This window comes from Schistocerca americana, chromosome 6 (genome assembly GCF_021461395.2).
Source record: "Schistocerca americana isolate TAMUIC-IGC-003095 chromosome 6, iqSchAmer2.1, whole genome shotgun sequence".
NCBI lineage: Eukaryota > Metazoa > Arthropoda > Insecta > Orthoptera > Acrididae > Schistocerca > Schistocerca americana.
Genome location: NC_060124.1, coordinates 339,154,792 through 339,298,970, shown reverse-complemented (window position 1 = coordinate 339,298,970; position 144,179 = coordinate 339,154,792). Strand labels below are relative to the sequence as shown.

Genomic DNA, 144,179 nt, shown 5'->3' with positions numbered 1-144,179 from the left:
AATTGGAATAGAATTCCGTTAACATAATAGTTTGCAGCTTTTTTTACTTAGCAAAGTACTTAAATGAGAAGCGTAATTAAGTATATGGAAATATTTCTTAGCATATATATTCGACTTGATGATATTTCTTTTGCGATCAGTATTGTTGAAATCAGGAGTACGTGCCAACAATGAAAACATCAAGTTCCCTTCGCATTCACTCTGCGCTACCGTACCACTATAGTCGCTGCCGTGTCTTCCTGCCAAGTGTCCAGTTATGTTGAGAGATTGTTGTGAACTGTCAAAGAAGTGCCAGAGAGTTCTGTTTTTGTGACAGTGTTTACCAGTTTGTGATGATGCGAAGTGCTTCTTCTTAGTCTAATTTCTTTAGTCTGGACTGAGAAAACAATAATGCAAGGAACAGAAGGATGTAGCTCATAATCTCCTACAGAACGCTGGACTAATTGAAGTGGATAAGGTATGTCGACGTGAATATATTAAGGAACGAAATATATGGAAACTAATTAATCATAATGCTGCACAAGCAGTTGATAGAAATTTGAGATCCTCTTCCTCTTATCCATTCAGTTTCAGAAAAGATGTTTCATATGTGCTGGAAAGTGTGAAATAGAGGCGGAAACAAAACAAAAAAAAACCGCTCCACAAACGCCGTGGAGTGTTTGAAACTCGCTCTTTAACAGTGAAACATACGGTGCTTCAGAAAGCAGAGGAACGCGATGTTGATTTCTGTAGAAAGGTTGCCGAATGCATCAACAGCGTTTTGTGTTTAGTAGCTGCAGAAGCTCATTATCTTCAAGATTGCTATGCTAACCCCTCCTCTGTTCGAAAAAGAGGCCGCCCTCAAGATACCAATTTTGATGCCACTTTTCAAGAATTATGCATATTTATAGATAATTCACAGAAATGTCTATTTTCATTGCTCGATTTGTTGCAGAAAGTTAATAAATGTCTCCCAGAAGGAGAGACAATGGCTATAAAAACTCTGAAAAACAAACTGACTGAACACTTCGGTGATGGGGTCTTGTTTGCCACAATGCCAAAACATCCCCCAATTGTATGTTTTCGTGGCAGTGGCCACAAACTTGTGAGTCAGTGGTACCATGAACGAGCTGTTAATGATAAAAATGAGAGAAAGAGAATAGCAGAAGCAGCAGCAGCTATCATCCATGAAGATATAAGAATGACTCCTTACAGTATTATCGATTATCCAGATACCAACGACTTGACAGAGAATGCCGAAGTTATGGTTCCTGACACTACAAGAATTTTTGAAGGATGTGGTTTTGTCAAAAAGTAAAGGTAGAGAACAGTCCCCTTAAAAAGAATGTACAGCAATATCCCATGCAATTGTGTCAGCTACCAGGCCCTGTTCATTTATCTTCCCACTGCACCTTGGTCTTGCAGTGTACTTGTTTCATAAAGTGGAATCAAAAAACATTTTTGAAATTGTCTCAAATATGGATTTGTACGCTTCATAAAGCACTGTGTCTTTATTTGAGGCTTCTGCCATTCAACTCTGGAAATGAAATATTTCAAATGATTCATTCTCACAGTTTGTTTTTGATAATGCTGCCTTCAATATTGCAACAATGGTGGGCAAAGGTACATTCCATGCTATGGGTGGAATCAGGTGTGTGACTCCAGGGACAGCAACAGAACGTCAGAAAGTAACAAAATTTTCTGTCATACTGAGCTCTACTGAAACAGCAACTGCCCAAAAAATTAGTCTGCCAACATTCAGAAGGCAGATCAGAGTTTGAATTGAAGAAACTCTTCTGCAGAATGTCTACTTAGAACAATCATTCACTAAAGCAACAGTGCCTAGCAGTCACGATTTTACCTGGATGATGGGAAAATTTTTACAGCTTTCTGTTCCTGCATGGCAAGGTCTTATGGAGAAGTTCGCAACTGAAGAGCTTTATACACAATCAAATGTATCAGCGCTTCCATTCATCAACAAATCACCCACAGATTATAATAACATTTTAACTGCTTTAACTTATGCCATCAGGGAGAGTAAGAAGACCACGCAGCAAATATGTATCATGATCAACCACTCTACATGAAAGCTAAAGATATAGTTGCAGTGGAAGCTAATGGAGGCCATGAGCTATTCACTAATATAGTTATTTGATTAGGACGCCTTCGCTTGATAATGTCTTTTTTAGGAGCAATAGGATTCTTAATGAGAGACAGTGGACTCTCAATTTTTGGAGACTGTATATGCTACAGGTCCTGTTCCCATATACTTTCTGGTCGTGCATACACAAGGACAATTCAGGCTCACCCTGCAGTCATGTGTGCTCTTTCCATCATAATACTGGAGAAAATGGCAGTCATGGAGGACGAAAAGCAACATATTAAAGACTGTATTTCTGATTTGAGTGGAAACGGTGCATCTTTCGGTCATTTGGCAAAAGATCAAGTGATTGAAAAGCTAAAAAAAAATTTGTTAATACAATGGGTGATACTAACCGAAGAGGTGAAAAGCTGAAAAATAAATTTGTTAATTCATTGGGTGATACTAACCAAAGAGGGAAAACTTCCCAGTTACGGATACAGTACATTCAGCTTGTCATCTTGGCATTGCACTTCATCCAGATACAGTGTATGGGAAATTGAGAGCTCCATATAGAATGTGTGAGAGCTATGCTCCCAATATTCCATGCAACTGGACACTTTTCTCGTGCTAAGGCATGTCATTTGTACCTCAGGACGTGGAAAAACTGAAAGAATCCATGAGACCCATGGAGTTGTTAAATTCACCAAGGACTTCACTGTTCGACGTGCTGATAAGTATTGGTGTGGAGTATGTACTGACATGATGATAGAACAAATGCTTATGAAGAACCTGAGGAGTGTTGGAGATGTTTCACACAGAAGAGGTTTCACAGTGTGTTGAACTGACGGATTTGCAGTATACCAATCACATCTGTGAAGCTATGGAACAGTTCTGCAATTTACATTTCATTTCGAGTGATCAACATGTTGAACTGAGGAGTGATAAGACAGAAATTGACGAGAAAATTCACAGAACATTTCAGCTTTGGTTGCAACAACCCAGTCCATTTGTTTGTGAGGAGTAGTTGTATTCATTAGGATCTGGATTAGTAGCTTCTCAGGAAGTAAACTGTACAAAGCAATGTCTGTTGGTGAAGAAGTTCTTCACACAATAGTCACTGTCTCACCAAAATTTGGTTCTCTGAAGATTAAGTGATCCAGCATGGTCAGAAAAATGTGTATGTCAACTGCTAGGCTTGAAAAAAAAAATAACTGAAGTAGGTAAAATGCAGTTATTTCAGAGAATACTGTGCATATTTCATTCACCTGATGATTTAAAGGATTACTCCACGTACAAATTATTGAGTGTACCAATGTCTCTGTTTGACAGCAGTGGATTAATGCGGAAAACAAGAAAGTCATTGCTGTATAAACTGTTCAGTCAAGTACCTGAATCGAATATTGACAATAATGAAGTTCTTATCCACCATGTCGCATGGCCTGAGAATGGAACATTTGGGACATTTATAAAACCTTAATAGCCTATATTCAGAGACATTATAAAGATGATGTTGCTGTTGTATTTGACAGATTTTCAGCAAGTTCTCTGAACATAAAAACTATTGAATGCCAAAGGCAAACAATGAAGTGGACCTCATAAGAAATTTTCTTAAATACGAGACATTGTGTGTTGAATCACAGTCCGCCTTTCTCAGTAACCTCAGCAATAAGGAAATGTTTATCACACAGTTTGTGCAAAAACTAGAGAGTTTTGGTATGTAAACCAGGATTGCAATTGATGATGCAGATGTTGAAATTGTTCCAAAAGCAATAAACACCCCAAAATTTTACCAGCAAGTGATTGTATTGGGTCTTCTTGTGCTACTTATCACCCTCATTCCAGACGACACAGACATAATCCTGATGAAGGAAGGTAAAGGTAGCATCAGAACAAGGTGTTACAGTTCTAAAGATATATTTAACTTCTCACTCATTCATGAATGCAATAACTCAATACCATTTCTTCATGCAGTAAGTGGTTGTGACAGCACTTCAGCCTTGTTTGGGAAAGGAAAGCTTCAAGCTTTCCAACTATCCAACCAGTATCCTGAACTTCATAATACTCCACAGATATTCAATGATCCTGCTTCCTCTCTTGGTACCATTGCAAAAGCAAGAGAGAAATTTATACTCTCTCTCTCTCTCTTCACAAAAATAGTAGAGAGTTCTGATGATAGCAACGTAAATGCCATTCAATTTAAATGTTTTAATGTACTTGTGGGTCAGGCGAACATTGCTGTCACACCATCTCATTTCCCACCCAATACTGAGGCAGGACACCCCCACTCTTACCAAGTTTACCTACAAACACAGCTTTGGCTGGGGAACAACTTGGATCCCAGAAACTGGGGCTGGAGGGAATCCCTCTCCCCAATTTACATGAAATGACCACCTACTCGAGAGAAAATACTGCTACTGATTTCATGCGGCTGCACCCAAGGCTGCGGAAGAAAATCCGGATATGTGAAGGCTAACCTACTTTGCACAACAATGGGCAAAAACTGTCATGGACAAAGCTGCACTAATGTGCCTCACAGTGATTTGACAGACGATTTGGATGATGGTTTTATGTAAAAAAAATATTTAGAAGAATTTATTTGTTTGATAGATACTGTGGTATTTTCATTGTCTACATGCTGTATACAGGGTGAAAAGTATTTAAACCGACAAACTCTGGGAGGTTGTAGGGGACATCAAAACAAATAGTTTTCCCTAATGTCATCTTTTACTATGAGGAGTATTTAAACCGGTGGAGGCCGTATTACGCTCTTCAGATGTTAGAGGTCGTATTACGATCTTCAGTTGTTAGAGGGCATATTACGCTCTTCAGTTATAGGCAACTGCTGTCCACCAGTGTAGTAGTGCATTGTCTCTGTTTACTAATGGAGCAATACACCTCGAGTGAGTACACTGATATGGTTGGTGCGTACTACGTAGCGCACCACAGCGGATGAGCTGCACAGCGGGTTTATCAACAACAATACCCTAATCGCCGTATCCCGCATCCTACGACCTTTGCTGCTGTGTGCCAACGTCTGCGTGAGGCTGGGTCATTTAGCAGATTACCTGGACAGTGACGCCATCGCACTGTCAGAACGCTGCAATTTGAGGAAGCTGCCTTGCGACATGAGGAGTGGGAGCCTTCAATCAGCATTCGTAAAATTGCACGTAACATGGGGATGAATCAGACGAATGTAAGAACAGTCCTTCGACAGCAATTGTTACATCCATTTCACTTACAGTGTGCCCACAACCTGGAACCAGTTGATTATCCACCCAGAGCACTGTTTTCGTAGTGGTACCTGGAACAGTGTGAAATGCATCCTACATTTCCATCCTCTGTGTTGTTTACCGATGAAGCAACGTTCAGACGTGATGGAGTCTTCAACATTCACAGTTCGCATGTTTGGAGTGCGGATAACCTACATGCCACAGTTACTAGCGCTCATCAAGTGCGATTCTTCGTTAATGTGTGGGTCAGTGTTGCTGGGGACTGTTTAATTGGGCCACATCTACTACCTAGGCCATTAAATGACAGGCACTATTACAATTTTCTCGTCAGAGCATTGCCAGAATTTCTGGAAGACGTCCCGCTCCCTACAAGACAACGCATGTTGTTCCAACTTGACGGGGCGCCAGCACATTTCAGCTGTCGGTGCGTCCATTCCTGGACCGACAGTTCCCAGAAACGTGGACTGGCAGAGGTGGTCCTGTACCATGGCCAGCTCGATCCCCAGATATGCCCCTCTGGAAATTTTTGTGTGGGGAGAGATGTGCAACCTTGTTTCTGCAACTCCTGTTGCATCAGAAGAGGATCTGGTTGCCCGGATAGTAGCAGCAGCAGGAACAATTCAGGATACTCCTGGGGTTTTTGCCCATGTCAGACAGAACATGATCTGATGGTGTAACCTCTGTTTATGTGTCAATGGAGGCATTTTTGAAAATCTACTGTAATTCAAACTGGGTTGCGTTAATCTGTTGTCTCTTGGTCATAAAAAAATGGAAAAGTGTTTGTTGGTTTAATTGATTTGCCACCAGAGAAATCTTCCTCTGCTGGTTTAAATATTCCTCATAGGAAAAAAAGACATTAGGGAAAAATATTTGTTTTGATATCCCCTACAACTTCCCAGAGTTTGTCGGTTTAAATACTTTTCACCCTGAATATGATTGTAAATATATTACAAAAAATTGTTGATTAGTTCTACTTTTTTAAAAGAACCGTTTTTTGTCAAGTTTGAAATAGGGAAACTGAATTACAATAAGGGGTAGGGGAGGGGAAGCTCTCCCAACAGGGGAGGGAACTTTTCTGTTTTTTACTTCTACATCCCCTAACAGTGTTTTCCCCCATTTTTCCTACTTTACCTGCACTAATTGGCAAATGTAATGACACAATAGAGTTTTTCAAAAGCACTCTATGAAAGTTAGATTTTGTCAAGGAAGCAGAAAATGCAAGGGACTGAATGAGACATAATGAGCAAAATTCGCAAGGTGCGTCAGGTGGAAATAATGACGGGCAAAACACAAATAGAAACAGAGTGACAAGAAACTCCTACCAAGGCAAAGAGTTAACAATGAGCCTCATCGGAGTGATAGAAGCAGACAGGGGAGCTATGGTGGTAATTTTCAAGAAAATGGAAATAACAAGAGGGAAATGCAAAATTCTAACCAGTTCTTGCAGCTGGTCTGGGTCTCAGGGTCAGAGTATGAGGTCATAGGAGAATTTTTGCGTGAGAAAAAAAGAGGTGATTAGCAGACAGAATTTACATCCCATCACTCATGTAACTGCAGGTGACATGGCAACTACATTACGGCCGTATCAGAGTATGCATACAATATATGCATTGAAAAGCACCCATATCCTGCATTCAAAATCACTAAAACAAGAATAAAAGGTGACTTATGGGGGAAGCACATTGAAACGCAGTTTCAAACTTGTCTGGTGGTTAACTGCCAAGGGCACATGCTAGAAACAAACTTCCTGGTCGTCCCCACTCTGTCTGTTGAGATAGTGTTTGTAATAGACTTCTTAAATCGATAGCAGGCTGTTCTGAATGTAGGGCGAGGTGATCGTATCCTGCAGAAAGAGGGAGTGGTCAGATTCTTACTTACACACAACATAGTATGAACACAGATCCCGGTAGAGTGTTTAAACCTGGGCTACACTACCAATGGGGAAGGAGCTTTAGGGCCACCATGTCGTTGTGGATGTAGATCAACAGGGCAAGAGGTGACACAAATTCAACAAGAGGTGCACAATGTAATAGACTGCATGTTGAGCAAACCAGGCGATATCCCAATGCACGACAAGGTGATTTGGAGAGTCTGTTAAGATGTATTCTTGCCAGAGACAGATGCAATTAGAAATTTCTAATATGTGTTCTGGGCATGTGACTACAACAAATATTTTGTGCCTCCCTACACAATGCCACTGGCATACTGGTAGAGAGTGTACATGGAGGTTAAGAAAATCCTGGACGGTGATACTACCGAACCAGTAACCTCCACATACAATAATCCAATCACTATGGTTGAGAAACAAGTAGGCTCAATTTGCTTGGTGCTAGATTCGCATGTACCAGCATGTAACTGAACTGAAAATGCATCGACTAGAAAAGCTAGAAGAGGTGCTACAAAATTTCAATGGAGTCACAGTTTTCTCCATGATTGATTTAAGGTCAATCTTCTGCCAAATGAACCACCCACCTGACTGCCAGAAATACACAGCAATTCTAGGATTCCATTAATGTTGTCAATTCAAATGGTTACCATTTGGTTTGAACATCCCTTTGGCTGCTTTCATGAGATTACTAGACAGAATCCTTAGTGACTCAATCAAACAAAGGATCACCAGCTTTTTGGATGATGTACTGATTGCAGAGCCGATGTGGAGGCAACACAGTATGACATTATAGGAAATCCTCTGTACCTTCAGAGAGTGTGGTGTAACAACAGATATTAGCAAATCATGTATTGGGACATCCAAAGTGAAATTCCTGGGCCACGTCATTACAGCAGAGGGAATCTTGCCAGATCTAGAGAAAATAGAAGCAATAGTGAAATTTCCTATCCCAACAACAAAAAAAGCAACTGCTTGGGTTTCTTGGTATTGTCAATTTCCACAAGAGGTTTATACACATAAAACAAGTGGCAACACCATGGGTTTGCCAACTCACTGGAAAGAAATCTACATGGGTATGGGACAACATGGCTGAGGATGAATTTCAAACACTCAAAAATGCTCACATTAATGTGCCAAACTTGTCTCACCTCAGTGTAGCAAAGGAATTCTGTATGGTCACAGACACCTCCTATTGTAGCTGGGAGTTATGATCTTCCAGAAGCACCAATAAGGTGGTAATATGGTACACAAAACCATAGATTTTGGAAGCCTTGTTCTGAGTAAATGTGAAAAAAATTATTCAGTCGCCGAGTTGGAAGCACTGGTGGTCATCTGGGGCTTCGAGAAATTCAGACTCTTCTAGTGTGGACGAAAAACGAGAGTATACACTAACCACAAGCAGTTAGAGTTATTTCTCACAGCAAAATTCTGCAATAAAAGACTGGCAAGATGGGTTCCCTCATTACAAGAATTTGATTTTACAATCACTTTACATACTTGGCGATCAGAACATCATTGATGATGCATTGTCACAATCACCTAAAGGGTTGGAGAAATACAGTGTGAACCCATTGCAAGAGAAAGACTTGTCTGTACTATACAAAAAAGGTAGAATTTGAAAATTATGTAGCCATGAGCTTGAAAGACATTGGCAGACAACAGGAGAGAGATCCCTCTCTGTCATTCTTGATGGAGAGACTCAAGGACCATGCAGAAACAAAGATTAGGCACTTCTATTTGTTATGTAAAGGGGTGCTTTTCTAGCATGGGGAGGTCGCACACACACACACACACACACACTCACACACACACACACACACACACACACTTGAGTTATGCACACTTTTGTGCCATAAAGTGTTATTTCCAGCTACATACACAGTGCTATTATAAAAATATGGAAATCAGGACAAGGAGAGTGCTGGCAGTGTGTCAAGCCGCGTACACACTGAGACTGACACGTTTTCAAAACATGTTTCCGGTAGCTTGATGTGGACACCATTTGGAAACATGTTTGGAAACACAGAAACATCTATCCGCAGCAGTGTCGGTACAGATCAAAGGAAACAAATGTTTCAGGCTAGCTACCACTTGTCACCGCTGCACGGCGCTAGCGTGTGTGTGTGTCGCATGGAGGTAAGAATAAGGGGAGATGGCGCTACGTATCCCAGCCGTACTACGTTTTGAAGCCATGGGGGCGTGGCTCGCTGCCATGACACTCTGACCAAAACATTGCCAGTGTGCTATAGCGCTGCGTGTATTACAGTCGCTAATTGCACCATATACGCATGTAACGTCATCAGATGGGTTGTTTCAAAGTTTTTGTTTAAAATAAAATCTCGTAAGGCGAAATTCTGCGTTTCTTCTGATTAAAAATAGTTTTTAATGTAATATTACGAAAAGCTAGCCTTCAATGTAAACGATACAATTTTGTTAATTCAGTAATAAACGTGTATCACAAACTAAATAATAGAAACTGAAAACTAAGTTAGCTATACCCTCCCTCCAAAGCCCCATAAATACATCTTGTTTGTAATACGTACTGGGACATTTCAGTTACGTTACACTACTGGGAAACACTGTTCATCACCACCAATATTTACTGAAATACGGTACATAGAACGGCAAATCTACACAGTGTCCTGTTTAGGCCTATACTTTACGCCAGTTAATGTAGTGCTAGCTTTTAATTTGGTACATGATGAAGACAAAGTGAGTTACACAACACTTCAATTATCGACGATATGTACGTATTATACTGAAACGTGAACTTGAAAACTAAGAATTTAATTCTTTGAATTAACATACCTTTTGCAAATGTTTTGGGTGTGTAGGGAAAACTGATGGTTCAGCATTTTCTCGGAGCCTTACTGTTGAAAGGGAAGTTCGGTCTATGTCCTCTTCTCGGAATTGCTGAGAACATATAGTGCTCCATTTAGACGCACGCCAATTCTTCCTCCTCACGACATTCTCCCACAGAGCTTTCCGACTTTCATTTTTAGGAAATCTAAAATCATACAGGAGAAAAACACGCTATAGTACAAGTACCTATGTAGCACACGTTCATTCACAATGAAGTTGTAAAATCACACTTAACGAGACAACTTACCCATGAAATGTTATTCCCTTCGATTTCGCATCACAATCAGAACGATTCGTACATCCGAACACGACACAAGTCACCATAATAGCGCAAAATCCTTCCAAAAGCGAGCGACAAGCCTATGCACACAAGCTTACAGCAGCAATGTTTTGGTCGGATTGAGATGGCTTGAGGATTTGGACCAACAGTGAGTTCCTTGATGTACCTCTGTGCCCTTAAAAGAAATCCCTCTACAGCACTAAAATTTGCTGTATTTAATGCCTGCTTGAAACCACTTTGTAAAAGTGTTCTGGAATTGCAGGCATCAAAGAGACAGTTGAAAATGCGTATACATTTTACTGTTGCAAATGCCTGTTCAAAACCTGGGAGTTTCATATCACAACAGTACTGTATGGCATCTGCCACAGAATTGCTAAGCAGCTGAGTAGCCAGTTTCACCTTCATTTTATTTTAAAAAAATTAAGGTGACTGGTAGTGATCTTGTTGCCTATGTGGAGCTCTTCCTTGACCTGTAATTTATGTAACAGTTCCAAAAAGTGCCAAGAAATGACACCACCTTTCTCATCCCAAAGAAATTTTTTATCTCCTAAAGCATTGCGCACAAGTTTCAACATATGTGGAGGGTCTAGGAAAAATGACATTTCATGATCATTCCCTTCTACTGAAAAAGTACTTTTCAAAGTTTCACAATTGAGATTGCAGCCTAAACATCTAGCCATTGACAAATTGCTAGCTGAACCATCACATGTGAGCGAAACAACTTTCACACCACTTGAATTGGCAAGATCAATGCACTGTTTAACTATCTCGGCTTTTTGCTCACCAGTTATACCAGCAGTCAGGAAATACCCAACTGGGAGCTTCCAAGAAGCATTAATAGCCACAAGCATGAGCACAAATGCTTCTTTGGCAATGGGCAAATTATCTGTGTCTACAGATGACCCCATGTCAACATAACCGTAAGATTAGATTAGATTAGATTAGATTAGATTAATACTAGTTCCATGGATCATGAATACGATATTTCGTAATGATGTGGAACGAGTCGAATTTTCCAATACATGACATAATTAGGTTAATTTAACAACATACTTTAGTTAATATAACTACTTATTTTTGTGTTTTTTATTTTTTTATTTTTTTTATTTTTTTCTTAATTTATATCTAAAAATTCCTCTATGGAGTAGAAGGAGTTGTCATTCAGAAATTCTTTTAATTTCTTCTTAAATACTTGTTGGTTATCTGTCAGACTTTTGATACTATTTGGTAAGTGACCAAAGACTTTAGTGCCAGTATAATTCACCCCTTTCTGTGCCAAAGTTAGATTTAATCTTGAATAGTGAAGATCGTCCTTTCTCCTAGTATTGTAGTTATGCACACTGCTATTACTTTTGAATTGGGTTTGGTTGTTAATAACAAATTTCATAAGAGAGTATATATACTGAGAAGCTACTGTGAATATCCCTAGATCCTTAAATAAATGTCTGCAGGATGATCTTGGGTGGACTCCAGCTATTATTCTGATTACACACTTCTGTGCAATAAATACTTTATTCCTCAGTGATGAATTACCCCAAAATATGATGCCATATGAAAGCAATGAGTGAAAATATGCGTAGTAAGCTAATTTACTAAGATGTTTATCACCAAAATTTGCAATGACCCTTATTGCATAAGTAGCTGAACTCAAACGTTTCAGCAGATCATCAATGTGTTTCTTCCAATTTAATCTCTCATCAATGGACATACCTAAAAATTTGGAATATTCTACCTTAGCTATATGCTTCTGATTAAGGTCTATATTTATTAATGGCGTCATACCATTCACTGTATGGAAATGTATGTACTGTGTCTTATCAAAATTCAGTGAGAGTCCGTTTACAAAGAACCACTTAGTAATTTTCTGAAAGACAGTATTGACAATTTCATCAGTTAATTCTTGTTTCTCAGGTGTGATTACTATACTTGTATCATCAGCAAAGAGAACTAACTTTGCCTCTTCATGAATATAGAATGGCAAGTCATTAATATATAATAAGAACAACAAAGGACCCAAGACTGACACTTGTGGAACCCCATTCTTGATAGTTCCCCAGTTTGAGGAATGTGCTGATCTTTGCATGTTACGAGAACTACTTATTTCAACTTTCTGCACTCTTCCAGTTAGGTACGAATTAAACCATTTGTGCACTGTCCCATTCATGCCACAATACTTGAGCTTGTCTAGCAGAATTTCATGATTTACACAATCAAAAGCCTTTGAGAGATCACAAAAAATCCCAATGGGAGGTGTTCGGTTATTCAGATCATTCAAAATTTGACTGGTGAAAGCATATATGGCATTTTCTGTTGAAAAACCTTTCTGGAAACCAAACTGACATTTTGTTAGTATTTCATTTTTACAGATATGTGAAGCTACTCTTGAATACATTACTTTCTCAAAAATTTTGGATAAAGCTGTTAGAAGGGAGATTGGACGGTAATTGTTGACATCAGATCTATCCCCCTTTTTATGCAAAGGTATAACAATAGCATATTTCAGTCTATCAGGGAAAATGCCCTGTTCCAGAGAGCTATTACACAGGTGGCTGAGAATCCTACTTATCTGTTGAGAACAAGCTTTTAGTATTTTGCTGGAAATGCCATCAATTCCATGTGAGTTTTTGCTTTTAAGCAAGTTTATTATTTTCCTAATTTCAGAGGGAGAAGTGGGTGAGATTTCAATTGTATCAAATTGCATAGGTATGGCCTCTTCCATTAACAGCCTAGCATCTTCTAATGAACACCTGGATCCTACTATATCCACAACATTTAGAAAATGATTATTAAAAATATTTTCAACTTCTGACTTTTTGTTCGTAAAGTTTTCATTCAATTTGATGGTAATACTGTCTTCCTCTGCTCTTGGTTGACCTGTTTCTCTTTTAATAATATTCCAAATTGTTTTAATTTTATTATCAGAGTTGCTGATTTCAGACATGATACACATACTCCTGGATTTTTTAATAACTTTTCTTAATATAACACTGTAGTTTTTATAATTTTTGATAGTTTCTGGGTCACTACTCTTTCTTGCTGTCAGATACATTTCCCTTTTCCGGTTACAAGATATTTTTATACCCTTAGTAAGCCATGGATGGTTACAAGGTTTCTTACGAGTATATTTAACTATTTTCTTGGGGGAAGCAGTTTTCAAATGCATTTACAAAAATGTCATGAAATAAATTATATTTTAAATTGGCATCAGGTTCACGGTACACCTCATCCCAGTCTAACTGCTGTAGGCTTTCCCTGAAATTTGGAATTGTTAAATCGTTGACTGAACGTACTACTTTGGAGGACTGTTTAGTATTGCTGAATGGAGCTATGTCATATATTGTAACCAGCTGTGCACCATGATCAGAAAGACCATTCTCAACAGGCTGAGCATTTATCTGGTTAAACTTATCTTGGTCTATAAAGAAGTTATCAATCAGTGAGCTGCTATCCTTTACCACCCGAGTAGGAAAATCAATAACGGGTGTCAAATTGAAAGAACCAAGTAATACTTCAAGGTCATTTTTCCTATTACCCTCTTTCAGAGAATCTACATTGAAGTCCCCACAAATAATAATTTGCTTCCCCCTGTCTGACAGATAGCACAACAAGGAGTCCAAATTTTTCAGAAATAGATGAAAATTTCCTGATGGGGACCTATATACAGTTACAATTATAAATGTGTCTTTATTTAATTTAAGCTCACAGGCACATGCTTCTATATGTTTCTCTACACAAAACTTTTTTGTTTCTATACTTTTTGCACAATGATAACTTTTGACATATATGGCAACTCCTTCTTTCTCCATATTTTCTCTCATTACATGTGCAGAGAGCTTATAACCACTTACATTTACCTTATCCATATCAGTAACAATGTGATGCTCAGACAGGCATAGTATATCTATTTCATTCTTAGCTTCTAAATCTTCTAAACAAACCAGAAGCTCATCTACTTTATTCTTTAAACTCCCAATATTTTGATGAAATATACTTACATTATTTTTAATTATACTTTTATGAGAACCTTTCCTTATTCTAACATTTGCAGTACTCTCCTGTCTGAGTTTCTCATTGTGCTTAGGCCTAGTTCCTATACCAGTGGTCACATGGTGTTCAGAGAGGCAGATTATGTCAACTGGGTTGGGTGACTTTAATTCATCAATGGAATTACCTAGGACTGAGATACAACTTGGTGGAGATAAAATTTCTGGTGATTGGTGAAAATTTATAATTGATAGCTGTGATTGGTGATCCAATGCGCTAGAATTGTGCTGTTTAATTTCTTTCCTAAACTGAAGATTTGTTTCAATCCTGACCTCTCGTAGAACTTGACATCTTTCTGTCTTACCTATCCTAAAAAAGGTGCTGCTCCAACACCTGTAACCACTGGTATTTTACCATTCATGGCAGTGCCTCCCCCCCTTAAATTTCCTGCTATTACCCCAGCCAGTTTCCCCTTCCCTTTCCTGTTGAGATGTAGGCCGTGCCTGGTATAGTCCCACCTACTGAGATAATCAACAGGAACCACACCAATATGAGCCCCCGCACCCGATCCAAGCAGCCGTTCCAACTCCAAATTAACTCTCCCAACAGAAGAGTTCAAATGAGGCCGGTCATGGCGTCTCAGGATAGATACAAATTCAACATTGGTGTGTCTCGATGCTGACGCAATCTTTACCAAGTCACACTCTATACTGTACCCAGGATCTCTGTCGATGCTGTTCCCTGGCCCTCCCACAATAACCACGGTGTCTTCCCTGGTAAATCCTTTACAGAGTGAACCTAAATCCTCTGTCACCTGATCCAGACTAGCACTTGGTTTGAAAAAATTTGTGACCTGGTATTCTGGTCCTAATTCCTCCTGCAGAAGTTGGCCTACACCTCTGGCATGAGAACTGCCTAACAACAAAACTTTCTTCCTTTTCGATGACTTTCCTACATTCTTTTTCAATTTCCTATTGAAAGTTTGTTGTGTCCTGTCTACACCTACCTCTGCTTGAGGCTCATCAGTTTCTAACTGAAGCAACAGGTCAAACTTATTTTTGACATTCACCACAAAACTGTCAGACTTAGTTCTAGGCCTGTTCCTTCTGCTACCTGTTGCCACTTCCCACCTCTCTTTGCCCTTCTCCCTCCTTAACCTGTCCAGATCTTCCCTAGCCTGATCTAGCTCAGCCTGAAGGGCAGCAATTTTCCCCTCCTGTTCCACTATCTTCCTATCTCTGCTGCAAATCCTGCATAACCACTGATGAGCCTGATCCACTTTCCCAACACCCACGCCACTGCAGTCCCCCCAGTGAAAAAAACTACTGCATCCATCACACCAAACCCCAGAACTAACAATTCTACGGCAAGTCAGGCACTTCTCACTCATGGCAAAAATAATACTTTAGCTAGAATAAATCAATTAAATTACCGAAAATCAAAAAAGACGTTACAAGAATTAAGCCTATTCACAAATGTATATAAGCAAGTTTCTGATTTAAAATTCCGCTGTTTTTCTGAGATCTGTATTAAAACAACGAAGGTATACGCTATTTATTATATATTTCACTCGATGGAATGAAAAAAGGACAATTAAACGAGATACTTTAAATTTGATTCTCCAAAAACGTTACGAGAATTAGGCCTATAAACAAATGTATATAGGCAAGTTTCTGATATAAAGTTACGCTGTTTTTCTGAAATCTGTATTAAAACAATGAAGTTATACGCTATTTACGGTAGTTTACTTATTTGTTACCGAGAAACTAGTTAAATTACCGTGAAACAAGAAACAAACACGTTTACAAAATTTAAGCCTAAGCGCGACTTCGCGAAGTTACGATCTTTTCGTGTTTTCTGAAAAAATACGCAAAGAAAAGTCAAACCTTTAACGGCAAGACTAAACGATACACTAATGCACGTATTTAATTTGTTGTCGGCGTTAAACTAAATTATATTCCTGTCTAAATCACTTAACTTTCTGGAAATGGTTTCTGGCGTCACTTACTCGGCGGCCATCTTGGAACAGCATGTACCATCAAATTCTACATGTTGCTTGATGGCAATTTCATCAACCACCAAGCTACATATAGTTGGAAACATTGTTTCACGGTGACAAGCTTCTGCCATAATTACCTTAAACGCCTCGGATGTGAAGCCAGGTGCTCCACCCACACTGATACCACTTTGTTAATGTTCTGGGGTGTGGCAAACATGTATTAAAACAGCGCCTAACATAATTATACGCCCTGTGGGAATAAAAATGCAGTGTTAAGGCAAAGGAGCGCAGTTCTGGGCTGTATGACCTAGGTACAGCCTGTGCCCCAGCTTTCGCAGTTTGTCGCTGCAGCAAGTCTCTCTGCATTCCAGGTATGCTTTCTAGTATATTTAGTTAACTTTCATCCACAAGATGCTTGTCCTTCAGTATCTTAATGATAGCACTCAAAGAAGCCACTTTCTCCTTAAGTCGTCGCTTAGACTGCTGAAGAGTTTTAATTTGTTTTTTGTACTGATCAGTTTTTCTTATGAGGTGTTCACACTTCGTCTTCAGTTCCTCACTTTCAGAGGATGTCTGACTACGTTCTGGTGGTCCTGCAGTGTACTCAGGAACAAGAGCAGGAACTTCATCCTGCACTCTGATGACGGCAGCCAAAACTGAAGATGGAAAGGAAGAGCTCTCCTTCCGCAATGGTGGCTTTCTCTTCTTGTCTCCCTAAATGAAATAAACAGTTGGAAAACATTAAGAACTGTTTTTAACAGATGGTTGAAGGTGTTACAGTCTTTGTCATGAACAGCATGTTACAGCCCACTAATTACTCCTATTCTTAGTCCTTTCCAGATATATAAATTCTATTTTTCCAGCAACTATTTATCTTGTTCATAAAATACTCATTACTCTAACAAAAACGGTTATTGTGTTCAGCAGACAACTAAAAATATAAACTTTGAACATGTAAAATATTTCTGCTGGGGCGTCTTGTTTAACTATCACACTGTATCGCTATGGGTGCTGTCAGTTAACAAGTTCTCAATACAACTGGTCCAACAGTTAATGATATAAAATTGTGTGTTATATCTAATTTTGCATTAGTGGTTGGTGCATATTCAGTGTTCCACAGTAGTGGATAATGTTAACAAGAAGGTACTGCCAAAGCTTTTTAATCAATGATATCTTTCAATGGAGAATGTCAATGAATAGTGCATCAAACAAAAGAAATGTTCATTTGCTGTGCTTAACCCAAATACAGAGTTATATTTAACACAGCCCAAGTGTTAATTTCTGAGACTTCACTAAATAATTATACCAGACAAACTTGTTAGCTTCAGTAGTCTCATAATCTAAACAGCGAACCTGAATTTTCTTCTCAAATATTCTCTTGTGTGCAGAGGCTGATACTCATCAAAAAGGAGTTTCATAAATTTGTTTCTACATGACAATGTGGAGAACCAGATTATCTCTTTATAACATACTGTGTAGCTGCAGAAACACTTGAGTGTTCCAGCACCTCCTCTCTTAAATTCTATATACAGCATGGAATCATTCCTAGGCAAAAGCTATGTGTAAGGACCTAATCAGGTGGAAAGTGAAATTAATGTATTCAAATGACCTGAAGGAATCCTCCCAAAATAAACATATATAAGTAAAACTAGAGGTGTATCAATTACTCCTAAAACATAACTGCCATTAACTAGCAAAGACAGTGCAATAAAAATGTTGTACAACACAGTAGACCAGACAAAGTGAGATGTTCACAAACTACTGTTATTCACATAACTGATATAATTTACTTCACACGTGTATGCCATTACTTTTGGAGTTAGAGCTAAATAATAGAAACTGAAAACTAAGTTAGCTATACCCTCCCTCCAAAGCCCCATAAATACATCTTGTTTGTAATACGTACTGGGTCATTTCAGTTAAGTTACACTACTGGGAAACACTGTTCATTACCACCAATATTTACTGAAATACGGTACATAGAATGGCAAATCTACAGTGTCCTGTTTAGGCCTATACTTTACTCCAGTTAATGTAGTGTTAGCTTTTAATTTGGTACATGATGAAGACAAAGTGAGTTACTCAACACTTCGATTATCGACGATACGTACGTATTATACTGAAACGTGAACTTGAAAACTAAGAATTTAATTCTTTGAATTAACATACCTTTTGCAAATGTTTTGGGTGTGTAGGGAAAACTGATGGTACAGTATTTTCTCGGAGCCTTACTGTTGAGAGGGAAGTTCGGTCTATGTCCTCTTCTCGGAAATGCTGAGAACATATACTGCTCCATTTAGACGCACGCCAGTTCTTCCTCCTAATGGCATTCTCCCACAGAGCTTTCCAACTTTCATTTTTAGGAAATCTAAAATCATACAGGAGAAAAACACGCTATAGTACAAGTACCGATGTAGCACACGTTCATTCACTATGAAGTTGTAAAATCACACTTAACGAGACAACTTACCCATGAAATGTTATTCCCTTCGATTTCGCATCACAATCAGAACGATTCGTACATCCGAACACAACACTAGTCACCATAATAGCGCAAAATCCTTCCAAAAGCGAGCGACAAGCCTATGCACACAAGCTTACAGCAGCAATGTGTCATGGCAGCGAGCCACGCCCCCATGGCTTCAAAACGTACTACGGCTGGGATACGTAGCGCCATCTCCCCTTATTCTTACCTCCATCTTACCTCCATGATGTGTCGTCAACTGTTTAGTGGTGTTCTGTTTACTGTCGTTTAAGTTTTCGCTTTATTTTTGTAAAATAATGGAGTGGTCAAGGCAACAAATTGTTGATTTAATTGCAATGTACCAGGGGGAGGATTGCTTATGGAGCGTCTGGAGCAAGGAATACAAAAACACCGTTAAAAAATACGATGCACTTGCGAAAATTGCAGCAGCTTTTGGCACGGACAAGGGAAGTGTTGAGAAAAAGATACGATCGCTTGTGGTTGCGTACAGGCGCGAGAAAAGAAAAATTATTTCCAGCCGACCATCTGGTAGTGGTGCAGACACTGCATATGACTCGAACTGGTTCGGCTATCGGCTGCTGCAGTTCTTGGATGATGTACATGAGCCGAAGGAGACAATTATTTTGCCACGGTACACTTCCTTGTGGGCTTAAAAAATAATTAGCAAATTCGTCTCGAATTTGTTTATTTGTGGAAGCAGCTTTCCTTGGTATATTCTGTGCTGAAATGAAAACTGATGCAGTGTCATCTCGTCTCCATGTGCCTGGAATCATCTCACCTGTTTGTAAATCGTAGGAATCGAAGCTTCCATGTGGGGTGTACTGGTTCCTTGCCGCAGAATTTCGCGTTCAAAAATTGTGGAGACATACAGCTGTAAGTGTGACAGTTTCTGCCTTTTCCGGTTGTAGCAACATAGGTTTTCTAAACATACGAAAAACTGAAGCCATAATGCCGAAAGTGTTCTCAACAACCAATCTGGCCCTTGAAAGTCTGCAATTACAAACTCTCTCTTTTGAACCTTTACCATGTTTTCCTGTAAGGGAAAGGCATCGTCTGCTAGAAAAACATATCGTAGGGCCTTGGTGCCACCTGGTAAGCATTCAGCTTGTGGCAAGTTAAGTTTCTTTTTGTTAATTAACTCATTTATGCTGGCATTTTTGATCACACCACCATCTGATATTCTGCCTTGGCAGCCGATATCTGCGTACAAAAAGTTGTAGCTGGCATCGGCGACAGCGAGCAGCACAATGCTGAATGAACCTTTATAATTATAATATTCACTTCCACTACCAACAGGGCACTGTAGCACGAGACGTTTCCCGTCAATTGCTCCGACCAATGGGGGAACTGAAGAATCTGTGAGAATAAACATGCTGTTTCACTGCAGGCATTTTCAGACGCAGGTATCTGAAAGAAAGAAATTTGATTTCAGGTTTTCGCACATTCGCCAGAGGGCACAAATGAGGATGAAGAGGTTGTAGCTGGACCTTCCAGTCCTCCACCACCAAAAATTAGAAGGATGGGCGAGAAAAAAGGCATGCAGCAACCCTACAAGATTGCGTCTCAATTGTTAAATAAAGTGCTGCAAAAACAAGAAGAGAACAAGAACGATGAATGCAGTGCGTATGGGCAGTATGTGGCATCAGTTTTACGGAAATTGCCCGGGTTAGAATGAGCATAAACAATGGCTTTGCTTAATGATGTATTAATGAAACAACATGTAGCGTATTTGGAAAGTGAGCAGCCAAAAACGGGTATGAATGTGGCAGGGCCATCATCATCATCATCATCATCATCAAGTAACAATTCCCCTGTTACATTTACAAGCTACAGTGACAACGCAGTTGAAGAAGTTGTGTTTGATGAATTATGTAATGTAATTGAGAAATAATAACACTTCGAAAATGTGCTTATTTAACGATGTTTTTCATTTACTTACCTTTACATAATCCTTCAGTACTTCCACCAGAGCTCCACATACTTCAGCTACTATTTTATATATTGCTTGTTTCGAAATGCGAAATAAATACGCAAGGCTCTGAAATCAATCTCCTGTTGCCAGGAAACGAAGAGTAACTGCAAGCCTTTGGTTGACTGAAACAGCTTTCCTGAAATTCGTGTCTTGTTTGAAACAAATGGTGACATCATATTTGCCAGATGTTCAAAATCGGTAGTTGAGATCAGAGTGAAATTGCGGAAACCAGAGCCGTCTTCCATACTCAGCTCACGTAGCAGGTTATTTCCGCCAGTTCTTCTATAGAATGTTTTTCTCCACCAACGACGAGGACGCCTTTCATTTTGTTTGTGTAAACCTTCTAGCATTAGTAATGCAGCTCCACGTATCATTATTGTTTCTTCGACACCAGACATAATGCAGCAGCAGATGATACGATCACAATAACACAAGGGGCACTGCAGACGGCGTGAACACGTGAGAAATGTTTGCCGCCAGTGTGGACGGAAACAGAGACCAGAAACAAAGTCGGAAACATAGCAGAAAACAATGTTTCCAACAGAAACATGTTTCCAGTGGCAGTGTGTGCGCGGCTTCAGGCACGTTAGAAATTGAAACACACAACAGTCGCGTTGCAGGTCCCACAATGCCCTGTCATCTTGACGAAATTAAAGCATATGGCCGCCACAGATTACATGGAACCTCTCGCACACACGAGTAGGGGTACTGATACATACTACTTGTTGCGGAGCTAAAATCTAAATATGCCACTCTGATGTCACTAAAGAAGGCTACCGCACAAACAGTGAGCAAAGACTTTTGCAAAGATTTCCTGTCACAAGTAGGACATGTAGGTAGAATCATCTCCAACAGTGGACCCCAGTTTAGCTCAAACAAATGGAAGGCTATATTGAGGCAGTCATCTCCAGCAGAGAAAATAATGAAAAGCCTCAGGAATCTTTGCCGCATCTACTGCCCAAAAAATCACCACGCCTGGGATACCTTCTTACATGATTTCCCAGATATAATGAATGAGCTGCCACATAGAGTCACAAGAATAATGCCAGTGGCCATGCTGAAATACAGGAAGCCCAAAGATCTGATTCAAAGTAGCTGACTTTCCTCCGCGAGCCCAGAAATAACACAGAAATATTGTAGAACTGGCTCTCAGACTTTGTGGGTGGCAAGTGCAGAGAGAGAGGATGCATGGGACAAGAAAGCTTGGAGATGAGAGTTTTGGATGGACAAAAAGACTTTCAACTACTGAATAAGCAAAAGCATCTGTGCCACAAATTTTGCCTAATCTATTTCAGACCTGTTTGAGTTCGTAGGATAGGTCACACAAACACAGTTGAACTTGAAACATTGAAAGACTTGTACAGTTGTAGCATTAAGCTAGTGTCAAGAATCATTTCTTTCCATTTCATTTATGTAATCAGTTAATGTATTGTTCTTTATTTGTTTGCACTTACAGTTTTTGGATGATTAATTATTATAATCAGAGGATAAGATCTTCTCCTATGACATCTGATCAGTGAGCCTGGCAGTTGTAGTTTTCTGTACAGTATTTACACTTTGATAATTTACTGCAAATTTGAGACATACTGGTATCCTCTCATGTTTTACACATAGAAAATTACCTTGTGGATAGGAATGTGCTAATTTCTTAGCAGATACCTCTTGTGTTTATAATAAAACTGGTCAGTTTAATACTTGAGCATTGCTGTATTAGTAGCTTGTCACGCCACAGCTAAGTTATGTGTTAGAACAGCATGAAAATGGCATTTTTGGCTCAGAAATAACTGCACAAGTCTTGGAGACATAATTCTTCTCAGAATTTGTCTTGGAATGTAGTAATGGTTTGGTTTCTTCAGTTGATATTGTGTGCACAGCCAGTGGAGTGTAAGCATGGTCTGTTCCACCATTCGGAGTGAGGAGGCAATAGTAGTGATGCTACTGAAGTCAATTTGTGATAAGATAGTGGAGCTTGGTATGATTTTTATCATGCCACAGACTGATGGGGGTATCTTGCGAAATGGACATGGGCTGTCCATGCCAAAGGCATGTTTACGATTGAGTATGGTTTTTTTCTTGCTTAGTGTTATTGCCAGTGGAGAGATCTGTACTCGTTGGTGGTTTTCGAATGTGGTACACTTATGGATAATCACCTGTGTTGCAATACTTTTTGCTGGTGGTACTTTCTCTCTGGGGCTCTAGCTTTTGGATTATTATCAGTGGTGCAATGATGTTTACCTTGTAGTATTTAGATTGTGGATCGCAGCCCCAGAGGCATGTTATTGGCAAAGTTTTGTATTACGTGGTGTGAGCTTGTGGAGCGTTAGTGACGATAGTACATTTCAGACTAAGTACAAAAATACGTGCATTACAATGCATAAGAATTGGTACAGTTGCAAGCTGCTGATGCAAGTTGCCAACTATTTGCAACACAACCATTCTTCATAATTTATGACTGGTTGTTACATGATGACAATTATTGAACTATATTAAAAAACATAAATTCGTTGCAAATTATAGTGTGCACAGTATGGCAGCCAATTGAGGCCCATGCCAGTGGCCTCTGGGTACCCCAAACCAGAATGTGGTCTTCAAATTGCTCCTCCAGGACATCGAACACTCTCCTGCTTCGATGGGGTTGAGCTCCATCTTGCATGAACCACATCTAGTGAAAATCAGGGTCACTTTGTATAATGGGGATGAAATCGTCTTCCAAAACCTTTCTAGTACTGTTCGTTAGTCACAGTGCCATCAAGGAATATCGCACTGATTATTCCATGACTGAAAATTACACACCACACAGTCACCTGCTGAGAGTGAAGAGACTTCTCAATCATGAAATGCAGATTCTCAGTCCCCCAAATGTGCCAATTTTGCTTATTGATGAACCCACCCAAATGAAAGTGGGCTTTGTCACTAAACCAAACCATACACTCCGTCTTCAGGCCACGAGCGGCCTACCGGGACCATCCGACTGCCGTGTCATCCTCAGTGGAGGATGCGGATAGGAGGGGCGTGGGGTCCGCACACCGCTCTCCCGGTCATTATGATGGTTTTCTTGACTGAAGCCACTACTAATCGGTCGAGTAGCTCCTCAATTAGCATCACGAGGCTGAGTGCACCCCAAAAAAATGGCAACAGTGCATGGCGGCCTGGATGGTCACCCATCCAAGCACCGACCATGCCCAACAGCGCTTAACTTCGGTGATCTCACGGGAACCGGTGTATCCACTGCGGCAAGGCCATTGCCAAACCAAAGCATACTAATTCCCATCATGCCTCGCGGCCAACGAGGCAGTTTGAACATCCTAACATAAAGCATTTTATTTCATATAGTTCAATAATTGTCACCCAGTAGGTAAACAATCAAAGCCCTGAGCTCATATTGTGGTACCAGCTATGTTTCAAGATGAAGTGTTAAACTAGGTTCATGATTATGTATTGGTAGGGCATGGGAGTCGCTGAACAAAAGAGGGATATGGGCACACTAGCACAGAACATTTATTTCCCTACTACTGGGACATATGTGTCTCATGATAGATTTCAGAGAATGAGTGGGAATTTGCTGCATGTTATTGCTATGTATCAGTGTGTCAGTTGTAAAGAGAGGGATGCTAATGGTTTGCAGAATTCTTATAATTACAGATTGCACCTGTCGGCTGTGCTGTCTTCAAGTTTCACTGTTATACTCCATACTGCTGCACTGAATTGGTTTGCATCTGCAGATAGGCTACCCAGTTAACAAATTTCTAAGTGGGCTGCTGTCATGCCTTCCGGACAATTCTTCTCCATGAACTGCATGCACATATTGATGTTTGCTATGTGAGAAATAATGCCCATACTGAGCACCTGTAATGTGAATCAAAAACTTGGAAAGATACTCTATCCACTGAGGTGTGTATGTTTCATGTCTGTCTTTTATTTCTGTACAGCCATCTTTTGAAATCCTGGAGGTACGTACATCCCACACCTAACTGGCCAGTCATCAGTCTAATGTATTGTTAGACCACAATGGCTCTCGCTGAGCAATGATCTGCAAGTCAACGGCTAACCGTGATGGTTCCACACTTCAAATAGAGCCCACTGACGCATGGTAACTCATAAGGAGAGCACATGGCAATTGGATTTTTGTAATTTCTTATATTTATAGTATGTGAAATTCAGAACTCAAATGTCATTTCCCAAAGCAGTTCAATGCAGCTCCTAAAAATTCTTGAGAAAATCGACTTTGAAATTTTCTGAGTATCGTTAATACCTCAGATTAAGGTCAGTGTTTTGACGGGCAGTGTGGGTGGTACTGTGGTAGAATGCTCTCCTGGCACATGTGGGGCGTGCGGGCTGAGCTCAGTTCTCAGCTGATGCAAATTTTCAAACAAAGGTACATGTTCTACAAGACTGCTATGAAATGTAATTCATAAAGCACTTGAGAATAGTAATCGCTGGTTTGAGTCTTGTTTTGTTCATTATTTTTTTTTTTCAGTTTGAATACCTACATCATTTAAATATAAAATTTATCCAATATATGCTAATTAACACATATACAATTGTAATTTTATGGAAAATGCTTGTCTTCATATTTCTTGGTACTATCAAATCAAGTTTTCATTGTAAATTAGAATTTGTAGTTACCTATTTGTTATGAAAGCCAACGTACTTGCTGTAGTGGTAACACTGGTTCCCATCAGATCACTGAAGTTAAGTGCTGTCGGGCTGGGCTAGTACTTGGATGGATGACCATCCGGTCTGCTGGTCTCTCTTGGCAAGTGAGGTGCACTCAGGCCTGGTGAGGCAAACTGAGGAGCCACCTGATTGAGAAGTAGTGGCTCCGGTCTTGTATACTTACATACAGCCGGGAGAGCGGCGTGCTGACCGCATGCCCCTCTGTATCTGCATCCAGTGATGCCTGTGGACTGAGGATGACACAGCAGCTGGTCGGTACCATTGGGCCTTCCAAGGCCTGTTCGGGCAATGTTTAGTTTAGTTTTACCTGTTAATAAAATGCATCCTGGTCTGAGCTGCCAGAGTTGGCAGTCAAGTATGCATGAGGTGCGCACTTGCTTGGGTGAATGAATGGTGTGTGTTTCTCTCTCCTCTTCTGATGAAGGCTGTGACTAAAAGCTAGTGTGTAAGGGTGTTTAGCAGCCCCTGCATTGCTGGCACCAGACCAGCATTCCACTGCTAGGACATCATACACTGTTTGTGAGACAAGCTGGACCATGACAGCTACTGCTGTATTGCTGCATGGAGGGCACTGTTCTATAAATTAATAAACTGCTCATGCATTTCTGACTCCGACCTGTCATGGTACTAAAAAACCCATCTGCATGCTCAACACTTCAGTCAGGAGAAGCTGCAGCACAGCAGTTATTTACCCAAACAAAATCCAGAAACAAGTTTTTTGAATTAAATTTATTGACTTCTTGCAGTAAACGAATAGCCAGATATTTTTAACATACAGTGTTGCATGTTTAAAAATACAGTGCCTGAAAGGCAATAGAATAGCAGCCAGAATGAATGAGTTTTCTGAAATGTTCCGTATACTCACAAGGTATCATGTGAGCTGACATGGACAGCCAAGCGGTGTAGCAGTGTGTTGACGGTTACCATATCTGGTCACACATGAGATCCCCCAGGTCAGAAGCCAAAAGCACTAATGTGGAAGGGGGTGCGTGGACTACTACACAATATAAAGGTAGAGGTAAGAGTTCAGTTCACACAGATGTCTAGGAGGGACGTATGTGCGGGTCAGGCCTGGGCCTGGACTTTTAGTATTCACTCTGGCTCTGCCTGCATTCACACTTCGCCACGTACCTCTTGCCAGGAGATTTTTGGACAATTAGGAACAGTGTACTTTTATTCAGGTTGCTTATTCAGTTTTGATCAGACAAGCATTAAAGATTTTGTAGTTAGTCAAGTCTTGCCTATTTGTTCATATATTTCCCCAACTGAGTTCCGTAACTCCAAATATTCAGTTAGCATTCTCCATGTTGCTGAATGGATGGACCATCCTCAGATTCCTATGTCTAGACCGCTTACTGGACATGACAACAGCTATTTTGTACATATATAAAATAACAAATTTCATCTCTGACACGTCACAGTTTTATATCGGCTTTTTGTAACAAATTATTAAAAAGTTAATTTTGAGGTTGTTCTCACTCATTAACATTTTAATATTTGTTCTCATGGAAATAATTTTTATGAGGTTTTCCTGCAGTTTATTTTGATGTGGTATACATCATGAGCGTCCCAAATATGATATGATCAAGATCCCCATCATCATCTGGATATTTGCTACATGTGGGTAAGTCTGTCACTCCAGTCCAGGGATGTGCAGGGAAAGACGTGTGCCCAAATCTTATTCTAATAATTGTTGATCAATATTTACTTGGGAGATTTTTATGGCTGTATACACAGTTTTGTTGGTACAGTTTGCTGAATTGAAATGAAGAAACAGTCCTTTCTCTGCTGCAGTATTTGCCACCGAGTTTCCCATTCGTAGTATGTGTGTGTGTGTGTGTGTGTGTGTGTGTGTGTGTGTGTGTGTGTGTGTGAAAAACTTTTTAGCTATCTGAAACTCAGGGCAATAGTATGTAAAACCAACTCCCTCATTTGTTTCAGATCTATCAGTATACACATGCAAAAAACATCTGGCCTGTTAATATCCTGGTAATTTGTTACATCATTGTTTTAGCTCTGAACACTTGACCTATCTGTCTGGTACATAAAAGACTTCAGGTTACCGAACACTGGTAGCATTTGGTCCTTCTATGTCAACCAAACATAATGTAACATAATGTAATCTTACAAGGAAACATAAATCTGAGATATCTGAAACTATTTACTGACAGTGGTGTCCATGTGTCTTCTGGATATCCTCTTTTTGTCAGCTGCTTAGCTTTAACTGCAGGGCGACAGTTATTGAGCTGTACGAAAAAAAAGTAAATTAATTAGAAACTACAGTATGCACACACTTTATTCAAGACGTAAATGTCCCTACAGATATTTGGATTTAGGTTACAACAGGTTTGATATGCCTGCCTGCCATCATTGGTGATGATGTGCTATAGACAAATAGCAAAATTCTGCATGACCTACTGAAGTGTCGAAATATCGATGCTGTCAGTGATCTGATGGGTTTTTTCAGCTCAGCAACGGTTTTGGGGTTATTGCTCTGTACATCTTGTCTTTAAAATAGACCCACAAAAAGGAGTCTCATGTGTTCAGATCCAGAAAATATTGTGGCTAATCGAGGCCCATTCTTTTAATTTTTTTTTTCATTTCAGAACATCGGTACATAGTATAAGATGATGAGGATGTCCAGTCAGGCTCCCTGGCGCATATGGTAATTTTGGATGTATGACATAAAAGAAATGTGCATCTTGATGCATTAACATTCACTTTTATTCTTCAGGTACTTTAATGACACTGCAGTGGCTTATAGCAACATATTACAGACAGTATGCTACATTATGATACAGCATAAATGGAAGACAGAATAGAGTTATGTTGAAAACTGACACAAATGTGAAGACAATTTATATATATTCATGTGCCTGGCACAGAACCAATTAATTAATTAATTACAATTATTGTTTCTGCATCGGAAGTGATAACTGTAAAACGGGGCCATAATTAGGTCCTACCTAAGTGTAACTACATGTATTATATCCACTCAGGTCATATTTTGGGTGTGCTATTTACTATACAATATTTCTTTCCAATCTGTATTCTGTCTAGTTTCACATTTTTAATTACCCAATAAACTGTCAGACATAAATTCATGTGTTAGTATTTCTCCAAAAGTTTAACTTAATTGACATCTGTGATTAGAGTGAAAACAAACAGTAAAAAACAGAGTATCATGCCTTCCTCAGGAGCCAAATGCAGTTTCAGCATTTCCAGTGCAGAAATGCAGTTACACATTTAACACATCTGTATGGCAACAATATATTGATATCACACAACCAGAGGTTTAATACTATCTTTTTAATGGCTTCACAACCACCTGAAACAGTTATCCGGAAGTTTACAAATGCAGATGATTATGGAGCTATTTCATACAAGTTTAAGCATCTGTGGACCCATATCCGAAGAAAATTATTGAATACTGACCGTTTTCAGTGTTGTAGCATTTAAAATATGAACAAAATATTTGAGTAAAACATAGGAAATTCTAAAACTGCTCCCACTGCCCAGCAGTTTTACATGAGAGAAATTATTTAGACATATGTAATAAAAATTTAAAATAAAATTACATTTATAATATAAAAATAAAGTTAGAATTGTACTATGATGAGAACTACCTGGGACTAAATCATTTAAGCTCAGTATTAAATTGAGAAAGTGCAAGACGTGGTATTGAAACTATATTTAGATACATCTCAATTTCAAATCACTGACTAAATGAACACGAAAATCATTATTTTAAAAGAAAAAACTAAATAATAGACTTTTGACAAGACTAAAATAATTTTTGACATCACACTTTCTTTGCAATAAAAATAAAATACATTCAAAAACTACTACAAACAGTAATGATGTTGAGCTGGACCATACAATTATGAAAATTTTATTTCACAAAATAAAAATTATAAACAAAGATTAACACATGGTGATATAGGACAGGAAATCTATACACTGTCAACTGAAAACACCACCCGAAGTAAGCTGCCAGAGTTAATGTTAAATTTAGATTTTCCCAGTGTAAACTGCTGGATAAAAAGCTAATTTCCTGCCAGGTTGAAATGTTTAAGCCTTTTAAAATTTTGAGTGTCTCATCTATCATCTTCCAACACTCATCACAATGGCATGGCATTTCAACATTTTAAGCCAATTGAAACCCAAGGGCTTTTCATGTAAATTCAGGGTTGGTTTGTTACTGAATGAAGACATAGTAAGATTCCCTAGATAAAATAGAAGACAAGGAAGTGTAAGACAAACAACTGAAGGGTTTTGGATATATTTGATCTCTACAGGACTTACGAAACAGGCAAAAATGAACTATCAGACTGGGATGGGTGGGTGTGGGAAGGGAGCATATCATCGACATTAAACTACTTGATTAAAACATTACTGAATAGAAAATTTTCCTCTTCTTTTACAGCAACATCTCCAACTTACAAGGAGACCATACGGAATGGCCTCCTCCAATTTTCTGCATACTTTCAGGGTTTGAATGTCAGTGCAAAGACTTTAGTTTCTCAGAGCAGTAAGATGCAGTTTTTTTTTTAAAACGAAGCTCAACCTGAACATTAAGATTTTCGAGCACTGCTAAGTACAAACAATAAAGTCACTGGTAGGAATCTCACCTACAGCAGCTTTTTGGCTTTTATTTAAATTTCACATTTAAAAATGAATGGAGATATTAAAAATACTGAATCATAATTCTTTAATAAACGAGATATGCACACTTATAATACTGAGCACTCTAGAAATAAATTATTTACTTTTCTGTTTGATGTTTTATACCAAATTATAAAATAAATAATATAAAGCTGCTGCTAATGAGATTCAAACCAGTGACTTTAGTATTATTAGACATTACTCTACATTCACAGTTACTGATCGCATTGTTAGTACACTTGAAATGTTTTAGACTTGACAGCAGTTGGAAATATAACCTTCAAACTGATTTTTTGGAATTGAATCATACTGCTTTAGGGAACTGATATCTGATCCTTCAGTTTCTAATCTTACAAATATGAAGAACATCAAAGAGAACCAGACTAACGTACTTTGTTAAATGCTCTAACCCTTTCAGATCTACTATCACACTACATCTATCATTATGATTTTCCGCAACGGCTCAGATGTCGGATGATGTATAATGGATTTCCATTACTGTGTTTTCCATCCGCTCCATTGTTGGAGTGTGCTAGGTGAACAGCAGCACTTGAAATAAAGATGTGTAACTCCAAGTGTGTTGCATTCTAACATTTGTGGTAGATAATAGCTGGTAGAAAACATGTGATGATGATATTGCCAGAAAGGCCCCTCGAAGACACTAAGCATGAAGGAGAATTAAGTGATCGGAAGAAATTTTGCACTCTGGTCAGTGATATAAGTTCTAGCGAACCAGACTCTACTGATGGAGTGAAAGTGATGAGGATACACAACCTGTATCAAGTACGTGTAAGATATCACGATGGCAAGGGTGATTTCATGAAGTTTGCTTTTCCTGTCACACATCAAGGTTTCACCATTCCTCATGGTGTTTGACCAAAATGCAGACTGGAACATTTCCAACTCTTCTTTACTGACAATCTTATTAGTGACATTGTGAATACTACAAATATGTACACTAAAGGAAAGATAAAGAAAGTCACTCTGCCTACAAAACACTATAATGTCAACAAGATAAGGAAAAGTATAGATTGGTACCTACCATAAAGATGGCACACTAAGTTGCAGACAGGTAGAATGAGAAGACTGCATTCCAGTCCAAGCTGCTGGAGACAGCAGTCATGGTGTCATCTCTACAGTGAACAGTAATCCATCCTTTTCCTTATAATGTTGATATTCCAACTTAAGAGTTTCCATTGTTTGAAAACACTGTGTGGCATTCATGGAGAAATGTTCCATTGGATTAACTGAAGGCTTTCCCTGGTATAATATTGAACTTGGCCTTGAATTTGAAGGCAGAATTAGTTAACAATTTCACGTAAGACTGGCTAGAACAAACTCCATTTTTCAAAAACGTTTTCTCTCATCTCCATCTATTTTTGAGGTGATTTTTAAAACTTTTATAACTACCCCCATATATGTTCCTTATTCAGAGATTAAGGTTTAGTTGGGGAAGGATCAAAAGATTGGGAAAGGAGTGAGCAGTTGACTAAGACCAAATGTCAAATGGGATACATCTATTTCCTTATATGTAGACCACTGGGAGAAAACCTAAAAAAACTGTGGACAGCACAAAAGGTTATTTCAAATCCATGGAAACATTGGCTGTACATGAATTAACACATGTATCATTTATGAAGCAGGACCATTTAGTGGGCCTCAGCTCTATCTCACAGTGCGACCTTTAAAGGAGGAATGCATTATAAGTGTACTGGAGACTACAATCATTGAGGTTTCTATAAGCTGAAGAGAGGGGGCAAACAAAGTCAAGAATAAATGAAACACTTTGATGTGTAGGATTAGGTTTTCTGTTATAGCTCTGAAGCACTCCTCAACCAGAGGCTGCATTGAGAAATTTATTTTAGTTATTCCGAAAGTTGTTCCATGAACCTTCTACCAAACATTTCAGTGTGAATTGCAGAGTAATCATGTAGACGAAGAATGTATCAAAGCACTAGCTGAGTTAACATTAATGTATTTGTGTTCACATCTACATTCCCATTTTTGTGTTAATACAGGTCTACCTAACATCATTTTATTTGCTGATGTTCTAGCAATATGGAAACAAGGACCACTTAAAATTGCAAATCCAGTAGAAATTCTGATTAGTAATTGTCAGTATGATCTGGAAGCATAAGGGGTTGAAGGTCTGTTACACAACAAGTACGTCAGGTTTGGCACACAGTCCAAAACGATTTTTCAGGTCAGAATTAGGACATACAATACAACTGTTCCACTTAAGCAGTCATTACAACATGGACCACAAGTTTTACATAATACAGCTTTTACAAAGCTTAATTAATTTCTCACATTGCAGAGAAATCTACAAGGAAGTATAACATCCATTTTTAAAACAAAAATGGCACTTAAGTAACGAGTTACAAAATGCATGGCAGTTAATGTGAACAAGTACTGAACCAATGTAAAAGAAACAGCACAAAAGATGCTGACATAAAAAGATAAAACAAATTCGGGCTAAAAATTCACAACACTTTAATCAACAACAAGCTAAGAGCTGAACCACATGCCAGCCCTAGTCCGAGGAATGCAGCCATCATAGATGATGCAGTCTCCTGTTCAGCAGCATCCACAACTCTGTTGAAGGAGAAAAAAGAAGATTTAACACAAGAAAAAGCACATACATTATTGACACAAATGATAAACCCTCTTTTTCTAAATTCACACATTGTTCAGAATATATCCAATTAATTGTTTTGCAACTGAAACATTTAATAGCTTCATAAACATATAAAAGTACTTCAATAGAATTTTGTTCTCTCATGTAATTAATTTTAATTGCATGAACACTACATTATTTGCTGAAAGAAGCATATGAAGGTAACTTTACCACATAGCTGTGGACTGCAGTAATACCATTCTCCTACTAACTCCCCCCCCCCCCCCCCCCCTCTCTCTCTCTCTCTCTCTCTCTCTCTCTCTCTCTCTCTCTCTCTCTCTCTCTGTGTGTGTGTGTGTGTGTGTGTGTGTGTGTGTGTGTGTGTGTGTGTGTGACCTGAGAAACATGAAATATTATTTTTTTTTGGGGAGGGGGAGGGGTAAAGTCTCATTGGCAAGAAGATCATTAGACACAACCTGCATCTTTTTTCAAAGGAACGACATCAGTATTTAAATTAATTAATTTATTTCGTAATGGATGGATACGGAGTTGTACCACACTCAATCCAAAAGTGGGCCCAGTGTGGTGACCACAGTGTCATCTCAATCAATCATTTATCTGTGGAATGATTATGCTTGAAAATTACTATTAACATAATATTTTTTTCTTTACACAAGACTTTACGGATAAAATCATACTGCTCCCAAACTCAAAATTGTTATTGACTTACAATTTGTAGCTTGGAAGTATCCCTACGCAGCAAATGTAATTCTTTGATTTTCTATTCCAGGCCACTTACAATAAAATGCAAGGACACTGCATACTAATTTCAGCAGAATAAGATGTTAGAGAAGCACCTCATCCTTAACCTTCTTCTGTAACATACTTCTTATGTTATCTGTCACTTTCCTGTCCTACATAGGCCTCTGTGTTCTCTTGGTTTTTAAATTTCTTTCTCAGAGGTGCTTCATCAGTACATATTCTTGTAATTTATTTATTGAAATTCTACTGATCTAAATGTTATTCATTTAACTACTGATTATCGGAAGACAAAATATTCTAAGTAGTTAGACCTCATCATGTTCCTTTTTAAATTTCTTCTTATGCAGTGTATATTTTGAACCCTGTTCATCTACATCTACATTTATACTCTGCAAGCCACCTAACGGTGTGTGGCGGAGGGCACTTAACATGCCACTGTCATTACCTCCCTTTCCTGTTGCAGTCGTGTATGGTTCACGGGAAGAACGACTGCCGGAAAGCCTCCGTGCGTGCTCGAATCTCTCTAATTTAACATTCGTGAGCTCCTTGGGAGGTATAAGTAGGGGGAAGCAATATATTTGATACCTCATCCACAAACGCACCCTCTCGAAACCTGGACAGCAAGCTACACCGCTATGCAGAGCGCCTCTCTTGCAGAGTCTGCCACTTGAGTTTGCTAAACTTCTCCCAACGCTATCACACTTACCAAATAACCCTGTGACGAAACGCGCCACTCTTCTTTGGATCTTCTCTATCTCCTCTGTCAACTCGAACAGGTACGGATCCCACACTGATGAACAATACTAAAGTATAGACCGAATGAGTGTTTTGTAAGCCACCTCCTTTGTTGATGGACCACATTTTCTAAGGACTCTCCCAATGAACCTCAACCTGGCACCTGCCTTACCAACAATTAATTTTATATGATCATTCCACTTCAAATCGTTCCGCACGCATACTCCCAGATATTTTACAGAAGTAACTGCTACCAGTGTTTGTTCAGCTGTCATATAATCATAGAGTAAAGGATCCTTCTTTCTACGTATTCGCAATACATTACATTTGTCTATGTGAAGGGTCAGTTGCCACTCCCTGCACCAAGTGCCTATCCACTGCAGATCTTCCTGCCTTTCGCTGCAATTTTCTAATGCTGCAACTTCTCTGTATACTACTGCATCATCCGAAAAAAGCCGCACGGAACTTCTGACACTATCTACTAGGTCATTTATATATATTGTGAAAAGCAATGGTCCCTTAACACTTCCCTGTGGCACGCCAGAGGTTACTTTAACGTCTGTAGACGTCTCTCCATTGAGAACAACATGCTGTGTTCCGTTTGCTAAAAACTCTTCAATCCAGCCACACAGCTGGTCTGATATTCTGTACGGTCTTAGTTTGTTTATCAGGCGACAGTGCAGAACTGTATCGAACACTTTCCGGAAGTCAAGGAAAATGGCATCTACCTAGGAGGCTGTATCTAATATTTTCTGGGTATCACGAACAAATAAAGTGAGTTGGGTCTCACATGATCGCTGTTTCTGGAATCCATGTTGATTCCTACAGAGTAGATTCTGGGTTTCCAGAAATTACATGATACGCGAGCAAAAAACATGTTCTAAAATTCTACAACAGATCGATGTCAGAGATATAGGTCTACAGTTTTGCGCATCTGCTCGACAACCTTTCTTGAAGACTGGAACTACCTGTGCTCTTTTCCAATCATTTGGAACCTTCCGTTCCTCTAGAGACTTGCGGTACATGGCTGTTAGAAGGGGGGCAAGTTCTTTCGCATACTCTGTGTAGAATCGAATTGGTATCGCATCAGGCCCAGTGGACTTTCCTCTGTCGAGTGATTTCAGTTGCTTTTCTTTTCCTTGGACACTTATATAGATGTAAGCCATTTTTTCATTTCTGTGAGGATTTAGAGAAGGAACTGCAGTGCTGTCTTCCTCTGTGAAACAGCTTTGGAAAAAGGTGTTTAGTATTTCAGCTTTATGTGTGTCATCCTCTGTTTCAATGCCAGTATCATTCCAGAGTGTCTGGATATGCTGTTTCGGGCCACTTACTGATTTAACGTAAGACCAGAACTTCCTAAGATTTTCTGTCAAGTCGGTACATAGAATTTTGCTTTCAAATTCACTGAACGCTTCACGCATAGCCCTCCTTATGCTAACTTTGAAATCGTTTAGCTTCTGTTTGTCTGAGAGGTTTTGGCTGCGTTTAAACTTGCAGTGAAGCTCTCTTTGCTTTCGCAGTACTTCTGGTGTCACAGGTTAGCTGAACAAACTTTTTGGACCTAATCCTTTTCAATATGTCAAAGCCTCACCTTTTGCTTCACTCCCAAATTCAGTCATGCAGGACCTTCTCTCCTTCTCCTGGTTCCTACAGTGGAAACACTTTTTCGCCACCAACCCTACCAATCAGACACAACCAAAGACCAATGCTGAACCCTGCTTGACTTAGTTCACTCCTCCATCCAACCGTGACCCAATCCCACTGTCTCCAAGTCACGCCCTGCTAACATTCCAGAAATTCTTAACCTTGAAACTTACCTTCACCATCATTCCCCAAATCCCTCAACACGCAAACTAACCTTATATCCACAGAAAGTACCGCATCCACCACATAAAAACTGATCCCCATCTTATAATCCTGACAAAGGCTCCACCAATGTAGTTTTGAACCCAAGGACTATCTGGCGGTAGGACTCTGCCAGCTGTCAGATTCATCCACCAACAAGCCCCGCCACATTGACCCCATTCCGGTCTCTCCTCAAATGCCAAGGCCATCCCAGAACTTCTCTCCTCAGTCTGCCTTTCTCCTCATACCTACCACTCCCCACACTCCTACCTTCTACATGCTTCCTGGAGTTCATAAACCCAAGCACACCAGGAATCCCCATTGTCGCCGCTTACTGTGCCCCCACAGAGAACCTCTGCTCTTTTAGACCAACACCTTCAGCCTGTTACCCACAACCTACCCTCCTACACATAAGATACCAACCATTTCCTCCACCGACACACTACAATTCCTGTTCCTTTACCACATCGTGCCCTGCTCTACACTACTGATGCCACCTCTCTTTACACTAACATCCCTAATGCCCATGGGCCTACCTGTATTGAATACTACCTTTCTCAATGTCCAACGGATTCCAAAAATACAACCTCCTTCATAATTACCATGATCAACTATATCCTCTCCCACAATTATTTCTCCTTCAAAAGCATTACCTACAAACGAATCCGGGGTATGACTATGGACACTTGCATGGGCACCATCCTATGCCAATCTATTCATGGGCCATCTAGAGGAATCCTCCTTAACACCCAGAATCTCAAACTCCCTCATCTGGTTCAGATTCACTGATGACATCTTCATTATCTGGATCGAGAGTGAGGACAAATTACCCACATTCCTCCAGAACTTTAACACCTTTTCCCCCATGTGTTTCCCGATGTTTTGACCTCCACCTCAAAGATGGTTACATCAGCACCTCCGCCCATATCAGACCTATCAACCATCAGCAATACCTCCACTTCGACAGTTGCCACCCATTCCATACCAAGAAGTCCCTTCCATACAGGCTAACCACCGGTGGCTGTCACATCTGTGGTGATGAGTGGGTGGTACCACTCGTAATACAGCGAGGGTCTCATTGAAACCTTCACAAACTGTAATTACCCACCCAACCTTGCACGAAAGCAGATCTTCCGTGCCTTATCCCTCCAGTCGCCCACCACCTCATAAAATCCCACTGTCCAGCCACAGAGAAGCATTCCCCTCATGACTCAGTACCACTCAGGACTGCAAGCAACTGAATCACACTCTCCGCCAACTTTTCGACTACCTCTCATTGTGCCCAGACGTGAGGAATGTCGTACCCATTATCCATCCCAGCCCTCCCATTGTGGTAATCTGCTGCCAACCGAACGCACACGATATCCTCCTCCATCCCAACACAACTCCCATTCCCAACCCCTTGCCACATGGGTCATATCCCTGTAATAGACCTAGATGCAAGACCTGTCCCATACTCTCACCACCACTTACTCCAGTCCAGTCATAAGCATCATCTATCCCATCATAGGCAGGGCTACCTGTGAAAACAATCGTGATCTACAAGCTAAGCTGCTATCACTGTGTTGCATTGTACATAGGCATGACAACTGACAAGCTGTCTGTCCACATGAATGGCCACTGGTAAACTGTTGCCGAGAAACAGTTGGACCACCCCATTTCTGGCCATGCCACCCACCCAACACAATGTTTCTTCATTTCAATGATTGCTCCACAGCCTGTGCCATCTGGATCCTTCCCCCCAACTAGAGATGGGCCGAACTTGTTCATTCCCATGAACTACTTCATTCACTTTACTCTTTGCCGTGAAGCGTTCAAATGAAGTAGTTCATTCATGAAGTACGGAAGCCTGGCGAAGTTGCCCAGTTTGCTGTTCAGCCACGGCTACGCTCGCTTCGCCTCGTTCATACAATAAAGCTTCGTAATACTTCATAATTTTACCAACAAATGGCCGAACTATGCAGTAACAGGCATGCAACGTTTTACTCTCTTACAGTGTCTGAGTTAACTTAAATAGAGGATGGTTGAAGGGGACAAAGGAAAGATAAACAGAGAAGCCTGTCACACATAAAGAAGGTATTACATTTAAACTTGCTCGACATTTTCTCATGAAGCGCCCAAAAAAGTCTTTATCTGACAAGTGAAGTCTTATTTGTTGTATTCATGGACTGAAAACTAGGGCTACCAATGAAATGCAGTCCAATTTTATGTTCTTTTTAAAATTAGTCCAAAATGGAATGAGTATGTTTCCCACTGTCACAAAGTCTATATACCTACATTAAGTAATTATTCAGAAGTTTTCCTGTAGATTTTATTTTTGTTGAGAATAATAACCCTCCAAATTCAAAACGTAAACTGTCAACTGTAATCATTAGTACAATTTCAGGTAAAAGCCCTCTATTTTATTTGGAAAGCAGTTTTGTGTCTGTTCACTCTTATACAATGGTTAGCAACTCGCGATCACGTAAAAGTAGTGAATCTGGAGTTTCTTCGCCGATTTAGGTGATGGGAAAGCAAAGTGCAACTGTTGTTCTAAGTTTATTTCATATAAAGGAGGAAACACATTTAACCTAGCACGTCATGTTCGAGTGCTGCATCAAACAGTGTCAATGTCAGTCAGTCATCTTCCGATATTTATTGGACAAATAACTCAGACAATCCGGAACCAACATCAGCAATTGCCAGAAACGAACAGCAGTCGGTGCCAGAAAATAACAGTATAACTTCATTATCAGACAGCAGACATCAATATCATGGAACATTACCTATGTATTTTCCGGAACCTCTTTCGAATAAAAGAAATCAGGAGATAGATTTCGCACTTCTGGAGACTGCTGCAAAGGATTATTTGCCCTTCAACAGAGTGGAAAGCAAACATTTTCAAAGTTTTGCAGGCGAATTGAATGGTGCTTACAGAATGCCAGCTTGGAAGACCATTTCAAATACACTACTACAACAACAGTACGCCACGATGAAAGAAACTGTGAGTCAAAATTAATCCTGAGGAAGCAGATGTACTGACAATGGATGGGTGGAACTCAACGACAAATGAGAGTTATTTGTCGGTGACAGTACATTACGTTAAAGACCTGGAGCTGGCATCTTCCCTCCTAGAGTGCTTTAAATATGATGAAGGGCACATGTCAGAAAAACTCTCCGAAGAACTGCGACGTGTCACAAGAGAATGGGGCATTCAAGAAAAAGTCGTGTGTGTTGTTAGCAACAATGCTGCTAATATTGTGGCAGCTATAAGACACTCAGCCTGGAAACACATCCCCTGCTTGGCACACACAGTAATTGCTCAGAATGGGCTTCCGCACATTCAACACATTCTGAGAAAAAATAAATAAATAAATAAATAAATAAAATAAAAAAAATGTCGAATTTTTTAAAAGAAGTTCACAGGCGTGCACGAAACTGAAAAAGATGCAGGAACAGTTAAAAGAGCCAGTTCTGACACTAAAACAAGACACTGTCACAACATGGAATTCAACATGTAATATGCTGTGAAGAATAATCGAGGTTAAGAATCCCCTAATGACAGTTATCACTCTGAATTATCTGGATCTTCCAAATCTGACTGCAGAGGACATTACAAGTGTAACACAAGCCTGTGACCTGTTTAAAGTTTTCAAAGGCTGCACCGAGGAAATGTCAAGTGAAAATGTTGTCACTGCTTCTAAAGTTATACTCCTTAGTCGCTCATTGAAAAAATGGTGTTGCAGGTTTGTTAATAAAACTGAAATTCATGCAGACGTTCAACAGATGGCCAAAAAGTTAGCTGAAGACCTAAAACAAAGATTTTGAAATATAGAGGAAAATTCCATTTCCACAGAAGCAACTTCATTGGATCCCCGGTTCAAATTACATGGTTTTTCTGATAAAAATTCTGCTGAGAAGTGAAAATTAAACCTAATCAGGCACTGTGAGAAATTTGTGTCCAACACATCCACTGCTACTGCAACAATCTCAGTTCCAACCACTGAACCTACTTCTAGTCTCTGGCTCAAATTTTCCACGCTGCAGAGTAATCCACACCCGAGAGCTGCTGCAATAGTGGAAGTGGACAAATATTTACAAGAGCCCCTCCTACAGAGACAAGGCAATCCACTTCAGTGGTGGTTTGAACGGCTGTCAGTATACCCCTCACTCTTTGAACTTGCAAAAATACGACTGTGTGCTGTTGCAACCTCCACGCCGTGAGAAAGTGTGTTCTCGAAGGCAGCAGGACACCTTATAACTGACAGAAGAAATCACCTGACAGGAAAAAAAGTGGAACAAATCATGTTTTTAAACAGAAATCTCTGTACATTCGCCAAATCCGTTTATGTTTATTCATAAATACATATTAATTTTTTTTTTAATTTAATTAGGACAATCCTCAAATTGACATTTAGTGTAATTATTTCAATAATGTGTACGAGATGAACGTTCCTACATGAATGATTATCTTTCAAGCGTGGATTCCATGCATGCTTCAGTTCCGGATTCACAAGGTAAGCATTTTATTTTCATGTTTGCTGTGCGTGCTCACACAGCCAGCCTCTTCATTTGTATCTTTAATATTCATTTGTCTGCAAGCACTGCAAATGGTAGACTACCCGTAGACACGAAGTACAACTGCACAAATAGTCCCCGGGTAATGATGTCAGCACTGCAAGAAGCAGCTGAAGCAGCTGACGCTGCCTTCCCCTTGCCCCTCACCTCCCCAACCCCTCCTAAACCTAACGTTCCCCACAAACACCACACTATTCGTCGACCGGCAGTAGAGGGAGAACTGAAGTGAAGGGAGAATGAGTGACATAGCGACAATGTAGTGGGAGAGGGAGAGGGGAAGCGAGTGAGTGAACTAGAAAAAAGTGTGGAGTGTGCTATCTGTGAAGAGTTTGAAGTACCAGTTCATTGAAATTGAGTGGTTAGTTCACACTTCACAGGAGTGAAGCGTTCATTTGAACGACTCATTCACGAGCTCCCCATCACTACCAGTAACACCAAATTTTCTGAATAGCACAGGTGGGAACTCTCCCTGCAATATATCCTACGTTCCTGTAACCCTCCCAGTCTCAACCTTCATTATTATTTGTCCTTATCCTCTAGCCCTTTCCCTGTTCCCATTCCAGCAATACACAGTCATGTATTCCATCACCAGACCCCTAGTTTTTTTTCCATCTGTCTCCTTTTCCACTAAATGTTTCCCGCCCTCTGTCTAACCTCCTGACTGCACCTAGCTGCCCTGCCCCCTCTCCACCTCATCCCTGTATGCTCCCACAAGCAGCACTTTACCATCACCCACCCCTACACTGCTATCCCTCCCCCTCCCCACCCCTGCGTGCTGCTTACCCCCATCACCCAGTTGCATCTCCCATCACATGCTGCTGCTCGCAATGTGGCCTTAGCAGCCAGACACTGCAGCTACGTGTGTGTGTGTGTGTGTGTGTGTGTGTGTGTGTGTGACCTGAACAAGTTTCATGACGAGCAACTGCTGATGGCACTACCTTGAAGAACAAGGTAAAATTATCTCCCATTTGTCCATAGAGGAGTTTTTCCACTAATTATGGTCATGACTGGCTTTTCAGGTATTACATCCTGCTGCTCCAAATTTTCAAAGCATTTCTGCAAGTTGCAGTATAGTGCAGGAAATTGTTCATCCATAGATAATTTTACAACTATAAAGGGCTTGCCAGCTTTTTGCAAGGAAAAATATAAGCAATATACAAAGCCTTATCAACATATACAAACTTGTTTAATGAGGAGAGGACAAATTTATATGAACACCACTTAGGAAAACCACTGAAAACCTAAAATTGGCATAAACAGAACCATTTGAGGCCAGTGTCACTGTAACAAATGCACAACATTATTATGTAAAGAGTAATATTCCATATTTGCACAGAGATGTATAGAGAAAGGTTCCCCAACAGAAATTTATCACCATGGACAGAACTTTAGGAGATATAGGATTGTTCAAGCCCTGGAGAGTTAGTCAAGTTTCTTGACAGAAATTTTGGGTGATGGTACTAGGTCATGTGGGAGATGAAATGTTAAAAAGCCTGTAGGTGGCATATTTTGAACAATACAGTCACGACAGAATTGGAGGAATAGGAATTACATCCACATAATAAACAGCACATGCAAACAGTGGGTTCAAAAATCATTTTTTGTTTAGAATTCCATTTTGTCAATGGATTTTGTTGTAATGTATGCAATAAGACTGGCAGTTGTCACACTGGATACTTAGTATGAAGCTGTTACTGTAAGGTGTAAGTTGTTAATGTCCATAAAAACTTAAATATTCATTTATGAGAATTAGCTCCAGTATTATGTAGCCTTCTCTGCTATATGCATAATTTTTACTTGAAATATTTGGGGCACCCTGCACAGAATTGTAAATAATTCACAGGTGAAAACTTACACAGTTATGAAACACAGATTGCTACTCTTCGTAAAGATGACTTGTTGAGGCAGATAGGCATAACAGAAAGACCGTTAAACATTGAGCTTCTAGCTCCTACATCTGACATCATTCGCATTGTGAACACTGACTTGTTTAGATGCTTCAGCAATTCTGTGGTATGCCCTTCCCAATTGAATTTATTATCGAGTCGTAATCCCTGAAATTTAACACTGTCGACCTCTTTTATCCTCATATCTTCATATATTATACACATGCTGGAAGGCAGTCTCTTACAGGTTCTGACCTTCATATAGTGGGTCTTTTCAAAGTTTGATCATAGTGAATTAGCTTTAAATCAGTTAGTAGTGCCAGTGAAAATCTGATTAGTAGCCATTTCAAAATCTGTACTTGACTTGCTATTTATTTCAATGTTTGTGTCATCTGCAAACAAAACATACTCAGCATCTGGCAATGCAACAGACGAGAGGTCATTAATCTATACAAGAAAAATCTGTGGACCCAAGACAGAACCTTGTGGAACAGCAAAAGTAATTAATTTGCCATCAGATGAAGACGACTGCTTACTCCACACGTATTTCCCAATGACACCTTTTCGTTTCCTGTTAGTTAGGCAAGAGTCCAATGACACCATAATATTCTAGCTTACTTAGTAGAATGCTGTGACTCACACAATCAAAGGCTTTTGACAGGTCACAGAAAATGCCAGTAGCCTTTAATTTGTTATCTAATGAATTAAGTACATTCTCAGTGTGCGTGTAAATAGCCCTCTCTATACTGGAAGCCTTCTGGAATCCAAATGTGACTGTGACGATATATTATTTGCAGTCGGATGCTTAAGAAGATGCTTGAACACAACCTTTTCAAATACATTTGAAGAAGTCAGAAAAAGTGAAATTGGTAGATAGTTTGACAGTATCTCATTATCCCCCTTCTTGTAAAGAGACGTAACTTCAACATATTTTAGACAGTCTGGAAATGTTGTGCTGATAAGATATTGATTACACAAATAACTTCCAAGACAGAGCCCAACTCACATGTACTCTCTTCGATTAACTTCACTGATATGTTATCATAACCACTCGAGTACTTTGATTTTAAGGATTTTATGATTGATGCTACTTCTTTGGGAGAAGTGAGTGTCACATCCACTCTACTGAAGTTATTTGTAGAGACTGGTCTCAGATACTCCATTATATGATTTACTGAACTTGACATCCCCAAGCTGTCAGTAAGAGAAACAAAATACTTGTTGAAGAGTTTGCAACACAACATGCATTAGTTACCGATATCTCCATTTATTTTTACAGCTATCTTTTCGTCTTCCGTTCTGGCCTCACGTTTCTCTGTCTTCACTATACCCCCATATAGTTTTTAATTTGTTGCCTGATGTAATTATTTTTTTCTCATGATAAAGCTACTTAGATTTCTGGATTACTACTTCAGTATTTTGCAGTATTCTTTGTAATGCATTACAATGCTAATATAAGAGCTGTTCCTACATAGTAGATAGTGTTTCCTTTTTGTTCCACATTATACCTTTATTCCTTGTGTAATCCATGGTGACCTCTGTTTGATCTGAGTTACCTTGAGAGGAAAACAATTTTCAAATGAGGAAGTAACTTTATTAATGAATAATTTGTATTTTCCATTTGAGTAAGAAGTACTGTAAACATTTGTCCACTTCATGTCTTTGAGCAATCTCCTAAAATTCCCAATTTTTGACTGATTTTTTAACCTCCTGTACTCAGGTATAATAGAGTTTATATCTTGACAAGTTTTAACATTTAACAAAAGATGCTGCAAATCATGATCAGAGAGCCCATTTACTATTGGTTTTGTGATATGACTTCTTTCCTCTAGATTTGTCTACAAAGATATGATCAACAGCAGTATCAGAACATTTACATACCCTAGTTGCAAAGTTCACAGTAGGAATTAAATTTAATGACAGTGTTACTGATGGCAACAATTGTTCACTGACAGAGCTTTTCAGTAAATCCAAATTAAAAATCACCAACCACCACTTTTTTTTTTTTTTTTACTGTGAGATGGGACAACAGAGCTTCCAGATTTTTAATGAAGAAGTTTAAGTTTCCTGAAGATGCTCTGTATGTACTTACTATTATAAAGGACTTTTTCTATTTGTACAGGGTGAACACAGAAAAGGAAATCAATACATACTGTACCTTGGAACACATATCAAGGTGATATTTGCCAAATATCCATTTGAAAGACCAAAAATCACCATGAGTATGATGTAATACACATCTGAATTTATAAGCAAAGGCATGCCATGGTGTCTCGGATGGGCATTGCACATCAGAAATAGTGGAATGAATACAACTCTTAAGATGCTGATAAGCCCTATCAGCCACGCACTGCCACGGGGCTGCAACAAAATACACATTTTCAAAAACATGATGAACTACTTACTGTAGTGGTGATATAATTTGAACTTTTTTTTTTAATCTGAGAGGTGTTCTATCATGAAATCCATGTCTTCAGTTATAACCACTGAACTACTTTACAACTACTGATGGTATGTCATCAGTTTGGACACTAGCTCCTACAAAGACATGTTTAAGTGGATAGTAGTATAATAATACATTAAACTTAACAAGAAATGGAAGTGTCTTGACAAAACCAAATTACTAAATTTTTTCACTACATTTGCAATAAAAATTATAGTTTTTATGCAGAAAATACTGCCAAAAGTAGGTAACTTTCCTTAGCATTAATAATATACATGCAACCAAACATTAACAGTAATTTCACACACCCATTTCAAAATTCCAGCAGTGATTCGACCAATGTAATCACACAAACTGAAGATCAAGTAAGCAACCACAGGGACAAAGTAGATATCTGCAAAAAAGCAAATTAAATTTTAGTAATTTTGTTCCATCCAGTAAACTATGAGAATTCACTGAAATATATATAAGATGGAAACAATGGTGACAGAATGTTGATCGAAATAAATTGGGCAATGCTGAGGAAATTAAATTAGGAAATGAGGCACTAAAAGTAGTAGAGGAGTTTTGTTGTTTGAGTGCAAAATAACTGATGATAGCCAATATAAAAGAGAGTCTAGCAGTAGCTTCTGGAAAAGAAAAACCTCTTAACATTTAATGCAAATACACATGTTCAAGTCACATTAATGTGATCACCACCTAAGTTCGACTTCATCATGCAGTAACCACTCAGATAGCATGTGGCAGCACTAGCACTGGATGGTATATAAAGCATGTCAGGGGATGTGGAAAACAGTGCAGTCGTCGTCATAATATGGAAATGGAGAGCTCTATCTGATGTCCAAATGGGCATGATCACTGGCCTTCTGGTCAAGAGGGGGAGTGTTTCCAGAATGTCTAAGTTTGTAAACTGTTTGCATCCCACCATGGTTAAAGTATACAAGGCATGGCAAAATGGTGCTATCAAAAACAAGCATTGAGGCAACTGTGATCCACCATATGCCATAGATGACTAGGGTGAATGATGGATGTGGAGGTGCGTATGGGCTAATAGACGTGCACCTGTTGAGCAACTGACCACCCAGATGAATCAAGGGGCTAACAACAGTGTCTCCTCAGTGACTGTTCAGCAAATGTTGCAGCATACGTGCCTCCGCAGCAGGCATCTGGCTCATGCACCCAAGCTGACTGCTGTTCATCGGTGACGAAGATTGGAATTTGCATACCAACACAGCAACTTGCTGTTCACTGAGTGGCAACAGGTGGCCTTTTCAGACGAATCATGTTACATACATTGACGTGAAATACCAAAGCACACACCCTGCAATAATTGTTGGAAGGGTACAGGAAGGAGGATTGTTTTCTTGGCATTCTTTCCGTTATCTCATCATTCTAAAAGGCACAATGGATCAATTGAAGTATACAGCTATCCTTGGGGTCCATGTGCATGACTGTACCTCAGCATGATGGCATCTACCAGCAGCACAACACAATTTGCCACACAGCTTGCAGCGTATGTGCATGGTTCGAAGAGCATCAGGATGAATTTAACGTGCTCCCTGGACTTATACCCAATCGAGAATCTATGGGACCTCGTCAATCGGGCTGTTAGCACCAATCCTCAACAGAGAAACCTAGCACAGCTTACAATGACACTAGAGTGGGCATCGTTCCACACCCCTGCTGGTATCTATTGGAACCTAACGGACACACTTGCTGCAAGTCTTTTAGTGGTCCACTTTCAGCCTTTTGACATGTGGTCACAATGTGACTGACAGTGTGTATGTTATGAAGTCTTTTCTGAAGGTGTTTGCCTACTTTGCATGAAACTGAAATGTGTACAATAAAGTTCAGACATGAACAGAATAGAAACTTTTGAAATGTGGTGCTACAGAAGAATGCTGGAGATTTGGTGGGTAGATCGGGTGGGGAAATAGTACAGTTTTTTACTATCTGCATTAAGTCAGTCTTCAGACAGAAGACCAATCCCTGACCTAACAGGAAAAATAAGGATGGTAGTCATTAGGTGATAGGCAAAGTTGTCAAAATTTGTATACACAATAAATAAAAATGGTGATTGTTGAAAGGACATTTGTTATCTGTGCTGATATGTAAAGTACTAGAGCTAATTGAGGTATCTAAATAAATTTTTTTTGATGACTGGCAGTTACAATACTTAATATACCAGCACCAGTTAAAAAACTTCTAAATATTAACTCAATATGCTTCTATGGAAAACTTTTCACTGTTACCCAATACATACAACATGATTACCAGATTGTACATTTTTACATACAAACATGGGAACACAAAGTTAGTTCCAACTTTATGAGGTACAAAGAATTTCTTTTTAACAACAAAAACAATTTATTATTGACAAAATTATTTAATTGGATAGATAAAAATATATACTCACCAAGCGGTGGAAGAACACACACATAAAGGACGGTTGTAATTGGCAAGCTTTTGGAGCCAGTTGATGGGGAAGAAAGAAGGGTGAAGGAAAAAGGACTGGAGACGTCTAGACACGGGGTAGATTTCAGGAAAGTCACCCGGAACCACGGATCAGGCGAGACTTACCGTATGGGATGAGAAGGAAAGATTTATCATTGGGCATGACCGTCCCCGCTGCAAGACTTGCCCTATGCACACTCCTACCAACACATGTAATAGCCTTGTAACTGGCAAAACATATATTATCAAAGAGAGAGCCACCTGAGAAACAGCACATCATACACCAGCGCTTGTGTAAACACTATTCGGCCTTCTATATGGGCATGACTACCACCAAATTATTAATTTGGGTGAATGGGCATAGGCAGAGGTTGTATACTGGCAACTCACAATATCTTGTACAGCACATTCCACAACATGACATACATTACCTTGGCACCTGTTTCACCACACACGCCATCTAGCTTCTACCTCCAGACTCCAGTTTCTTAGAACTCCACAGGCGGGAACTAGCCCTACAACATGTCCTTGGTTCTCACCACCCACCTGGCCTTAATTTACATTAATTTCTTCTGTCTCAGCTTTTCTTCTCTGTAACTACTCTTTGCTTCACTCCATTTTAGTTTTCTACATCTTTCATTGTCTTTCTCATCTATTTTTCACCACCACCTTCCCACCTCTGTTATGTACAATGCACTTAGCTTTTCACTCTGTTTAATTCATGCATGATGTCTAAGCAGTAATCTCTGTCTGCATATTACCCTGTCGTCCACCTTTAAGCTCTCAAGTTTTTCCTTCTTATTCTGTATAGTAGGTCTCCCCTGACACCCCAAATCTACCCGTTTTCCTAGACCTCACCAGACCTTTTCCTTCATCCCTTCTGCCTGAAGGAGGAGCCACTGGCTCCGAAAGCTTGCCAATTACAACAATCTTTTGTGTGTGTGTTTGCCGCCAATGGTGAGTAGATTTTTTATCTATCCAATTAAATAAAGAATTTGTTTAGTGTTTTTCAGACCAAAAGACCTTTTTCCTGTTAATGAAGTATGCAGCAAAAGCAAATCTGCAGCACTTACCATTCCAAGCAGAACCATTCCCTTTCTTTGTTGAATTTATAAGGACAGTCACAGAAGGGTATAAAGAAAGGGTCACGAAAAAAGTCATCCACACTGAGAATCCGTACACCCACATCTACAGAAAGGGTACACAAAAGTTAGCATTTGGTTATTACAGCACATATAACTGAGCTACAATGACATGCACATTAATGCAGTAAACTATTGTCTGACAAAGATAAGGTACTCATGTCCCTCATTTTCTAGAAATCTCAGTTAATACAAGACAGATATTCATGAATACCTCCAAGGTATGCTGTATGGAAACTACAAGACATACAAAAAAATGACACACATCAGTAGCTAGAGCATCTCTCTAAGTTTCAATCATGATGAATGCAGTGTGCAGTGGACTATTTTGTACTACACAGCAGTTGCATGAGAATTTTTAGGTAAATCATGCACTCTGTATTGTTGTATCTAACTAGCTTGTGTCTGCAGACAGAAACACAAAGAACAGATTTCCAAAGTCGACTGTTGTCGCACCTTCCGAGGCAATTTCGGTCACTAGCTTCAATGAACTGCACACATGTACTGACATTTAGCATGTCACAAACGGCGCCCATATTGGTAATGTGAGTTAAAAACATGAATAGATGCTCTACCTACTAATGTGTGTCAAGTTTTTTTAAATGTTTTACAGTTTTCATGCTGTGGTCTTCTGAAGTGATGGTGGTACTTACCAATCAACCTTGTGTCATACTCACAGCACACAGCTATTAATGTTGTTAGGAAAGATTATATGTGAAACATTATCCTGTTAAATGCACACACACACAGTTCACAATGTAAAAAAAATTAGTTTATATCTACTAACCAACTGCAAAAATTAATGAAAAAGATGCATCATTATGCACATACTAGTACTAACATCATAAAGTTATGAATGAACTGTTGAATTATGTATTACATCATATCCTTTGATATGAACTGGTTTTTCTTTTTTTTTTAATTTAATTCAGAGTAACAAGCAGAATTTGGCAGATGGACAGTTGAATGAGTGGGACAGACTTTCAAGTACCAGTGTAGTACCTAAAATCAAACAATAATGACCCAAACTAATACCGGCATATACTTCTAACATTTATGGAGGTTTCTTTCTGAAAAATGTGGAGGAGGATATCCACATAAACTTAATTATGCCTAATCTCCAGGTATTTTGCGTTCAATTTATTTCCTTTGCAGATGTTCTCTTTTTTTTGGGGGGGGGGGGGGATTATAGAAACTTCAATACCAGAGATCATGGTTTTCAGAAAGTTGTCAACTGCTGCTGCCATCTCATAGATAATCCATCATTTACACTAGCTTCTTTCAACTCAGCTGGTATTGTTACAGATGTAGGTAACTATTTAATTTAATGAAGTACATATTAAATTACCAAAAGAAGATCTACAGCAACCACATACATTACTAAATGACTAAATGGTCATCTAGTACCAGTTGCAGATCTCCTATATAATGGCTTCTGGGAGGGGGGGGGGGGGGGATTTGATTTTCAGTACTTCGTTTATTATGGACTAAATTTCAAAATTTAAAATGTTGTCATAATCTACTTGTTACGAGGTATAACATTAAAGGTTTAACACAATTAATCACGTAATTACAGTTAGAAACTGGGTATATGAATTAATCAGAGCTGAGAGGCATTAAGTTCAAATGTGCAACATTTCTCTTTTTTTTCCTTCTTCTTCTTCAAGATCATGAACTATTTAGACAACCCACATCAAATGGCACTGAAAATCATTAAGTCACCCTTCCACTTGTATGCTGAACTGATGTTGCACCTAATGTGTGCGAATCAGAAAAGCATTAAACTATGGACTTTTTATCTTTCAGCTTTGTGTCATTGTGTATACTGCCAACACTGGTAGGTGTTGATTCCCGCACAATTCTTTCCGTGTGGTTTCATATTCATTCAGTTGTTGCTTTTTAGTTGTGCGGAAGTCAGTATTTCACTATTTCACTCAAAAGAAACAGAAATAATTCTGCTCATATGAAAAATTTAATAAAGCAAACCATTACTAATGGTGTACAATACATTAACTAAAGTGCAAAACACATCCACAATAACAAAAATAGGTCAGTACAAACTTTTACTATGACAATACTGACAATAATAAGCTTTATTTTCACTATATCATTTTCTGATGCCGGGTCATATATGCTAATGAGTCCTGTATTCTTTTCCAATGTCTATAACAGATCACATGATTAAATATGCCCAAGTTTTAAACAATCATTTTGATTGCCAATGCTGGAAAGGCTGTTTTTAGAGAATCAATGACATGGTCAACATTTATGTCCTTGCAAAATTTCAGTGCCTTCCAAACAAACATGCTCAAGAACTGTACCTAATGGGCCTTATTCAAGTATGTGATGTCAAGAGACATAGACCTTGCAAATTAGATGGTGACAACTAAATACGCATTGTTCCACTTTTTGTTATTTTGTAACGTGTGGATCCATAGAGGGCAGGTTTGTCAAAAATAATATTGCAGTTTCCACTCCACTGGAATGAAGTGGGTGTTTACTATACTGCATATGTTAATAAATGGGAACTATTCCAAGATAAATGCAAGAAGAATATAAAAAGAAATAAAATTGCTGATATCGTCCTGAAAACAATACATGAACATGCACAATCTTTTCTTCTGAAGTCCATGGTATCCTGGAAAGGAAATTAAGTACTTTGATTCTCAGCTGTGTGTGAAAACTATGTATAAAATGCACTGTAATGCTTATCCATATGCTGCTGTGAAATGCAATTTCTACAGGCAGTATTCTGGGAAAACACGATTTCTAAAGGCAGTATTGTGGGAAAAAATATGGTTATACATTCAACAGACCAAAAACGATTGTTTGTTCTCTTTATGAGGAGCTTAAAATGAAATTAAAAAGTTGTCATCTCTGTGAAGCTCCAAACTTGCAGCCAAGACAGATTTGGAGTTTCATCTTCGAGTGAGTCTAAAGTTTTGTGAGTCCCTGAAGGAAGTCGAGTTCACTGTCTTCAAAATTAAGAAATGGATGCTGTTGCCTTTGACTATATGCAGAATTTGCTCTTACCAGAAATACCTGTGCAAAAAGTATTTTATATGTGGCAACTATGATTAATGTGTTCAGTAGTCATAATTTAAAAGATGATAGCATCATGATATATGCTTACAATGAGGGTGGTGATAGAAAATGTTCGAGTGAGGTGTGCACTTCTCTATACCACTATATTAAAAGCTACATTCCAGATACCATCAGCTTGTTCCACATGAATGTACTGGATGAAACCAAAATCACACTGGTGAGAATGGTCTGGGACTGACTGTAGCTTTTAAATTTGAGTCAATAACTCAAATGTTTCTTGAAAGTGGTCATTCATTCCTACCATGTGATAAAAGTTTTGGGGTATTCAAAAAGATAATAAAAATTTTGACAGTTTATAGCCCAGGGGTTGTTAAGGACTCCAAAAAGATAAGAAATATATATTTTCCCCCTTAAACTTTAAGTACTGCAAGAACAAGATTGGAGAGGTTGAAGTGTCTAATTACATCAGCTCGCCTGTGTATCGCATATTTTTTCTTGGAAGGCCAAGGTCACTGCAAAATCTTACCATGCCACCCAAAAACATATAAAAGAACAAAGTTCCCATAAACTTTGAAAAGCGACAGGACATTGAAAAGATAGTAAAGTATGTTCCTCACGATGCTAAGGAATCTTATGAGAACATTATGGTTTTGTTGCATCTCTACAGTTTTTTCCTTCTCCGGAAAGTTTGTGCAAATTGACAAATGCCTTTCAGCTCCAATCAATTCATATGTATTTACAATTTTTTTTAAATGGTTCCTTTCTCATCTGTTAATTCATACATTGACTTGTTTAACATATGTAGTTTCTACTCTTTGACGGGACTTATGGATTATGATGAATGAATCAATGAACTATTGGGGGGAAAATCTTTTTTCCAGTTTATAAGAGCAATGTGAGACAACATGAGATAATTAGAACAGACACTTCTGACAGACATGATACAGACTCAGTTATTTGTGTGAGGTATTATATCCTTTTAAAGGGACCATTCATTTTGCTTCACTATATTAGGAGGCTAAACAAACTACGTTTGAGAATGACATTTGTGTAACTACTATGTACATACCTTACTGAGAATTGTTTTATAAGAAATTTCTCTTACAGGCTGCCTGTCAATTGCTTCAATTGTAGCAGGTTCATATTGTAGTGTACTCACTGCTTCTTTTTCTTTTGTAAAATACTGGAAGAATACCTGTAAAGAACAATCAGGCACATCATATTGGGAATTTGAAATTCAGTATCAATATTGAGAAATACTGAACATGGCAAAATGTTTGTCTATAAAATTTTATATGTATCAAATGGCACAAGAGAGGTAGGAGTAAACAGTCATAGAAACTCTAGCATTATTGTGTTTCTGTGTGCTCCAAATGACAAGAAGTACGAATTGATTAGGAAAGTCACCAAGACCTAATTGTATTCTTTACTTTCAATGAAGGAAAGAAGGAATAGCCATGTTTGAGGCACTTTCACCAATTGATGTCATGAATGTAGATTCCTATATCTTTCTCAGCAGATATTTTTAACAAGTTTTTAGAAATTATACCAAAGGCTCTTGCTATCATAATTTTTAAGATTTCTCTCATTTGGTGTGTGTGTGTGCGCACACACGTGCGTGTTTGCACGCACAAATGTTTGTTATTCTCTATACTCACAGAATCATTATGTGTACAGTGATGCACTGTGACAAATATTGACAGCTTCAGGCACACACTTTTTTCACTCCCATGGCATTTGGTCACTGACACTGAAACTGTGCTAAGGCCTTATTTGTTTGTTACCAACATTGTCATTATCATTTCTATATAGTAGCATCGATGTACCAAAACTTTGCAGCACAGGCAGAAGAGGAAGAATAACAAGAACAAGAATAAGAAGAAGAAAAAAATGTAACTTAAATAACACCAAACATTATCTTGTCAGTAGTTATAACAATCAGTTTCTGGAATAAACATTTCAATAGTGCCACTATCATCTTGCCTTTCATATCTTTCAAGATATTCCTTACATATAGAAGATGTAAGCGCACTTAGTGCATTGGCAGATTTTCTGTTGCATGCTACTGCTGGAAATAGTTTCTGTGATGAGACATGGAAAGTCACCATAGTGAATCATGAGTCACATAAAGGAGCCAAATGAGATTCTCATTCATAATTTCCAATGATTCATAAATAAGGTTAGCTGATATTTTATTCTATTAAGTTAGAATTTAATCACATTTTAAAATTTTCAGCAAAAATCAAAAATAAGACATACAAGTAAGTTATTGCACTGGTTAATGTATATCTAGGGGTAAGCTACACATCAGTCTACCAATTACAGTAATTGTATTTTCGCATTGCAATTTGTTGGCTTTGCCAACTCACAAGCAAATTACCACATTCCATCATACCGTAGGCCTCAGGCTTCACTACAGGTCAGCATGTCAGCACATTTGATCCCTTCTAGTCACCAAAGGAATACAAAAATTGGCAGGCAATCTTAAAATTCATAATAACCATTTGTTCTGGCACTCTCAACACCAGAAACAAATGTAATCAATTCATATCTTATGTTGAAAGGAATCACTAGATTCAGTGAACCTCGCTGGCTACTCTGTATCATCACCCGATTGTGTACTACCAATGTCAACAAACTGTCAACATCAGCACACAATACAAGAGCTGCTGAGGCTGTAAGTGCACTTTAGCCCATTTCAGGGTATCAAAATTTATATGTCATCTTATGATGCTTTCAGATGAGACAGCTGTAAGAGTTACAATGTGACTGAAGTTCTTGAATTACTGTTTGTCATTGTGTTTTTAACTAAAAGTCAATAAAAGTCTTAAAAAAATTGTCTAATTACATATTTTAATGGAAATCCTTGGAAAGAAAATAAACTGGAAGTTGAATAATACAGTTGGGGTTAAAAAGAAAATTTAACAAAACACATCTATAGAAATGCTACACAAATGTTACTAATTCCTATATTGACATACCGAACGTGAAAGCACCAGATATGCAATCAATGATAGAATCAGTGTTCCATCAGCAATCATAAAGTAAACAAATGCACTGTTGACTGGTGTGGCTCCAATGCATAGGGACACAATTTCTGCAAGAGCAGCAAATATTCCTCCAAGAGCTTGACCACTGACAACAGCAGTGATATACCGAGATGGAAACTTTGCGACTATACCGAAGAGGCCACCTTGGAGTACAGCAGATGCAACTAGAGAACAGAAAGATTGGGGTGAGTCTGAGACAAATGGAGCTCTCAGAGTGGATATCACAGTTTTACTGCACTTCCTTTTCACACACTGAATACTCAGGCAGATAAAGAAAAGCAATAAATAATGGTTAACTACTGTTATTTTATACATGATTAACCAAACAGCTAACCCATACTACAAAACATTCAATAGAACATTACTCACTATTAAGAATCACAACTGTTGCCAGCGTGACTATAAAAAAGATCTCCTGCCCTGAAACAGAGAAACAAAAACTTGAAGAAAAAACAAACAACAACAACACTTGTTATTTTTCAAAATAAATCTACTGGATATTGCTTCCTTGCATGAAATGAACAAAATATTTTCAACCATAATTCTCCCCAAGAAATTTCAAAGTTTTTTAAGTCACAAATAAAGGCATATCAATCAGCTGTCCAGTGTACCAATGTATTAACCACATGAAAACTTGGGTAATTAAACTAATTCACAGTTTATTTCTTGTTATTCTGCTGGACACTTCAATGGCCCATTTACTGTAATTATGCATATGTCTGGTAAGGTTGCTAGGTGTAGTGAGAAAGATTACATCTGCCAGCACCAGTTCACGTGACAAAACACCCAGGGAAGATTTAAGAGCTCTGTGGACTGTCATGGCCTCATTTTTCAAAATCAGGCAATGTTTACAGTCAGCTCTCCAGAATATCTATTAATGGCAACTGTCTGTTACAGGGTTTTCTCCTGGACTGTGATTCAGACTTTGCTGCTATGTAGCATAATGTTTTACTAGTACATAGACTTGCCTTTCTGACTAATCCGGTGCTGTCTTTGTTCATCATTCAATCAACAGTTGTCTTTCCAGTGAATGAACCAACAGCATATGGGCCCACTGAGACCGTGATTTATATAAGTGTTTCCCTGTCAAAACTACAGAGTCCTTCTCCACTAAAAAGTGAGTCATTTAACAAACTTCCACAGTTCTGTATTTGCCAAGAGGTAGCCAGCTCCAGAAGACTTTTTCATATATTTTCAGAAGAGTCAGGACCAATACTTTCTGTGAATTATTTGTAAATAATCTGTGCTTAGTAAAGCATGTGTTGCTGAAGAATTAGGCTAACATTCACCAGGCTAATGTCATTTTTCGTTACGCATCATACATACTACATATATAAACATAAGTAATGAAAACATTTAGTTTCCATAATGCTGAATACTAAAATGGAGGTACAAAAGAAAACTCTACAGCAGATGCACATTGCAGGCTGTTTGATTATTAAATTAGAAATTAATTAAATGGCAACATACTAAAATCTTCACTCAAACTGTGCTGGTCCAGACCACAAAATAAAATTCCAGATTTTTTACACACTTGCCTTCCCATCAGTTATAACAAAGGATGCATTTGTGACAAATAAATAGTCTCTAATTGGAATGTAAAATCATTTACTGTGGTAAACATGTGGTATACAGGAAAAACATACTAGCTCCATAAACAGAAGATATTTGCACAAGGTTATAAAGCCATGTATCAAACAGACTATACAGACGAGTCAAAGGCACTTTATCTCATCAATGAGAAAAAGGAATTCCTAGTTGGATATTTGCCTTACTGACTAACTCACTGTCTGTAACCTCAAATCATATTGTGTCATTGTCACATAACCTTCAGAGAATAAGAACGTTATAACCAATAGAGAAGCACACAAAGCTTAATTCTGTAACCCCTGCAGTTGTTGTAACCCCTGAAGTTGTCCTTGGCTGTTGCATCATGTAGCACACACTCCTGAATTCTGACGCTAGTAGGTACCCAAAGAATGTCAATTTCTTCCCCTACTTTTTTAAAATAGGAGTAATGGAGTTATTATGTCATGAGCAGTTTTATCATGTTGTAATGCATTCCTGTCTGATGTAAAGAGTCGACTAATCAACTTCAGAGCAGGAGCTTGGAATCGTGCTGTTTCCAAACATTCAGCCTAATTCCCTTAACCGGATCCATACCTAATGTTTTTTAAAATTTTATTTTGTGAGGGTCCACAATATCAAGATGTTTTGAGAATGAAAGCATGGTCCAAGTAGGTTGTAATCTGTTCATTACTTGTGAAACTGGCCAATTTCAACCACGGACCATTTTCAAGGACATATTTTAAGGTTCAGACCGCATTACACATTTTAATACATTGTTGTTACATGTTGACAGGTATACAAGATATTTCTGTGTGTATGTGGTACAAAAACAGCACAATAATGTACACAATTATGTACGTTAACGGATCCAACAGCCAATGGACGTAATCATGTACACTAATGTACTGATTCTGTGCCATATTCACACAACAAGCAAGCACATCATACAAGCATGACCTCCACCTCTGGCCACTCTGGAGTCGGGAGGGGAAGGGGGAGGGGGAGGGATAGCTGGGTATGGATGGAGAAAGAGGAAGGAGTGCTGGATGGCAGAGTGTGCAGAGATTAGAGCTGGCAAGCCAAGGATGCCAGACACAGTGTTGGGAGGAAAGGGGAGGGAGGAATCGGGAGTAGAGGGGAGAGTGGCAGAGAAGTGGAAAAGACCAGTGGGTACACAGGTACAGAGAGGTGCACAGTGAGGGTGGTGGGACGCGAGTTGGGAGGAGGTGATAATACAGAGGGGGTGGAAACTGTTGGATGGAGAGTGTGGGGACAATACATTACCATCAATTGTAGCTGGGATGATTCCAGGAGCGGAGAATGTGTTGTATGGTTAACTCCCATGTGTGTAGTCCAAAAGCTGGTGGGTGAGGGGAGGATCCAGATAACCTGGGTTGTGAAGCAGCCAGTCTACATCTACATAGCTACTCCAAAAACAACCATACAGTGCGTGGCGGAGGGTACCCTGTAACACTACTTGTCATTTCCTTTCCTGTGCCCCTCACAAATAGAGTGAGGGAAAAACGATTGTCTGCATGCCTCTGTGTGAGCCCTAATTTCTTATCTTCATGATAATTATGTGTAATGTAAGACCTTAACTTTTTCCGGTGAATTGAATGTTCAAACAACTTACAGGTCTTCTGCCGGGTGATGTCATTGACCACAGCCGATATTTCGACAGGAGCACACCCTGCCATTCTCAAGGCATAAATGCAAGGAGGAAGAAATGTGCAAGGGAATTTAATACCTCGGTTCACAGAGGAGAAACAAGGAAGATACCACGCACAGAACAAGTGTCAACACAAACAAAGATAACCAACATCAGAAATATCGATAGTGACTATTAATCAACAGGTGAGGTAGCACTAATTCTGTCCCTCTGTTTTTTTGATGAGAGACAGAGCCAGATTCCAAGCAGCATTTAAACAAAATCCACCATCTCTGTTTATAAGGTTGCTTGATAGTTTGATTTCAACAGCTTCCTTAATAACACTATCCCAATAGCTGGACATGCAAGCCAGAATCTCCGTGTTGTTGTATTCCATAGGATGACCGGTGTCAAGGCAATTTTCAGCAATAGCGGATTTGCTTGGCTGTTGTAAGCATGTGTGATGCTTATGTTCAATACACCGGTCTTCCACAGTCCTGATTGTCTGACTAATATATGACATGCCACAACTGCAAGGAATACAATAGACACCAGCCTTACGCAAACCAAGATCATCTTTTATGGACACCAACAGGGACTTAATCTTAGAAGGTGGTCGAAAAACACATTTCACGTCATATTTCTGCAAAATACGGCCAATCCTGTTGGAAATGCTTCGTGCGCAAGGCAAAAAGGCCGAGGACTTAGGTGCCACTTCGTTGCTATCGTCACTCACTCGTTGCACAGAGGGCTGATAGCATAACGCACGTTTGATCTGCCTGTCACTATAACCATTCTGATGAAAGGTGACTTCGAGACGTGATAGCTCAGCTGCCAAACTTTCAGGGTCTGAGATAAAGTGGCCCCTGTGAACCAAGGTACGAAGTACTCCTTCACACTGAGCTGGATGGTGACAACTATCAGTTTTCAGATACAAGTCAGTGTGAGTAGGCTTCCTATAAACAGAATGCCCCAATGTACCATCGGTCTTCCTTCTAACCAACACATCAAGGAAGGGAAGGAATCCATTCTTTTCCACCTCCATAGCGAACTGAATACTTGGGTGGATTGCATTCAGGTGTTCCAAAAACCGGTTTAAATTCTCACTACCATGAGGCCAAACAACAAAAGTATCATCTACATATCTGAAAAAACACACAGGTTTCAAGGTCGCTGACTCCAATGCACGTTCCTCAAAGTCCTCCATAAACAAATTGGCCACAATAGGTGACAACGGGCTTCCCATTGCAACTCCATCAGTCTGTTCGAAGTACTGACCATTGAATAAAAAGTAAGTGGAAGTCAGCACATGTGGAAACAAATTTGTTAACTCGACACCAAACTTAACCTCAATTAGCTGCAACGAATCAGAGAGAGGAATGTAAGTGAAAAGAGAAACCACATCAAAACTGACAAAAATATCAGAGTCATTCAAACACAATCCCTGCAATCGACGTAAGAAATCTGCGGAGTTCTTAATGTGTTCACACCTACCTACTAGTGGGCTCAACAAACTAGCAAGATGTTTCGCTACACAATATGTCGGAGCACCAATATTAGAAACAATATGCCTCAACGGGACAACCTCTTTAAGGACCTTAGGGAGGCCACATAATCTAGGTGGTACAGCACAGTAGGAATTAAGACTCTTGATAGTCTCCTGTGACAAAGAACTTTTCTTCAGGAGGTTATTAGTCTTTCTCTCAACACTCTTAGTAGAGAAGGGGGAAAGATGAGTGGTTGTGTAGACAGAAAGTAGTGCACAATGAGGATGAGGGAACATTAGTTGGGAGGAGGTGATAAAACAGGGGGCTGGTGCAGAAACTGTTGGGTGGAGAGTGTGAGGATAATAGGTTACCATAGGTTGAGGCCAGAATGATTTCAGGAACAAAGAATGTGTCATACGGAAAACTCCTATCTGTGTGGTTCAGAAAATCTGGTGCTAGAGGGGAGGATCCAGATGGTCCAGGATGTGTAGTTGTAGTAGTAGTAGTAGTAGTAGTAGTAGTAGTAGTACTATGGTATTCTGCCTTACGGCTGATCTTGTCATGGGTTAAGCCTCTTCCACTTTTGTCTGTCCATAGCCAGTCTTTTCATTTCTGAATATTTGCGTCCTTTGATATTGTCCAGCATTTGATATCTTCTTTTTCCTCTTCCCTTTTTTCCCCTCCACCATTCCTTCCTTCAATAAACAGTCCTTCCTCAAACAATGTCCAATCCAGTTCAGTTTTCTCTTTCTGATGACTTTCAGCATGTTTCTTTCTTCTCCAATTCTTCTTAATACTTCTTCATTCCTTAGTTGGTCTTCCCATTTCACTTGTTCCATTCTTCTCCATATCCACATCTCTAGTGCCTCCAATCTTCTTTCATTGTCCTTCCTCAATGTCCATGTCCCTGCACCCAACGCTCCAGATGTAACATTTGGCAAGTCTTTTCCTCAGATCTTTGTTTAGTGGACCACAAAGTATTTTCTGTTTCCTCTTGAATCATCCTTTTGCCATTGCAATTCTTTTCCTAACTTCTGTTGAGCAATACATATCATCTATTATTACACTTCCCAGGCCTTCCCAGCCATTAAAATAGAGCATATTATGTTCAACTGCGTGTTGTGCCACAGGGTGGTCTACTTTGCTCTTGGCCACAGTTGGGCAGTGACCATTCAATCCTGGTGGATAGGTGGTTGGTAGTCACACAAATATAAAAGCTGAGCAATGATTGCAGCAGAGCTGGTATAAGACACAGCTGCTTTCACAGGTGGTCCGGTGTCTGATGAGGTAGGACAAGCCCATAACAGGACTGGAATAGGAAGTGCTAGGTAGGTGGTCTGGGCAGGTCTCTTGCACCTCGTTTATTCCACAGGGATATAATCACTGTGGCAAGGGATTGGGATTGGGAGTGGCACAGGGATGGACCAGGATGTTCTGGAGGTTGGGTGGGCAACAGATCACCACTTTAGGAGGGGTGATAAGGATCTGGGGTAGGATGTCCCTAATTTCAAGTCATGATGATAGATAACCGAAGCCCTGGCGAAGGATGTGGTTCATTTGTTGCAGTCTGGGGTGTTATTAGGAGACGGGGCACTCCTTTGTAGCTGGTTCTTGGGGGTGGTGGGAGGATTGGGGGGGGGGGGGGCGGATATGACATTAAATCCATCTGCATCCCAGGTCTGGGGGGAAAGTGCCTGTCTGTGAAGCTCTTTGACACCTTCAGCATGCTGGGCAAGGTTGCTTCTCTCAATGCAGATAAACCATCCCTGGATGGCCAGGCTCTGGGGGAGGGATTTTGTGGTGTGGAAGGGATGGTAGCACTCAAAATGTAGTTACTGTTGGTAGTTGTGTTTGATGTGGTCAGAAGTTGGGAATGGAGCCATCATCGAGGAGGCAGTCAATGGCCAGGAAAGTGGCACGTTGGGTTGAAGATGACCAAGTGAAGTGAATGGGAGAGAAGGTGTTGAGTTTGTGGAGGAGTGAGAATTGTTGTCTCCTTGAGTCCAGATAATGAAGGTATCAATGAACCTGAACCAGACCAGGTGTTTGGGAGTCTAGGAAGGTTTTCTTCAGGCAGTCCACACACAGGTTAGAACAAGAGCGTGCTGTGTGAGTGCCCTTAGCTGTGCCACAGATTTATTCATATACTTTCCTTTCACAAGAGAAATAGTTGTGTGTTAGGATAAAGTTAGTAAGGTGGATGAGGAATGAGGAGGTTATTTTGGAGCCTGAAAGATGTTGGGGGAGAAAGTGTTAAATAGTGGCAAGACTAGGGAAATGAGGGATGTTGGTGTGTAGGCAAATGGTGTCATCAATGATGGGTAGGGATCTAGGGGGCAAAGGGGTGAAGATGGTTGAGTTGGTGAAGGAAATGGTTTATATCTTCAATATGGGAAGTTACATCCCAGGCAATAGGTGGAAGTGTTGGCCAGTGAGAGCTGAAATTCTTTCAGTGGGAGCATAATGACCAGCTACAACGGGGTGTCCAGAGTTGTTGGTTTTGTGGATTTGGGGAGCATGAGAAGGTGAGTGTGTGATGTGTTGTAGGGAAGAGGAGGGAAATGGATTGAAGGGGTAGGTTCAGGGAAGGGCCTAAGGCATTAAGCACGGATTGAAGGTTATGTTGTACTTCTGCAAGTAGGATGATTAGGTCAGTATTTGTTTTGAGGCTGTGTATGACTGTCCTTTCTCCTGCTGAAACGTTGGTGATCTTGGGAAGGGACCTGAGGAAGGGTGGTGAGGCCAAGTTGGAAGTAAGGAATTCCTGGAAGGTCACCAGTGGGTGTTTAGGTGGAAGGGAGAAGGTATGAACTAGGAGAGGCAGGGTTCAATGTTGTGATTAGGTTGACTATGGTTTGAGAGATTGGTGTCAAAGAAGTGTTCCCATTGCATGGATCAGGAGGAGGAGAGTAGATCATTGATGAGTTGAGCATGCTTCAGTTTGGGTGTAGGGCTGAAGGTGAGGCCTTTAGATAGGACTGAACGTACTGTGGGGCTGAGGATCTTAGTGGAAAGGTTAAGTGTTCTGGAGTTGTTCTGAAAAGTTCAGCTAGGTAGGATCTGGGTGATATGAGGTGTTGGTGAGGAGGAACACTGTGGGTAGGATAGGGGTTGGATAGTGGTGCCCAAAGGTGGCAGTAGGGTGTCAGTAGATTGGCAAACTTATGAAGGTAATGTCCAGAATACTCTTCCAGGTGCTCCAGCAAGGGATTTGTTTCAGAGATGTGATGTATGCAGTAGGGACTGCACAGTAGCATATCCTGCGGAGGGAGCAGAGGTGGTTCTGGAGATGTGTTTCTGCAGTACAAGGTTTGTTAGAGACAGGTACTGGTGGAATCTGAAACGATGAGCGTCATTGTGAAATAAGGTATCGTATCGAGAAAAGAAATTGGTATAATTAGGCCATTTGGGGATTCCACAGTTTAGGCAACATTTAAGAATAGGATGTGGGACCGGATTTTAGCCACGGAAGGGGAAATGTTTCTGAATTGGTACAGAAAGATGGAGCAGGGGTTCAGTGTGGCAGGAATGGCATGGGGAAGTCGAAAATGACGTAGGAAAAAGGCAAAAGAAGGCATTTAGGTGGTTGTGAGGGAACCTCCCCCCTCATGCAGCTAAATATAACATGCTTCATTTCATTACTGACATAGTAGGCAGCAATCTGCAGTTGTTTGCTGATGATGCCGTGGTGTACGGTAAGGTCTTGAAGTTGAGCGACTGTAGGAAGATACAAGGCGACTTAGGCAAAATTTCCTAGTGGTGTGATGAATGGCAGCTACCCCTAAAGGTGAAAAAATTTAAGATAATGCAGATGAGTAGAAAGATCAAACCTGTACTGTTCAGATACAGTATTACTAGTGTCCTGCTTGACACAGTCAAATCATTTAAATATCTGGGCATAACGTTGCAAAGCGATAGGAGATGGAACAAGCATATGAGAACTGTGGTAGGAAAGGCAAATGATTGACTTTGGTTTACTGGGAGGATTTTAGGAAAGATTTGTTCACCTGTAAAGGAGACCACATATAGGATGCTGGTGCAACCTATTCGTTAGTACTGCTTGAGGTTTGTGATCTGTATCAGGTCGGATTGAATGAAGACATTGAAGCAATTCAGAGGAGAGCTGCTAGATTTGTTACCAGTAGGTTGGAACAACATGTAAATGTTACAGAGATGCTTCGGACACTCAAATGGGAATCCCTGGAGGGAAGGCGATGTTCTTTTCGACAAACACTATTGAGAAAATTTAGAGAACTGCTAACTGTCATACAATTCTACTTCCGCCAACATACATTACACATGTTCAAATAACTTACGGGTTTGTTGCCAGGTGACGTCATCGACCACTGCCGATATTTCGACAGCACACCCTGCCATTCTCAAGGCACAAATGCAAGGAGGAAAAAATGTGCAAGGGAATTTATATCCCACAGCCTCCTGACATTGGGCCTGGAAACTTTGGCCTGCCAACTCTAGTTCCTGCGGACACTATCAGGAAACACTCATTCCTCTTCCTCCACCCATACCCTGGTATCACTCCCCCTCCCCCACCCCACTCTGAACTGTTGCTCCGTTTGATGCATTTCAGCTGCATTCTATTTGGAGTGGTCATGTGTGTTTGAGATGAGCTTGCTTGTGTGAATGTGTTTGTGTTTTTGGAAAAAGGCTTTGGCTTTAAGCTTTTTCATTGTATCTGTCTGCAACTCAACGCATCATCTTTATGGTTAGAAACCATCTGTCCTCTCATACTACTGTTGATATTCCAACCTAGAATTCCCATTATTTCATGTAACTATCATATGTGGACTATTAATGAAAAATGATCAGAAAAAAATATTGTCATCCTGACTCTGTTTATGTTGACGATACACTGTTAACTGCAATGACAAAGATGACCCCATACACAAACCTGATCTGATACGATATTAATGTGTAGGTATTTAAAATGGTATTGGAAAAGTAAAGTTCCTGGAAGACTCAATGAAAGTTATTACACATCCATACAGTACTACAGACTTTCTGAACACACAGACATCAATTTGATGGTGTATGCTTAGATGAAAATGTTTCAAGCAAAATCAGGTTATCTGTGAACTATTATATCTTGAATCCATACTGAAGGTAATTAAGAAGCTGCCTGGAACCTTAGAACTAGATCAGATTCTTTCCATAAATTAGTCCCATGCAAGATGCTGTAAGAAGAGGTAATAAATACTATATTCCATTGCTTCACATGCCACAGGTTATACTCAGTGTCTCTCCCACATGGTGAAGAGGCATTTGTATGTCAATGGTTGAGCTCATGTTTCAATTACTCCTCCAGAGATACTTCTGTATTAGAAAGATATGGATTCTGGTTAGTGGCAGCAACATCATATACTATTTTCTGGACAATAATTCGTGATCTGGCTTAAAGATGCCCATTTTTATTACAGAAATCTTATCTGATGCAATCCCAAACAATAATTTTCATTGTAAACCATGATGCGATAGCAGTTGACAATGTAATACACCCCATTGCTGGATACTGCTTTAGTATTAAAACACAGCCAGTTGGCCATGCAGCGTCAGCCTATCTTGCTGAAGACCTATTTTCAGAGGTGATTTCTCTTTTCTCCTTATATGTTCATGTGTGGAAGAGCAGTATTGGGAACCAAATGAAAACAATTGATTCACTCAGTTGTTCAAAAACAGTCGACTCATTCTGCAGATGGTGCAGCCCCTTGAAAAAGAGGAACAGAAAATTTAAAATTCACATTGCATTTCTAGAAGACTTCACTGTCTTCTCTGTATTCCATGTTTCAGTTATTCTGCTTGTTTCGAATATATTCATATAACACTGTACTATGAGAATCATGTTATTGATAAGGTTTTCTCCTGTTTTCTCTCCCTGTCATTCTATTAACATATGGAGATGGTAGCAATCAGGTAATTTAACTTCTTGTTTGTCTAATGTAACTTCATTATCTGGAAAGAAAGACCATCATCTGAGTCATCAGCAACACCAAGATTGCATGATCTTATCATATCAGTCACAAGCAAGTGGAAAAAAAAAAAAAAAACAGGTGACTCCTGAATATACAAAAGGTAAAATAAAACGGATCCACATAATTACAGACAAATATTCCTAAAATCAGTTTGCTGCTGGATTCTTTAACACATTCTGAGTGTGAATGTAAAAAAATTTCCTTGAGACAGAAAAGCTTTCCACGAATCACCATGGGTTTAGGAAGCATAGATCGTGCAAAACTCAGGTTAGATTAAAGGAAGACATCAAAACAATGTAGAGGTGTGCTGCTAGATTTGTTACTGGTAGGTTCGATCAGCACCCAAGTATTATTGACATGCTTTCTGAACTCAAATGGAAACCCACTGAGGAAAGATGATGTTCTGCTTGTGAGGCAGTACTGAGGAAATTTAGAGAAATGGCATTTTAGACCAACTGGAGAGTGATTCTGCTGCTACCAACATACATTTCACATAAGGACCACAAAGATAAGTTAAGAGAAATTTGGCTTCACACAGAGGATTATAGACAGTTATTTTTCCCTTGCTTTATTAGCAACTGAAGCAGGAAAAAAAACACTAACAGTGGTACAGGATACCCTCTGTCATGCACCATATGGTGGCTTGCACTGTACGCAGATGTAGATGCAGATTCTGCAAGGCATCTTACAATCCAGAGTTAATAGAGAGCATCATGACTGATACAGGGATTAGTGATCACAAGGTCGTTGTAGCTAGGCTCAATACCGTTTCTTCCAAATCCACCAGAAACAAACGCAAAATAATTTTATTTAAAAAAGCGGATAAAGTGTCACTAGAAGCCTTCCTAAGAGACAATCTCCATTCCTTCCAAACTGACTATGCAAATGTAGACGAGATGTGGCTCAAATTCAAACATATAGTAGCAACAGCAATTGAGAGATTCATACCTCATAAATTGGTAACAGATGGAACTGATCCCCCCACGGTACACACAAAACAGGTCCAAACGCTGTTGCAGAGGCAACGGAAAAAGCATGCAAAGTTCAGAAGAACGCGAAATCCTGAAGATTGGCTAAAATTTACAGACGCGCGAAATTTGGCACGGACTTCAATGCGAGATGCCTTTAATAGGTTCCACAACAAAACATTGTCTCGAAATTTGGTAGAAAATCTGAAGAATTCTGGTCGTATGTAAAGTACACAAGCGGCAAGACGCAGTCAATACCTTCGCTGCGCAGTGCCGATGGCACTGTTACTGACGACTGTGCCGTTAAAGCGGAGTTATTGAACGCAGTTTTCCGAAATTCCTTCACCAGGGAAGACGAATGGAAAATTCCAGAATTTGAAATGCGAACAGCTGCAAGCACGAGTTTCTTAGAAGCAGATACCTTAGGGGTTGCGAAGCAACTCAAATCGCTTGATACGGGCAAGTCTTCAGGTCCAGATTGTATACCGATTAGGTTCATTTCAGATTACACTGATACAATAGCTCCCTACTTAGCAATCATATACAACCGCTCGCTCACCAATAGATCTGTACCTGCAGATTGGAAAATTGCGCAGGTCGCACCAGTGTTTAAGAAGGGTAGTAGGAGTAATCCATCGAACTACAGACCTATATCATTGACATCGGTTTGCAGTAGGGTTTTGGAGCATATACTGTATTCAAACATTATGAATCACCTCGAAGGGAACGATCTATTGATACGTTAACAGCATGGTTTCAGAAAACATCGTTCTTGTGCAACGCAGTTAGCTCTTTATTCGCACGAAGTAATGGCCGCTATCGACAGGGGATCTCAAGTTGATTCTGTATTTCTAGATTTCCGGAAAGCTTTTGACACCGTTCCTCACAAGCGACTTCTAATCAAGCTGTGGGCCTATGGGGTATCGGTTCAGTTGTGCAACTGGATTTGTGATTTCCTGTCAGGAAGGTCGCAGTTAATACTAATAGACGGCAAATCATCGAGTAAAACTGAAGTGGTATCAGGTGTTCCCCAGGGAAGCGTCCTGGGACCTCTGCTGTTTCTGATCTATATAAATGACCTGGGTGACAATCTGAGCAGTTCTCTTAGGTTGTTCGTAGATGATGTTGTAATTTAGCATCTAGTAAGGTCATCCGAAGACCAGTATCAGTTGCAAAGCGATTTAGAAAAGATTGCTGTATTGTGTGGCAGGTGGCAGTTGATGCTAAATAACGAAAAGTGTGAGGTGATCCACATGAGTTCCAAAAGAAATCTGTTGGAATTCGATTACTTAATAAATAGTACAATTCTCAAGGCTGTCAATTCAACTAAGTACCTGGGTGTTAAAATTACGAACAACTTCATTTGGAAAGACCACATAGATAATACTGTGGGGAAGGTGAGCCAAAGGTTGCGTTTCATTGGCAGGACACTTAGAAGATGCAACAAGTCCACTAAAGAGACAGCTTACACTACACTCGTGCGTCCTCTGTTAGAATATTGCTGCACGGTGTGGGACCCTTACCAGGTGGGATTGGTGGAGGACATCGAAAGGGTGCAAAAAAGGGCAGCTCGTTTTGTATTATCACGTAACAGGGGAGAGAGTGTGGCAGATATGATACGCGAGTTGGGATGGAAGTCATTAAAGCAAAGACATTTTTCGTCACGGTGAGATCTATTTACAAAATTTCAGTGACCAACTTTACTTCCGAATGCGAAAATATTTTGTTGAGCCCAACCTACAAAGGTAGGAATGATCATCAAAATAAAATAAGAGAAATCAGAGCTCGAACAGAAAGGTTTAGGTGTTCGTTTTTCCCGCACGCTGTTTGGGAGTGGAATGGTAGAGAGATAGAATGATTGTCGAAACCATTCTTTAGAGTTTTAGTTGAATGAACTACTCTCTTCATTCAAAGTGACACCAATCCTTTAATCATTTAAAACTGATTAATATATTGCTGTGGGTCACACAACTAAGCTGATGTATTGTGTAGCTTACAAAGTTGAGCTTAAAGATCCCTTAAGTGTATGTGAAGAAGATAGGATCATTGCCAAATTTTAGGGACTCAATGCATTTCATTTTACTTGGAAGGATTGATAATTTCCATTAAATGAAAATCATTCAAATCTAGCACTTATTCAGCCACTTATTTTTGTGGAAGGTGAATATACTGTGCAGAAAATTACATTACTGGCTACATACACACATATCATACTCGTGCAAAGAAACCTCTTTATATTTTACAGCCTTTGAAAAGTAGCAGGTAAACTATTTCACAGGAATGAAGAAGTCTTACCCACATTCACACATTGCTACTTCAATTATTTCACAGGTAAGCCTTCCTCTAGTACTCACCGTAAACAGTCTCTAACCATCTTTATGCCCCCCCCCCCCCCCCAACCACTGGGAGAGAACACTGGTGTTGCCCGATACCAAGAAAATTCGGTTCCGAGTGGAAACATCCAATCATTTTGACACTGCTTAATTATTATTGTTGACAGCACTCTTATCAGCTATCATCACTGTTAATTTTGTACCAATATTTGCTTTTTATTTAGGCCAGCAAGTAGTTTTAGTTCAGTTTTTCATCCATGATTATGAATAAGTTTTTACTTAATAGTGAACTCTGCGTCTGGATCAAAATCACGAAAAAGGAATGGAAGAAATCATATTACTGGATAAAAAGTGATCATCAAGATGAATTCAATGCTATAAACCATATCTGCAAAACTTATTCATATTCTGAAACTATATTAAAGAAGTTCAAAGAAAATTAACAAATGATGTATTATACTGGAACAAAAAGAAAAGAAAAATAATACTTCTGACAATTGACAGAATATGCTTAAAAAGCAAGTGATTAAATTGCTTAACAGTTAACAAATGTATCTTACATGCATTCTGTTCACATCACCTCAGCATTTACCTAGCAAAATTCCATATTTAATGCCAGAAGTATAAAAAAAGTATTACTCATGTAAATAAATACACAAATTTTGAAAATACTTCACTTTTAAAAATATACATTTTATTCACCTCTTCTCGAAATAAGACGTGTTATTTTTCTCTCAAAATACTGGCAACCTTATTCATGGTTCATGAATAACAGAAAACTATGAAAAAGTATATAAGAGAAATTACCAGAACCAGAGACAGAGTGAAAATATTTATAGAACTGATGTAAGTGTCAGAGATGTTTGTCAGTTGGTTTCTCTCAATGAGTGAAACCACTGAACCCTGGAGTGTTTGTGAACAACATTCATATAACTGCCATGACTGCAGAGGCTAGTGCCAATTGGTTGTGTCATTCGACCAAAAAAACTGACCGAATGAAAAAATTGAATGCCAGTTTGTTGTTAAAACCATTTAGTTGTCCAATCACTACAGACGAGTACTGTTCTGTTGAAAAATGGCACAACAATACTGGCATGTGAGAGGTAACACATGAGGACAGTTGTTTTCTGTGGCATATCATTGTGCCATCAGAGTTCCGTGGAGTGCTACCAGCCTGATGGCTCCTCACAACATGATGTCAGGAGCAGCACTGCTGTGCATCTCCAAGACTTGGAAGAATGGGAACTCTGCTCAGATCTCCACCATACTCACTGGTGACACTCATCAGGGGTAGTGCAAAACTGTTATTCCTCACTGAACACAATGTGCTGCCATTTATCAGCAGTCCAAGCTTCTTAGTTACAGAACCTCTGCAAATGCACTCATCTGTGTTGTGTTCATGGTAGCCTATGCATGAGACAGTAAATCTCTAGTCCTGCTGATAGTCTCCAACTAATGGTGCAGGATGACACAGAATGTTGCAGAGAATCTATTATTTGATCTCAGATGGCAGATGTAGACAATGTGCTCGGTGCACAAGATGGTAATCCTCTCTTGTGATGGTCAGATGTGGTCGACCAGAACCTGTATAATAAGCAGTCTGCCCTCTTGTTCCCATACAGTCCAACATTGAGCCACCATCAGATCCAAATGCACCAGACCTGGACAGGCAGAATTGGACCAGCTGGCCAAATGCAGACCACAGTAAACCCCCCTTCAATCTCTTCAGGTGTTGATAATTCTATCTCTCATGAGTATTCGTCATCTTCATGCTCTTCAATGTGATCACTCAACATCTGTTCACATCTGTGCATAGCAAGTGCTGTGGATTGGGCATGTGTAACACCTAGGTCTTCCATAGGGATACAGTTCCTGAGGTTGGGATTGGGAGTAATATAGCGATGGATTAGGCCATGGTTGGGTGGGTGACAGAGCACCACTTTAGGAGGGGTGGGAAGTATCTCTGGTAGGATATCCCTAACTTCAGGGAAAGATGATTGACACTCAAAGTGCTGGTTAAGGACGTGGTGCAGTTCTTCCAGTCTGGGGTGGTACTGGGTGGTGAATGGGATGCTCTGCTGTAGCTAGTTCCTGGAGAAGTGGGAGGATCAGTGGTGTATGGGGATACGACATGGGATATCTATTTGTGGACTAGGTGTGGGGAATAGTGTGTGTGTGTGGGGGGGGGGGGGGGAGATAGAGTGTGTGTGTGTGTGTGTGTGTGTGTGTGTGTGTGTGTGTGTGTGTGAAGGCTTTTGTGAGAGCTTTAGCCTACTGGGCAATTGTGCTCCTATCACTGCAGATACACTGCCCCTGGGTGGCCAGGCTGCATGGAAAGGATTTTTTGGTGTGGAAGTAATGTCAACTGTTGAAATGCAGGTATTATTGGTGGTTGGTGGGGGATGAGTTTGATGTGGACAAAGGTGAAATGGAGCTGTGAGAGAGGAGGAGGTCAATGTCCAGGAAGGTGGCACATTTGGTTGGGGAGGACCAAGTGAAGTGAATGGGGGAGAAAGTGTTGAGTGTGTGAAGGAATGAGGACAGGGTCTCCTGGACCAGGGTCTGGACCCTTCACCACATAATACAACACTTGACTGGAGCAACTGAACCACACTGTCAGTGCTTTGATTATCTACCATCATGCCCTGAAATTAGGGACATTCTACCCAAGATCTTTCAAACTCCTAAAATGGTGTCCCATCACCCATCCACCCTTCACAACATCCTACTCCTTTCCTATGATGCTCCTATCCCAACTCCTTGCCACAGGTACCTTATCTTTGTGGTAGACTTGCCCAATCCATCCACCCAACACTTCCTATTACACTACTGTAATGGTCTTTCTTACCCCAGCAGAGCAAGGCCATTTGTCATATACCAGCTCTGCTGCAATCACTTTACAGCTTTCTATATTACTGTGACCACCTACCAACTGTCCACCAGGATGAATGGCCGCAAGCAAACTGTGGCCGAGAGCATCCTCCCCTCTGCCACCAGCATTTCTCATCTATGCAGATGGGACTAATCCTTACAACATGTTCTCTGCTCCAGAAATCATTCTGGCCTCGACCTAAACTAATTTGTGGCCCCCACACCCTCCAGCCAATTGTTTCTGGCCCTCTGTCCTGTCACCTCATGATTCACTTCCCTCACCTTCATTGTGTACTGCTCTCTGCCAGTGCATCCACTGGTTGTTTCCCCCTTTTCCTCTTCTCTGTTCCTCTCTTTTATGCTCTGGCGCCCCCCTCCTTTCTTTCCCTCACAGCCTCCTGACACTGCACCTGTCGGCCCTGTCCTGCCACCTCTAGCCCCTGCATGCTCCACCAGACAGTACAGATTCCTCTTCCCCCAGCTGTACCTTGCTATCCCTCCCCCTCCCTGCTCCAGATCATTGCTCCCATTCAATACAATCTATTACAGTCTTGCCTGAGTGGCCGGAGATAGTGGTCATGTGTGTGAGTGAGGTGTGTGTTTCTTTCTTCTGAAGGAGGCTTTGGCCAAATGTTAATAGGTAAGGCTTTTCATTGCACCTATCTGCAACTCAACATGTCAACTTTATGGTGAGTAGCAATCTATTCTTTTCATAATATCGTTGATATTCCAACCTGGACTTTCCACTGCATGATGGACAACTGCCAGGTAGATCTGCAGGAGGAGTGGTGGAATGAGGTTTATAGAGCTCTAGAAGAAAATAAAACATGAGTACATAGAGGACTGTCAGTGTTATGAGGGAAGTGGATTCCAATGACAGAGTGTGAGATGAATGTGTGTTAGGAGTTGTTGAAGGTCATGTTGGATCTTTGGGATGGATTCATAATGGGTAAGGTATTTAATGGAAGGTCTCAGAATGTGGACGGATACTCTTAGCACTTGGTCACTGGGATTCATTGGCATAGTGGTGTAGTTTTTGTCTGCTGGAAGACTGATAATATCAGGATTGGCTTTAAGATCACAAAAGCCTATATATTCCATTGTTTTAGTCACTAGAAGAGGAGTAGAATTTACAGAAAAAGTAGCTAGGTGGAGGTTAGAAATTCCAGGCGGTGGCATTCATTCAAAAATAAGTCTAATTCTCTCAGCTGTTATCGCTGATTTTGTGGCATCAGATGATCAAATGTAAGTGATTGGTTGTCCATTTAATTACTAGAGGATAAGCATAGCAGGAAACACTGTCCAGTATATACGGCTCCCACAGCATCTTGTCTTTTCTGTGCTTTCTTTCTTTCTTCCTGACCAATTTTAACAATAAAACAACTTCCACTTACAATATGTTGTAATATATAGCAAATTAGGAGACACACATTATTTTATAATTGCCCATATGACTGTTAAGGGTGCAAGAAAAACATCCTTGAAAAAGTCTGATTTTAATATTTCTGAATGAATTACAGTCAAACAGTAAGATGTAACAAAAAATTAAAATAACACTCCTATGGTTTTTAATGTACATGAGAATGGTGCACCCAGATTTGTCAGAAAAGGTTTTTTTTTTTTTTTTTACTCCGGAGATATGAATTAAAAAATGCCTTCAGTCACAACTTTTCGTGTTTTATTAAGTACACGATGTATTTTGGAACTTGCGAGTCCATCATCAGGTGTAATTCACCTTGACACATGCTTTATTTTTTCTCTTGAATGAGATGAAATGCATATTCCTGTCACAAAAAAGTTTGATGTTACGCTATGAATTTCTTAAGTCAAACATGGAAAATATGTGTGAAATAGTGGAAAAGATGAACAGTGTAAACTTACCAAATAATCCAAGAAAAGTGTTTTTAACCTTTTAGCGCCAGCACACATTCTTTTCTCCGTCGTTTTCATACATATCGCTTTACTCAAGAGGCACAAGTATGTGAATGTGCCTCTTGAATGAAGTGATATGTATGAAAACGATGGAGAAAAGAATGCATGCTGGTGCTAAAAGGTTAAAAATGCATTTCTTGGATTATTTAGCAAGTTTACACTGTTCATCTTTTCCACCATTTTGTACCTACTTTCCATGTTTGACTTATGAAATTCATAACCTAACGGCAAACATTTTCGTGACAGGAATATGCATTTCACCTCATTCAAAAGAAAAAATGAAGCATGTAGTAAGACCACTGTTAGACCCACAGGGTCTGAAATGCATAATGTACTTAATAAAACATGAAAAGTCATGACTGAAGACATTTTTTAATTCATACCTCCAGTGTATTGAATACAGTCACATTTGAAGCTGTGAAATACGGATAAAATTAAATCTTTTTTTAACTCCCTCACCTCCATTATTTTGTTTTTCATTTCAAAATTTCACTAATAGAAAAATGCATAAGATTGTCAACACCAAATTCAATCATATATGATGGACTGGTATTCCAAAGACACATTTGCGAGAAGTAAGCTACAAATATCTCTGTATCACAGTATGCGTGCCTGATGTGTGTCCACTTCGATGCCAACTGACACGCTGGCTGGTTTAATAAGTCTTTCACAGATGAATATATTCTAACAATATTATGAAATGGAAAGTTACCACTCACCATATAGTGGAGGTACTGGGCCGCAGATATGCAAAACAAAACGACTGCCACAATTAAATAAAGGTTTCGGCCAGTAAGGCCTTCAGCAAAAATAGCAGACACACACACACACACACACACACACACACACACACACGTGCTTCCTCATTGATGTACAGACTTACAATAATGTTACAACAATGATGTAGAAACTATTTCAAATACAACACACGTGTGTGTGTGTGTGTGTGTGTGTGTGTGTGTGTGTGTGTGTGTGTGTGGGCGCGCGCGCGCTATTTTTGATTAAGGCCTTACTGACCGAAACCTTTATTTATTTGTGACAGTCTTTTTGTCGTGCCTATCTGTGACTCAGCATCTCCACTATTTGGTGAGTGGCAACTTTCCTTTCATAATATTGTTACATTCCTTCCTCGACTTTCCATCGTTTGATAAATATATTCTAAATGTATATTCTACATATATTATTCTGTACGTATGTATTTCTTTCCATTTTATGAAATATAAACTATATTGTGTTTTTTTTTTTTTTGTTTTCAAGTTGTGTCTCTTTCAGAGTTAATTATGTTGTATTTGAAATAGTTTGTACATCATTGTTGTAACATTATTGTAAGTCTGTACATCAATGAGGAAGCACAGAATTATTCATATTAAAAAAAAAAAGCCGAATGTGCTTTGATTCTGCACACCAAGTACACTGGGCAACTGCAATTTGCAATTTCATGACAGGAGTCGCAAACAGAATCACACAGTCTTTAAAGCAAAAATGAACAGGTGTCTCACATTTAGATGATTTATGTTCAATGTAATTACTCTTGTACCATACATATTTAAAAAGACCGATGAATCTGAGAGAAGAAAACTGATTTTGAATGAGCAATTGAGGTTTTAGAATATTAATTCTTACATGCAAGTTAACATCTTAGTTATATAATTACATCCGAAAAATGTTTCATGAAATTTTTCCTTGGCCGAAATGTACATACATCTAATGGCTGAATAATACCAGTTGTTCCAGCAGGAAACTGGTGAAATATTCGCCTCTTTTTCCATGTTAATCAATGGCATTAATTTTTTTTTCATTTGGTTGGTCATCAATCTAAACATAACACAAATTTTTCATTCCTTTTAGGTATACAAACCTAATGAGCCCTGATTTCAATTTATCAGATGTAGATGTGAACACAAGGATATTATCCACTTTGTATAAATCTTTTTCCAACTTTTGGTCCGAAGTTATCGTACTTTTCTTTCAAAACTATGTGCAAAGGGGACATAAAATTTCTGGTCCAGATATAATGGGCTGTACTGTATACCTATGCGGTAAGCCATTAATGAATTTTGCTTTAATTTCACCTTTGATGTTCCTCTGAAGGATAATGTCTTTCCTGCAAGCATTTCCAAACAAAGCTGACAGGTCAGAATTATCCACATTGGTCTCTCTAATCAATACAATCTTCGATTGACAACCTCCATAAGTTCGTAAGCTTTCCTCCTAAATTCTTCTTTATTCATAATTTGCACCTGCGTGATGAATTTATTGGTTTTCCCTGAAACAATGTAGTGTCTTACTTTAAAATTAAGAATTCATTTTGAAGACACCTTAAACAAATGTTATGGTTAATTATCATCATACCTGGCATGTAATGCCCATCTCTTTATATCCAGATCATGCGTAGGTACTAATTCGACCATGGCAATTTGAAATTTATCTAATAGATACCTAAAAATATCTAATAATGTTTAATTTCTTGTCCCATCTGTTTGCAATTTGTGCTTTCCATTTATACAAATCTTCACTCTTTGAACCTTTCTGTATGCATCTTTTGTTGTTGTTGTTGTGATATTCAGTACAGAAACTAGTTCGATGCAGCTCTCCATGCTACCCTCTCCTGTGCAAGCCTTTTCATCTCCAAGTAACTACTGCAAACTACATCTTTCTGAAACTGCTTAGCATATACATCTCTTGGTCTCTCTCTACGATTTTTACCCTGCACGCTCCCTCCAATACTAAATTGGTGATCCCTTGATGTGTCAAAGTGTCCTACCAACCGATTCCTTCTTCTAGTCAGGTTGTGCCACAAATTCCTCTTCTCCCCAATTCTGTTCAGTACCTCCTCATTAGTTATGTGATCCACCCATCCAATCTTCAGCATTCTTCTGTAGCACCACATTTTGAAAGCTTTTATTCTCTTTTTGTCTACACTGTTTATCATCCATGTTTCACTTCCATACATAGCTACACTCCATACAAATACTTTCAGAAAAGACTTCCTATACCCAATGTTAACACATCTCTCTTCTTCAGAAACGCTTTCCTTGATACCGCCAGTCTACATTTTATATCCTCTCTACTTTGACCATCACCAGTTATTTCTCTCCCCAAATAACAAAACTCATTCATTACTTTAAGTTTCTCATTTCTCAATATAATTAACTCAGCATCACCTGATTTATTCTGACTACATTCCATTATCCTCGTTTTACTTTTTGATGTTCATCTTATATCCTTTCAAGACACTATCCATTCCGTTCAACTGCTCTTCCAAGTCCTTTGCTGTCTCTGACAGAATTACAATGCTGTCAACAAACCTTCAAGCTTTTATTTCTTCTCCATGGATTTTAATTTCTACTCCAAATTTTTCTTTTGTTTCCATTACTGCTTGCTCAATATACAGATTGAATAACATCAGAGATGGGTTACAACTCTGTCTCACCCCCTTCTCAACCACTGCTTCCCTTTTGTGCCCCTCGACTCACAACTGCCATCTGGTTTCTGCACAAATTGCAAATAGCTTTCGCTCCCTGTATTGTACCCCTGCCACCTTCAGAATTTGAAAGAGAGTATTCCAGTCAACACTGTCAGAAGCTTGCTATAAGTCTACAAATGCTAGAAATGAAGGTTTGCATTTCCTTAAACTATCTTCTAAGATAAGTCGTAGGGTCAGCATTGCCTCACGTGTTCCAACATTTCTACAGAATCCAAACTCATCTTATCTGAGGTCGACTACTACCAGTTTTTCCACTTGGCTGTAAAGAATTCTTGCCAGTATTTTGCAACCGTTACATTAAACTGATAGTTTGGTGTCAGTAACCTTTCTTTGGGATTGGAATTATTATATTCCTCACGAAGTCTGAGGGTATTTTGTCTGTCTTATGCATCTTGCTCACCAGATGGAATAGATTTGGTATGGGTGACTCTCCCAAGGCTATCAGTAGTCTGGAATGTTGTCTACTACCGGCACCTTGTTTCGATGTAGGTCTTTCAGTGCTCTGCTGAATTCTTCACGCAGTATTACATCTCCTATTTCATCTTCATCTACGTCCTCTTCCATTATCATACTTCTGCCCTCAAGTACATTGACCTTGTGTAGATCCTCTATATGCTCCTTCCATATTTCTGCTTTCCCTTTTTTTGCTTAGGACTAGTTCTCCACCTGAGCTTTGATATTCATACAGGTTGTTCTCTTTTCTCCAGAGATATCTAATTTCCTGTATCCAGTATATCTAATGCCTAGTGATACATGCTCCTACATTCTTACATTTGTCCTCTAGCCATCCCTGCCTAACCATTTTGCACTTCCTATCATTCTCATTTTTGAGACACTTTTATTCCTTTTTGCCTGCTTCATTTACTGTATTTTTATATTTCCTCCTTTCATCCATTAAATTCAATATCTGTTCTAACACCCATGGATTTCTACTAGCCCTCACCTTTTTACCTACTCGATCTTCTGCTGCCTTCACTATTTCATCTCTCAAAGCTACCCATTCTTCTTATATTGTATCTCTTTCCCCTGGTCTTGTGAAATGTGGCCTAACACTCCCTCAAACACTCTACAGCCTCTGATTGTTTAAGTTTATCCATGTCCCATCATCTTAAATTCCTACCTTCTTGCAGTTTCTTCAGTTTTAGTCTACAGTTCATAACCAATAAATTGTCCATATCTGCCCTGGAAATGTCTTACAATTTAAAACCTGGTTCCTAAACCTATCTCTTACCATTATATAATCTATCTTAAACCTTCCAGTGTCCCCAGGCCTCTTCCACGTATACAACTTTCTTTCATGGTTCTTAAACCACGTGTTAGCTATGATTATGTTATGCTCTGTGCAAAATTCTACCAGGCAGTTCCGTCATTCATTCCTACTACTTTTCCTTCTCTTCCTTTTTCTACTATCTAATTCCAGTCCATCATGACAATTAAAATTCTCTCTCCCTTAACTATCTGAAGATTTTTTTTTTAATCACATCATACATTTCTGCAATATCTATATCATCTGCGGAGCTAGTTGGCATATAAACTTTTATTACTGTGGTAGGCGTAAGCTTCGTGTCTATCTTGGCTACAATAATGGGTTCACTATGCTGTTCATAGTATCTTACCCGCGTTCCAATTTTTTACATTTTCAAATTTGTTTTTACCAGAGCAATAAAATGTAATGGCTGTTTGTTTATACTCAAGGTCTATGTCACCTTTTGCTTTTTTATCACCATCTACCATTTCTTCATAACCTTCTTCAGTTAGAATAGGACACGAAACTGCATTTTCGTCTTCAAAGATTTGAGTAATGTGACTTCCCATAATTGCGTCATTTATCAATAATGTGTTTACTCAAAGCTTCTAACTCAGCATTTCCCTCACATCAGCTGTCCCCACTGCTGCCCTTGTGCTTGGATGAGGTTGATCAACCAAGAGAAAAAGAGGGGGAGTCATCTCTTCTTTCCTGCTCCTGTCACGAAATTGCAACTGTCTGATGCACCTACTGCACAAAATATAAAGGGCATTCCATTTTTTTGACCTGAACATTTCTGTGCTTCCTCATTACTGTACACATTTGCAATAACATACAAACTATTTCGAATTGAACATAAATTCAATCTGAAAAGGTTACAACTTGAAAACAAAAAATTGCACCAAATGTAAAAAGGAAACATAAATGCAACACAACATATTTTATATTTCACAAAATTACACTTGTTAAACAAACCAATCTGATAACTAGCACTGAAACAGACACACAGGGCAACTGTACAGAGATATTTCTGGCTTATTTCTGACAAATGCATCTTTGGAATACGAATACCACTTCATTGTATATGATGAATTTGGTATTAACGATGCTGTTAGTCATATGTCGAAATCAGAAACAAAAAGGCAAGGGCGAGGGGATTTCTAAAAAAAAATTTTTTTGACACATGTGGGTGCACTGTTGCAAAAATTAGGAGCTCTATTTTTTTTTTAATATACACTCCTGGAAATTGAAATAAGAACACCGTGAATTCATTGTCCCAGGAAGGGGAAACTTTATTGACACATTCCTGGGGTCAGATACATCACATGATCACACTGACAGAACCACAGGCACATAGACACAGGCAACAGAGCATGCACAATGTCGGCACTAGTACAGTGTATATCCACCTTTCGCAGCAATGCAGGCTGCTATTCTCCCATGGAGACGATCGTAGAGATGCTGGATGTAGTCCTGTGGAACGGCTTGCCATGCCATCTCCACCTGGCGCCTCAGTCGGACCAGCGTTCGTGCTGGACGTGCAGACCGCGTGAGACGACGCTTCATCCAGTCCCAAACATGCTCAATGGGGGACAGATCCGGAGATCTTGCTGGCCAGGGTAGTTGACTTACACCTTCTAGAGCACGTTGGGTGGCACGGGATACATGCGGACGTGCATTGTCCTGTTGGAACAGCAAGTTCCCTTGCCGGTCTAGGAATGGTAGAACGATAGGTTCGATGACGGTTTGGATGTACCGCACACTATTCAGTGTCCCCTCGAAGATCACCAGTGGTGTACGGCCAGTGTAGGAGATCGCTCCCCACACCATGATGCCGGGTGTTGGCCCTGTGTGCCTCGGTCGTATGCAGTCCTGATTGTGGCGCTCACCTGCACGGCGCCAAACACGCATACGACCATCATTGGCACCAAGGCAGAAGCGACTCGTCACTGAAGACGACACGTCTCCATTCGTCCCTCCATTCACGCCTGTCGCGACACCACTGGAGGCGGGCTGCACGATGTTGGGGCGTGAGCGGAAGATGGCCTAACGGTGTGCGGGACCGTAGCCCAGCTTCATGGAGACGGTTGCGAATGGTCCTCGCCGATACCCCAGGAGCAACAGTGTCCCTAATTTGCTGGGAAGTGGCGGTGCGGTCCCCTACGGCACTGCGTAGGATCCTACGGTCTTGGCGTGCATCCGTGCGTCGCTGCGGTCCGGTCCCAGGTCGACGGGCACGTGCACCTTCCGCCGACCACTGGCGACAACATCGATGTACTGTGGAGCCCTCACGCCCCACGTGTTGAGCAATTCGGCGGTACGTCCACCCGGCCTCCCGCACGCCCACTATACGCCCTCGCTCAAAGTCCGTCAACTGCACACACGGTTCACGTCCACGCTGTCGCGGCATGCTACCAGTGTTAAAGACTGCGATGGAGCTCCGTATGCCATGGCAAACTGGCTGACACTGACGGCGGCGGTGCACAAATGCTGCGCAGCTAGCGCCATTCGACGGCCAACACCGCGGTTCCTGGTGTGTCCGCTGTGCCGTGCGTGTGATCATTGCTTGTACAGCCCTCTCGCAGTGTCCGGAGCAAGTATGGTGGGTCTGACACACCGGTGTCAATGTGTTCTTTTTTCCATTTTCAGGAGTGTATCTATCACGATTTCAATGGAAATCATTCAGAAATGTTAAACTTAGTTTTTTTAAGGGGTTGTTTTACTCTCTTAGTGGACATATGGGCACATAAAAATGTGTCTTATTTTACTCTGTACTATAAAATATTCAACACCTATCAAAATCAAAGTGTATCCCTTGGATATGTTTACTTGTCAATGCAATATCTTCTGTCTTAACTATTTTGCAGACTTCACATTGTACTAGCTACCCAAATATTTAGAGCTTTTTCACAAAAACTGGTAAAGAATTTCATATTTTACAAGATACAGAGCCATCCTGTCACTGCTTCTTCACCGTAAAAAAATTACAAATAATCTAGGTTTACAAAAAATATTAAAAAATGTTAGATTCCATAAAAAGTGAATAAAACTTTTCTGCCTAACATTGTTATAAATATTTTCATGCAGTTACAATGAAATTTAGTTACTTACAATTGTCTGTATCTATTTTTACCAGAACTGTGGTCTCAATGAATAGTAAGACAACAATCGAAACTGATCCCACCATTCGTATTTTTAATGATATCCTGCAAAGTACAAATTGTGTTTGAATACATAGATACATGAAGGAAAACAGCCAAAATCTCTGAATCTTAACAATACCAATAAACACTTAGTCCAGCAGCTTGCTTTTTCTTCTTTGATTTGGCATGCTTGTGAAATGGGACTTTCAGATAAAAGAAAAGAAAAGAAAAGAAAAGAAAAAGAGAAAGAACTATGAATTATGTACCAAGCAAGTGTAACTTTTATTTCAGAATTTGTAGATATTTGGCATTATGCAATGGTGAGGAGCTGGATTTCATATACTTGGAAACAGAAAAAAATAATAACAACAGAAGACAAGAAAACTACAAGACTAACACAATACTTTAAGACATAATATGGTGGAAACAGGAATGACTGAAGTACAAATATGTCAAAGGTAGATGGTACAAAAAAGACTCTGAAATGAGCAGACATTATGGCATATATGGTGCTAATAAGCTTGACTGAATAGAGCAAGGGAGAGAAAGCATTAAACAAACTATAAGTATAGCATGGTGCAGAAATAATAATGGACATTAGCAAATATATAGAAAAATGTAGTTCTTACTTATAAGTTATTGTAGTAACTGGTAGAAGAACTGTAATCCTGTTTCCAGTCTACTAGCAATGTGTCTCTCAAAATGGGAATGAAATCTGTGGTTTCACATTACATTATTAGTTACTGCTTACTACTGGATGAAATCTTCAAGGCTTCCTCACAAATTATGATATGTGACTATGTGACTGTGGTCGAAGAAATTTTTCACTTCATGTTTAACCCATAATGGTACTGGACATCTTTGAAGGTGCTCCTGGCATCATTGAGTCATCTCGACTGATGAGTCTGAAGTCTAAGAGCATCTCCAACATTGTCCACGTACTCTCTGGGCAAAACGCCAGGAACTGAAAAGTTTCTTGGCTCACAGCCTTACAACCCAGAAGACTCACCAGCAACTTAGACATCTGACTGTGAAAGCATTCATTATATGATATGTGGCGGTGTTTATCCGGCCTATTTTCAGATGAGTACTCTTCTATTTGGTTAGAAAAATGGTTATACAGTAATCATATCCATGTCTGTTTTGCAAGTCACCTCTATCTCAGTTGTGTCTTCTCCCTTCTTCATTTATTTGCCTTTCATATCATTGTTATTCCTATTTATTTATTTATTGGTTCTATAGTGAAGTCAAGTCTTATAACTCTCTTCTAATTAAGCTATTGCGTTATCCTACTTTGTGACATTTGTTCTGCAGCTTATATAACAAAACAGTACCATCAGTAAGTTGAAGGCTATTCCAACGAGATCCACTGGTAACTGCAACTAGTACACTCCCGTTAGCTAGTAATTTGTCTGTCGAACTTTATTTCCTAACAAGCACCACTGCAGATGTACTATGTTAACTCATTTTATTAGGTACTAAGCTTTGGATTTCTAACATTTGTAAATAACTTTGGTATTTACTTTAGTTCATAATGTTGAAGATTTATTTGCTCTCTTTGTTTAAGTTTTTAACATCCCGACACTGGTTGTAGATTTACACTGCTGGTTATGCCAAATCACTTAGCTTGAACCCTGCACCATTCTGTAGAAACGAAACTTCACTGTTTCGATATTTACCTGTATTGCAGGTTTCACTGCCAATAAGTCCAGCAATTTGTTCTAGTTTACTAATGTGGTTTTATTATTTCTTATATTTCTATATCATATACACTGGAAAATCTGCATTTGCTTGAAAATTGAGTAAACATACCTGTGACTAAGTAAGGAGTTCAACACAAGGAAGAGTGTATTGGGAACTGTTGATGCAACACTGAGGTAAGCTGTGAAACTGGCTTGCAAATCTGATTTCTGATCAATATCGAGGTCATATATCTCAAAAGAGCTCTGATTAACATCCCTCAGTTTATACATCCAGTACTGCAACAAGAATAAAATTGTAGAATTAATGCCAGACCACCAATTAATTGATTCTAACTCTGAAAAATATATAATTACATGAATATTTGTTAATATAATTCCAATTAGTATGGCTTTTTGCAAACATAACCAAAATGTTTGCTGCATTTATAATAATTTAACTTGCTTAAATTTAAAAAAAAGTATTAAACTATACAGAAATATAATTAAATCAAGCTATGGGAACTCCAGGTAGAAATATCAAAAAATATAGAAAACGACAGATGGCTACTTACTGTAAGTAAGAAACGTCAAGTTGCAGACAGGAACAATTAAAAGTCACTTACATAAAGCTTTTGGCCACAGCTTTCATCAGTAAAAGAGTGAGTGAGTGAGAGTGAGCGACAACAATTCCCACACACAACCAGGACACCTCACGCACATACGACTGCCAACTCCAGCATCTTGGGCCGGAATGCAGCAATCACATGGGATGCAAGCAGCAATCTGGAAGAGATCTTCATAGCCTTCCAAAACACCAAGCACCTAGTCCTGTTCAAGTTCACTGATAATATCTTAATGATCTGGACTCAGGACTAAGACACACTATCTTCGTTCCTTCACAACCTCAAAACTTTCTCTCCCATCCGCTTCACATGGTCCTCCTCAACAGAGTGTGCCACCTTCCCAGATGTTGACCTCCTCCTCTCCGATTGCTCTATCTGCACCTCTGTCCACGTGAAATCCACCAACAATACCTGCATTTTGACAGCTGTCATCCCTTTCACACTAAAAAATCCATTCCATTCAGTCTGGACACCTGAGGCTGGTATATCTGCAGTGACAAAAACTCCCTTGCAAAGCATGCTGAGGGTCTCACCAAGGCCTTCAAAGACAGGCTCTATCCCCCAGAGCTAGTCCGCAAACAGATCTTCCGTGCCATTTCCCCTCACACCCCAATCCTCCCATCATCCCCAAGCACCATCTACAAAGCAGTGTCCCCTTTATCACCCAGTACCAACCAGGACAGAAACAACTGAACTACATCCTTTGCCAGGGCTTTGATTACCTATCATCACGGCCTGAAACGAGGGACATCCTACCCAAGATAGTTCCCACCCCTCCTAAAGTGGTGTTCTGTCATCCACCCAACCTCCACAACATCCTAGTCCATCCCACTGCCATTCCCTATCCCAGCCCCTTGCCACAAGGATTATATCCCTACGGAAGACCCAGGTGCAAAACCTGCCCGATTCACCCACCCATTACTTCCTATTCCACTCCTTTCACAGGTTTATCCAACTCCATCAGGGCCGAGTACCTGTGAAAGCAGCCATGTCATTTACCAGCTCTGCTGTAATCATTGTACAGCTTTTTATATTGTTATGACCACCAACTAGCTATCCACCATTACGAATGGTCACTGCCAAACTGTGGCCAAGAGCAAAGTAGACCACCCTGTGGCACAAGATACAGCTGAATATAACATAGTTGATTTCAATGGCTGCTTCACTAGCCGAGCCATCTGGATGCCGCTCTCCACCACCAGTTTTTCTGAACTGTGAAAACGGGAGTTATCCTTACAACACAGTCTCTGCTCGTGTAATTTTCCCGGCCTCAACCTATGGTAACATACAGTCTCCATACCCTACACCAAAAGTTTCCAGACCTGCTGTACTATCATCTCCTCCCCATTCTCATATCCCACCATGTTTATTTGCAGCCCTCAGCCAATGCATATGTCTGTCTTTCCCTGCTCCTCTCCTTTTTCCCCACCTCTCTGCCCCATAACCTCTCGATGCTGCTGTTGGCAGTCTAGTCCCTGGACACTCCGCCAGCCTGCATTTGTCTCTCTCTCTCTCTCTCTCTCTCTCTCTCTCTCTCTCTCTCTCTCTCTCTCTCCACCCATACACTACTAACCCTACTCCTCCAGACTGCTGCTTGCACCCCACGTGATAGTTGCATTCTGGCCTACGATGCTGGAGTTGGCAATTATATGTGCAGGAGGTATGCTTGGTTGTGTGTGTGAATGGTGTATGTCTCTCATTTACTGATGAAAGTCATGGCCGGAAGCTTTGTGTAAGTGTGTTTTAATTGTGCCTGTATGCAACTTGGCATGTCTTCCTTACGGTAAGTAGAAATCTGTCTTTTTCTACATTGGAGAAATATCATTATTTTAATTCCTGAGCATTACACCAACAATCATTTCCAAGTATTTGGATATAATAAGGAACTTCTTTGGGTACAAGATCTTTCAAATTAGTTACTTTCCCAATTCCTATTCTCCTACCTTACGCCAGCTGTCCTCAAAGTGGGGTGCAGAGAGTAGCAGAGGGGGCATTGGTTTTCCCTGAGATATTTATATTTTGTAAAATGTAAGAGAGAGACTTTAGGTGACAAAATATTGCTAGATCATTATTCTCAGATCAAAGAGATATCTCTTTGATGAGATTGTAATTGGGCTGTCTTAATGAAAAAGTTGAATGCAGCAGACTGGCATTTTCAAGATGATACTGACTAAATACATTTGGTGGGAAAAGAGAAGCCACTATTGCCTGTACTGATGCTGGTGTGGAACTTATTTCGAAGCCCAAATTACCAATCTTCTGCCCTCTTTGTGTACAACGTGACTGTATCTACAAATTTCCGATAGTTGGGCCTTGCTGATGCATAAAAAATAGAGCCATACTCTGCTTTAGGTGGCACTTGCATCAACCTCCTTTCAGTCCTCATTGTTGAGCCAGTTTGCACTATGCACCATGGCCTAATTATAAAAATAATGTGAATTTCTAAAAAAAAAAAAAAGAAGAAGAAGAAGTCATGAGACTCAGTGTCAATGGTATTTTAAAAAGCTGAGTGCTCCACATGTATCACTATTGAACTGTAAGATTACTGAAAACAATTAAAATTGATACTATTTGTTCTGCATAAAAAGTAAAACACTTCTTACAGATTAGATTAGATTAGATTTACTTTCATTCCAATTGATCCGTAGTGAGGAGGTCCTCCAGGATGTGGAACATGTCAGACATTATTCAGGAGGCTGAAGACTGTTACATGACTGATTGTAATTGCCAAGCTATGTTATGAGCAAAACTATTGTGTTGTTTGTGATGCAGTAATACGTTTAATTTATTATGTGGCTTCTATTGATAGGCATGGATATGACGACGAAATATAACAGTGCTACGCTGTGGTCAGAGATGGGGGAGGACGCATTTCCATTATTAATTCCTTTAGTTATTTGGGCTGTTCACTGAAGTGTAGTATTTGCCGCAAGAATATGAGGTGACCAGAGTTCCACTGTCACTGACATTTTTCGTAGTTGTAGGTAAGGTTTTTTGGTATCAATAGTTGTGGTTGATCTACGTAGGTCAAGGGAAATGACTATTTCAGTTTTCATAGTTGAAAGGTCAAGGGAAGTGTCCTGTAGATTTTGTTGGTGTACCAGAATATTGCAATTTTGTCTCTTTTTGTCATTTTGTGTGTTTTGGGATCATGGTGCCTTTTTTTTTACTGTTATATTTAGTTTGTCTCCACTCTAAAACTCAAATTTGTCCGCACATTAAGTGTTTGTGAAAGAAACAATATATGGCATTCAGATGGTATTTTGTTCACACTACCACCACAATATATAGCTTTCCACTGTCTTCAATAGATATAGATGAATTTGCTGAAGACGATGAATTTAAGCACAGGTATTCTATCTGTTGGTGATGTGAAAATTCGCACCGGACTGGGACTCAAATAAAGGTTTCCCACTTATTACGAGCAGTTGCCTTGCATTCGGCTATTTGTGCATGTGCCAGGGCCCATCCAAACTTTCATGTCACACTGTATACATCCCCATACGACAGTCTCTTACTTTCATAAATATACTATAGGGACATAGACAGAGTGATATACAGAGGTTTCTGTTGGTCCTGGAGGCGTACATGGATAGCCTAATGGTAAGGCGACCACTCATGATAAGTGGGAAATCCATGTTCGAGTCCTGGTCCATCACAAATATATGCCACCAACAGGTAGAACATATGTACCTAACACAGCTGCAGCCAAGTTTTTGCCTTTAGTAAATTCATTTCAATCTAATTTCAAACAGCTGTCAATCATCATCAATGCAAATCTCGAAATAGTTCTAATTTTTAATAATTGGAAAAAGAAGAAAATTTGCAGACTCACATCATCTGCTGTAATGAAGAAACACCACGGGAGCAAAGTAGTCATTCCCAACAGGTAAAATATAACATAAGCCAGGTTAAACCTGTAAGAAAACAAAACAAATATCATACTTCTACATAATGTGCTGCAGTTTACTCAGTCTAAATACTGTATGTGAGAAATCAAATACGTTCTATTGCAGAATTTTGAAGGACCACACGAAACTGATAGCTCTACTTTTTCAATTCACAGCATTTCATATGGCAAATATTAACTTTGTTATAGTTTAGAAAATAAGGCATGCAGGTAAAATACTACAAACAGAGTTACAGCCCTAAGAGGAATTTAAACTTTAATACTCAAAATTTTGAAACTGCATGCAAAGTCTTGTCACTGCAGTGATAAAACTGAGGATAGGCAGACATATATGTAACTGGGAAAACTTGGTTGGCTTCAAGTTCAGCCCTTTTCTTAAACACCTGATGCCCTACCACATGACGAAACCAACTTTTCATTCATTACTCTGTGATCTTCCTATAGTGGTATTTATGAAACAGAATTGTCATATCTGGCATCCCGTTTAAGATACAAGTAACAGGTGTATATGGCTATGATTCCCCACTTGTGCCCCCCCCCCCCCCCCCCCCCCCCCCGCCGATAACTGAAATTTACCTCTGTGAGGTGAAATAAGTATCTAATGAGTTTGATATTTGGAAAGCTTTTAGGATTATGGTTTGTATCAAATATGAAATCGATCGATGCTGGATAACATTATATTTGGCGTCTATTAAAAAAAAAAAAAAAAAAAAAAAAAAAAAAAAAAAAAAAAAAAAAAAAAAACAGAGAAACATGAATGAGAGATTTCACATAATTATTTTACCTGTCACATGGTTCCCTGACTTTAAACAGAGGTTTGACATCATCTGTGACGACAACATGGTCATCATCTTCAGCAGGACGATTTTTCGTTGCTGCTCCATCGTCAAAATCACTCTCACTTTCACTCTGTTGAAGGAGTGGCCTGGTATTGACTGAGTACTCCATATTCCAAAACTTGAATTACCTGTGGAGTAGGACGACATAGGTGGATGAAAAAATTCAAAAGCCCATCCAATAAATAAAAGTCAGAGGAGTCCCTTCCACCGCTTTTCCTTGTTTCTATTTATTATTGGTCCTTCCTTCATTCTGATAAACAACACAAGCATGAAATATTTGGTACTGAACAACAGATGAGGAACAATAACACCAAGCTGCAGGTACATCAGGAAAATTGTTGCCTAATTACAATGCGACACTATTCTAATCCCTCCGAAGAAAAGGACGATACACTTATATACTCACACCCTTTTTGAAAAGTCAGCGCGTTCTTTCTGAAGCCACAGCAATTTACGTATCTGGTTTAAAACACAAGGCAGATTTGTTAGTCTTCTTGGCGTTGACTGAGACGTGTTTTCACTTAGCGACTGTACGAAAATAATACGGCCAGTCTTTCGCGTAATTCCACTTCAACACAATATGTTGCATTTATGAAATAACAAAGACGGGCAGCATGTTACTCTGCCATGAGTCACCAATCACTACATCATCCGAATGTTACTCACAACACACTACCTATACCATTGTCACCGACGAGCGTCAGCAAGCGCACCGTACTCGTAGTTGACACTTGCCGCTGTCAATAGCACAAGCATTACAATATCTCTGCCAAAGATAGGACATTAACACAACTATTGTTTAGTACCGAATACAATCGGGAGATCGCAGCAAATACACAACAAAAGAATCGATAATGTGGTTTGGCGCACCCAGTCAAAAGAGAACAGCTGGATTGATAATCACATATAAAGTAGATCACAGATGAGGAGTTTGTTATGTTCTAGATATAATTTACAGTTATTTAACCTGCATGATGATTAAATGTGATGTTCAAATAATTTTTTAAATCTATTTATTAATCTATCCCTGAGGACTAGTAAGAAATCTATGTTCTCATGAGTAATTTAAAACTCTGTGTGGGCTTTATTTAAAAAAAAAGAAACATAATTGTATGTAGTACGATGCTAAATAAGGTGCACATGATAAAAGAAAACAATACCATTATACAGGGGCATTGAAAATAGATTCCCAGTTACGTGTAATAAGTGAATAGTTCTATTTAGAACCACGTGCTGATTTATACAATTAGTACTACAAATAATTCAGTGAATCAGATCCCCCTATGAACAGCATTCAAATGAAACAAAAATTCCTTTATGATGTTTCTGTCTCACTTTTAAACATGTTAGTGAACCAATTAAAGTAACGTAAAAATAAATAAAAAACTTGCTAATTAAAAATAAAATACTAAATCTGGAAGGCTTTCAAACCAGAAGAAATAAAAAATCCGGAACAACATGGACAGAAGGAAGGAAGATACTTCATGGGGAAAAAATGAGGGAATACTGGAAAAATAGGAAACAACAACAAAGGAAGAAGAGGAACTGAAGTTGTTAACGTGATCCTAGTTTGTCAATACGACTTTAAAAAAAACTGGATGATGATACAGCGACATTGTATGGACACAATATTGTATTATTTTGTATATGGCACCACTTCTAAGAGACTGAACTGAGCCTTTCTTCACCCACTTCTATGTTATTATATCACATTTTCCAACTGAGTTATTTTTATATATAATATTCGTAGATAACACAAGAGTTTAAAAGCAGGAAAAACAAATGTCCCATCAAGGAGTTGAAATCATATTTCAGGCACATTTCCATGGAGAATACTCATGGCATGTATAAAGAAAAAAGTAGAAAGGCCATCATCAATTGCAGTGTGATAGAACTTGACTTATTTGTCAGCAAAGACATGGAGTAAACTGCAAAGTGCTGTGCAAATGCTGAGTTAAAGCGTGAACATACAAAACATTTGTCATCACTAACCATTCGCCATTTGAAAGCAAGTAGCTATAACACAAGGAATATGAATGGTCTTCACTAACTATGAGTTCACCCTATTCTAGAACCCCAAGAGGTATTTTGTGCGCCATAAGTATATTTGACAACTTCACCAAAGTTAATCGTGACAACAAACAATAATTTCAACTTCATATAGGCCCTAAGTAAAAATATTAAACGGAACTTGCACTTAGTACAACATAAAACTAGTACAAACTACTCATGTAAACTGTTAGTATGTGGCCATATATCACCTTATAAAATATATCAGTTTTTTTTAACAGCTGGCGTAATCCAAACAATAGCAAGATAGCTTGAATATGATCCAAAGAATTTGAAAGTGACTAATAAATATATCAAGGAAATTCTCTTGGTTGATATTCGTCAGTTGGCTTCTTAATGACACATTAATGCTTGCAATCTAGTTGCCAGAACTCTTCTAGATACGTGTTTTGTAGTGGTGTCATATTTAAGATACCTTCCTTATATATTATTTGCAGTGCGAATGTTGTCAGACATAAGTGATAAAAAATAACAAAAAAGTTAGAGTATATTGCTCACTTTCATTCTGTAATATCAGGCACAATCATATTTTTGGGTAAATCACCAAACCAAACTAAAATTTTTGGACTCTGAAAGTGGGTAATATAAATTATTTGTTGTGTGAATTCAACAATGTCTGTCAGAGGCCTATTCAAGGAACTGGATACAATAACTTTAGCTTCACAGTACACTTACTTCTTAAAATTTGTCATTAACTTTTGCTTCCCAATACATTTATTCCTTGAAATTTGTCATAAATTGTACATATCTTATTAAAACCAATAACCCGGTTCACTGAATCAGTATTTAAGCCATCTACATGAATATTTGAAGCCACTTTCCTTATTGCAGAAAGGTGTCCAATATTCAGAAACACACATTTTCAGTAAAGTACCAACAGCTATTAAATGTTAAGCTACTAATAAATTAGGCTACAATTTAAGAATACGCAGAAGGATTTAAAGGTGGCCAACTCCTTCTATTCCATGGATGAATTTCTTAGTTGAACCAAGTCATATATATAGTAATGCAATCTGTGTGATTAAGGCTCATAACCTGATTTCTGTTTGATAGTGCATCACCACAATAATGTAAGAGTTATTGTGTGCACTTCAGTGTATATAAATTTACACATTTGTGAAAACATTAATATAACAACATGTCAGATTTTTACCAAATCCATATACTCCAGAAGTGATCACTTAGAATCTCCAAAAGGAACATTACCCCACTCTTCTCTTGTACATATAAATTATTTATTTTTATTATTATGACTTTTGTGCATCGTTGAGGACCTCCTCTGTACAGATCTACGAAATGAATAGCATACCTACTTATGTAAAAGTTAGTCTCCTGGATGATACATTATGAGATGACAAACATCTGGCAGTAGATACGGTTTTTCCACCAACAAAATGGTCAAAGGAAACAGTTAGTGACACATTCAGTAACTGGCTGGTAGACAACAGAACAAAAATTCCTCCTCATGAGTAAGGAACAAATGTTAAACTTGTTTGGTAATATATTCATTTTGGAAACACATATAGCACAGAACAACTCTGAAAGTTTCTGAAATGACAGAAAAGTATGTTGCAAATCAAGTGGACCTGATGTCCCATTATTCTAGAGAAATATATGTCAAAAAACTACAATTAAGACATCCAAAAACTGCTTGCAATATGATTTTTAGCAAGCAGTTTAGGATTAAAAATATTTCCACATTTATGATCAAAAAAGAATAGGTAGAAGACTACTGAGAAACTTCGTCAAGTTACAAACACATCACTGGTTGTGATACACATGTGACATCCCTTGAATGCGGTGCAGGATTACAGTGAGAAACCTTCTGAATATTAACCCTTATAGTATGACAGGTAATATCATGACAGATTAGAAGAACTGAAACAAATTTAAAAAAGGAAACAGGGAAACATAAATTTAGTAGCAAATTTATTATACTGTACCAGACAATTAGAGGATTTAAAACTAAGTGTATGATTGTGTATTATAGTTAAATCAACTACAAAACTCAGAAACAATTATGGATTAATCTGATACATATAAAAGACTGTAATGCATTATCAGCTTATAAGCACGGGAAAAATATGGAAACGACAGGCATTTTCTTCTAAGTATTTATTTATTTGTCCCTATGAGCCTCTTTTTCAGTAAATATATCACACACAATATGTTTTGGATAGAAAGTCTTTTTTCCTGTTAGTTTTACAGCTTATAAATAGATATCATTACATTTCTGTAACAATGAAAAGATAATAAATTTGAGTCAATGCTGTACAACTTCAATGGATTGTTACAATTAAAAGTATAAATTACATATTTTCATGTGTAGCTACAGAGATACTGAGCATTAACAATTTTGCATTATGCTGAGTGTCACAGATTTTTTTGATAATGTGTGGTTCAGATAGTAAGTTTATAAGTTTTGCTCAATGTGGTACTGGAATGACCTCCACTGCAATCACTGACAATTTTGTATTTAGTAAAAAAGTATTTTTTCCTCATTGTACTTTTTTTGACATGCATAACTACTTCAAATCCATAAACACAGGGAAAGGGCAAGTCTTTCAGATATTAAAAAAGTGGTTTGCATGATTTTCTGCTAATTGTTTGTTTCATTATTCTTATAACTGCACTTTGTTTCCTGAAAACTGTTTTGGTTTCATGTACAGTTCCCCAGAAAATGATACTGTACCTCAGTAATGAAATGACATGAGCAAAGTATATGACCTTAACTGTTTCCACACTAGTGTTATTGTACAGGATTTTTAAAAACATAGCTAATTTTTTCTAGTTTTGAATTTAGGGGTATGATGTAAGAATTAAGAAATGAAGATGTTATTGAATATGAATCCCAAGGAATTTAGTTTCAATCAGAGTACTAATGTTTTGGCTATTCGTAAATGTTATGGTTTGTACTACAGTTTTATTTGGATTTATATGAAATCAATGATTCTACTTGCTAGGGATTTATTGTTAGTCTGTTTCTGATAAACTACTCAGACACGTCTTTTCTGATATCTGTTTCAGATTCAGTAAGATCCTCTTCGTTTTCCATTTGATCAATAGACTGGTGTTATCTGAAAACAGAACTGGTTCCGAATTACTGAGTGTAACAGGAAGTCAGTTGTGTATACAAGAAAAAGGACCTGAAATTGAACTGTGTGGAACACTATGGTTTGGAACACATGGTTTTGAATGACAAACCTAGAGTTCATATCATTCCACATACTTAATATTTCTGTTACTTGTAAGCAACATTGAGAACATAATTTATCCAGTCATTTGACAGGCATCTTACACCACAAAATTCAAGCTTTCTGAGGAGTACAAAATGATTTGGTACATCAAATAGTTTTATAAAGACTAAGAATGACACTGAATTTTTGTGTGATTGCCACCTGCATTCAGGACACAGTTTATCAGGCTGAAAGTATCTGTTCCAGTTGAGTGCTACAACCTTAAGCCATGTTGTCAAAGAATATAGTCAGCTAAGGAAGGAACACTTTTTCAATAATTTTTGAGAAAACAGACAGTAGTGAACCAGGCCTGTGGTTACTCAAGTACAGCTGATCACATTTTTTAATTTGGGGTACTATGCTTGCTGTTTTTTAGCTGCTTCAGGAAAACGTAAGATAATAACTATGAATTGTAGATATACAACACAGTAGGAAGCATGTGCATTGCTGATCTTTTTGTAATATAATCCGGTATATCATCACTACTAGATGAATGTTTACTCTTCAGCGAATTAATGCCATTTAGAAGTTCGGTTGGCCATACTGGACTTAGAAACATGGGTAGTGTGGTGTCACCTCAAGGCACTATACTTGCTAGGTTGTATGCTTCAAATTGGGCATGGTCCGTCAATACACATTGGAACTGCGAGTCACCACTGTCGACGCTAGCAGACCGAGTGCTGCCACTCGGCTGGTCTTACGAGACGAGCTAGGGCACTGGCCAGTTCTACAGCCGACTTTAATAGGAATGGTTAACTTGTTATAGCTTCAGAGATCTCATTTGCAGAGACGCTAGTTAGCATAGCCTTCAGCTAAGTCAGTAGCTATGACCTAGCCAGGTGCCCCATACAGTTTATGCATTGACAATTGACATATGTATGAAGCAATTAGAATTGTAAAGAAGTATTCGCAGTTCAGTCTATAACTGCACTCGTAAATATTATTTTACAAAGTCAAGATCGACATTCACCGCTGATGCTGAATTAAAGCTTAGATTTTAATTGTAGTCCTGTCTACTAACTTTCTAATCACCTAAGATGTTCCAGATACATCCCATCAAGTATAGTTCATTCATCCTCACGTCAGCATGCATTTAATGCCACATCTTGTGATCAGACTAAGAGTCAAATTGCGTGACTCAGCCGGGTCATCATTTTCCATGAGGCCCATAGTTCTGCCTCATACACAATAGATAGATTGCTCATTTCAAGACATTAAAGCCGTTTGAATCTTGTGTCAAATGGTTTTCCAGATTTTGCCTTCAGCAACTCATGATCAACAGTTGTACAACAAGAAGTTAAATTTTTTGAAACTGCATTAGTATCAGTTACATTTTTCCATGCTGTGATTATACAATATTTTTGAGAGTTGTCGTCTTGTCCATAAGACCCCAAACAGGTCTCAACATGGGTTTAATTTTATTGGATGACTCCATAATATATTTGTCATTTTCCTATATTTTTGCCTCTTTCTTGACACATCTTGTAACTAAGCTAATTCTTTTAAATAACTTAGAAATTTTGGACTACTGTCAGTTTTTGAGAGCAAACGAAGTCCCCAATTCCTTTTAGAACTTACGGAAATTACTTCATTTTTTGGAAGAGCTATGTCAATATAATGCTCGAAAATACACAAAAACTTTCGATTTTTGCATAGGTAATAGAGGTGTCATATGTGAGAAGTGGTCACTGGCTATAATCAAAGTTTTCTGAACTACATTTGCCATGTATACACATATCTGATCAAGGAGAGTAGTCCCAGTTTTTCTTATATGTTTTAGAACTAGCTGTCACACACGGACAATGGCTTTTTTTGTACTTAAGGAGTTTCCTCTGTGAGGGCTTTGGCTCAGGCAATCATTGTTAAAATGTCCACAAGGTACCACAGTTTTTCCAATAATGCTTAGTTTGCCTATAGGAAGGTACAGTTTTTTGTGAAAACACACTTACATTGTTATGAGGAGATCTGTACACAAATAAAATAATAGCTTAGTTGGCCACTAATTCAACAGTTAAGACTCCATAATGTTTTTCACGAAATGATTTGGATTCAGAAGCTACACATTTATAATTTTAATTTTCTTTTACATAAATACAAATTTCTCCATGTGTTGGTTCTACTCACAAGAACAGTTTGCAAGATTATAATCTAATATTTTTAGGTGTTGAAAGTACTCCTTTTTTAACAAATGTTCACAAAAACATAAACCTAAAACATTCTTCCATTCACTGTTAAGAACTATATTTATTTTATCAGCTTCGATAAGATTGTAAATCTTGGTGTGCAGTCTTTTGAGTGCATTTACTGTTTAGTTTTGCAGCTCATTTAATTGTGGTACAGATTATTTCCCCAAAAAATATCGTTCATTCTTTGTAAGAGCAAGAACCTGTCTTAATGACCCACTTGTCCAACGTACTTTGAGCTGCTTTCATGTCATGCTTCCTGAAACACAAGTTTACTAAAAGACAAATTTCTTTAGCCAAGTACCTTTTACCACTGTGACTTAAATGAAGGGTGTACCTAATATGGATGGACTTGTCTAATGTGCCTTCATCTAATGAGTTCATTTTGATGGTGGCTGTGGAATTGAAAGGACATGTGCATTTTCTACAAATATGCGGTTGTGATTTTCTGTTCGTACCTAGTTTGTTTATTTTAGTGAGTGTGGGTGCGCTGATTCAGTTATTATTAGTAAACGCAAGGTAGTATTCATAAAGAGGGTAATCGAATCTCGATTATGAAAGTGATTATTTAGAAATGTAAACATTTAAGCAAGTTAGTGACCACCATCAGCTAGTTCAACAGCTCGCTATAAGGCAGCACTAAAGTCACCATTTTATTACACTGAAGTGCCAATGGAAGGTGCCACTCCATGCACAACCAGAACTCGAGGAGGGAGATGGGATTACCTTTGCTAGAGAAGGCATTGACCAAAGCCACGGGGTGAGGGAATCCACCATGTTGTTGAGACCAAAACAAGGGTTTTTCCATTAAAACATGGCATGTGGAACTTGCACTCTCTACTTAAAGTCAGTGAACTTATGGAATTCTCTTTGTATGTACTTAGACACAACATACTTTCATGGATTCATGCAAGTAATCATACAGCTGAGAACTTAATTTATTGATGCCAGTTGTTTTAAGTTGAATTATTAGCTGTAAAGGTGAACAATACAAACGACACTACATCCTATCGATTACTTCACTGCCGAAATGTTCGATTTTCATAATGTGTGCACCGAAATAACACTTTTCAGTTAGAGAAAAATGGCAGTATTGTATGAAAATTATTGATTGTGTTTATGTGCAACTACTACCAAAATCAGGAGCTTAGACTTAATGTCAGGTAAAGCTTATCTTGATCTCTCTTACGCATTTCTCCCTTCTAAGCATGTTCAGGTCATTCTTCACACTATCAATTTCGTTGGACAACTTCACACAACCAGGAATATTTATTTCAGTCATGCTTCTAATTGACCATTACAATCATTAGTGCAGGTATGTTCAGTTACGATATGTGTAAAAAGAAATTTCTATAACAAGTGGGTCACACACATAAATGATCATTTTATATTCAGCAAGACATTACTCCAATTTTTATTTCAGTTTTACAAACAAAACAAACTTGCAGCCTATTAACCAGTGGACTTTTTCATGAATATAGTTCACTGCCCTTCAAAGACAATTGGATTAATGTAAAAGCATTCACTTTTGTTTCTGTAAGAAAAGACTTAACAGAATTCTCATTGCATGAGCTACTCTATACTAATACCAAGTAGTTATCAAGTGATTACTGATATCTCATGTGAGCAATCAAGTTCAGAAATGGAGTCCTGTTTAAACAGTTACTTACAACTTCACTAAGCATTAAATCAATGGAATTCTGTGGACACACATAGTGCATAACTTGTGAAACCAGGAGCCCCACGTTACTGCCACTCACTCTTCTAGTGTTATCTTGGTAAACTGACATGGTAACTCTTCGTTTAAGTTGCACTGGATACACTAATAAGCAGTAAAATTCTTTTCATCTATGTAGTTCTTCTTCTGTGAGGCCTTTCAAAGACTGTTTCACTGTTTGCATGCTGAAGAAGCTTGATTTCCTTCCTGTTCTGCACATTTACTTCACACACAGTGTAAAATTTACTCTTGATATGAACAACAGTGTTATGAGATGGTGCACTTAGATTGAGGAGAATTAACAGATATGTGAAGTTAGTATTACATGTAAAAGTTTTTGATGCACATAAACTATTACTTCCTGGAGCAGCAGTTTCTGAAACAAAAAAACAAAACAAAAAACCCTTCCAACATAACAATTAGCAGACAGCAGAAAAATTATATTATGTGTGCACAAAAAACAATTAGTGCACTGAAAATTTTAAAAGAATTATTTGTTGCCTAGTCACAGCACTCGTCAGTTAATCTCAGATACAAACATCTAAGTAAAATGTACAATGCATAGACAGCTGCTGTTGTACCAACTGCCAACAGCACAGGAAAACAAGTCTAACATCAAATCAATACTGTTTACACACTGACATCATTATGAGAGAAACGACAAACGACGAAAAAAATGCGAAGCTCTCATGTGAGCACATGACATTAAACTTCCATCAAACTGAGATTCGACAAAACCCTCTGAACATGTAGTGGTGTGAGTGGTGTGCTGGATTTCATCTCAAAGCTTTGATCCACAAGCTTTTTCTTGCACTGTCCTTCATGAAGCTACATACTATAAACATAAAAGTCAGTGACCGAAAGCATCAAAACGAGTAATCTGTGTTTAAATACAAATATTACTTTAGCTAAAGTATTTACCTGTAGAAAGTAATCTCAAACTTTCCGCTTGCTTTTATGTATCTGTTGGTAACACGAATAACCATTTTCACAAAAATTTACGTTTGTACTATAATACTACAGTACACACACTCTACTCACAATGTTTTGGGCTCAAAAAAAAAAAGAAAAGAAAAAAAAAAGCGCACTGCGTGCATAAGTCACTGGGTTCATGTTTAGGACGTTAGCGCATCACCTTAGATATAATGCATTTTCAGACAGCAAATAAGAAGCTATAAGCTCTTGATATAGACGTCAATTGTCAGAAAATAAATGAAACCTGACATATAAGATTTCTAGGAACATGAATGGAAAATAAATTAAGCCGGAATTATCATATTGATTACCTGCTCAAGAAACCATACTCACCATGTTTTGCCTATGAGCTATTTCGCACTGTGTTGACAAGGAAATAATACTGTTGTCGTATTTCTGTGTATTTCCACTCTCTGATCACATATGGTATAGTATTCTGGGGAAATGCTAGAATAATGGACAAAGTTTTTAAAATGGAAAAACGAGCTGTGGGTTTGATTTGTGGTGTTGCTAACTGGATCATTCAACACGCACCGATTCAAAATACTTGGGATATTGAGACCCACATGTCAGCACATTTACTTGTTGATAATATTTTTAATCATCAACAGAAAACTTTTCTAAACTAATTGTGATATTCACAGTTGTGATAGAAGTCACAAGCGAAGCCTACACAAAGAGTCAATAACTCTCAATGTGGTATGAAGTGACGTCATACAGACTGGAATAAATATTTGGATTGAACTCTCACTGAATGTAAGAAAGGACATTAACAGCTATCAAGTATTTAAGTGGAAACCAAAACAATTCTTCGTAAACCATACTATATATAATTTAAATGAGTTTCTAGAATTCCAAGTTTTGTAAAAGCTGTCTTATATTATAAATTTTAGGGTGGGCAACAATTATTGTCAACTAGTTAACTTGCTCTCAGCTGAGAAAGACGAGCATAGTATTGTTCTGACCAATGTTATATGTGAAGATCATGCAAAGTTTTACTCTGTCGTTTTGAATACATATTTGATTCTAAAATCGTTGTCTTTGAATATCATTTCATAGGGAGTGCTACTCTCCCAACCCCACAGCTGAGCAACAGTCATACAATAATTTTTAATGAACACACCGCCATTTCACTGCATTGTTGTTTATTTAATCAAGAACCAGATTTTGGCCTTTTATGACATTTTCAAGTTATTGAGTTTATGTTCTTAACATGTATTGCAGCACATCAAGCTCAAAATTGGCCATTGTTGTTGTTCTGGTCTTCAGTCCTGAGACTGGTTCGATGCAGCTCTCCATGCTACTCTATCCTGTGCAAGTTTCTTCATCTCCCAGTACCTACTGCAACCTACATCCTTCTGAATCTGCTTAGTGTATTCATCTCTTGGTCTCCCTCTACGATTTTTACCCTCCACGCTGCCCTCCAATACTAAATTGGTGATACCTTGATGCCTCAGAACATGTCCTACCAACCGATCCCTTCTTCTGGTCAAGTTGTACCACAAATTTCTCTTCTCCCCAATCCTATTCAATACTTCCTCATTAGTTGTGTGATCTTTCCATCTAATCTTCAGCATTCTTCTGTAGCACCACATTTCGAAAGCTTCTATTCTCTTCTTGTCCAAACTATTTATCGTCCATGTTTCACTTCCATACATGGCTACACTCCATACGAATACTTTCAGAAATGACTTCCTGACACTTAAATCAATACTGGATGTTAACAAATTTCTCTTCTTCAGAAACGCTTTCCTTGCCATTGCCAGCCTACATTTTATATCCTCTCTACTTCGACCATCATCAGTTATTTTGCTCCCCAAATAGCAAAACTCATTAAGAAAAATGTTGGCGCTCCACGACATGCTAGATGTAAAATCACCGTCTTGTAAAAAGATTGGTAAATAATAGAGGGAGCACGTCATAATATAGAAGTATCTAAAGGAATAGAAGTAGCCAAACCCAACTGCCACAGTGACTTTAAAACATATAGGCTGAGTAGATTGGTGGAAAAAGGAACGGGGAACAGATGTCGATAGTTTAGCGACAGACTACGAAAGTATTATAGATGCAGCATGCAAGAAGGCCTTCATAGCGAGAGAACTATTATGATTTGAGTCTGAATGGCGATCAGTACCATGGTGGACAGCTGATTTAACAATACAGAGAAAGAAAAGTTAAAGAACGAAACATGACGAGACAATGAAAACTCACCATAGAGGTGTAGCTTAAACAGAAGAAAGAATATACGGAGGCAATTCGTAATGAAAAACTGCAGCAATGAAGAAGTGTTGTAGTTTCAAAGCAGGCAACAATCCATGGAACACAGTCTATCATTTAGCATTAGGAAAAGATTCCTTCATGACACCTCTACGAAAACAAGATGGCACGATGACATTAACCTCAGAGGGTACATTGAACTACATGTTACATTACTTTACACCAATAGATAAGGAAGAAAAAGAAGATAACGAATACCACAACAAAGTTAAGTGGTTTACTGCAACAGAACAGAAAATTCTTGAAATACCATAACAAACGGATTACAGAAAGGAGCCAGGAAAAGATTGCGTCCATAGCACAATTCTACTTCTAGTATTAAACACATTCGCTCAGTTTGTTACAACAGCCCAGAATCGTTGCTTTCAAGCGGAATACTTTCCAAAACAATGGAAAAGAACTAAAATAATACCGAAAGTTAACCCTGGAAAAGAATGCAACTTAGAAATCATCAAGTTTTGCCCAATAAGTCTTTAGTACATAGAAGAGAGGATCCTCGAAAAAAATCTATAAAGAATCAAATAATGCATTTCATCTAACCCAGAAGTCATCTATATAAAAATGAATACGGTTTCACCCCAGAAACGGACACAACTGATGCATTAATGGAACTCAAAAAATGGCGCTAATAGTCTCACAGCCAAATTTGAGTGATCACGGTGAATCTTCCTGTACAAGGAGCCTTCGAAGCATTTGGTGGCCTAAAACACTGTCCAGTCACTTTAATGTGACTACCTCTAATAATCCTGAATAACCACCTTTTGCACCACAAGATGTTCTGGAAGAGAGTCATTGAGGTTCTGGAAAGTATCGACAGGGATGTGGAGCCATGCAATTCCAGTGCTGTGGCCAGGTGCGCTACATTCCTTGGCTGAGGATCCACGGCGTGAACAACATGATCTACATGGTCCCACAGATTCTTGATTGGGTTTAAATCTGGAAAGTTTGTTGGCCAGGAAGCATGATACACTCATCCTGGTGCTCTTCAAATCAAGCACATACACTGAAAGCTATGTGACACGTTGCCTTATCCTGCTGGTAGATCATATCTTGCCAAAGAAAAACAAACTGGATGTAGCTGTGGGTATGGTCCCCAAGGACAGATGAACACTTGGGTTGATCCACTATGTGTTCCAGAATGACGAGTTCATCCAGGGAATACGACAAAAAGATCCCCAAAACATATCACTTCCTCCTGCTTGCACTTTCTTTGCTTTCAGACGTTTCAAGCCATAGACCCCAAGGCCCATTTATCCAATGGAGTGTGAAACGTGATTCATCACAATGGACGTCCAGCTGTGCTATTGGTATGCAAATTTCGGCCTTCGCCGCCAATGAGTAGCAGTTTGCATGGGTGCATGAACCAGGCACCTGCAGCAGATAGCCATAAGCAGAAACATTTGCTGAACTGACATTGGGGAGACACTGTTGGTAGCCCCTTGGTTCATCTGAAAGGTCAATTGATCATCAATTACTCTCTTCGCCTGTCATTTACCCATGTCGTCTATGGCCCATGGTGCACTAGTTTTATTGGTGCCAGTTTTGGAGAGTGCCATTTTGCCATGTTTAGCGTATTTTGATGACAGCAGCATCCGAATAGTTTACAAACTTAGCGCTTTCAGAACTGGCTCCACCTTTGGACAGAAAACCAATGATCATGCCCTTTTGGAAGTCCAATAATCGCTCCATTTCCGCAGTATGACAACGACTGCACACTTTTCTACATCCTTACACACGCTTTATGTATCGTCCGCTGCTAGTGGCTTCACCTGCTGCCTGTGAATGGTTATTGCACGTTGACGTCAAACATGGCTAGTGGTCACACGAATATGACTGGACCTTGTATTTTAAAAACTTTGCGTAAATATGAATGTACTGGGAATATGCACAACTGTAGTCACAGAACCACATTGTTAACTGTCAACAAGCTTTGAAAAGAGAGATCTGCAATCAAAAGAGGACCCCAAGGGCCTTGTTGTGGTCCAGATCTACGAAATATACTATATAATTCATAATTACTTGTTCTTAATTATACAAGTAGTTATAAGCCAATCTCTCATAATTGTTTTGCTGATGATCTAATTCCACTAATTAAAGGGAGAAGCACTCTTAAAACTGAAAACATCTGCAACACAAACATGTAATAAATCACATCTTGGGCCAATAACAACAAACTCCGATTCAGCGAACAGAAATCAAAAGCTATGTTCATCTCCAGGAATAGGTGATGTGCACCATCAAAAAGTAGCTTTTACGTTCAGAATAAAGCCCTTCAACAGGTGGGTCATTTAAATACCTGGATGTCATCACCAACAGTAAGTTTATATTCAACAATTCAAGAAACATATTCAACACACTACAGACAAATGTATGGGGTCGAATTAATGGTCTCTCAAGATCAGCTAGACTCAAATGGGGTCCTCACACTGAGGCACTACGAACTGTTTATGAAGGAGTTATATTAGCTGTACTATCGTATACCTCACCTGTATGGAGAGAAGACAGAACAACAATAAAACTGCATCAAAATTAATACAGCACAATGACTAATCAATTCAAAGATAGTGAAGGCGTACAGAAAGACTTCTAATGAACTGCTATGCGTTTTTAGCAGGCTGACAACTGCAAGTATTAAGATTCGAGAAAGAGCCAAATGTTATAAGATGGTCAACTGTAAAGATCCCAGACAGACTATCACCTTACAGTAAAGAAGTTGACCATACCCAGCAGAATTTTCCAGAATCACTGAACAGGGGAAATAAGTACTACTCTGTTGATGTATAAATGGACCGAAACAAATCAGACGATGGAATGCACTCAGGAGTAACAGTATTTGTCAGCCAGAAGCTTACTCGTCTATTACAGCTCCAATTGGGTAATGAGTGCTCACACAATCAAGCAGAGCTACTTGCTATTCTAAATATGCTTGCTACAGTTGATAACCAATCTAATGGCTACTGAAAGGGTTACAGTAATCAAAACCGACAGCAAGATAACATTGGATTCGTTACGAAATCCAGAGAATCATAACTTCTTAGTTGAAGAAATGCGACCCAAAATCAGAAGATGACAGAAGCACAGTAGATTTCGTATGGATTCAAACTCTCATAAGGGTTTAGAAAAATGAACTAACTGATAATCTAATTAAAAGAGCATGCCCAATAATGGGAAACAGTCGGTTACTGGAAACTCCCTTCAGGTGCAATAAAGAAAAAACTAAGAGAAGAGCTCAAAACAAATTGGAGATTCAGTGCCAAAGATAATCTGTGAATGTTTAACTATTAAGCTTCCACTATCACCGAATTTTACAGCCTTGCTAATAGATCATAGAAAGCCTACTATAAACTTTTCAAAATAGCTGAAGATGCCCAGGTCACATGTAATGTAGGAGACCAAACTATTGGACATCTGCTTCTCGACTGCAGTAATTTAATGACAGACACAGAGGGACAGTCTCAGGAAACAAATAAATGACATTAATAGATCAGACTTGGTTCACAAATTTACAACTGATGTTTACAACTTTTGTAATTCGAGAAGACTTGCAGCTGTATGACAATACAGGGCTATTACCAATGATTGAAGCGATTTCATAAATTCACTGTAGCTCCATTCATTGACATATGGTCACGACACACTACAGATACGTAGAAAAACTCATAAAGTTTTGTTCGGCTGAAGCCGCACTTCAGGTTTCTGCCGCCAGAGCGCTCTAGAGCGCAGTGAGACAAAATGGCGACAGGAGCCGAGAAAGCGCATGTCGTGCTTGAAATGCACTCACATCAGTCAGTCTTAACAGTGCAACGACACTTCAGGACGAAGTTCAACAAAGATCCACCAAGTGCTAACTCCATTCGGCGATGGTATGCGCAGTTTAAAGCTTCTGGATGCATCTGTAAGGGGAAATCAACGGGTCGCCTGCAGTGAGCGAAGAAACAGTTGAACGCGTGTGGGCAAGTTTCACGCGTAGCCCGCGGTAGTCGACGAATAAAGCAAGCAGGGAGCTAAACGTACCATAGGATGGTGCTCCACCGCACTTCCATCACGATGTTCGGCATTTCTTAAACAGGAGATTGGAAAACCGATGGATCGGTCGTGGTGGAGATCATTCATGTCATGGCCTTCACGCTCTCCCGACTTAACCCCATGCGATTTCTTTCTGTGGGGTTATGTGAAAGATTCAGTGTTTAAACCTGCTCTACCAAGAAACGTGCCAGAACTGCGAGCTCGCATCAACGATGCTTTCCAACTCATTGATGAGGACATGCTGCACCGAGTGTGGGAGGATCTTATTATCAGCTTGATGTCTGCCGAATCACTAAAGGGGCACATATCGAACATTTGTGAATGCCTAAAAGAAACTTTTTGAGTTTTTGTATGTGTGTGCAAAGCATTGTGAAAATATCTCAAATAATAAAGTTATTGTAGAGCTGTGAAATCGCTTCAATCATTTGTAATAACCCTGTACTTAGTGTCAACTATAGCTTTATACATGCTGTGAAACACCTGGATGTATAGATGTTTACTTGTACAGTCATTGACTCAGTTATTATATTTTTCACACCACAAAGTGCCCATATCCAAAATCTGCCATTCATTTCAGTTGTGAATAGCTTCATGATGCAGATCTATACATATACATATAAAGGGGGTATTTGAGTTAATTGTTACATTTTGGCACATTCTAATTTTGATTTTTTAAGTAAGACACCTGATGTAAGCACATGAGTTGAATGGTACATACTTATTCAAATTCTATGGATCACCCTTTAAGTTAACTTTCAAACATGTGATGTTACATGATAATGAAGGAATTATAAATATTATAATAAAGGAATAAATAATAGTAAAAAATCTACTAATATCACATATTAAACTTCATTTATCTCTTTATTCACGCTTTCTATTAAGTTATTTACACATAACTGAGGAGGTAGGACATATCTGTGCACTTTATTTATGATGGCTATTTTTTTTTTATTATTATTATTTCATCTACCAAGCTCTACATATGTGGCTGATGAGCTGTCAGATATTACAATTCACCAATCTTCAGCCAAACGATTTTAAAAATTTAAAATGTATTTCAATTTTTACAAGATGTCAAAAGATGAATGTATTCAAAGACAAAATAAGGCTGTTGGTTAAGAGATAAAGGCTAACTTGCTGATTGTTTAAAATATTGATGTAGATGAATGACATAATGAATTTATGTAGACTGCTATAGGTACAAGTGCTAAGGTATTTGTGGTTTTTTTCATGGTGTGTAGGATGGGTTTTTGTGTGGTGTGTATTTGGTTGAGGTGTTTTGGATTAAAAAATGATTCAAATGGCTCTGAGCACTATGGGACTTAAGATATGAGGTCATCAGTCCCGTAGAACTTAGAACTACTTAAACCTAACTAACCTAAGGACATCCCACACATCCATGCCCGAAGCAGGATTCGAACATGCGACCGTAGCGGTCGCGCGGTTCCAGACTGAAACGCCTAGAACTGCTCGGCCACACCGGCCGGCTGAGGTATTGGAGAGGACAATGGGCTATGATATTCCAAATGAAACTTTTGTATGTCGAGGGAGTGATGGAGTAATGAAGATGGGAGCCCTAACAAGAGGAAGAGAGGTGCATTCTGTTAGGTCTGCTAAGATGGGCATTTATCTGGGTGGGTTTCACCGTCAGGTAAGAGAAAGTGATGAAATTTCATTGCGGGCCGTTACATTTCTTTTACCTAGTATCAGTAGTGCACTTTCAAGAACAGTGAGAAGCTTGCCAGTTTTTGTCTCAGGGAGCATCATTTGCACCTGCAAAAATTACTACATAATCTACTGAACCAAGGTTTTCTTTTGTACATCTGTCTCCTTTTCTTTTGTGTGATTTCTAAATCTATTGGTAAAAATTAGAACCTTTCTTTCTTTTTTCACTCTTGAGGTTGTTCAACAAATTTTAGGACCATGTTTAGTTGATTATATGTGAAAGACTCTAAAATTTTATGATGCATAACTTTTGCTGTTTATAATTATTTTGAGGACTCAGCTGTTTTAGAATGGCATTGCTTGCAACATCACTTTGGACATGACTGTTATGTATTTCATGCACTTTCTTTGATATTTCGAAGTTGTGAACTGGTTCTTGTTGTGCCAGTATTCCTTGTTTTGTTTACGTCATTGTTTTGTACAAACAAGATTTTCCAGTTGTTTCTCTAATAAGTACACAGTCCTTTTAAGTTCGTCGACTTCATCGTTTTTCGCAATGAAAACGAGACGAAAGCCATCGCAATTTTTACAGTTGGCTGTCATCATACTTCCACTTGCCACAGTTTTCCAACCGATTTTGACCATTTGATGATTTAGTTTGTGTTTCATGCCTTAACTTTGCAGCAATAACATTTTATGGGTAGAACCACGATCTGGAGAAGGAGGAGATCAGTGCTTAACATCTCGTTGACAACAAGGTCATTAGAGATGGAGGACAAGCTCAGATTAGGGAAGGATTGGGAAGGAAATCGGTCGTGCCCTTTCAAAGTAACAATCACAGCATTTGCCTGAAATGATTTAGGGAAATCACCGAAAACCTAAATCAGGATGGCTGGAGATGGGCTCGAACTGTCATCCTCCTGAATGCAAGTCCAATGTGCTAACCACTGCACCACTTCGCTCAGTGAACCACGATCTGGACTGCGTGCATTACATTACATTAATACTTGTTCCAAAGATCATGAATATGGTATTTTGTGATGATGTTGAATGTGTAAGTTTAACATAAGTTTTCTTTATACAATATGATTTTTTTATAGTTGCTACTTCATATCTAAAAATTCATTAGTTGAGTAGAGGGAGTTGTCATTCAGAAATTCTTTTAATTTGTTTTTAGATGTTGGTTAGTTATGTCTCAGACTTTGAGCTATTTGGCAAATGACCAAAGATTTTTGTGGCAGCATAATTTACCCCTTTTATGCCAAAGTCAGATTTAAACCAGAATAGTGTAGATCTTCCCTTCTTCTAGCGTTGTAGCTATGCAATTTGCTATTATTTTTGATTTGGGATGGTTTATTAATAACAAATTTCAAAAGTGAATATATGTTTTATGAAGTTACTGTGAATACCCTGAGTTCCTTAAGTAAATGTCTGAAAGGGGATATTGGGTGGGCCCCAGCTATTATTCCAATTACATGCTTTTGTGCAATGAATCCGTTTTCTTTTAATGATGAATTACCTTAAAACATGATGCCATGGGAAAGCAGTGATTGAAACTAGGCATAGTCAGCTAATTTACTGATATGTTTATCATCAAAATTTGCTGAGACACCAATAGAATAAGTATCTGAACCTGTTTTAGCAGATCATCAATGGTTTTCTTCCCATTCAATTTCTCATTAATGCAGACACCCATAAATATTGAATATTCTGCCTTAGCTACAGACTGTTGTTCAAAGTCTATATTTATCAATGGTTTTATGTCACTTGCACACAGAATTGTATATGCTGTGTTTTTTCAAAATTCAGTGAGAGTTCTTAATAATTTTGTGACACACATTATTTACAATTTCCTCAGCTAATTCTTGTTTGTTGCTTGTGATTACCATACTAATATCATTAGCAAAAAGAATTAACTTTGAATCTTCAGTGAACATAGAGTGACAAGTCATTAATATATATTAAAAATAACAAGGAACCCAAGACTGAATCCTGTGGGACACCATTCTTGATCCTCTGCAGTTAGCGGACTCACTTCATTTTTGCAGACTATCTTTGGTGTTAATTTCAACCTTCTGTATTCTTCCAGTTAAAAATGAATTAAACCAGTTGTGAACTGTCGCATTCGTTCCATAAAACTTAAGCTTATTTAGAAGAATTTCATGATTCACACAGACAAAAGTCTTTGAGAGATCACAAAATATCTCAACAGATGATGTCCGATTATTCAGAGAATTTAATATCTTATCAGTGGAAGCATACAGCGCATATTTTATTGAAAAGCCTTTCTGAAAACCAAACTGACATTTTGTTAGTGCTTCATTTTTACAAATATGTGAAGCTACTCTTGAATACAGTGCTTTTAAAAAAAAATTGGATAAAGCTGTCAGAAGTGAGACTGGGTGGTAGTTGTTAGCACAGGCCTAACTCCTTTTTTATGCAATGGTTTAACCATAACATAGTTCAATCTACCTGGAAAAATGCTCAGTTTCACTGCATATGTAGCTGAGAACCCTACTTACCTGTTGGGAACAAGCTTTTAGTACTCTGTTGGAAATGTCATCAATTCCATGGTATCTTTTGTTTTGAGTGATTTTTTTATTTTCCTAATTTAAGTAGGAGAGGTGGGCTGAATTTCAGTTTTATCAAGCTGTATAGGTATTGGCTCCTCCATATACATCCTTGCATTTTCTAAAGAATAACTGGATCCCATTTTCTCAAGCACATTTAAAAATGATTATTACAAATATTTTCTACTTCTGGCTTTTTGTTAGCAAATTTTTCGTTGAACTTAATAGAAATACAGCCTACTCAAACTCTTGATTGACCTGTTCTCTTTTAACAATATTCCAGTTAGTTTTAGTTTCAATATCAGAGGTGCTAATCTCAGACATAATGCACGTACTTCTGGACTTTGTAATAATTTTTCTTAATACAGTGCAGTAGTTTTTATAATGTTTGACTGTTTATCGATCATTGGTCTTTGTAATTATAAGATACATTTCCCTTTTCCATTTAAAAGATATTTTTATCTCTTCATAGTAATGACCTTTTAGATAGTCTCTTACGATTATGTTTTATTATTTTCTTAGGGAAACTGTTTTCAAATATTCTCACAAAGGTATAATGAAATAGGTTAAATTTTAAATTAACATGATTCCCTGTATGCCTCATCCCAATCTAAGTGTTGCAAGCTTTCCCTAAAATTTGTTATTCTTAAATTGTTAATGAATGCACTATTTTGGAGGACTGTTTTGCATTACTGTAGCGAGCTACAGCATATACTGTAAGTAGCTGTGCATCATGATCAGACAGTCCATTCTTAAAAGGAAAAGTTTTTATCTGATTAAATTGATCTTGGTTTATAAAACCTAACTGTACTATCCAAGTAAGAAAATCAGTAACTGATGTACAATTGAAAGAACCAAGTAATACTTAAAGATCACGCTTTCTATCACACTCTTTCAGAAAATCTTCATTGAAATCACACCCAACCTATAATTTGCTTCACTCTGAAAGACAGCACAACAAAGAATCCGTTTTTCAAAAATAATTGAAAATTTCTCAATGGGGATCTACATACAGCTACAATTATAACAGTACCATTATTTGGTTTAAACTCACATGCACATGCTTCTATATGTTACTGCACACAATTTTTTTAGTTTTTAAGTTTTTTTACACTGTGATACATTTTAACATATATGGCTCTCTCCATAGTGTCTCTACTTACATGTGCTAAAAGCACATACATTTATCTTTTCCATACTTGTGACTATATTATGTTCAGATAGGTGTAGTACATCTATTGCAGCCTCAGTTTCTAAATCTTCTAAACAAACAAGAACCTCATCTACTTTGTTTTTTAATCGCATGATGTTCTGATGCAATATTTTTATATTATTTTTCACTGTACTTTTATGAGAATCTTGGAATATTTTAACATCTCTAGTATCAGCCTGTCTGAGCTGCTCATTAACCTTAATTTCATTCATTGTTGAACCATTGAACACTGATCTTAGCATAAAAAAGAGGTACTACAATGAGTTTCAGTGCCCCTTACTCCCTTAAAGATTTTGCTATCATCCCAGCCAATTTACCATACCCTTTCGTATTGAGATGCAGGCCATGCCTTGTGAAGTGTCCCACCTACCAGTAGCATGAACAGAAACAAAAATTGAGCCTGATAAAATAGCCACCCAAAATAGCTGAGCTAGCTCCATATTGATCCTCTTGACAGATCTGTTCAATTGGGGCCAATCATACCACATGAAAGCAGGAGCTGGGGCAACTTTTGAATGGTTTGAACAGATGCTATTTTTACCAAGTCGCATTCAATATTGTAGGCCTGATTCCTATCAATTATGTTTTCTGCTCCACACACTGTCACAAGAGATTCGTCCTTTATGTTTTTCATGAAAGTCGATTTTTGTGTACTGTCGATTATGAAGCAAGTAAAATATTCCATAGAAAATCACAGTAAGTTTACTGGTTTCAAAAGGGTTTTGCAGGGAGCAGAGGAAGCAAGCCCAGCCTCCACAAAGAGCCGTCATGTGGTGAGAAGCAGTGTGGGGGAACAAATCATGCCTAGTCATGTGGTTCTGGCACCATAACAGTTATGCTAGAAAGTAAAAAAAATCACATAAATGTTGTTTGTAAATGAAACTGAAACTATTGTGCATATTTAAATGTTGACCATAGTTCTAACTGTACTGATTACTTACATTTATCTCAAGAAATGGAAACAGCACTGAATAGAGTGAAGCACAATGAAGTAACACAGCAGCCAATAATGTCTATATCACATAGTGCTGTCAGCTAGCTAGTGTTGGCTGAAACCAAAAACGAGTGACCATCAGCTGAAGTCATCTGCCTTTAACCAATTCAGAACTAGGAGTATCTGCTAATTTAAAGTTAACACACTATTTTGTATGGGTTACTATGATACTAGCAACAAATTGTATGTGAGAGAAAACTATACATCCACAGCTAAGGAAATCTACATCTATACTCTGTGAAAGAATATTTCTTGAATCTTTTATCAGGGTATATTGCTTTTTCATTTATAGATGTAGAGTGGAAGAGCACCTCTGTTGTTCTGTGGATGCTGTTATTCGTCTAGTTTTACCTTCACAGCACCTGTACAAGCTGTTAATAGGAAGATGTTAATACATTCCATCCTGAAAACCAGTTTTTTTTGTAATTTTGATTTTGCAAGATTATGGAGTCTTTCTTGAGCATCTGTCAATTGAGATATTTTTTATTATTTCTGTTAGATTCTAGGATGAATTTAACAAACATGTGACTATTTCTTTGTACACATCCAATGTCTGATCATCTGATCTAATGCATGTACCACACATTCATCCACTGGATGTCAAAGTTTACAGTCTTGCATTTTCTGTCGATTTCTCAATGAATATCAATTTGTGGCCAGTTTGTGTAACTCCTTCATGATGCATCACTTTCTTTGTCTTAGAGTGTATATGAAAAGACTGAAGTTGCAACTGTGAGGCATCTTCAGAAGGTAAGTTACTAGATTTTTATAACTGTTTGGAAAAAGTAAATTACAGGATATTGTTGATACACTTCCTAATTATTTTTCGAAATAATTGCCATCCTGTTCAGTGCATGTGGTGAGCTGTGGCAGCAGTTTCCTCATGCCCCCATTGAAGAACTCTCCCGCCAGTTCATTCCCCCATTTCAGAACCTTTTTCTGCACTTGCTGGTTGAACATTTAATTACACTTATGTATGCCTTCAGGGAAGTGAAAAGATGATAATTGAAGGCAAAAAGGCAGAGGAATGTTGAGGGTGGTTCAAAACATTCCAAACAAATGAGTCCAAGAACAACCTGATGGCTAAGGCTGTGTAAGGACGGACATTATAGTGCAACAAGCACGCTCCTTTCGTTGGCATTCGCTCCTTTTGTTATGAATGTTCCTTTTGAGCTTTTTTGGGGGCTCACAATATACCTTCACGAGCAGGAAGTCCATCATCGCACATGGTTCGCACTTGGCAGGATTTCTTATTGATATGTTTCACTCAACTGAACACTACATACTGTTATGCTCCTGCGATGCTCACTGTGGTCAGGGAGTTCTCTTCCACCACTCTGTTGTGCCAGTGCTCAAAAGACAAAAAACCATAGCCCACTATTGTCACTCTACACTTACTTCCTGAACATGCTTTGTATTACTGTACTATCCACTAGATCATCACTACATAAATAATAATTAAGTCTCTTAGCACACTTCTCAGGGGCATATCTTAAATTATTCCTGTATCAGTGCATGACTATCCATCCAGGACGACATGCTGGAGTTGCGAGTCAATAATTTTTCAGCATAGATGCAAACATGATTAGATATTCCGAATAAGCATATTCTTTTCAATAGGTGTTTGTGAATCAAAAGCTACACAAAAGTCTAGAAGTATCAGATACTGTTACGCTTATGTTACTAGTTGTGAAGAGCGCCACTTAAGTTTCTCAAATTCGTAATTTGTGCTGATTGCTGGGGAAAATATCATTTTTCTGATGAATATTTTATGGAAATGGTGGTGTGGATGTAGGGTAGAGTTCTGTGAATCAGTTCTGCTGACAATTTTAGGTGTGTGTAACAAACTCACAATTCCAATAACTAGGATCTGTAGCTAATTCACTTCAAAATTTAGTATAGAATCTGAGTAGAACTCCATTGGGTCTCTCTCAGTTTTGGCAACTTCAGCTGTTGTTCGATATCTCTGATACCAATTACAATGTCAATTATATTCCCAACACTATGAAAATGATTTGGTGTAATATTCCTTGGTTTTACTCTGTAAAAGAATATTCGAACACGAAATCAGTTTTTAAATGTTCCGTTTTCCATTGCCTATTACAATGCCTGTGCCATTATTAAGTATCTGTATCATAATGTTTGTCCTACTGACATCCTTTATGGAGGACAAAAATTTGTTAGTAAAGGCAAAACTTCTGTAATATAATTTTTACGCAACAGTTTTCGAGCGAAAAATGTTCCCATTAATATCGAGTTTATTCTAGCATTGATGCCTATTTTGTTTATTGTTTCTTGAGAGGTGCGCTGATATTGTTGGTAAACAGATATCATCTCAATAATCTTTAACGATCCTGCCGAGAATACTTCACAACACACAAAAAAGAAAGAATGGCCACTGTGTACAAAACGGTGAAAATTTGGAGCATTTGGCAGTAGCAACAAAAAAGCAGTATAGGTTGTAATGTCAAACAGAGGAAGCGTGTCATTGATTGAAGATACGTGAGATACAACGTTTACTCTGTTACTGCCTGCATTTCATGTGTAAGGAATGTTTATTTGACTGGCTGGGAGATGGCACTCCAGAATGACTGTTGGATGCCTGACTGGTTACAGACAAGATTGAACAAGATGTACATGAAGAAAAATTAGCTACAGAAGTAAGTCCCAACAGAAAAGTTACTGTAACAATACCTGAAGCAGCAGCAATAAAAAAACCAAGGACAAATATCTGAAGAGGAAAAGAAGATGCTCACAGTACACGCATCGACACCAATAACAACAGCAGATGGAACAGGAACAACACCACCAGAAAAAGTAAGTGAAATGTGCAGTGTAACAATCATGTGAAAAACAATGCCACCATTCCGCCTGAAGGATATTTTAACCTGAAGCATGAGGCGGGAGAGGCCACATTGGTAAGTACAACTAAATATTTAACAGTCTTCCTACAAAGTATACGATCCAGGGAAAACAAAATTCAGCAACTAGAAGCAAATTCGCAAACACTAGACGGTTCAATTTTGTGTCTTACTGAACACTGGTGCAAAGAGAATGAAATTTTGTATTTAGCTTTAAACTCATATGAACTTGCTTGTTTCTAAAGCACACTCTCCACGAAAGGTGGGGTTTCATGTACTTACGTGAAAAGAGGTATTTCATTTAAGGTCAGAAATGACCTTATTGCATTAAGTGTTGAAAAATATTTTGAACTATCAGCTGTTGAAGTAAGAGATCATGTCAAAAAAATTAATTGTGTTCTGCATGTACCAATCCCTCAGTAGTGATAAGGACATGTTTTCCTTAAAACTAGACCAGGCACTAGCTAAGATGTCTTGCTGAAAAACATACACAGTAATCTGTGAGGATTTAAATATCAGTACAATGAAGTAGGATGATGTTAGCAATGCCTGCTTAAATCTTATGTGCAGTTATAGCATGTTTTCACATTTAAAATCTCTCAGTAGAGTGAGCAAACAGTTTTCCACGATTGATAGACTCTTTAGCAACAGAAACAAACAGGGAAAAATGCTATATTCATGTTCAAAATCTAGGGCTATCAGATCATCTGTGTCACATATTAAAAGTTAATATTTATGTAGGAAAGATGCCTAAATTCAAAGTGTACCAAAGGGTTTTCTCGTTGTCAGACCTGGATGAATTTCCATTTACTTTCAATATTAAGGGTGGGAGGAAATATAAGCTGAAACAAATGAAAACAAAATGTTTAATAATTTCATATCCATTTTTAAGCTAAAATTTGAAGGACTGTTCCCCGGGACGTTGCATTCTATACCACAGGAAGAAATATATGAGTGATCAGAGGTATCAATAAATTCTCTGAAATTGTCAGGTATCTTCCATCCATCAAAAATGGACAGAATGACACAACCTTTTTGCAATTTTATACAAACTACAGGAGAATCTACAGAAAGGTACCAATAGCTGCTAAAAAATGTACAAACTAGCAAATACTATTGCAGGCACTAAACAAAAGCAAAGCAGCTTGGAATATTATCAAATGAGAGACAGCAAACATTGGGCAGAAATATTCGAATTCACAAATTTACAGCAAAAATGTCAAATACGCCACATTAAAGAAATTGCAATCTTTGTGAATGTTTACTTCAACAACGTTGTTGAGAAACTACAGTAGCAATTTATAGACACTTGTCTTACCCATTCAGTACCAGCCATCACACTGAATGGTGCTCTATCTGGCAACAGAGAGAAAGGTGGCACAAGTTATATGCCAATAAAAAAAAAATAAAAAAATCAACCAGTCTAAATGAAATCCCAGGTTGTGTTCTTAAGGCGTGTGCTAATACCATATAAGTTCCATTGACAAGAATAGTCAATGAATCAATCAAATCTGGCAGTTTTCCTGACCACTTAAACAAGCAAAAGTAGCACCCACACTTAAAAATGGTGATCTGGAAAATGCAGAAAACTACAGACCAATCTCTTTACTGTCTATCATTTCCAGAATTATTGGAAATCTTATGAAAAATAAATTAATGAAATACAGAATCTACTATTGCACAGTTCACAAAAGTCATTTTTGGAGCACTGGGCAAAGGTGATTACGTGAATTGAATTTTTTTGTACTTATCTAAGGCATTCGACACAACTGACCACAGAATTACATAAATTAGAATTACTAGGAATAATAAGTGTGGTTAAGAATGTAGGGAAGCAGCATACTCACGCCTAATAAAATTCACATCAGTCTTTTCATTGTGTGCCAGCCTAGTACGCTGTAACTAGCTCTGACGTCATAAATGTTGCGCAATATTTTAAAAATCAAGTAAATAACCTGAAACGTTTTCAGCATGTCAGGAGTAATACTAAATCAATATGTGTTGAATATCAGTTCAATAAATTTAACCATTTTCGGAATTTGGATTTTTTTCTGTAAAAATCATTGGCGCAACAGAAAAGAGCTAGAAACTTAAAAATTTATATTTAGATTCCTTTTGCATAATAATTTAATAGAAACAGTATTCTGGATCTTACAAATTAAAATTTTAATTGAAATTCATGATTTTCTGGTTTTTGTCTTAGAAATTAAGGAAGCAAGATAGAGTAAGTAGGCGAATAAATAAGGCTAGGATGTTTAAATTTAAGTAGAAGGGAGATCCGCTATAATCATAAAGATGTGAGAAGTTTCAACAGAATAACTATAAAACTATAGCGATAGCGTATCTCCAAAGGGCAAGTTCAGAGCTCATCTACTGCGTGTAGTGTAATTAAATTAATTCCTCTCGTCCAAAATATTTGACTTAGCCACGTCAGACTTTTATTATGATTACTTACCTGTGTGCTGATTGCACATTTAAATTGAGAGCTTCATCGGCCATCAGCAAAGGAAGTAATGATTTATTCAATAACTTAAAGTGGTGCATTAGTAGCCCAGCGGCTAGTCGGGAGAGCGGATTTGATCAGGCGTTCCCTTAGCCGTCCGCACCGCGGCTTTATATATAAGAACACTGCGCGAGGAAGGAAGGCCCCAGTTCTCTCCAGACGCTGATTAGTGCACCACCTGTGCCGGGAGTCGCGTCGCGTCGGTATCATTGCTATAAACACCCTCGAATGCCGTAATAAGTTACTCGGGATACGTGTAACCATGAAATCGTTTTCGAGTGAAGTGTTAGTTCTGGGATGACTTTAATGATATATCTTCAGTTTGCGTATGTCGTATTTTCAAGTGCCACTGCGGGACAGACATTCTACCATTATTTAGTGTGGCGTTTGATGAACATTATCTTCAAATTATGGCGAGCATTCACTTAAACAGCGCATTAGACTCTGAACTGTCCTGGTAGTTGGATTGTGTGGATTCTTTTTGGTCTGTGACTGTCAGAATATAGTGAACATTTTAGAGAAAATGGTTTTTGATTATGAATCCCAGACAATCTCCTAATTCCTCAGAGCTATAAGCTGTAGTTATAAATGTATTTCTCAGATGAAGTGGGTACTAGGAATTCTAATTACAGGCTTCACGTTTTGCTAATCACTTTCTGGTAGCCAATATTGTAGTTAGAGAGCCAGTGTTGAGAATGGCAAACAACAGCATTAAATAAATAATAGGAACATTTTATAAACAATTAATTCCACCCACCGCTCCACATATGGTGCATCAGCCGGGAAATGCATCTTTTCTGCATTACATTCTACATTATAACAAACAATTATTCCACCCGCCGCCCCACATATGGTGCATCGGCCGGGAAATCGAACTGAGTAAAAGTGAAAGTGATTTTTAAATATTCAGATTCGGGAGTGAAATGCGACATGCATCTGAGTAATAGAACAGTGATAGTGTTACGTGTGCATGTGGACGACGCAATTGGATTAACAACGCATTTGGATTGACGAAGCTGGCACTGAGTCTAGTGGCGCTGCCGGCATTGCGAGAAGCCAGTTTTGCCTCACCGCAGCAACCGAAGCTGTGCCTGCAGTTGCGGGCTACGCAAACACACAGCAGCCGTCAAAGTGCCATCTGCAATTCAACGTGCTGCGTTGCATCAGTATTCCTGGTATGTCGCGTCGGCAACGCCATATGTCGTGCAGAAGGAACTAAGTTAAGTGAAAAGCTGTTAAAAATTTTATTAACCTGCACTAAAAGACTGTCGGCGATGGAACTGCCAGAAGAAACCGAGATTAAACTTAAATCAGAACCTATGTCTGTTGAGGGAGCTGTAAATCCAGACAACGGTTCAAGTGTAAATATGCATGAAAATTGTAATGTAAAGTGAAATATGAAGTATTGTCTTCTGACAGTAGTGTGAAAGCGGACAATGATTCAATAATAGAAACCCCTGTAGTAAAGCAGAAATCAGAAATTGTTAATTTATTGGATGATAGTTTCTCTGATGAATTAAAAATGAAACAGTCATCAGAGGTGGTAGAGTTTAAACAGGAAAAGTTAGATATGACTGATCAATCAGAAGTTTCATTTAGTTTTGATGATTCTGGTGTTGGAGCTAGTTTTTCGTCACCTGAGTGTGATAAAAAGCCAGCTAGTGAGCAACCCAAAGACACTGGGGCTATTGACATAAATGTAATATTGCAAGCAATAGCTGCCAGGAATGCAAAAATGTCAGCCAGTAATGCTAGAATGACAGATGAGTTAAAATCTGATTGAGGTAAATAACAGGATTGTGGCCAGCCAAACCAATTTTGATAAATGGTTTGAGGCAATGGACAATAAATTAGAATCCAATAAAGCTGAATTAGAAACTTACTTCAAGACTGGCTGCAATAAGTTGAAAGAGGATCTGGACAGTTTAAATTATAAAATTGATTACAATCATGAGAATATTAAGAAAAAGTTTTCTCAACAGTTATCTCAGATGTATAAAACAGTAAAATCCGAAGTTGGTGAGGTTCTCAAAGACTTCCAAATGGAAGATCGAAGCTGGAGCACAAGTTAACAGAGAAGATCGAGGCGGAATCTGAACTGTGCTCAGATAGGTTTAAATATGTTAATATAAAAGTAAACATATGTCAAGCAGAAGTAGATGCAATCAAAACTGATACTACTCATATTGTGCAAAGAGTAGATAATGTTGAAATGAGAGTAGAAAATATTAGTACTAACATTGCTAACATTGAGAGTAAAGTAGCTTCAGTAACTTCTGGTAATGGTAGTATGCAACAAATTGTAGCTGCAAACGCCGCTTTTATCGGGTGTCGGCAGTTCTTGCGGTTCGATCCAGATAAAAATATCCACCCGCTAGATTTCTGGAACGATTTTGAAGATGTGATTCCACCAACTTGGTCTGAACGAGAGAAAATCTCATTTATTAGAAGCCATTTAGCAGGTGACGTCATGTGTTGGGCAGCTGATGTTATGTTCAAGTGTAAAACATTAGTGGAATTTAAAACAGCTTTCATTAATGAGTATTGGTCTAGTAATAAGCAAAATGAAGTGTTGAGAGAATTTTGGAGTGGAAAACGCTTCAATGCAGGCAAGGAATCTATTAAAGAGTTTGCCAGGTCATGGATCTCACGTTTGTCACATTTGGCCGAAAAGCTAAAACCTGAAATGATAATACTAGGTCTTGAAGCCAAACTGCCATGGTATTGGCAAACTAGAATTATATCTGCCCCTAGAGACAGTCTGGATCGTTTCATTGAATATTTGGAACGTGTAGAGCGTGTGGCTGCCAATGAGGAGCAAGCACGTAATAACAGAAATGGTAATAACACTAGTAGTAATTTTAAGAACGAGCAGAATGGCAATGTAAACAGCAGAACAGTAGGTGTTCGCCATCCTAAGAGAGGTAAGAATTGGAGAAATAATTATCAGAACCAACAATGGCATCCAAGTGATAGTAATTTTGTTCCGAACAAAATTATGCAGGTAAACAACAGTGTGGAAAGCAATGTTGTGCCAGTTAACTATAATGGAAATAAAGGAAACAGTAGTAGGCCGAGGCAGGAAAACTAGTTCCCGTCTATGAGGACACTGGCGCTCACCAGGCGGTTACTTTTCCTAAGCCAGTAATTACAGTAATTGGTAAGACAGATCAGAATACTCAGACTGAACATGTGGATGAGGGGTCGGTAGCATCTAAGGATACAGCAGAAATATTAGATCACTCACAGTATTTGATAGATACCATGTTAGAGACGCTTTCTAAGTGAGAAAGAGAAGGCGCAGCAGTGTAACGGTAGGGAAGAGCTACAAAATACTGAATTGTCAGGTGAAGAAGCAGAAGAAATTCATGCTTATATTTACGATGAGGATGATGTGCTCTTATCTAAAGTGTCTGTGGAGGATGTTGATACTGTACTAATAGATTTAGGACAGGAAGTAAGTGAGAATGTAGGGGATAGGCTGTTGGGGGCCGATGAACCCAGTAGCTGTGACCAGTTGTCACTTGAGAAGGAACCCGACGATAATAGTGAAAGTGGTTTAGCTGTAACTAGTGTTATGACCGGTCTGGAGGCGCAGAGTCGCTCAGACTAAAGTAATTTGGGTCATGTTCACCAAACTAAATGAAATGAAGTCGTGTGGTGTTTCGATTTGAAATTAATAGATCGACTGGAAAAGTCAGCTGAAAATGTAGTTCAGGAAACCCCTACACACTTTGACCTAAATGTGATGAAGACAGATGTCGATCACTTTAGCTGAAGACAAATCCAAAAGGAACTATTGGATGAGTTTGAGGAACCACCTGTACAACCTAGAATAAGCCACCCTATAATAATAGTGAATATGTTGGGTATCAATGTACGTTGTCTCTTAGACAGTGGAAGTGAGGTGAGTGCGATATCTCAGTCCTTCTTTGATGTATTACCTGATAAAGACAAGCTTACAATAATGAGGGTATCAGGACTAAGAATAATTGGTGCTACTGGCAAGGTGTCGAAAACGGTAAAGCAAGAAGCTTTGCTGCCCCATGATATTAATGGTAATTTAATTGATCATCTATGCTTAATTGTAAACAATCTCAGTATTGAGGTTTTAATTGGCATAGATTTCTTGTCAAAATATCAGTGTGTTGTTGACTTTGAAAGAAGCCAGTTAAAAACGGTCTTGCCGATAACCAGTGTAATTACGGTACCTTTTATTGATAAACGTGTAGTAACTAATGATGAAACTTGGGAGCTGCCTATACGAGTTCTGAAAAATAGGAGATATTGGGACGAAGGTGTTAATCTTAGTAAAAGTAAGCTAAACACAGAAGAAGAAGAAGCAATTATTTTGGACAAAATAGAAGCTAAATTGCAGAGAATCGATAAAATTTCAGCTAATCAGAATGAAGAACTGAGACAAGTTTTAAAAAGGCATCATAAGGTATTTTCAAATCGACCTGGCGTGGTCAAAGGTTATGAATGTCAATTAAAGGTGAAACCTGGCCAAGTGTTTTTCAGGAAGCCATACCAAATACATGTAGCTAGGAAGGAGGCGGTTCGAAAGGAGACAGAGAGAAGGCTAGAGTGGGGTGTGATTGAAAAAGCGGTCAGTGAGTACAATAATCCTCTTGTTGTTGCACCAAAAAGAGATGGGAGTGTCAGATTGGTCTTGGACGCTCGTTGGTTGAATGAAATAGTGGTTAGGGAAAGTCATAGACTGCAGAACATGGACGAGTTGTTGCAAAAGTTCTGGGGAGTAAAATTCTTAACCTCTATGGACATCACGTGTGGATATTGGAATTTGCCACTGGCGGAAAGTTCAAGGAAGTACACAGCTTTCTTGTACGAAGGAGTTTATTACCAATACCATGTGGTACCTTTCGGACTTAATATCTCTGTTTGTGCCTTCGTACGTGTGATGTGCCATGTTTTAGGACCAGCCTTAATTAATAAAATCACAGTCTACGTAGATGATCTGTTAATAGCAACTCCCACCTGGGAAGAATACATAGTTTTATTAGAGGAAGTGTTAGAGGCTATTGAGAGAGGTGGCATGAAACTAAAGATTGAAAAAACAGAGTGCGTTAAAGAGGAAATAGGTTTCTTGGGATTTATGATAAGTGGGAAAGGTATTCTGCCTGACCCAGGCAAGCTAGTAGTCATTGAAAAAGTTGAGGCTCCCAGAAACAAGAAACAGTTGAGATCGATGTTCGGTCTTTTCGGCTTCTATAGGCGTTTTGTTAGTGATCAGGCTTTTAATGCACCCTGTCTTCACCTCCTGCTGAAAAAGAATACCCCTTGGGTTTGGACAGCAGAATGTCAACAGGCGTTCGAGGTGCTTAGACAATCTTCAATCTTTAATTAATTTTACATCATCCTGATTTTGAAAAACCATTCTGTATGTCTGTTGATGCTAGTGGCTATGGTATAGCTGTGGAGGTATTCCAAGTAGAAACAGAGAACGGACAAGAAGTGCACAAGACTATAGCTTTCGCAAGTCGATCTTTACAGGCAGCAGAGAGAAATTATGGCATCTCAGAACTGGAAGCATTGGCAGTTGTATTTGGGGTACAGAAATTTGAGCAGTATCTATTAGGTCACAAGATAATTGTTTACAGTGACCGTAAGGCGTTGACCTTTTTAAAGACCTGTAAGTTGAGGAATGCTCGTTTGGTAAGATGGTCATTGTATCTCCAGCAGTTTTACCTTGATGTTAGATATATTCAAGGGAAAGACAATCTGGTAGCTGATGGGTTATCTAGAAGTGCGGAGCTCTGTGATGACGCGGGAATTACAGCAACAGACCTAACTGAAGTACGAATGTTTGCGTTGCACGAAGTAAAGGAAGAAAGTGCATTAAAGGGTGATTACGAACTTGAGACGTGAGCAGAATGCAGATGACCAGCTGAAATTAGTAAAGAGCTATTTGGGAGATGCGAACTATCATAAGGTTTTGCAATACTACTGTCTGCATAAAGGTATTCTGTTTAGGAGGAAAAAGGTAGGTGTTTCTGAGTGGAAGCTGTGATTTTCCTCACAACATGTACACTTACTAATTGACTATGTACACCTGAGGTATGGGCACTATGGTGCAAAGAAGTGCATTGCAAAATTAAAAGAGAAAGTTGTGTTTGACAACATGTACCGCCGTGTTGCCAAGCGTCTAGCATCTCGTGTAGTGTGCCAGAAAGTCCGTGCTGCTAACACCAGAATACAAGGGGATATGCTTTCAGTAGGGCCAACTGAAACGCTAGAATTACTGGCTTGTGATTTGTTTGGCCCTCTTCCTGCTTCAAGAGGTTTGCTGTGGTGGATGGATTCAGTAAATATGTTAAGCTATACCCAATTAAAAGAGCAAATGCAAAAACGTTGATAGAAAAGTTGGAAAAAGATTTCTTCATGAACGTTGGCGTTCCAAAGAATTTGCTGTCAGACAATGGGCCTCAATTTACTTCTGATAGATTTAAAGAATGTCTTAATAAGGGCGGAGTGAAACATCTGAAAATATCTACGTATTTCCCCCAAGGAAATATGAATGAGCGTATTATGAGAGAATTGAATAGGCTTTGCAGGACTTATTGTGCTCGGAAACACTCAAGTTGGGCAGAGTACACGAAGTATTTTGAGAATGTAATTACCAACTTAAGGCATGATGCAACTGGTTTTGCGCCTTGCGAATTGATGTTTGGCCAAGAACCGCACAATGTGGTTGCAGATATGGTAGAATTCCCTATTCTAATGCATATATCCACAGACTAGAAGAAGTTAAAGACTAGGGCAAATATAAGAAAAAGAGCATTGGAAAGGAAGAAGCGTCATGACACAAAAGCTGTACCCACCAGTTTTGAAATAGGTCATTTAGTCTTTGTCAAAACCAAGGAAAAATCAAATAAAATAGATGCAGAAACAAAGAAATTCATGTTCGTATACCAAGGACCATTCAGGATCATAGGAAAACCACATGCCAATGCATATACGCTAGAGTACCCTAAGAGTAAAAAGCTATTAGGTCTTAGGAACGTGATCGACCTAAAGAAGTTCATAGGTAGTGAATGAATTCTGTAGGGAGGAGGTTGTTCTGTAACCTCTACACAGTGTGGCAGCTGTGCAGTCCCAGCTGTGTGAGACCTTCTTTCCCATTTCAGATTTCACTCTATCTTCATCTTTCCTATCTACAAAAATTTGGGCTCCTTCTTTGCAATACAAAAATTTTCCGTCATGGCTATCAAGCCATGAGTTCTGTAACCATTCTACCCATCGATTAGTGAAGAAAATACCTAATGTGACAAATCTAACAGTGACATAAACAATAGAGAAGTATGACGTAATTAAGATACAAATGTATTTGAGTAACAAGTATGTATAGAACCCTGGTAATATTATAAGTACAAAGTTGTTGTTTTATTGGAAATGCTCCACCAACAGTAATTTAAAAAAATATACAAATTCGAGTACAAGCAGGATCTGAAGTGGCAGTAAAACCTATTGTATGTTGTAGAGCTAACTAATTAATAGTAAAAGAGATTGCTTGGGGTTATAAAAAATATGCAGATAAGTTGTAAAAATGAACTCACCTTGTGTAGCAAGGAATGGCAGTGTAATAGAATTGAACAGTGTTTGTGGTTGAGACGTGAAGGACACGTCCTTGAAATATTTATAAGGTTGGAGCTGGCCGTTATTTGGTGTAGTGTGTGGCAAAACACACCTACACATATTGAGGTTATGAGTTGGAGGCGTGAATGCGACCATAGGTACCCTTATGTTAGATGAGACAGAGCAGCTCATGGTGTCCTATAGGTTTAAGGAATTTAGCATTATGCTCGTCCATAATTACTTAATACACTTTAGTGGTAGGTCGAGAGAGAATACCTGTGGTTTCAGCATCCGATCGAGTGGAAATGGATTGCCACGTGAGCAAACTGATCAGCTGCAATACGCTATAGATATGAAATAGATGTGCTATCCTATGCTTTAAATGTTAATGGAGTGAGTGTTAAATAAGTACATACACTAGCAACATAATTGAGTAACATAATGGCAGACGTGAAACATTATTTATAGCTCAGCGTAAATACACTTCAATGAAATAAGTACATAATTGCAGATGTGGAACTGACACAGAATCAGAGGACCAATAAGTAGTGTGTTTTGAACACTCAGAACTGTACTATTACCACAAGTTACTCACATGTGCAAAGAAGCTGAGAAGACAACTACTAATCAAATATACTCATACTATCTCTAAGAATAAGGTAATCGAAGATGAGTCAACTAAGTAAATAAAATACAAATGTATCAGAAATGTACCAGCATTGGTTCAGTGTTCCGGCCCAGAAATAATAAATTGAAATTAAATAGGATTTATGATGGTATGCCTTAAGCATAAATTTTCTCTAATACATGACTAATGGCATTTTGAGCCATTTGTTTACCGATTTTATGACAATTAAGTAACTGCAAGAGTAAAATTGAAAAAGTTCTGTTAACTTTGTTCCAGCAACATATTGAAAGATAAAATGTATATATCCCCATTTCATTGTGACCCACCCTTAGATGTTAAGTGAACAGAGTCTGAGGCACTCTTTTTGTTTGTTCTACAGGACAAACCAGATAATGGCAGCCTGGTAGCTGCGTGAAAGCGTGGAGTGACTTGGACACAACTCACAGTGACCCTCCCCTTTCCCCACGTAATTTAGAGTGAACGTGAAGGACGCACACCATAGCAGCTTCCCCTTCTCTACCCTTGGGAATGGAAGTGTAGAACGCCAGCCAAAGTGGCTACAACCACGTGTGTAAAAATGAAATTGTCATGATTTGTGAAATTTTCTTTCAGGTTTAGAAAAGACTGCTAATATATAATTATCTGTTTATGTATCATGAATAACTGTGTTATTTTCTTTGAATTTGTGTATGTAAAAATGTATTTAATGGATTTATGATTTTTATAATTTTACATATTTTATGTGTTTGTCTGTCTAAGGCAATATGTATGCCACAGTGTTTCATTGATTTTGCTTAAATTTTGAGTGATAATGTTGCTTATTAAGCAGTGAACATCCCAGCAATTTAAATAATTGGAGTAGGTAATAAGTTTTCTTTTAATATTTGTATATGCTTACAATTACATTTTTAATTTTCATAGGGAGTTAGGCTGTACTCTTGCTTCCCTTTTTGTAATTTTTTTCCATTTACATTCAAAAAACATTAAGTAGAGGGTGATGTAGGGAAGCAGCAAACTCACGCCTTATAAAATTCACATGAGTCTTTTCATTGTGTGCCAGCCTAGTCCGCTGTAACTAGCTCTGACGTCGTAAATGTTGTGCAATGTTTAAAAATCAAGTAAATAACCTGAAACGTTTTTAGCATGTCAGGAGTAATACTAAATCAATATGTGTTGAATACCAGTTCAATAACTTTAACAATTTTCGGAATTTGGATGTTTTTCTGTAAAAATCATTGGCGCAACAGAAAAGAGCTAGAAACTTAAAAATTTATATTTAGATTCCTTTTGCATAATAATTTAGTAGAAACAGTATTCTGGATCTCACAAATTATAATTTTAATTGAATTTCATGATTTTCTGGTTTTCGTCTTAGAAATTAAGGAAGCAAGAAAGATTAAGTAGGCGAATAAATAAGGCTAGGATGTTCAAATTTAAGTAGAAGGGAGATCCGCTATAGTCATAAAGATGTGAGAAGTTTCAACAGAATAACTATAAAACTATAGCGATAGCGTACCTCCAAAGGGCAAGTTCAGAGCTCGTCTACTGCGTGTAGTGTAATTAAATTAATTCTCTCGCCCAAAATATTTGACTTAGCCACGTCAGACTTTTATTATGATTACTTACCTGTGTGCTGATTGCACATTTAAATTGAGAGCTTCATCGGCCATCAGCAAAGGAAGTAATGATTTATTCAATAACTTAAAGTGGTACATTACTAGCCCAGCGGCTAGTCGGGAGAGCGGATTTGATCAGGCGTTCCCTTAGCCGTCCGCACCGCGGCTTTATATATAAGAACACTGCGCGAGGAAGGAAGGCCCCAGTTCTCTCCAGACGCTGATTAGCGCACCACCTGTGCAGGGAGGCGCGTCGCGTCGGTATCATTGCTACAAACAGCCTCGGATGCCGTAATAAGTTACTCGGGATACGCATAACCATGAAATCGTTTTCGAGTGAAGTGTTAGTTCTGGGATGACTTTAATGATCTATCTTCAGTTTGCGTATGTCGTATTTTCACGTGCCGCTGCGGGACAGACATTCTACCATTATTTAGCGTGGCGTTTGATGAACATTATCATCAAATTATGGCGAGCATTCACTTAAACATTTAATTTGAACAGTTATAGTTGCATCAGTGCATTAGACTCTGAACTGCTCTGGTAATTGGATTGTGTGGATTCTTTTTGGTCTCTGACTGTCAGAATATAGTGAACATTTTAGAGAAAATGGTTTTTGATTATGAATCCCAGACAATCTCCTAATTCCTCAGAGCTATAAGCTGTAGCTATAAATGTATTTCTCAGATGAAGTGGGTACTAGGAATTCTAATTACAGGCTTCACGTTTTGATAATCACTTTCTGGTTGCCAATATTGTAGTTAGAGAGCCAGTGTTGAGAACGGCAAACAACAGCATTAAATAAATATGAGGAACATTATAAATACAAAACATTTGTAGTTTAAATCATGTGTAGAACATCAGCTGCAACGAGTTCTGACCTCACATACTTCAAACGGATTTCTAGTGAAACATCTGTGAGATCCAAAATATATTAACACAGATGTCTCACAGGGAATTTTATTAGTCCCAATCCTTTACCTTATTTGTATAGACGATTTCACACAGTGTCAGATGTTAAGAAAAAAATCACAACACAGTGATTGGAGCAAAAACTACAACGTGGTTGACAGAAAACTCTAATGTGGTCATCACAGATGTCACAACTGAAAAATGAATTAAATCTAAACATAAAAAAATAATTGTAGGCACTTCCAGTTGAATAAAAAACACAATGATGCTAGATTAAATATTAATGATAATATATTAGAATGTGTAACAGATACCACATTCTTGAGTTTGAATTTAGAATTTCTTGTTGAAATGGACAGAACATGTAGGAGCTTTGACAAAGAGTTTATTCACAGGATTTTATAGTTTGCAAATACTTGCATCACTTCACAATATTTCATTCCTCCATGTGACATGTCGTGTGTACATATATTCAGTTTTCAGTTACAGAATGTTTTGGGTAACCGGTGCTGGAAACATTCAGACTGTCTTCAAGGTACAGAAAAGGGCTGTACAGATAATAATAAATAGTAGCAATAGGGTCTGTTGTACTGATCGATTCAGAAAGTTAGAAATTCTGACTGTCCCATGTTAATCCATTTCAGAGACTATAACAGACATAAGAAAAAATATTTATGTGTATACCAGAAACAGCTCAGTACATGAGCATGAAATTGTAGCCAGACACTGGTTATATCAAAACAGGATAAACAAGTCAAAAACACTGAACATTATGCTATATAATGGCCTAAAACTGTACAACAGGGTTCCATAAAAGTGTAAATGAGCTTCATGCCTTTAGCCAAAAGCCAAAAACATATTTATTAAGTAGAAGCAGTTACACTGTAAATGAATATTTAGAATAATTATAGATAACCACTTAATAATATTCATTGATATTCCATACATTAAGCAACACTACATGGCATAATTACAATATAAATATTATAAGAGTAATTATAAGAGCTGTAAGCATCCATGTATGTTTATTTAATAAGAAACATTGTTCCAACAATTGATGGCATCCATACAATTTGTATTACTTATTGGATGAATAAATATTTCTACCTATTTCATGGAATTGTGATATACATGGGTTGGATAAAAATAGTAAATATCAAAAATGCGACACATTATCATGCCTCATAAAGCACAGGAAAATCATTGGCATTCATAACAGCTGTCATTCATCTCGAAATGAATTAATACAGCTGCTGTTCATCAAGGAAACCTTATACCATTCTTCCTGCAAAATAATTGCTACTTTAGATAATGGTGATGGGGATAAATAGCAATCATGCAGCCTTCTCTCAAAGTATAGCACAAAGGCTCAATACCATTGAGATCTGGTGACTGTGGTGGTCAGATGCAATAGTTCATTCTCATGCTCACAAAACCAGTCCACATTGATGCAACAGTGTGAAGAGGAGCGCTTTCCTCTTAGAACACAGTATTACCATTGGGGAATAAACATTGTAGCATGGGATGAATATCATCATGCAAAATGGTCACATAAACCTCGGCAGTAGTGTGATCATGAAGACTAACCAAGGGCGCCCATTGAATACCGTGATGTGGCTGCCTAAATTATTGATGAGTCCCCACCATGGTTCACTCTTGGGACGAAACGGGGCCAGAAGTTGGAAACGGTGTAAAACAAGACTCACCTGACCAGATGACTTTCTTCCATTGCTCCACAGTCCAGGTTTTATGTCTTCAGCACCTTGTTTTCCAACTATGGGCATTTGCATCACTCATGAGTAGTTTTGGAATTTCAGCTTAATCTATAGTTCCCTGCTTATGGAGAGGTCCATTTGTGTCAGTTTGATGCTGACAGGTCTTACGAGTGAGACATTCAGTTATGTGCTGACTTTGGAAGCTGTTGTCGCCTTGCTTTTCGTGAGCTGTTCACGAACACTAAAGACACACTTTCGTCCACATTGTAATGTAGTGGCTGATGTTCTTCCACTTTCCCTGTATGTGGCATAAATCTTTGATACGGTGCATCCTGAAACACCAGACACTTTGGCTACCTTGGTCATGAAAGCACCAACAATTTGCGCACATTCGATTTCATTGAACTCCGACTACATAAAACACTGTTCAGAACACGGCTAACACTTGCAACGTATTGAGGACATTGCACAGGTGCCAATCGTAGTCAAATACCACAGCACATCCCGTGCAGTTGGGTAACACCTGCACGTATATTCAAGTGGTTAGCTTAGGTTGGGCTAGGTTAGGTTAAGTTAGGTTTTCTCACAGTGGCTCCATATTTTTGTTCAGCCCCTGTACTTCTCTACTGCGTTTACTTAGCTTATTTTTTAATCTGCACTTACACTCTCCTCTCTACTTCTTGCTATCTCCCTCCGATCTTCCTTCCCATCTCTCTCTCTCTCTCTCTCTCTCTCTCTCTCTTTCTTTCATTCATTTTCTGTCTCTTTCGCTCTCATCTTTCCAGTTGTGTGTGCCTCTCATACACATACAAACACGAACACAAATGTATACTCACTCATCCTCACAAACGCGCACACACACACACACACACACACACACACACACACATACACGCAAGTCAAGCAAGATGCACGACACAGTGATTAATTTCGTTAGCGCATATGGGTTTCTTAGGACACATTTGTTATCCTTGGGGATTAGACAAGTTACGTTTTAGGTGCAATCAGACTACAACAATTCTGGTTATGTTCCTGTGCACGGGCGCGCAGATTCAATACCAGTTTCCGACTTCTGAATGCGATGTTATTATTTAACGCAGATGTGCGAGACTTCATGGAGGCGGCCTCTAGTAGTGCTGACTGGTTGGCAAGTTTTTAGTTCGAAAAGAGTATGTGGAGGGCTTAGAAGCATCTGATGTTATTAACAGAAGGCAACTTTGATCTTTAAATAATTTAATTACTTTTTAAATTTTTTAAAAAATATTTACTCATTTGCTTTACCCGAGAATTGGTATGTTACATTTGTTGTGACTGTTGGATCTTTCTTGACTAGGTTATTGGTCCCGAGAAGTTTTCTTTAATGAGATTTTTCACGATGTTGTGTGTTCTGTGTGAGAGTTAAACGGAACGTGGTAGTGAAGCATGTTTCCATTTCAGTGACAGAAATTCGAAAACTTTACTGAATGTGATCACATTGCTACAGACTGATAGTAGCACCAGGTGTGCAAGCATGAAACCGTAATTTAGTAGCAATTCTAACACGTCCGTTGTTTTAAACTGATAAACAATATGTTATTCAAAATAATGTACATTGTTATTTATACATTTCTCGCACCTCTCTGGCAGGCTGTGAATGACACGCCAAAAAAACTGTTCTTCTTTTGAAGCGAACCAGCCAGCGAGTCATTTTCGTACATTTTCATACGAATTGTAGCGTTGTTCAGCGACAGCGAGTCCCAGTGATGCAAATAGATGATAATCGGATGGAGCCAAGTCTGGAGAACAAGCCGCAAGCCCTACTATTTCCCAGCTGAACACCTCGATCGTTTCCCTGACCCGTTTTGCTGTGTGTGATGGGGCGTTTATCATGGAGCAGTGCGACTTTGTATTGCCTTTTTCCATATTCCGGTCGGTTTTCACGTAATGATTTAAATCGATTTTTTGCTGTCGGTAGCGATCCATTTTAGCGGTTTCACCACGTTTTAGCAGCTCATAGTAGATGACACCCTTCTGATCGCACCGTGCACAAAGATTGTCTCCTTACCAAAGCGATTCGATCTTGCAGTGGATGTCGATGGTTTGCTGAATTCATCCATGATTTACAACGCTTAGGGTTCTCAAAATATACCCGTTTTTCGTTACCTGTCACTATTCGATGGAGAAACGACTTTCTTTTGTACCTGGCGAGCAGCATTTCACAAGTGGTCTTTCGATTTGCTTGTTATCTTTCATTCAGTTCAAGCAGAACCCATTTTCTCACTTTCTGCACCTGTCCAATAGCTTTCAACCGATGAGAAACGGCTTTCTGCGTCACATTCAATTGCTCCGCTAGTTCCTGCTGAGTTCAAGATCATATTCATCCTATAAAGCATGCATTTCGTTGTCTTCGAACTTTTTTGGTCGTCTCCCGCGCTCGTCGTTTTTCACGTCAAAATCACCACATCTGAATTTTTTGAACCACTCGGAACACTGTGTTTCCCAGGAGCATGTTCGCCGAAAGCTTCGACAAGCATTCGATGCGATTCTGCAGCAGTTTTCTTTAAAGGGTGACAGAAAACCAATGCTGTCAGCAAATCGTAGTTCGAAGGCACAAAAACTCGACATGTTTACGGGTTTGAAACAGGTACCAATGTACTGAACTCGGGTTACAGTGTGTTGACATTCGTCACCAGCCGCTACAAGAAGCAGATGCCATTACAGACGCGGTCTTCCGGGTCCTACACTGACGGCTAGCACCATCTAAAGGGAAATTCCGGTTTCATACTTCTACACCTGGTATATAAAACGAGCTCCTCTTCCAGGCCATGAAGGTCCAAGGGATGTCTACTGGCCGCTGTGTTATGCTGTGCCTTGCAGCATATGCAGAAGTGATACGGAGGCCAGCACACTGACCTCCTGGCAGTTTTACAGGCTTTCCAGACTGTGGAGCCGCTACTGCTCAGGCAAGTAGCTCCTCATTTGGCATCACGAAGCTAACTGCTCCATTTACCAGTCCTTCCAACAAGAAAAAATCCTTAGCAGTACGAGGAATGGAACCCCGGGTCTTCCACATGCTGCACTGACCCCTCAGCTACAGAGGCGGACAATAGTAAGTATATGAGGTGTTAAAAAACAGCGTTCCATATTCTGAGAGGTGATAGTATGTACCGAAAAAAGACAAAAATGTACTGTAACATGGGCTTTAAAATGTATATCGTACTTTAAGAGCTATAAAAAAAAAGTGTGTGAAATCTTATGGGACTTAACTGCTAAGGTCATCAGTCTCTAAGCTTACACACTACTTAACCTAAATTATCCTAAGGACAAACACACACACACACACACACACCCATGCCCGAGGAAGGACTCGAACCTCCGCCGCCACAGTCCATGACTGCAGCGCCCTAGACCGCTCGGCTAATCCCGCGCGGCTAAGAGCTATCAGCACTTGCTCAACTTTGCTACTGTGAAACACATTTGCTATTATGAATGTCTTACATAATGCAATAAATAAATAAACATCTGTTTATGTTGTTACTATAAACCGGACTCACTGTTCTGAGTAAGTACAGGGCATACGGTAGCTGTAATGGAATCAGTTCTTGTTTTGATAGATTTATGAAATGCTTTTGCATCGTTCAAAATGGTTCAAATGGCTCTGAGCACTATGGGACTCAACTGCGGAGGTCATTAGTCCCCTAGAACTTAGAACTACTTAAACCTAACTAACCTAAGGACATCACAAACATCCATGCCCGAGGCAGGATTCGAACCTGCAACCGTAGCGGTCTTGCGGTTCCAGACTTGAGCGCCTTTAACCGCACGGCCACTTTGGCCGGCTTTTGCATCGTAGTTTATCCTTGATTTTATCAGCATAATGGAAGCCTACCATTCAACATGGGCAAAGACAGACATAACCTTCTCTAACTGTCTGGGAAATGGAAGTAACTATCGACTCCATTTACTGTATACTGAAAAATATCCAGAACACAGGACACCATCTTCAACGTTATGCAGCCATCTTTTCCAGCGACTAGTAGGCTCTGGCTGCATAGCTCCAGCAGCGGCTGGAACTATGTAGGCGCATACGTTATTTTGTATGGTCCGTCAGTGTTCTGTGGTGGTGTTCTGAATTTTTCAAGGGTCAATACACTCAGTTAATGGAGTGTGGAGATTAATAAATTTCCACTAATTAGGTGTTTGTATACTTTTGTAGAGATACTCTAGAATTGAAGCGTTTGCCAAAGAAAGAAGTGAAAACACTGATGATATCAAAAAATCTCGCTGTGTTCCAGCACCATAACTAAGGTAATTGGTTAGAAAGTGGGAATTCCTTGAAATAACGACACTGAGGACTGCGCTATGGTTTGCTTCTTGGATGCAACAATTTTCAAAGTACGCAGTGCTAGCTCCGGTTTCAATACCGCACATGGCTCTGTCCCTGTAAAGTATCTTAATGAGTGGCGCTGCGTGAAAGACCTTACCTCGACTGATAAGGATATGACCGTAGCCCGCATCGTCTAACGACCGGTTCAGTACGGACACCTACATGTTTCTTCCTGTGAAGTAGATTCGCTTTAAAAGCGGGAGGGAAAAGAAAGGTACAGTTCATATGCAGGAATAACGAAATGTACAGAAAAACAGGCCGATTTTCCTACTTTTAGTGTTTTGGATAATTTTACGGTCAGGAATACAGGTTTTCTGAACGCGAATGATAAATATTTTATCAAATCGTTGTACGGAACGTTCCAAGTCAAATCTAGTAGACCCTGTCGACATGCCGTTACATACGTTCTAAACAGTGGCTTGAGCATCCAGTAATTATACACCGTTATTGGATAAGACATTTATTCTCTAGATGGTCGACCAAAATATTCGGAAATTTGTGGTAAGGTCTTATGGGACCAAATTTCTGAAGTCATTGTTCCCTAAGCTTAACCGCTACTTAATCTGACTTAAACTAACTTACGCTAAGGACAACACACACCTATGCCAGAGGGAGGAGTCGAACCTCCGACGGTGGGAGCCACGAGAACCGTGACAAGGCGCCCCAGACCGCACGGCTACCCTGCGCGGCTACCAAAATATCTTTGGCTGTTTACGTATTTGCTCAATTGTGGAAGACAAAGCAGATTTCACCTGCAAGTGCCTAAAATGCAGTTCTGACTCCATAGAACAGCCGGCCAGGGTGGACGAGCGGTTCTAGGCGCTACAGTCAGGAACAGCGCGACCGCTACAGTCGCAGGTTCGAATCCTGCATCAGGCATGGATGTGTGTGATGTTCTTAGGTTAGTTAGGTTTAAGTAGTTCTAAGTTCTAGGGGACTGATGACCTTAGAAGTTAAGTTCCATAGTGCTCAGAGCCATTTGAACCATTTCCACAGAGCATGCATTCATTTAAGCTGTTATGTAAATTGATGTAGTGGAAACAAATGAAGTTCGCGGCATGAAGAATGATGTTTCTGGACGGGTCCCAACAGGGTTATCAACACAAAATCAAATAGGGGTAAGGCAGGAGTAGGCCTAATAAAGAATAACAAAACATGAATGCAGATATACTACTATGAACAGCGTAGTGATCCCATTATCGTAGCCAAGACAGACACGAAGCCAGTACGCATCATAGTAGTACAAGTTTATACGCGAACTAGCTTTGCAGGTGATGAAGAGTTGTGAAAGAACGTACGCTGTCTCGTCACATTAATGTGACCGCTAGTCAAAAGCATCAGCAACAAAACCACATTTTGCAGCGCGGAGCACTGTGAGGGTGTGTCTATATGTGTGTGTAGTGAGTGAAGCGGCGTGAAATAATGTGTGCATAGTGTGTGCAGTTACTGATAGTGAGATATGAGTGAACAATGTGGCATTACATTATTTAATAAGTTATTTGTAAGAAAAGGTATTGTATACCAGGAGTAAATCTAATGATTGTCTCTAACTATAAGTCTGTAAATATAAGTGTATACGAATTAGCTTATTTTAAATTGATCTAAATTTGTAAATACTTTGACATGTCCTATATCCTTGTAAAAAGAGATCTACGGATGAATAAAGCTCCTGCTGCTACTAATATGTGCACGAAGAGAGTCAATGAGGCTTCAGACCGTGACGACTCGAGTGCCGTGGTCAGCTGCGCCAGGTTTCTCGGTTGAGGATCCGTGGCGCGAACATCCTGAAAGAGGTGGTCCTACGGATTCTCGATTGGGATTAAATACGGGAAGTTTGGCGGCCAGGAGACTTCAGTGAACTCACCCTGGCGCTCTTAGAACCATGCGCTTAACATGGGTACATGGAAAGACCTAGAGGTTGTTGAGAGTTCCAGAGGGAGCATTAGGAACTTGAACTGTATCAAGGGAGACGAGTACAACAGAAGGACGAAATGGAGAAGACAGTAGAAATCCTGGGATAAGACAGGAAATACTGAATATAACTGACGGAAGGAGAAAATATAAAAACGCTGTAAATGAATCACGGAAAAGGGAATACAAAAGTCTATAAACGAGAGTGCCAGAAAATAAGAAACGGCTTGGCAGGAACGACTAGAGGGCAAATGCAGAGTTGTATAGATATCCGACTCGAAAGAGGTTCCACACATTTGTGTAGTAATTCCGCTGAAATAGTACCGTGTAATTTGTGACCTTTGACTTGGCAACACTGCACTCTGCAACATCGTCTGACGCAACAGTGTGTTTCCGCACATCACTGTGGCTGGAGCCCAGTGTTCAAAGTTCAGTGTTTAGTTACAATATATCTAGAGTTTCTTGTGAAACAAGATTGGATTATTGGTTCCATTAAGACATGTCAGTGAATATTTGTCGAACGGTTTGGTGACCTGCATACACCGTCTAAATGCTGCATACTCAAGTTAATGAACAAGCTGGGGAGCAGCGGAAAGGTGTTGGATCCTGATGACGGGGGACGGGCGCCACTATCGGAAGAAAGAGTGACTGCTTAAAACAACGATTGTTGGCATCTCCTGTAAAGTCTGTTCATTTCAGGGATGTGGAATTTCTTGGGGCACTGTAGTGGGACGAAATTAAGCGTCACCCATCCACCAAAGTCAGCCCAGTTTGCAGGTGACTATAAGTTTAATTTAGTTTTGTTTATGTGTTTTCTTATTATTTGTAATAAGTGTGAATTATCTAAAAGTTTGTATTTTTTTATGTGTTTCATGTACGGAGAGGTCGGCGCAACGAACGGGGACAGCATCTTCGTTGCCGCGACCAGAGAGGAAATTGCTGGCCGCTATACGTCGCGGGTCGACAGCCAAGGAGCAACAGAAGATCCTGGAACCGAGTTGTTGCGTCGTGCTTCTAAAAATTAAAAATGAAGTTTTATACTCTTTTTGTACAACAATGACATCATGTAGATCTTAATCTTATTGAAATGTTAGTCACTGTCTGTCAACGCTCAAGTTCACATCTGTATGTGTAGGAAGCTAATAAAAATAGTGTATGCTACTAAAGTTGAAACACGTGTCGTGAAGATTTATTTATGAAGAGTTATGTGAACGGATTAATAATATATTTGACAAGATTATTGATTCAGACAGTGTTGGCCAACACTTTGAATCTAAAAAGTTTATTTAATGTGTGATTCTGATATCGATTAGATCAAGATAACGTGTGTCGATATAATTTTCTGAGGAAAAACAAACGAAATTTAAATTGGGAAAAAGTTACGAAAACCAATTGGCCCAAGTGATGTAATTCTTTGCATACGACTCAACGGATGTTTTACAGTTTCGTTCAAGAACCATTCTATGAAAATTTAAAAAGAATGTAAATAATTTTTTGAAGTGAGTGTAACTGACGTGGGTGACGAAGTCTGCACATGGTCATACATATATGCAAACGAAAACTAAGGCGTCGTTACACCGCACCGTGGCGACCTTAGAAACAGGACTTGTGTGCAACTAAGGCACACAGGTACGAAACAAAACATCAAGAGTCCTTCGGAAGTCAACGCGAGTTTTCGTGGAGCCTTCACCAGCCAGCGGCGACTTCGTGGGTGTGGGCATCTGACGGAGCCGCAGCCAAGCTGTACGGTCACGCAGTTGTTCCACGAGAAGGCGCATCTGTTGGGCAGCAGCTGAATGCTGCAAACCCCGACAACCTTTTTTCTCCCTAAACTGATAGGCCCAGTACGTCAGCTGCGGGGCGTTCCTCCGGCTGGTATTAGAGGTGTTGCTGAGGGCTTCGCCTGTCTACGGCGGTGCCGGGCGTGGTTGCAGCTAGCGACGTTTCCGGTGTTCGACTCAGCGTCCTGCCGGTTGCGGAAGCGGGGTCGCAGCATCTCAGCGGCTGCATCGACGGCTGTTACATCTGCAGCCCATAGCAGCACACTAATCATCGAGAACTACAAATTACAATATTAGTGTCCGGTGAGTTTGTTTCAAGTTGGAAGTGGAGTGTTGTACATAGGAAGTGTGCTTTTATAGGATTGTTGATTACAAGTCTGCGTGTGTAAATAGTTAATATCTTACAATAATGTCGGGAAGTGAAATGTCAGACGAAGAGCAATCTATGTCCGATAGGAGCATGAGATCCCTTTTTAGGGCGATAGCTAAATTAAAACAATCTAACGGGGATTTCCTAGCTGAATTAAAACAGTCTAACGAAGAATCTACTGCTAGATTAAAAGAGGAATTAAAACAGTCTAACGAAGAATCTATGGCTAGATTAAAACAGTCTAATGAGGAATCTACTGCTAGATTGAAACAGGAACTAAAACAGGAATTAAAACAGTCTAACGAGGAATCTACTGCTAGACTTAAAGGGGAGCTAACAAAATCAACAGACAGGTTGCAGGAATATCTTAATGAAACCAGTCGAGAATTAAGTGATAAAATAGAGTCTTCTAAAGTTGAAATGCAGGAAAAATTAGTAGGACTTAGTAATAAGATTGCTGATAATTGTAAAAGGTTAGAAGAACATATCCAGGAATCGCGCGAGGAAAAAGCTCGCATGCGAAACGATATTACTGACTTAACCGACAGACTAGATAGTGTCAATATCTTAGTTGTAAATGAAATACAGAAAAATAATAACATGTTACGAGATGAACCTTCTATGCAAACGGAAACTGTTCGTAGAGAATTATTGGAATCTATTAAAGAGGTCTCTACCAAACCTGTAGAGATTTCTTCAATAGATAATGTAGAATTAGAGACATTAACTCATCAAGTAGAAAAGGACCATACCGAAATCGAAAACATGAAATCTTTAATTACTGAAATATGCAGTAACCTTGAGACTGCCAAAGATAATAATATTGACGAAGGTACAGAGCGTTCACATCGTGAACACAGTGAAGAATCGATATTAGCTAATCGCGTATCCAATACAGAAATGCGGATACAGGAAATTACTAAACGGTTATCGGAATTAGATAATAACGAGAACATTTCAGGTAGCAGAGGTAATAACATAATCAGAGACAACAGTCGCATCGAATTTGCTAGCACGGAAGACAACAATATGAATAAAGCAATCACGGCAAGCCAATCCGATGCAACTCCGTCTCTGCAATCTAAACAAAATCCGACTATTTCTCTCGCAGAATGTCTGGATGACATAACGACAAATTCAAATGTAGCAAGTCGATTTCCTGTATTCAAACCAGGAGGCGAACTTCATCCTATAATCTTTATAAAAGCTTTTGAAACATCATTATCTTCTAAATGGAGTAGTGAAAAACGCATTCAGTTTGTAATAGGACATTTAGAAGCAGAAGCTGCGGAATGGGCAGTACTGCATAGAAATGAATTCAGGGATTGGGATGATTTTGTTAAGCAGTTTAAACAAAATTATTGGTCAAGACGAAAACAACAACACTTAACTTTAAAGTTGTTAGCCCCTCCTCCATATTCTAAACGGTGGAGAGGTTATAGGAATTATTTTGAATGGAATTTAAATCGTGCTCAATTAATTGAAGAACCAATTATTGAAAGTCATCTAATACGAGTCCTAAGTAGTAGGTTACCGTATTACATAAAGGAAAGAAAAATGTTATTCTACGAATTATACAAAACCTTAATAATGGGGACGAAACAGTTAACACCCGGGGTGTGTGGTTATATTTTAACGACTTGTTGTATTGGAAAGCACAGAGGGAACACCAGAGATGGAAAATCTGCATTCCGAAAACTGTTGTGGACGAGTTAATTACTTATATTCATGAAGGTTACGGGCATTTTGGAATTCATAAATGTATTAAACATCTAATGAAGTATTATTATTTCAAAAATATGTCACGTATTGTGAGAAGTATTATTAGGGCTTGTGAAACCTGTCAAAAGGTTAAAGTTAATAACAAATCCAAGCGTTATAAATTATATGCTGTAATTCCTCGAGGTTTGTGGGATCTACTATCATTAGATTTTTTCGGCCCTCTGCCTCGGAGTTTAGGAGGATTAACATATGTGTTTGTTGTAATGGAATGTTGGTCCAAACATGTGAAACTGTATACTTTGAAACGAGCGAATACAGCAAGCGTTATACGCTGCCTCACCCGAAATTACTTTGTTAACTGGGGCATTCCTAAACGACTTATGTCTGACAACGGTAGTGCCTTTATTAGTCAAAGATTTCAAGATATGATAAGACAATATGGAATCAAACATATCTTAATTTCGAAATATCACCCTCAAAGTAATTTAGTAGAAAGAGTCATGAAAGAATTAGGACGATTATGTAGAACTTATTGTGCACATAAACATACTCGGTGGGCCAAACTAATGCCTGAATTCGAAAAGATATTAAATGAATTGCCTCACCTAACGACGGGATTATCACCTATAGAAATTTTAGGCAAACGAATTATAGGTGAGCCTTTACTAGATGCTTTACCTTGGCCACCAGTAAATGAGATCCAACAATGTATCCCAGACGAAAAAGTTTGCGAACAGATTGTAAAAAATGCAGAACGGAGAATTAAAAGTTATAATCAACAGGCTGTAGAACCCTCATTTCAGGTAGGAGATCTTGTGCTAGTACGATCTCATCCTAAAAGTTCTAAGATCGATAAGGAATGTAGAAAATTCTTCTTTATCTTTGAAGGTCCATATGTTGTACATAAGATTGTACATCCCAAAGCATTACTTCTTATGGAACCTTCATCAGGTGTAATTAAAGGATTATATAGTGTTGATCAAATGAAACCCTTCATTCCTAAATAAGTTAATATTTAGTATATGTTATACACGGAAGAGCGTTCATAGTTTATTCATGTGAAGTTTTTCGTGATAGTTACGTATTATTTTAAATAAATGACAGAAAGCTTAAACAAGTGTTCTACAATAATCTACTGGTACTTCAAAAAGAGAAAGATAACCCAAAGGGGGATTTATATGGAAGAAATTTTGCTCTTAGGTCAAAAGGAATTTTGCATATTTTAAATTTACTCGGATAGTAGGAACCAAAGGGGATGGTTAATAGTTTTAGGGACCATGGGCGTCCAGAGCTATATGGCTCACGAGAACATAGCAGAGTGCCTTTAATAGAGGTTTGCAATAGTGTTAATATAGAACACACCAAACGGGGCTCTCTCGCTTGTTTCTCATAAATAAATGGCCATTACCCAACAAGGTGTCCGAAGGTAAAGAAAGCCGTGCCGAGATTCTAAAGAGAGTTTTGCTTGATTTCTTCTTGACCTCAGGCATAAATAAGGCATTAGGGAAGAGAATGACGTAAAGTAAATAGTACTATTAGTTATTGTGAGAAACTTATTAGTAATATACATTCTTGAAAAGAATAACTCTAGTAAATAAATGAAACTGAAACTAATCTATCACAATTTGAACGCTCTGTCCTAATGTACAACGTTAAAGAACGTACTAAATTAGTATTTATTAGCAACTATTAACTGAAGAGGAGCAATCTCCCTATATTCGGTTACGAATTACCATAAGAGCACAATTAAGAGTAAATGACAAATAATCACAACGATATCGTATTAAAAGGATTAAATCTATCTAATAGCAAGGACTCTAGGTTACGTAAAATGTGAGGAAAATGTATTAACAGTTAAATATTGTATATTGAACAGTTTTAATTCCGGTTAAAACCTGACAAACTGAGCTTGTGGGTGGGGTATGTAGTGGGACGAAATTAAACGTCACCCATCCACCAAAGTCAGCCCAGTTTGCAGGTGACTATAAGTTTAATTTAGTTTTGTTTATGTGTTTTCTTATTATTTGTAATAAGTGTGAATTATCTAAAAGTTTGTATTTTTTTATGTGTTTCATGTACGGAGAGGTCGGCGCAACGAACGGGGACAGCATCTTCGTTGCCGCGACCAGAGAGGAAATTGCTGGCCGCTATACGTCGCGGGTCGACAGCCAAGGAGCAACAGAAGATCCTGGAACCGAGTTGTTGCGTCGTGCTTCTAAAAATTAAAAATGAAGTTTTATACTCTTTTTGTACAACAATGACATCATGTAGATCTTAATCTTATTGAAATGTTAGTCACTGTCTGTCAACGCTCAAGTTCACATCTGTATGTGTAGGAAGCTAATAAAAATAGTGTATGCTACTAAAGTTGAAACACGTGTCGTGAAGATTTATTTATGAAGAGTTATGTGAACGGATTAATAATATATTTGACAAGATTATTGATTCAGACAGCGTTGGCCAACACTTTGAATCTAAAAAGTTTATTTAATGTGTGATTCTGATATCGATTAGATCAAGATAACGTGCGTCGATATAATTTTCTGAGGAAAAACAAACGAAATTTAAATTGGGAAAAAGTTACGAAAACCAATTGGCCCAAGTGATGTAATTCTTTGCATACGACTCAACGGATGTTTTACAGTTTCGTTCAAGAACCATTCTATGAAAATTTAAAAAGAATGTAAATAATTTTTTGAAGTGAGTGTAACTGACGTGGGTGACGAAGTCTGCACATGGTCATACATATATCAAACGAAAACTTAATACGTCGTTACACCGCAGCACATGTCACAGAGCTGCAAAGAAAGCTGGCATGTATCCACAGAGGTTTACAGCTGATCAGGAACTGAATGTCAATGAAAAAGACACATTATAATTTCCCATTGGTTTCAGCAATTTATTGCTCAGAGGCCAAGAATATTATAGCACACATGGTTCAGTGACGAGGCGTGGCTCCACCTCCCTAGTTACGTAAACTCTCAGAATACACGTTTGTGGTGTGATGAAAATCCACATGCACTAATCGAGCAACTCCTGTATTCACAAAAGATTGGCGTGTTCCGAGCAATATCAAAAAAATTTTTTCGAGTCTACTGTGACAGGTGTATTTTACATCGAAATGTTTCGAGAGTTTGTGAACCAGTTGGGCGATCAAGAGCTCACCCTCGGATTGTACCAACATGCCACACATCTCGAGTGACCATGGCTGTGGTCGAATCATTCTTCCCTGGCAGAGTGATTTCGGAAGGACTGTCCTTCCCAACGTCGACTTATTAACACCATCTGACTTTTTCATCTAGGGTTGCCTAAAAGGCAAGGTCTACTGGAAAAAAAACTTCACAGCTTGGAAAAGTTACGAGAGAACATCATCCGTCAAATCCAGGCTGTGATACCAGTGGTTCTGGCAGCAACACACGAAAATCTGCAGTATTGTGTTCAACTGTGTTTGCAAGCCGAGGGCAGTCACTTCCAGGACCTTTTGTGATTCACCTTTATTTTCCCATGGACAAGGTATGACATGTTCATTTCATTTCCTGATTTTTATGCAAAGCCTTTAAGTGTAATTTAAGCAAATATTTGTTTGGGGGGACCCTTTAGAAACATGCATGATTAATAGAAAAATGGTTCCCGCCTACAAGAAAATTGTACGAATATCAAGAGCTGAGATGACGAGCTGTAATTAAGTAAAGAAGGAAAAGCTGAAAGGTGGAGGAATAGATAGAGCAGGAGTGTACGAACTCGCTAGTATCGTGGGGCTCAAATCTCTAACTCTGACTACCTAAGAGCCACGAGTTCAAAAATAATGTGCCATGAAGCAAGGTATTATTCTAAATCTGGAGCACCTTGCCACAATGCCAGTTAAACTGGGTTCAGAAGAACCAAGTTCTATCTGGGCCTGAACGTTCTAGGAGCGAATGAAAGATGAGTAAAAATTAATTCAAGAATGAACGGTGGGGGACAGGCCATCTTCAGATTAATGGCTGCGCTCTGTGCACCCCTCATATTTTGGCTCTATACAAGGGAAACAAACTTAAGGACAGTATTATAGAAACAGCAGATGAAGTAGGTGAAGATGAGGTGGGAAATAAGGTTCTGTATAAAGTATTTGATAGAGCACACAAGGCTCTAAACGGGACAAAGCCCATGGAATAGACAAATTATGGTAGTTCTCGGGATAGCCAGCCATGGCCAAACTGTTCCACCTAATGTGCAAAATGTTTGAGACAGGGGAAATACCCTCAGACTTCAAAAATAATGTAATAATTCCTATTCTAAAGAAGTCAGGTGTTGACAGGCGTGAATACTACCTTCACTAATTCTCACCTATCCATTACCCTTATTATATTTTCTAACCCACATGACCGATTAAGTGATGTAACAGTCCACTTTCCGATCCATAGAACACCAGTTTGTTTCTCCTGATGATGATATCCTCCTGAGTTGTCCCCACCTGGAGATTCGAATGGAGGGACTATTTTACCTCCGGAATATTTTACCCAAGAGGATGCCATGACCATTTAACCATACAGTAGAGCTGCATGGCCTCGGGAAAAATTACGCATGTAATTTCCCCTTGCTTTCAGCCGTTCGCAGTACAAGCACAGCAAGGCCGTTTTGGTTACAAAGCCGGATCAGTCAGTAATCTCGACTGTTGCCCCTGTAACTACTGAAAAGACTGCTGCCCCTTTTCAGGAACCACACCCTTGTCTGGAATCTCAACAGGTATCCGTCCGTTGTGGTTGTACCTACGGTAAGGCTATCTGTGGCGCTGAGGCACGCAAGTCACACTACCGACGGCAAGGTCCATGGTTCATGGGGGGCTTGTAACTGTAAGAACTGAAAACAGACAATATGTCGACTCGCAATGAACAATGCCACAGGTTAGCAAGCTGCCTGCTAAC

The 144,179-nt window shown here is 38.9% G+C and overlaps 1 protein-coding gene and 1 pseudogene across 1 annotated transcript; both read right to left on the bottom strand.

The window, feature by feature from the left end:
• Positions 1-23,891: 23,891 nt before the first annotated feature.
• On the bottom strand, positions 23,892-24,009 carry LOC124620633 (annotated as a pseudogene).
• A 5,939-nt stretch (positions 24,010-29,948) lies between these two features.
• Positions 29,949-89,122, bottom strand: LOC124619439 (equilibrative nucleoside transporter 3). The gene is made up of 12 exons (XM_047145826.1): positions 88,772-89,122; positions 88,311-88,493; positions 87,452-87,533; positions 83,124-83,290; positions 81,280-81,374; positions 55,010-55,060; positions 54,572-54,804; positions 52,660-52,785; positions 48,477-48,591; positions 45,258-45,343; positions 44,665-44,867; positions 29,949-32,699 (listed from the first exon to the last, which is right to left on the bottom strand). Exons 2-12 carry the CDS (start codon positions 88,472-88,474, stop codon positions 32,588-32,590), a joined length of 1,434 nt encoding a protein of 477 aa, XP_047001782.1. The 5' UTR covers positions 88,475-88,493; positions 88,772-89,122; the 3' UTR covers positions 29,949-32,587.
• Positions 89,123-144,179: the final 55,057 nt, after the last annotated feature.

Coding starts and splice junctions, on each gene's coding strand:
- LOC124619439 (XM_047145826.1), bottom strand. CDS start 88,474: ATGGAGTACTCAGTCAATACCAGGCCACTCCTTCAACAGAGTGAAAGT. Junction 54,805..55,009: donor AACAGTTGTGATTCTTAATA/GTGAGTAATGTT, acceptor TCTGTTCTCTAG/TTGCATCTGCTGTACTCCAA. Junction 44,868..45,257: donor CTGCTGGAATTTTGAAATGG/GTGTGTGAAATT, acceptor ATTTTGTTGCAG/CCCCGTGGCAGTGCGTGGCT.